This window comes from Onychomys torridus, chromosome 6 (genome assembly GCF_903995425.1).
Source record: "Onychomys torridus chromosome 6, mOncTor1.1, whole genome shotgun sequence".
NCBI lineage: Eukaryota > Metazoa > Chordata > Mammalia > Rodentia > Cricetidae > Onychomys > Onychomys torridus.
In genome coordinates, this window is record NC_050448.1 from 12,643,206 (window position 1) to 12,787,384 (window position 144,179).

Genomic DNA, 144,179 nt, shown 5'->3' on the forward strand with positions numbered 1-144,179 from the left:
ACCCTCCCAGAGCAGATGGAGAAGTGTTCTAAGAAAATGGGTTGACTCTTTTTTTTAAAAACAAGGTCTAACTCTCTAGCCCTGGCCAACCTGGAGCTCACATGTGTAGAACAGGCTGTTCTTGAACTTGCCATGCTTCTCTTGTCTTCATATCCTGAACCTGGGGTGACAGGTATACACTGTCATTTATTTGTCAGCGTTATTTACCGGGAGCGAAAAAGCACGAGGTACAACGGAACCCACTATAAAAGTTTTTATTAGGGAAGGGAAAGGGTGGAGGTGGGTAGGCTTACCCAAAAGAAAGGTGTGGGACGGTGGTGTGTGTGTGTGTGTGTGCTACCTCTAGCAACAGGGGGTGAGAGTAACTAGCGGGGCCTGCTTTTATAGGTCACCTCGCACATGCGTATATGGGCTTACACCACGCATGCACATAGAGTACATGATCACGCTGCCTGAAGTTTACCTGACCATGCTGCACACAGATTACATAGGACACACAGATTGCAAAGGATGTAAGGCCCTGGAGTGAATTTTGCCTGAGTGCTGACAGTGCATACACAGTCATGTGACTCCAGAAGTAGCTAGGAATAATGACATTCCACCCTTTTTGTTATTATAAAAAGGAAGCCGGGTGGTGGCATACGCCTTTAATCCCAGCACTCAAGAGGCAGAGGCAGACAGATCTCTGTGAGTTTGAGGCCAGCCTGTTCTACAGAGCAAGATCCAGGACAGGCACCAAAACTACACAGAAAAACCCTGTCTTGCAAAACAAAACAAAACAAACAAACAAACAAGTAAGGGATTAGGGATGGCAGGTGAATGGAAATGGGGGTACCATGTCTCTTGGAACTGCCAATGTTGTATTTTAAAGATGGCAGGAAGGAGTCCCACCATACAACAGGACCCAGGAAGGAGGTTTACTGAGGGGAGAAGAGTGAAGGGGCAGAGAAGGGGGCAGGAACTTGATAAGAGAGAGCTTGAAGGTACAGTACCCCCTTTCATCTATCAGATCACTGGCAGAAATTAGTCCTGTGACCCTCCTGTTCAGCCACTGGAGCTCCAGGGACCAGGTAGCTACCTTTCCCTGCTCCTTCGCAAAAAGAACCAGCCCCTGTGAACCCAATAACCACTGGAGCCATAAGCCCACCCTGCACCAATTGGGGACAGCTGGTCCCTGAGACAGAACCCACTAACACTGTTGAACAAAGCTGCTCCCAGTGAAACAGAGCCCAACAGCACTGATTCGACCAAGAACTCCCAGTGGACCAAGACTATCAATTGGAACATGAAAGGCACCCTCAAACACAGACACTGCCTGTACCGAGCAGAGGAAGAGATGAGTGTAGACATCAGTGCAAAAATACAGGCAACAACATAAAGATCTATATGACACCATCAGGACCTAGTGATTCTACACCTGCAAGACCTGAACATACCAACGCAGAAGAAATCAATCCTAAAAATGACTTTAAGAAGATGATAGAGATGGGGTTGGGGATTTAGCTCAGTGGTAGAGCGCTTGCCTAGCAAGCACAAGGCCCTGGGTTTGGTCCTCAGCTCCAGGGGATTGGGGGGAGAAGATGATAGAGGCCCTTAAAGAGGAAATGAAAAATTCCCTTAAAGAAATGGAAGAAAAAAAACAAACAAAAAATTGGAAGAAATCAAAGAAAACCAAGGAAAAGCAATTAAACAGATGAAGGAAACAGTTCAAGATTTGGAAATTGAAATTGAGAAAATAAAGAAGACACAAACTGAAGGAATGCTGGAAATAGAAAATCTGACTAAACAAACGGGAACTACAAATGCAAGCATAACAAACAGAATGCAAGAGATGGAACAGAGAATCTCTGATGCTGAAGACACAATAGAGAAAATCAAAGAAAACACTAAAGCCAAAAAAGTCATAACATAAAACATCCAGGAAATTTGGGACACCATGAAAAGACCAAACCTAAGAATAACAGGGATAGAAGAAGGAGAAGAATACCAACTCAAAGGCACAGAAAATATATTTAACAAATCACAGAAGAAAACTTTCCCAACCTAAAGAAAGAAATACCTATGAAGATACAAGAAGCTTACAGAACACCAAATAGGCTGGATCCAAAAAAAAGTCCCCTAGCCATATAATAATCAAAACACTAAACATACATAACAACAACAAAAAATATTAAGAGCCGCAAAAGAAAAAGGCCGAGTAACATATAAAGGCAGACCCGTCAGAATAACACCAGACTTCTCAATAGAGACTATGAAAGCAAGAAGGTTCTGGACAAATGTTATGCAGACACTAAGAGACCACGGATGCCAACCCAGACTACTATATCCAGCAAAACTCTCAATCACCATAGATGGAGTATACAAAATATTCTATGATAAAACCAGATTCAAACAATACCTATCCACAAATCCAGCCCTACAGAAAGCACTAGAAGGAAAAATACAACCTAACAAAATTAAACACCCATGAAAACTCAGGCAATAGATAATCCCACACCAACAAATACCAAAGAAGGTAAATACAACACTACCACCAAAAATAACAGGAATTAACAATCACTGGTCATTAATATCCATCAATATCAATGGTCTCAACTCACCTATAACAGGCTAACAGAATGGATATGAAAACAGGGTCCATCCTTCTGCTGCAACAAGAAACACACCTCAACTCCAGATAGACACTACCTCAGAGGAAAAGGCTTTCCAATCAAATGTACTTAAGAAACAAGCTGGTGTAGCTATTCTAATATCTAATAAAATATACTTCAAATTAAAATCAATCGAAAGAGATCAGGATGGTCATTACATATTTATCACAGGGAAAATCCACCAAGATGAAGCCTCAATTCTGAACATTTATGCCCCAAATACAAAGACACCCACATTCATAAAAGGAACATTGCTAAAGCTTAAATAGGACATCAAACTACACATTGTAGTGGGAGATTTCAACACACCACTCTCACCAATGGACAGATCTACCAGACTGAAACTTAACAGAGAAATAAAGGACCTAACAGATGTTATGGCTCAAATGGACTTAATAGATATCTACAGAACATTCTACCCTAACACAAAAGAATATAACTTCTTAGCACCCCATGGAACCTTCTCAAAAATTGATCACATCTCAACAGATTAAAAAAAAATAGGAATAACCTTCTGTATTTTATTGAACCACCATGCCTTAAAGTTAGATTTCAACAACAACAAAAACTATAGAAAGCCTACAATCTCATGGAAACTGAATAATGATCAACTGAATCGCCAATGGGTCAAGGAAGAAATAAAGAAAAAAAGAAAGATTTCCTAGAATTCAATGAAAATGAAAGTACAACATATCCAAATTTATAGGACACTATGAAAGCAGTGATAAGAGGAAAATTCATAGCACTAAATGCTCACATAAAAAAGATGGAGAAATCTCACACTAATCACTTACCAGCACATCTGAAAGCTGTTAAGAAAAAAAAAGAAACAAACTCACCCAGGAGGAATAGACACCAGGAAATCAAACTGAGGGCTGAAATCAATGAAATAGAAACAAAGAGAACAATAAAAAGAATCAATGAAACAAAGAGTTGGTTCTTTGAAAAAAATCAACAAGACAGACAAACCCTTATCCAAATTAACAAAAAGGCAGAGAGAGAGAGCATCCAAATTAGCAAAATCAGAAATGAAAAGGGAGACAATAACAACAGACAATGAGGAAATCCAGAGAATCATCAGGTAATACTTCAAAAACCTGTACTCCACAAAATTGGAAAATCTGCCAGAAATAGACAATTTTCTGCATAAGTAGCACATACCAAAGTTAAATCAACACCAGATAAACTATTTAAATAGACCAATAACCCCTAAGGAAATAAAAACAATCATTAAAAGTCTCCCAACCAAAAAAAAAAAAAAAAAAAAAAAAAAAAAAAAAAAAAAAAAAAAAAAAAGCCCAGCACCAGATGGTTTCAGCGCAGAATTCTACCAGATTTTCAAAGAAGAACTAATTCCAATACTCTTCAAATTGTTCCACACAATAGAAACAGAAGGAACATTACCAAACTCTTTTTATGAGGCTACAGTTACCCTGATACCCAAACCACACAAAGATACAACAAAGAGAATTACAGACCAATCTCCCTCATGAACATTGATTAAAAAATACTCATCAAAATATTGGCAAACTGATTTCAAGAACACATAAAAAAATTATCCACCATGACCAAGTAGGCTTCATCCCAGGGATGCAAGAATGATTCAACTTACGAAAATCTGTCAATGTAATACACCATATAGACAAACTGAAAGAAAAAAAAACCCCACATGATCATCTCATTAGATGTTGAAAAAGGCTTTGACAAAATCCAACACCCCTTCATGATAAAGGTCTTAGAGAGATCAGGAATACAAGGAACATTCCTAAACATAATAAAGACAATTTACAGCAAGCCAACAGCCACCATCAAATTAAATGGAGAGAAACTCAAAGCAATTCCACTGAAATCAGGAACAAGACAAGGCTGTCTGCTCTCCCCATATTTATTCAACATTGTAGCTGGAGACCTTCTCTCCAGCTCCCACCAAGCCCTGTTAGTCCGACAGCCCACTTATAAAATAAACACATAGACGCTTATATTATTTAAACTGCTTGGCAGGGGGAGAGACTGCGAGCCAACATGACAAGGGAGATGTAAGGTACCGGTAAGCCATGAGCTATGTAGCAAAGTATAGATTATTAGAAATAGGCTGAATTGGGGTTGGGGATTTAGCTCAGTGGTAGAGCGCTTGCCTAGCAAGCTCAAGGCCCTGGGTTCAGTCCTCAGCTCTAGCAAAAAAAAAAAAAAAAAGTACTTGAAGTTCTAGTTAGAGCAATAAGACAACAAAAGGAGATCAAAGGGATACAAATTGGAAAGGAAGAAGTCAAACATTCACTACTTTCAGCCGATATGATAGTACACATAAGAGATCCCAAAAATTCTACCAGGGAACTCCTACAGCTGATAAACTCCTTCAGTAAAGTGGCAGGATACAAAATCAACTCAAAAAAATCAGTAGCTCTCCTATACACAAATGATAAAAGGGCTGAGAAAAAAAGTCAGAGAAACATCACCCTTTACAATAGCCACAAACAATATAAAATACTTTGGTATAACACTAAGTAAACAAGTGAAGGACCTTTTTTGATAAGAACTTTAAATCTCTAAAGAAAGAAATTGAAGAAGATATCAGAAAATGGAAGGCTCTCCCATGCTCATGGATAGGTAGGATTAACATAGTAAAAATGGCAATCTTACCAAAAGCAATCTACAGACTCAATGCAATCCCCATCAAAAATCCCAACACAATTCTTCACAGACTTGCAAAGAACAATACTCAAATTCATATGGAAAAACAAAAGACCCAGGATAGCTAAAAGAATCCTGTATAATAAAGCAACCTCTGGAGGCATCAACATCCCTGACATCAAGCTTTACTATAGAGCTATAGTAATAAAAACAGCTTGGTACTGGTATAAAAACTGACATAAAGACCAATGGAATCAAATTGAAGACCCTGACATTAATCCACACACATATGAACACCTGATTTTTTACAAAGAAGCTAAAACTGTACAATGGAAAAAAGAAAGCATCTTCAACAAATGGTGCTGGCATAACCGGATGTCAATATGTAAAAGATTACAAATAGATCCATATCTGTCACCATGCACAAAACTCAAGTCCAAGTGGATCAAAGACCTCAACATAAACCCAGTTACATTGAAGAGAAAGTAGGAAGTACTCTTGAACGCATTAGCACAGGAGATCACTTCCTAAATATAACACCAGCAGCACAGACACTGATCATAATTAATAAATGGGACCTCTTGAAACTGAGAAGCTTTTGTAGAGCAAAAGACACCATCAATAAGACAAAAAGATGGCCTATAGAATGGGAAAAGACCTTCACCAACCCCACATCTGACAGAGGACTGATCTCCAAAGTATATAAAGAACTCAAGAAACTAGACATCAAAATACTGAACAATCCAATTAAATGTGCTAAAGAGCTAAACAGAGAATTCTCAAAAGAAGAATCACAAATGGCTGAAAGACATTTAAGGAAATGCTCAACATCCTTAGTCATCAGAGAAATGCAAATCAAAATGACTCTGAGATACCACGTTACACCTGTCAGAATGGCTATGATCAACACTAATGACAGTCTATGTAGGAGAGGATGCAGAGCAAGGGGAACTCTCCTCCACTGTTGGTGGGAGTGCAAACTTGTACAATCACTGTGGAAATCAGTATGGCAGTTTTCTCAGATAATTGGGAATCCATCTACCTCAAGACCAAGCCATACCACTCTTGGGCATATACCCAAGGAATGCTCAATCATATCACAAAGATACATGTTTATAACAGTATTATTTGTAATAGCCAGATCCTGGAAACAACCTAGATGCCCGTCAACTGAAGAATGGATTAAGAAAATGTGGTACATATACACATTGGAGTACTACTCAGCAGAGACAAACAATGACATCATGAAATTTGCAGGCAAATGGATGGAACTATAAAATATCATCTTGAGTGAGGTAACCCAAAATCAGAAGGACAAACATGGTATGTACTCACTCATAAGTGGATACTAGATATAAAGCAAAGGACATTCAGACTGCAACTCACAGATCCAGGGGGGCTACCTAGCAGGGGGTACCCTAGGATGGCTGTGGCTTATAATAAGTTTTGGTTTTACTCAATCACTGGGCAAGCTTTAGTGAAACATTTCACTATTAGGATAAGAATATATACCATATCAAGCTGATGAAAGAATATGCTGTCTGTACTTTCAGGAGGGGAGGCTAAAATCTTTTTAGATTATGGATTAGCCTATAGAAAAAATGTCTGCTGTAAATCACTTAGGTTTCTTCTGTATCCCAGAATCAAATCAATATTTATATGTATAATTCAGCTATCTTTTGGCTTAAAAGGGCCCATTGGGAAATGTTATCACTTATACTATTTTCTACAGAGAAAATATTTTACTGTTTAAAATAACCCTGGACTTTTGGATTATAATTGGTTTTTTCTTTTCTTTTTTTTTTTTTTTTTTTTTTAGTTTTTTAGTTTTTTAGTTTTTCAAGACAGGGTTTCTCTGTGTAGCTTTGCACCTTTCCTGGAACTCACTTTGGAGACCAGGCTGGCCTTGAACTCACAGAGATCCACCTGCCTCTGCCTCCTGAGTGCTGGGATTAAAGGCATGCGCCACCACCACCTGGCTAATCTGTTTTTATGTTCAAGCTATCTGTGTATTATTTCTCCTGCAGTTATACATAAAATGTTTTTACATTAAAAAAAAGGACCAATTATAAAAAAAAAATTCACCCCATTTCTACTCAATAGGTTAAAAGCATTTCAGTAGAAATTGCATTAAGGTCTGGCAAAAACGGTTCAGTGGCCTCTGACCTCTATGTGTGATGGACTGATCAGTCAGTTAGTTTGAAGGCTTTAAGAGCAGAACACAGGAAGGAATTGCCTTATTGTTCATGCCTACTCAAGAGTCTCCATTCTTCCTTTTCTGGTATTTTAGCCAGTGTAGGTGCTTCCCATGCCCATAAAACATTCCTTAAAATAAAGATTTTAGCTTCTGTACCAATACCAAACTACATAGCAGCACTTCCACAGTAAAGCATGAGATTGCTCTTTTTTAATTTTAGAACTTTATTGGAAATAAATTTTGTCTTTAGTTTTTGAGACAGGTCTTTATTCCAGTTTGGCCTACCCCTTAAGGCAATCCTCCTGTCTTCCCTTCCCAGATGCTGCTGGGGTCAGTGAGCTAGCATACCCAGCTTTTTTTTTTTCTTTCCCCAGATGATGGTCTCACTATATTCCCTACAGAGTTAGAACTCCTGGGCTTGAGCAGTCTTTCTGCTTCTGACATCTAGTAGCTACTGCTACAGGCATGTGCCTCTGTTGCCCATTCTGGAAAAGATTTTTGCTACAGGGTTAGGCATGTAGCTCAGAGGTAGAGGCTTGATGCACGAGACTTTGGGTTCAATCTCTAGCACTGTTTAAAAATAAGAAAGCATTGTGTGGAATCACTTTATAGCCAAAGTGACTTGGGAAAATATAAATCAATTCAGAGTTTGGTAGCATATTCCTTTAATCACGTCATTTGGGAAGCTCCCATCATCTAGTCAGCCAGAACTAAAGTGAGACCTTGTCTCCATGCAAACAAACAAGAACAAATATCAAATTTTGTTATTCTCTGGGCCAAAAGTTTTCCATTACATTTAATCAAAATTTCTGCAGGATATGGTGGTGCACACACATTTATAAAACCAACCCTTAGCAGATTTCAGAATTTCAAGTTTAAGGCCCATCTGGGCTACACAGTGAGTCCTTGTATTAAAGAAATTCATACTTCTGGTCTTAGCTTTCATGATTCTATACCTGCCTTCCTTCCAACATTTCTCTCACCCTCTTCTTTTCTACACTCCACCATGCTAGTCTTTCATTTCTTCCACCTTACCACTGTCCTTTCTATTAATCTTTGGACAGTTTTCCTCCAGATATTCCCAGTAAGGGTCTGGAAAAAAACCTGAGAAATGACATCCTAGTTGGCTCCACCTTACTCCTTTGTCTTCAGATACTCTATTCCATTGCCCTGATTTCCCCCCCGCCCCCTGGTAACAGCAAGCACAGTCTGAAATGATCTCATCCATTGTATTTGCTTGATAGTCACCTACCCAATAGACCTATGGTATTTACCCAGCTCTTTAGCTGTCCATCAGTGTCCTAAGCACCTTACATGCTAACCCATCCACTGTTCCATAATCCATAAAGTAGGTATTTTTAGTATTTTATAGATGAGGTACCTGTCATTTACAGAGATGAAGTGGCTTCCCTTGCAAAAGCATCTCATTTGCTAACTCTGGAAAGGACATATGCTGTGGAAGCTCTCCTGGGAGGTGGACCATGTAGACTCTTGGGCTGCACCCTTGACCAATGAATCAAAATCAACAGCTTAACAAAATTTCCAAGTGATTTTTTGTTTGTTTGTTGTTTTCACGACAGGGTTTCTCTGTGTAGCAGCTATGACACTCACTCTGTAGACCAGGCTGGAATTCACAGAGATCTGCATGCCTCCTAAAGGCGTGCACCACAACGCCCGGTCTTTACGGTGATTCCTAACGAAGTTTAAGTCATGGACAAGTTAATTCCCAAGTAACATCTTTCACACCCAACTCCAGGATACCAAATCAAGAGCTGAGCAGTGAAGTGAAGTTTGGACTTTCCCGGTTAGCTTGATAAACAAGCATCTCTGTGGTTTTGGGACCTCTTCGCCCCCACCCCAATTTGCACCCTACACTCTAAAACAACCATAGGTTTCTAGGCTCCGCTGAGCTTTGAAAACTTTGAAGAGGAAAAGGAAGGGAAGGAATTGTAAGGTAGAAGGGAAAGCGGTTAAAGCTTCTGTTTAAGAGTCCATGCCCATAACAAACCTCGCCTTCTACCCTGAAGGAAAATGGCACCCGGAATAGATGCAGTTCCGGTCTCGGAGTAACAGCCAATAGGAGAGGCGAGTAACCGGAAGTAGCTGCCACAGAGCCCCTCCTCTGGGCACCTCCCCTCTCTCGGGAGGATGAGACAGCCTGGGGGCCGTGGCGGAGCTGTGGTTGCTGGGTGACCGTCGGAGCCGGGACGGAGTGAGTGTCCGCTGGCGGGTGGGGACGCCCGGAATGACCTTCGAGCTCCGGACAGGCGCAGCGAGGGCGCCCTGACCGGCTGGGGCGGCGGGCCGGGCGGGAGCCACGGGCGGCCTGTCCAGGTAGGAGTCCACCCGGCTGGGCCAGCTCAGGGCCCACGCGGCTTCCTATCCCCACGCACCTCCTCCGCGCCGTCAGGTCTGGAGGGATCTACCCTCCTGGTGGCCACGGCGCTTCATTTCAAGCACACCGGGGTTAGTGTGTGGTTGTCTTTGGTGTCTTTTCATAAGAAGCTTCCAGATACAACGTCTTTATTGTTATTTTAAATTTAACATTCCTAAGTTTGGGGACTTTGGCTAGAAGCCGGCATGCCTCCTTTAAGTCTTGAACTCTTAATTGTGATGAAAGCTGTTGCTTTCTCAGTGTCTGTACTGCATTGTGACCTGGGAATTTTACTTTCTTTTCTACACCATCAACTGGGAAAGTTAGTGACTTAGTTATGGCTTGAGATCTTGGCTTCCTCTCCCTAACCCAGTTTCCTGATGTGCTTAAGAGTCACACGCAGCTGCAGCGTAGCGACAATAGTTTCATCTTCACTCAAGGGAAATAAAGTAGGAAATGCAACCAAGATTTCTGTCATTAGTCTTTACGTATTTTACATTATTTATTTACATATACATTTTTCCAGAACCAAGGAATGAACCTTCACAGGTCTCACATACTAGGCAAGTGCTTTACCACTGAGCCACTACACACACACACACACACACACACACACACACACACACACACACGACCCCAACCCGTTTCTAAACTTTTCATTTTGAGACAGGGTCTTACTAAGTGGCCCAGGCAAGCCTGCAACTCACTGTTGCCTCTGTGGACCTTGAATTTGCAGATTGCCTTAGCCTCCTGGGTAACTGGATTACAGGCTGCACTAGGGGAGGCAGATTTCACCAGTTCTAGTAAGAGGTCATTCAAGAGTAGTCTTCCGTTTCTGACTAAAATGACTTCTTAAAATAAATAAATTACCTAGAAAATTAACTTAAAGGTATTCGGTCTGTTTGGTCAGGTTAGTTTTTGCCATTAGGAAATTGAGACACAAACTGGCAGGGATTAGAATACTTAATGATTTTAAGACATATTTTTTGTTTTGTCTTTAGTTTTTTTTGTTTTTGTTTTTTTATGTATGTTATTCCTTGGAGGTCAGAAGAGGGCGTCAGATCCGCTGGAACTGGAGTTACAGATGGTTGTTACAGAGCAACAGTGTGGGTTCTGAGAACCCAATTTGAGGCCTCCTGAAGATCAACAAGTGATCTTAACTACTGAGACATCACCAGCCCCAGAAATTGTGCACATTTTTATCCTGTGTTTTTTGAAGTTACATTTGATTTATATGTGGGATGTTGGAATTTGTGTTGGAGGCAGAGAACACCTTGCTGGAGTTGGTTCTCTCCTTCTGTCTGTGGGTTTCTGGGCATTGAACTCATTAGGTCCTCAGGCTTAGCAGTAATCACCTTTACCCCACTGGGCCATTTTGAGGGTTCCAGAGTGTTTTTATTTGATTGGTTTTGTTTTAAACTAGGTTTCCTGCTTCAGCTCCTCACTGCTGGGAGTGTACAGCTTCCTTATTATTCAGTTTATTTTTTATTATTTCCTAAAAATGACTTTTTCTTTTTTAATAATTTTTATTTTATGTGTATGGGTACTGTGGCTGCATGTAAGTGTGTGCACCATGTGTGTGCCTGGTGCCTGTAGAAGCCAGAGGAGGGCATCAGACCCCTTAGAACTAGAGTCATAGACACTTGTGAGCTACTGTGTGGGTGCTGGGAATTGAACCAGGGTCCTCTAGAAGATCAACCAGTCCTCTTAACCGCTGAACCACCTCTTCAGACCCTTATTATTCAGTTTAATTAGAGCTTTGGCGATGAGGAATGCCCTGCCATGTTATGTTGTCCAAGTAGAACTGGATTTCCTGGGCTCGAGTGTACCTCCTGCCTCAGGCTGCCCCATAGCTGGGTCCCGGGGCAGAGACTGATTATTACTTTTCTCTCCTTTCCCACCCTAGGTACATAATGGCAGACACCGTGTCTCCACTGAAGCACTTTGTGCTGGCAAAGAAGGCCATCACTGCGATCTTTGGCCAGTTACTGGAGTTTGTTACTGAAGGGTCACATTTTGTTGAAGGTTGGTACCTCTTAAAATTTCTACAATTACTGTTGAAGATATATACAAGTGTTTTATTATTTCAACTTTAGTTCTTTATTTTGTTTTATTTTTTTTTTTGAGATCAGGTGGCTTTGAACTGGCTCTGTAGCCAAGAATGGCTTTAAACTCCTGATCCTCCTGCCTCTGCCTCCTGACTGCTGGGTTTACAAGTGTGTGCCCTGCTTGGGTTTAGATGTTGAATTCACATTGTTCTGTATTCTGAGAACAGTACCATAGTGAGTAAAAGCAATTTCACAGTTAAGAAATGAGTAAGATACTAACTAGTCCGAATGTTTAATTATGAAATTTGAAATTTCTGTAATTCTCATAAAACCAGTAGGTAAGTTAGAAGCATACTCACTTTAAAGGCACTGTGAAGATAAGCAACTTGCCCCAAGGTCACAAAGCTAGGATCTGCCTACAATCAGGCAGTCTGTATGCAGCCATTACATATGTCTCCTACACGATTTGTCCTTGAGCAATTTTAGAATCTCAGGCTTAACTCTTCTCTCACAAGAGATGTAGTTGCTTTGGGAAAGGATAAATATTTTCCTTTCGTTTGTGTAACTAACTGCTCAATTGTTTTTTTCCGGATATACTAATTTAAAGAGAACTATTGGAATTTTTTCAGGTTCTTAGGATATCTGTCTGTTGGGTTTACAGTGAAAAGTGAGAAATTCTTTAATATTTCCAGTGACATTGAGGAAGTATTTAATCTCTTGATTGAAGCAAACATTTCCCCACTTGTTCCTTTAAATCTCCCTCACCAGATTTTCAGCTCCTTAGGTCTGGAACTTTGATTATCTCCAGTTCCAAATATCACATAGCCCAAGTTTCATTGAGTGAGAAAATAAAAACGTTTATTTCCAGTTTTGGAAGACTTTGAGAAATAACAAGAAGTATAATATGTAAGGTAAGGATTTAAGAATCACAACCTTGAGCTGGTTGGTGGTGGTGGCGGTGGCGGCCGCCGCCTTTAATCCCAGCAGAGCCAAGCGGATCTCTGTGAATTCTGGTCTACAGAGTGAGATCCATGTCAGGCACCAAAACTACAGAGAAACCCTGTCTCAAAAAAAAAAAAAAAAAAGAATCACAACCTTGGCTTGGTGGTACAAGCCTGTAGGGTCAGGAATTCAAGGTCCTCAGCTACATAGCAAGTACAGTGCCAATCTTTCCATTATTCACTAGTTGTGAATGCTTTATTAATGTGCTTGAAATGTAAAATGTGGTGTGAAAGCTTAAGCACTGAGTTCTAAGTGTCACAGCTCAGCATGTGGAACCGCTTTCCAGTTCAGGATTGACTTGAACAAAAGTAGATGGCTAGTAGGTTCTCGTTTCTCTCTTTAAAACGGGGCTTTTGTTTCACATATGGTTTGTAATTTTGAACACTAGCTGAATATTAAGTGATCCCTTTCACCAAGTCCTTGAAATCTTCAATATTTTTGAAATTCTTTCAGGCAGGATAGTCATCACAGTGGGCACTCAGCTTTTACTGCTTTTACTAAATATTCGAGGTTGTAGCTTGGCGGTAGAGCACCTGCCTTGCTTGTGTGAGGTCCTAGACTAACTACCTGACACACACCTTCTTAAAAAAAAAAAGAAACCGACTACTCAGATTTTTCCAGTGATATGTATAATTAGTAGAATTCATTTATATCATTTTTTTCTAATACTGTTTGAACTTTGCAGCAACATACAGGAATCCGGAACTTGATCGAATAGCAACTGAGGATGATCTGGTGGAAATACAGAGCTACAGAAACAAGCTTGCTGTCATTGGGGAGGTGCTGTCTCGGAGACATATGAAAGTGGCGTTTTTTGGCAGGTAAAGCTTTATGATTACCCTGGGGTGAGCTGCACAGGTCAGCTTTTCATTCTCATATCTCAACCGCGTCTGGTGTTTCAGTGGGTTGCATTCTCTCTTCCCCACAACAGCTTCTCCTTAGGTTAAGTATTGCAGCTCTTACCTTGTCCCTCTCCTGAATGAACGTGAAGTTTTGTGAGAGCTGGTATACGTTCTCTTCTAAGGACTCTCATCTCTTAAGGGTTGGCTTTTAGTCAGTTAGGAAAGATGGAGAGATGGGTAATGAAGAACAGGATGAGTCATTTTCTTTTTTCTCCTTTTCTTCTTGAGAAGGATTCCTGTAACCTAGGCTGGGCTCCAGTTTGCTGTGTAGCCAGGGCTGCCTTGAATCCTGACTTGTGCCACCATATCTAGGTGGTGAGTTATTTTTCTAGGTTCATATTGATTATTTTATTTTAACTTTCTTGAGACTGGGGGCCTCACTATGTATCCTTGGCCATCCTGGAACTTGCCATGTAGACCATGGATCATTAAGGATGTCTTCCAGAAGACTCAACTTCTGGTTCCCAGAGGAAGGTGTTAGTGTGTCTCGGTGACAGAGTCATCTTTGTCACTTCTGATTTACTCACCTAACCATTGGGTGTTGAGCTGGAGATGTGGCCTGTGAGCAAAGCCTGCCGAGTATATGCGAGGACCTGGGTTGATCGCCATCACTGCAAAGAAAAAAGATAGTTAACTCCCTGCCCACTGTGTATGCTCTATTCAGTCCTAGGGACAGACACAGGGACAAATGACTAGCCCTATACTTCTTTTTTTTTTTTTTTTTTTTTTTTTTTTTTTTTTTTTTGGTTTTTCGAGACAAGGTTTCTCTGTGTAGCTTTTGCACCTTTCCTGGGCTGGGACTCACTTGGTAGCCCAGGCTATCCTGGAACTCACAGAGATCCACCTGCCTCTGCCTCCCAAGTGCTGTTATTAAAGGCATATACCACCACCGCTGGCCTAGCCATATACTTCTTGTCTCAACTATCTTTTTAATTTTTTTAGCCAGTAACAGTATTTATTTATTTACTAAACTAATGTCATGGACTCAAGCTGTTTCTCACTAATGCTTTTGCAGTTGTAATTGTTGGTGCCTAGATCACTCTTCATGTCTCACCTCAAATGGTACTACCTCAGAAGGCTTTCCTGGCTCCTGCAGCTGAAAGATTCCTTCTCAGATGCTATTTGTTTATTTAGTTTACTCTTTTGAGACAGGGTAGCCAAAGGTGGCCATGAACTGATTCTCCTGTGTTTGCTTCCCAAGTCAGTTCTGTGTTTCATTCTGTTTCTAGGAGTAACAGTATTGTAGTGTGCCAGGAGTAACAGTATTGTAGTGTGCTAGGAGTAACAGTGTTGTAGTGTGCTAGGAGTAACAGTGTTGTCAGTGTTGTGGTGTGCCAGGAGCTGAACCAGTCTGCATCATGTGCTAGGCAGGCGTTCAGTCACATGGCTTCCTCTGAAGCCAGTTCTTTTTTTTGTTTGTTTGTTTTGTTTTAAGATTTACTTATTTATTATGTATACAGTGCTCTATCTGCACGTATTCCCGCAGGCCAGAAGAGGGTACCAGATCTCATTACAAGAGGTTGTGAGCCACCATGTGGTTGCTGGGAATTGAACTCAGGACCTCTGGAAGAGCAGTCAGTGCTCTTAACCTCTGAGCCATCTCTCCAGCCCACCAGTTCTATTCTTAAAGTGTCCTGTTAAAGTCCCTCTAAGCCTTTCACGGTGTCCTATTACTTTGTTTTACTATCTGCTGCTTCTACTTGGCACAGTATTCTCAGGCCTTACACAAGTTTAGAGAGAGGCAGCTCCATGAATAGGCTTCACCTAAGATTAGGGGGAAGTGGTAGGAAGAGACTGTAGATGGTGGTGACTGATGTCTTCCTTGAGGCTGAGAGAGAGGAACAGGTGGTCCCTGACTTACAGTGGCTGACTTCACTGCTTGCCCACACATGATGTTGTGGAAGCAGTACACACTCTTGTGTAGTAGAAGACTTGATGAGGGTGTGGCTGGGAGCCACGGTTCCTAGTCAGCCACGTGATCACTCAACTATAATGTTGGGGAGGCCAGGAGCATCTGTATTTCTACAACATACTTTCAACTTGCTGTGGGTTTATTAAGCCTATAAACCCGTCATTAGCTGAGGAGTAAGCTTTGGCTAGGAGCTGGCCCCAGAGCCCATTTCTTGCAGAGAGTGGTAAATGGAAAGGGAGAGGGAGACCATAATGTGTGGAGAACTGTAAGTTAGGTTTGAGGTACTCGGGAGCATTAGCACAGTGAGGGAAGACCTCACAGAGCATGGTAAGTTCTGTATACTCTGTGCTTTGAAAGGTAAAGTGAGAGGCTATAGATTGACAATCACCATGTTGGATGTGGAGCACAGAGGATAGATTGTATGGGAATAGGAGGCAGGAAGTGAGAAACTTGAAGATCCTAGTTTGTGTGGTTATTCAGGAGGGGTTGATGAGAGACATAAAGAGTAACTATGGACCAGGAGCCACACAGTGATTAAGAGTACTTGCTGTTCTTGAAGAGGACCAGGGTTCAATTCCCAGCACCCACATGGTGACTTCACAATTCCCTATAACTCCAGTTCCCGGGGACCCAATGCCCTGTTCTAGCTTCCACGAGCAGTACATGCACAAGGTACACATACTGATAAGCAGCTCCACACCACATACACCTAAATAAAAATAATTAGGGTAGCATAGAAATTATTTAGAAAGGTGAGAGTCACAAATTACTTGGTTGGTTGAGTGTCATTTATTGTGGTAGGTTTGTGTTCCTGTGATATAGAGGTGTGTCATTGGTGCTTATTTAAATAAGTTTTTCCAAACTGCCAAGTTGGAGAGTTGAAATTGCAACCTAGGGAAATTCTAGGAAGTTTTGAAATGGTTCACTGATGTTGGCAATTGAGATCCGGGGAGTTGGTGAGGTTGCCCACTGGGATAAGGAGGAGTACTAGCAAATGGGGAGAAGAGGGGCCGTCCATGAACTAGAGATGCCACACAGGCCAGAGAAACCAGGAGTAATCGGGATGCTAGAACAGAAGATGCACATTTGGCATTCATGTCCCTTCCTATCACAGACTTGCTAAAACTCTTCGAATTTCCTGAGTGACAGGAATAGCTTTTAGTATTTGTAATTAGCTCCTTTGGTCATACTTGGATTTATGCTAATGAGCCTGAGTGAGATAGGGTAGCCCTTAGATAATTTTAGGTTAGGGCTGGTCACTAAGTGATTTCAGACTTGGAAATTTTGAGTTCTCAGGAGGTAGGTGGCCAGTGGTTGGAGATAAAGCTTTATAAAAACAGAGTCATACATAGTGGTACATATCTGTGATCTCAGTATTGTTAGACACAGGAGGAGGATACCTGTGCTTAGGTGTAACTTTATAGTCTGATTCTGTAATTCTGTAATTCTGTGATTCTGTAATGTACCTGAGGGCTTGGTATTATTGGTATTCTCCTAGATTCTGAAAGGGGTAGGGAACCCAAACTAGTTTTGAGAATCACTGCTGGGCAGCGGTGCCACACACCTTTAATCTCAGCACTCTCGAGGCAGAGGCAGGAGGATCTCTGAGTCTGAGACCAGCTTGGTCTACAGAGTGAGTTCCAGGACAGTAAGGGCTACACAGAGAAACACTGTCTCAACAAACAAACAAACTTCCATATTTCAGTGTACATACCGATTCTTAGTTCAGACAGGACACAGTGGAGACAGCCTGTCTTTGTTCCTAAAGATTGCGGTTGCTCAATACTGGAGGGTGAAATTATTTGATATCTTCACTCGCAAGTCTGGTACTGGGCTGGAGTGGCTTGGAGATTCAACTGGCACACTTTGCCAGCTCTCTCATCAGCTTGACTTAACTGTGGCACAGCAGTCAGTGTAGTTGACCTCTTCTTCTGTGGCAAGATTCCCAGTTCATGTGGCCCAGTAAACAGGAAGGAGCTGCATTGCCTTTTGTGTTCAGCCTTGGAAGCCACCCAGTGTCACTTGGGAAGCAGTCACAGTCCAGCCTAGATTGAAGATGGGACATTAGACCTCATCTGGGAATAGGAAATGTACCACAGAATTTTGATGTTTGTTTTCAAATTGCCACATTTTTCTAGCAGTTTATCTTCTCTAAATGTACACTGCTAATATTTAACAGCACTTGTCTGTCTTCCCTATCTGCCTGTGTTGTTTTTTCTTTACTTTGTCTTGTGCAGCTGAACTGGTACTCCTGTCTCCACCTCCCAAGTTCTAGATTACAGGTGTGCGTGCTCCATGGTCTCTATAAAAGGTGCTGTCTGTGAAGCTCAACTGTGGAAGTGTTGGTTTGAGCCCAGTGAAGCATGTTTTGACCCCTTGTTTTGCATGTTCCTCAGGACGAGTAGTGGCAAGAGCTCTGTCATCAATGCAATGCTGTGGGATAAAGTTCTCCCTAGCGGGATTGGCCACACAACCAACTGCTTCCTGAGTGTCGAGGGAACCGATGGAGATAAAGCCTACCTTATGACCGAAGGGTCAGATGAAAAGAAAAGTGTGAAGGTATACTACCCAGCCCATAATGCACCTGGAAATACCTTGCAGTTGTAAGATTTTGTAGGATGTCCACATGGCTAGGCATGGAAAAACTAGTGATACTCACTTTGACAGCTTGCAAAACCATTGCTAATATTTTGAGTTCTAAACGTATTTTCCTGAGAGATAAATTACTGGAAGTATAAAATTGGTAACATTTTTCCTGGGATATGAGGTAATAGAACCCAGGGCCTCATGCATGTTAGGTAAACTCTGCCACTAGCCCTGTCCATAAACTTAAATAAAAATAGGATTAGGTCTTTATTTTATTTTTATTTTTATTTTATGTGTATGAGTGTTTTGCCTGCATCTATGTCCACCAAATGCATGCAGTGCGAGCAGGGGTCAGAAGAGGGCACTGCATCCCTACAACTGGAGTTAGAGACAGTTGTACGCTGCTATGTGGGTGCTGGGGACTAAACTGTAGAGTAGTTCCAGAAGAGCAGCCAGTGCTTTTAACCCCCAAGTCATCTCTAGCTCCCAAATTAAGGGTTTTCTTTAAAAACTGATTTAGTAAGAATAGGTTATTGTTGGGATCATGTCTGACCTTTGTGCTTTTTCTACTTTTTTTTTTTTTTTTTTTTTTTAAACCGGAGCTGAGGACCGAACCCAGGACCTTGCGCTTGCTAGGCAAGCGCTCTACCACTGAGCTAAATCCCCAACCTCCTTTGTGCTTTTTCAAAACTTCACTTAAATTTTTTACTTTAGGAAAAGTCACTAAGCATACTCATGAGTAAATGCAGATTTCTGAGACAAGGGCCAGTGGCAATTTTAGGTCCTTGAACATAGTAGCAAGAGTTTAATACCTGAGCTGTGTCCCTAGGTATTTTATATATTTCTTTATAAAAATTATGGGTTTTTATTACATTTGTTTTGTGTATATGTGCATACATGTATGTGCACTTGTGCATATATGCATGTGTGAATGAATATGTGTGTTTGTGTATTCAAATGTCTTGATGTGCATATGGAAGTCAGAACAACTTGTGGGAGTCAGCTTGCTTTTTCCACAATGGGGGTTCCAGCAAATGACTTTTACCAACTGAGCCAAGTCTCTGGCCTTGTTTTATAAACTTAATTCAGTGTTGCTGTACTGCTTCAGCCAACAAAAGAATAAAATGCCAAGAAACTAGAACGTTTGTTGTGAACTTTGGCCTGATAGGATTTAGAAAGACATTGTTTGTCTTTAGTACCTTTTGGACCCAGGCTAAGGAGGTGCTTTACTTCTGATCCATACCTTACCTAAGTATTTATGTGTGTGTCCCTATGTGCATGCATGTGTGAATGCATGAGCGTGCATACAACTACGCACATGCCTGTGGACCTCAGGAGTTGATGTCAGATGTCTTCCTCAGCTACTTTCCACTTTCTTTTTTGTGATATAGTCTCTCAATGAATAGGAATCACTGATTTACTTAGCTGGCATGCCAGCAAATGCCTGCCTCTTCTCCCCCTCAGTGGAATTACCAGCATGCAGTGGTATGACCATCTTTAAGTTGGGTATTGGGGATCAGAACTCAGGTCTTCATGCTAGTATAGGAAGCATTTTACAGAGCCTGTCTTCCAATCTCTTTTTACAAGAAGGCTTTATTTTGTAGTCCATACTGGCCTTAAATTTTAGAACCTCCTGGATAATTTCCTTAGTGCCAGGACTTCCAAGTGTGCCACCACACCTAGTCATAGCCACCTTTAATAGAAAGATCACAACCCAAAAGTTTTGAAGACCCATATCTCTGTGTGAATGTGTACATGTATGCTGGGAATTGAATGTAAGACCCTGTACATTCTAGTCAGATGCTGTGCCATGGAGCTGCACTCCCAGCTCCGTGCTATTTCTGGTTTTGGTAAGCTGTAAGTGAGGTCATTAGTTTAGTTTTGTGAGCTTGCAGTATGACCTGGATTAAGTTGTCAGTCTGTTATTCACCTTCGTGGATGGTGCACACCCTTTAAATTAGTCATGAGAGAAGAAAATGAGATATTATGAAAATATTCCTCAGTCTTAAAATTTATTATTTTTTTGAGACAGGGTCTTCCTCAATCTGAAAATTTATTATTTTAAGACAGGGTCTCATTATGTATCCTTGACTGACCTGAAATTTTCTGTGTAGACCAGGCTGGCCTCTAATTTACAGAGATGCCCTGCCTCTGCCTCTTGTATGCTGGGATTAGGCAATACCCTTCAAACTTCTGACACACAATTAAAGGTATTTCTTAGTTACTTTTCTGTTGCCATGTAACATACTATTGTAGTTAGAGTTTTCCTGCCTGGCCCAGAGTCAGGACAAATCTCTCTCACCCGCCAGGCCCATAGACGCTCAGACCCAACCAAGTAAACACACAGAAACTTACATTGTTTAGAAACTGTATGGCTGTGGCAGGCTTCTTGTTATCTACTTCTTCTATCTTAAATTAACCCATTTCTGTTAGTCTATACTTTGCCACATGGCTCGTGGCTTACCATTACCTTACATCCTCCTAGTCATGGTGGTGGCTGGCAGCGACTCTCTCCTCAGCCTTCCACTTCCCAGAATTCTCTTCTCTGTTGTCTAGCCCATACTTCCTGCCTGGCCACTGGCCAAACAGCATTTTATTTATACAGAGCGATATCCACAGCACACTATTACCAAGATAATTTATAGAAGAAAGAGTTTATTGTTTCAGAGTGAGTCCATGACCATCATGGCAGGAAACGTGGCAGTGGGCAGGCAGATATAGTGCTAAGACAGTAACTGAGAACTCACATCTTATCTGCAAGCATGGGGCAGAGAGAGCTAACTGGAAATGGTAAGGATTTTTGAAACCTTGATCAAGCCCACCCCTAGTGAGGCCACACCTTCTAATCCTTCCCAAACCTTTCCACCAACTTCAGAGCAGGCATTCTAATATATGAGCCCGGGGCATCCTCAGTCAGACCACCCCAGGCTCTCCTGTTACTTCGTAGTTAAGACTTTTGCCAAATTGGAGTTTGAATTATTTGTGTTGGATCATTTGAATCTTGGGAAACTTTACTGTGTGATATTTATGGACATGATAATGTTTTTCCTCTGTGTGTTCTGTGCTTTAGGTTCTCTTTCTTCAATGTTCTTTGTTTCTCTCCCCTACTCCCAAACAGAAATGACCCCAAGCAGTGGCCCCTTTAAGATAATAAACCTTTAGTCCTGTACATGATATTTGACTTAGAAAAGAACGCAGCCATAATAGCTCATACCTCATTGAGTACTTCTCACAAATACTGTTCTGTATTTTCAACGCTAAAAACAACTCACACCTTCAAAGGAAAAAGAAGATGGACGTAGTGGTGGGCTAATACAGAGGCAGGCAGATCTCTGAGTTCCAGGCTAGCATAGTGAGACCCTGTCAGACAATAAAACCCTCAAACCTCATCACAGTTCTGTCTGTTGGATATTTTATTTTCTACAGTTTTCCTTTTTTTAATTTTTAGAAAGGTTTTTTTTGTTTTGTTTTGTTTTGTTTTTGTTTCTTTTTTGAGCTGAGGACTGAACCCAGGGCCTTGCCCTTGCTAGGCAAGTGCTCTACCACTCAGCTAAATCCCCAACCCTAGAAAGTTTTGTTTTATATGTATGAGTATTTTGCCTGCATGCATGTCTGTGTACCATGTATGTGCCTAGTGCCTGTGTAGGTCAGAAGAGGGTGTACGATGCCCTGGAACTGGAGTTATAGATTGTTGTGAGCCACCATGTGGGTGCTGGGAACAGACCCCAGAAACAAGTGCTCTCAACTGCTGTGCCACCAATTTTGTTTATTTTTAAATGTGTGTGTGTGTGTGTGTGTGTGTGTGTGTGTGTGTGTGTGTGTGTGCGTGCGCGCCTGCCCACATGTCTACTTGTACAGTCACTCAGAAGTGTCAGCGATGGTGAGAATAGGGGGATGTGTGCATATGAGTCAGTGATGGAGGAGGCCAGAAGAGAGCTGGAGTTAAAAGCAGTTGTGAGACACACCATTGTGGGTGCTGGGAACCAAACTCGGGTCTTCTGCCAGAGCAGTGGCCACTCAAACCACAGAACCATCTTTCCAGCCCTGTGTTTTTCCCCTAATCTTGTTTGTTTGTGGTGGTAGGCCGCTGACTCAGGGTCTTGTGTTAGGACGTGCTCACTGAGCCACTGCCCAGCCTTTAAGATCTTAATTTTGTAAATCCTGTACTAAGATCGCCATATAGGCTTATACATCTATCAGAGCATTTATTAAAGCAAGACATATTAAAAACAAATAAATAGGAACTTGGAGAGATGGTTCTGTGGTTAAGATCACTGGCTGTCCTTCTGGGGGACCCAGGTGGCATTCCTAGAACATACATGGTGGATCGTAATATCTGTAACTCCATTTTCAGGGCACCTGGCACCCTGAGCACTAAGCTGCAGGTGGTGCACAGACAGACATGCTGACTAAACACCCATGTACATAAATAAACTAAAAACCAATTAACAAAAGTATCTAACACCGTCACTCAAGACTTTGAGTATAGTAGAAAAATAGATGTTTCCCTGTCCTCTTATTTTTTGTGGAGGTGTATGGGTTTTGTTTCTGTGTATGTCAGTGTATTACATGGATGCATTGCCTGTGGAAGTCTGAAGAGGGCTTCTGATCTCTTGGGAGTGCAGTGGGTGGGTGGATGCTAGGAACCAAACCCAGGTCCTCTAGAGGAAGAACTAGTGCTCTTAACCTCTGAGCCATCTCTGCAGCCTCTTCCACTTTATTTATTTTATTAAAGAATATATATAGTTATATATAATCCAAGCTGGCCTTGAACTGGCTATGTAGCCAAGTATGACCTTTCTACCTCCCCAATGCCACAGTTGCAGCCGAGGCATGTGCCACTTCATTCTGTTTATGCAGTGCTGATAGAGCATGGGAATAGACAAGCACTGTACCAATCGATTCCCCATTCCTAGCCCTTAACATAGATGCTTTTAGTAACAACCATAGTGGTATGTGTGCTATGTCCTTTCCTTAATTTATTTTCTAATTTTGCTTTAAGTCCCTTGTGCTGTTTATTGAACACACATTTGAGTTCCACTAAATAATGTACACTAGTTTCATTTGTTAATATACCTGAGAAGTTATCTTGAGAACTAGATAAATGGTTCAGGGACAAGGGTTTTGTGAATTACTGCCTGATGAGGGAAAAAAAATTGAAAGACAGATTAGGCTCTGCCTCACAAATGTGAGTATGGTGCCTCACACCTGTAACCTTGCACTCAGGAAGCTGAGGCCTGAGGATAGCCTTGAGTTTGGGGCCAATCCTGCCTAGACGCATTTGAATTGGCCTCCCTTACTTCAGTGGGGTGTTTAAATTGATTTTATTATCACTTCTTCTGAATGATTTTCCCCTTTACAGCTAAGCAGTCACCTTAGAAGAACAAGAAAGTACAAATTTGCAAAACAACAGACTCCATAACTCATCCTTTATGATAAATATCATCACTCAGGAATTCCAGTGGGTTCTGTTGCTAGTGTCCCATTTGTTAAGTGTTCATGTTTTCAATCCCTGATTGTTTAGTAGATGGTATGAGTAAACTTTCAAAGGAAAAATTATTTATTTCCTATTTGGTTTTAACCCAAGTTTCTCGGGGCTGGAGAAATGGATGGCTCAGTGGTTAAGAGTACAGCCTGCTCCTGCAGAGGACCTGTGTTTCATTCCCAGCACCCATATAACAGTTCACTACCACCTGTAATTCCAGTTCCAGGGGATCTGATGCCCTCTTCTGGCCTCTGAGGGCACCAGACGTGCACATGATGCACAGAAACATATGCAAGCAAAATACCCATATACATTTAAATATGTGTGTGTGTGTGTGTGTGTGTGTGTATTTTGTTTTGTTTTGTTTTGTTTTGTTTTGTTGTTTTTTGAGACAGGGTTTCTCTGTGTAGCTTTGTGCCTTTCCTGGATCTCGCTCAGGAGACCAGACAAAGATCCACCTGCCTCTGCCTCCCAAGTACTGGGATTAAAGGCGCTAGGATTAAAGGCGTGTGCCACCACCGCCTAGCCTATTTGTAAATTTTAAAAAAAAATTTTAAATAAATATATGTATATAACTGTAATTTTATATATATACGTATATATAAAACTGTAGCCAATCTGGGCTACAGTTAGCACTAGCTTGGATTAAAATAGATGTGCCAAGCTGAGCAGTGGTGGTGCATGCCTTTAATCCTAGCACTTGAGAGGCAGAGCCAGGCAGATCTCTGTGAGTTTGAGGCCAGCCTGGTCTATAGAGCGAGATCCAGTACAGGCACCAAAACTACATAGAGAAACGCTGTCTTGAAAAAACAAAAAACAAAACAAACAAAAATAATAATAATAGATCGATAGATATATAGGTAGACAGATAGATGTGCCAAACCATAGTATTTTAATTTTTATTGAATTGAACCTCTTTTTCTTTCCTTCTCACTTTAGACAGTTAATCAGCTGGCCCATGCTCTCCATATGGACAAAGACTTGAAAGCTGGCTGTCTTGTGCATGTATTTTGGCCCAAAGCAAAATGTGCCCTCTTGAGAGATGACCTGGTTTTAGTAGACAGGTAAATTTACATACAAATTGTGTTTTCTCTAGGCTTACCTGATAGAATAATGCTGCTTATCACACTCTGGGATCAAATACCTGACAAGAAGCAATTTGAGGGAGGAAGACTTAGGCTTATTGGACTCTCTGTCTGAGGCTATAGTTCATCATGGCAGGGAAGGTGTGTGGCAAGAGCAGAAGTTTACAGGAGCATGAAGCTGCTGATGACAATGTATCTGCAGTTAGGAAGTGCAGAGGAGGAGAGTCCTGTGCTGTGCATTAGGAAGTGCAGAGGAGGAGAGTCCTGTGCTGTGCATTAGGAAGTGCAGAGGAGAGTCCTGTACTGTGCATTAGGAAGTGCAGAGGAGGTGAGTCCTGTGCTATGCATTAGGAAGTGCAGAGGAGGAGAGTCCTGTACTGTGCATTAGGAAGTGCAGGGGTGAGTCCTGTGCTATGCATTAGGAAGAGCAGAGGAGGAGAGTGCTGTACTGTGCATTAGGAAGTGCAGAGGAGAGTCCTGTACTGTGCATTAGGAAGTGCAGAGGAGGTGAGTCCTGTGCTATGCATTAGGAAGTGCAGAGGAGGAGAGTCCTGTACTGTGCATTAGGAAGTGCAGAGGAGGAGAGTCCTGTGCTGTGCATTAGGAAGTGCAGAGGAGGTGAGTCCTGTGCTATGCATTAGGAAGTGCAGAGGAGGAGAGTCCTGTGCTGTGCATTAGGAAGTGCAGAGGTGAGTCCTGTGCTATGCATTAGGAAGTGCAGAGGAGGTGAGTCCTGGTGCTCTGCTCCTGCTACCCTTTTTTATTCAGCTGGAAAGTCTAGGAGGTTTGCATCCTCTGAAGGTAACAGAATGCTTTTAGAATTTTTCCATTGCTTTTATTGATATGCATTTTTTAATGTGTTTTAAATTTTGTTTATTTGGTTTGGCATTGGGGTTGAAACAAGGTTGTGTTTGAAGATACCATGCTCTGAGTTATAGCCACAGGTCCCATCATGTGTTTTAAAATCATCTTACTAGTGCTTGATGAAGTAGTAAGCATCAGTTGAGTATTTTTCTTACCTATAGTATTCAAAGGATTCAAACATTTTTGGTATCCTTTTTGTTTCTTCAATTAACAATTTGGTATTCTAGGGAAACCATTCAGTTTTGATGACTTTTTTCCTCCGTCTTTTGAGACAGAGTCTATATAGCTTTGGTGGCCTGAAACTCATTTTGTAGACTAGGCTGGCCTTGAACTCATAGAGATCTGCCTGCCTTTGCTTTCTGAGTGCTGGGATTAAAGGTGTTCACCACCCTGCCTAGCTCCAGAGGGCCTGCTGTTTGTGTTTTTGCTTTTGTTTTCAGGTGTGTTTCTAAGCATTTTCATCTCTAAGCTGTACTGGATATAGCTGATTAGAACAATTTATTGCTATTTGCCTAGTCTATTTTATTGTTGGTACTTCCTTTCCAGCATAAGAATGTGAAAGATTGAAGTATTGATTATGTTGCTTGTTTTGTCAAAAACATTGGATTAAAAGTTTCTAGACATCTGATTGATGGCTGAGAGAATTTCTTTCTTTTGGACCTCAAATGATAGAAAAGTTTTTTGCTTTTGTTTTGTTTTTTAATCTGTAACCCAAATTTTGCTTTTTAACAAACATGATATAGTATTTGCTTCTTCCCATTAGCCCAGGTACAGATGTTACCACAGAGCTGGATATCTGGATCGATAAGTTCTGCCTCGATGCTGACGTCTTTGTTTTGGTAGCAAACTCAGAATCCACACTGATGAACACGGTAGGTTTATCTCACTGCTGTGCTTGGGTGGTAGCCACTTTAGTTCTGTAAAGTGAGGGAAGTCCCAGGGATGGGCTAGGAAGTAATGGAGGGCCTTTGTTCTCCATGTGGTGTTGCTTGGTTTCAGTAGCAATCTAGGGCTCAGTGACTTTGGCTTCTAGTAAGTGTTTGTGGGTTTAAGGTGATACAAGTATGAAATTGGCACGCACCCTGTGTGTGTGTTAGCCTTGGAGAACATGGGCACCACGGTTGTTAAGATGTTCACTTAGAGTCTCTTATAAAATCCACACCATCCCTCCTCCTGCTTCCCTGACATGAATCAAGCAAAGCAAAGCTTTTTCGCTTTAGGTTTTCATCCTTTCCCAGCTTGATGTAGCTCAAACTTATCTGTGTTGGAAGGTTCTTTATCCTGAATGACCAGATTCAGTCCAAACAAACTTTCAGAATTTAGATATCTAGTATGGATGCTATTAAAACAGGTTATTCACCAAGAGCGTGTGAGTGCCTGAGTACCCTACACCGTAACCAAGGTATCACCAGTGAGGTCTTAGAAACACCAGGCTTCTGTTGTAATACTGGACGGCTTGTAACCTCGTTCTGTGAGAAACTGCCCAAGTGTTTGAGGTGTTGTAGAGGACCTCCATCATTTGGTGATGGCTAAGTGCCACGTCCTTGCACAGCTTCCAGGGATGAACTAGGGCGACAAAGTCATGAAGAAAGGCAAACAGATGGAAGCACAGAAGAGTGAGATTGGGAGGGTGGGCTTCTCTGATGGAGAAACCACAGCCCCGGGTGTCAGTGTGTTTATTTATTATATGTGTGCAACAGAGAGGCAGGTTATCATACAGCTGAACAAGAGAGTGTTTAGAAGGAGCAGTCTTTGTAGGGGGAGCAGTCTTTTATCTAGAGGGAGAAAGCCATTGTAGACATTTCTATACACACTGTCAACATCTCCCTATGGATCACAGAAAGGCTTTGCCATTTTCCTGAGCCTAGCCTGGAACAGTCTTTTCATTTTCCTATGTTTCTGAGGCCCAGGCTTCCTCCACTCCCCACAGATGAGCGATTTCTCAGCCTCAGTCTGACTTTGGTGCCTCTGTTTATGCTATTCTCTTTGTTTTTCTCTTTGGTGGTAGCAGTCAAACTCAGGGCTGTGCATGCGTTAGGCAAGCACTGTCTGAGCCACACCCTCAGTTGATGCTATTCTTTAGTTTGTCCACTTTTGAACTCTTTCAGAAATACCTGTCAAGCTGGCTGTAATCACATGTCTGTAATCTTGTATATAGAGGCAGGAGAACCATCTTCGATGTATAATGAGTTCAGGGCCAGCCTGGACTGTGTGAGACCCTGTTAGCAGTATGTCTAAGCCCATCATTAGCACCTATTACTTCCTTTGTGGAGTGTTTCCTATTTTCAGCTAGCTATTGGTCTTATGTTTTGATTTCCAAGGGCAAGATGAGTGCTCAAAGGGGTCTTAGTGGATGCTAGTCACTGTGCTTTAAATGATTCTCAGGACCTCTGGAAGAGCAGTCGGTGCTGTTAACCTCTGAGCCATCTCTCCAGCCCCAAATGATTCAGACTTCTAAGTTAAAAGGTTTTGGTTATAAGTGTAAATAGAAAATACTTTTTGAAGTGTTTTTCTTGATATTTTTCAGGAGAAACATTTTTTCCATAAGGTGAATGAGCGGCTCTCCAAGCCAAACATTTTCATTCTGAATAATCGTTGGGATGCTTCTGCCTCAGAGCCAGAATATATGGAGGATGTAAGTTTTCTCCCCCTTTGTTTTGAACTGTGGTCATGTACATTATTATCTGAGAAAAAAATAGACTTCAGAAGACATCATGAGAAGTTATTCTGTGATTGTGAAAATATGAATATAGCTGGGCCTCATGATATACACTTTAATCCCAGACTTGAGACATGGAGGCAAAAGGATCAGGAATTCAAAAACAACCTGAGCTGTGCAGTAAGCAGTAAGTTTGAGACTAGCCTGAGCCATACTAGACTGTCTGAAAAAATGAAAAGAACAAAACTTAGAGTATGATTTTAGAAAACCTGTAAGGACTTATGATAACTATCTGATATACGAAGCTGTGTTTTCTTCAGAACTTGAAACTTGGTTTTGTGTTTTGTTTGTTTTACATATGGGTGTTTTGCCTGCATGTATATTTGTGCTTCACTTCCATGCCTGACACTAGAGGAACCTAGAACTGGAGCTACAGACAGTTGTGAGCTGCCATGTTAGGACCCCAAAGGCATTGCAACTCACTGTTGAGAAACACAGCTTTAGGCAGAGGCAGGCAGATCTCTTGAGTTTGAGGCCAGCCTGGTCCAAAAAGTGCGTTCCAGGATGCCAGGGCTATATAGTGCCATTCTGTCTCAAACAACAAAACAAAACACCCAAAGGCCTTTGATCTATGAGTTGGTCATTTTTTTGTTTTTATGACAACATAGTTAAGACACCAGTTCATGGTGAGTGTGTGAATCGCAGAAAGAGCAGCTTACTACGAGGTGGCCCAGAACAGAGTGGATAGGAAAATGTATAGGCCTGTTCTTGCTGCCTTCCCACTTTCCTTAGAATCGTCCTCACAAACACACCAAGAGATGTGGGTCGTAAATCTCCTAGGTTCTTCTCTGTCCAATCAATATTAACCATCACAGTGTATAAATAGTATTTGTTTAATTTTCTTTGATATGTTTCTGATTTTATAGTTGTATGGTTTATAAAGATGAAACAGTTTCCATTACTCTTCAGGAATTGCAGAATTAGGACATCCTCACAGAATAGTTCACTAGTTCAGCATTTCTCTTTAGCCTAATTTTCTTTTATTTATTTATTTTGTTTTTGTTGTGAGATAGTATGCTCCTGTAGTTCATGCTGGCCTTGAACTCCAGTTGTCTTTTCCACACCCACCTGAGTGCTGTGATTATTTGCATGTACCACCATACCCACTGTATTAATGGTGCTGGGAATTGAACTTAGGGCTTCATGGATGCTGGGCAAACATGCTAGTAACTGAACTACATCCCAGCTCTAGTTTGCATGTTACTTTTGAAATTTTTGTTTGTTTGTTTTGTTTTTGTTTTATTTTCCCTGAGACAGGGTTTCTCTGTGTAATCCTGGTTGTCCTGGAACTCACTCTATAGACCAGGCTGGCCGCGAACTCAGAGATCTGCCTGCCTCTGCACCAACACCACCCAGCTTTGAAATTTCATTCATTCATTCATTCATTCATTCATTCATTCATTCATTTTTATTAAGTATACAGAAGAGGGTGCCAAATCTCATTACATATAGTTGTGAGCCACCATGTTGTTGCTGGGAGTTGAACTCAGGACCTCTGGAAGAGCAGTTGGTGCTGTTAACCTCTGAGCTATATCCAGCCCCTGAAATTTTTTTTTTAAGATTTATTATTTTTTGTATTTTTTTTTGGTTTTTGCTTTTTCTGGTATTGGGGACTGAACTCGGGGCTTCATGCATATAAAGTAAGTACTCTGTAGTTGGACTTTTCCTTTGTGCCGCCAGCTCACAAATAACAACAAGGAGACTTACTGTTAATTCTGAAAGCTTGGCTTTAGCTTAGGCTTTTCTCCAACTAGCTCTTATAATTTAAATTAACCTATTTTTATTAATCTACATTCTGCCATGTGGCTCAGTTACCTCTCCTCTGTACCATATGTCCGATTTCAGTGTCTGGCTGGTATCTCTCTGCCTTTCTTCTTCTCAGGGTTCTATCTTCAGCCTGATCTTCCCCCTCTATCATGAGTTTTTATATCTCAGGCTGGCCTTGAGCTCACTATATAGTCTTAAGACAGACCTTGAACTCTTCCTACATCTACCTCCCAAGTGCTGGGATTACGAGTTTTTGACACTATACCTGACTCTTTTTCTATATATTTATGTACATATGTTTGTGTGGGGGTATGTGTACATGGACATGGGTGCCCACAGAGGCCAGAAGAGAATATTGGATCCCCTGGAGCTAGAGTTACTAGTGGTTGTGAGCTACTTGATATGGTTATTGGGATTGGAAAGAGCAACAGGGGTTCTTAAATGTTGAGCTATTTCTGTAGTCCGGCTTCCATGTTCTTAAGAAGAAAACTAGACCATGTTTTTATTTCAAATGAATGTAATAGCTTTATTTTATATTCTTATTGTAGTGCTTATTTTCTGATTTCAAAGGTATTAACAGCCCTACTGAAGACAATTTGGAAAATAAGCTTAAGTAAAAAAACTAAAAATGTTACCCATTTTCTTGGGTGTTGCATGCCTGCCACTACTCTTCATATACATATTAATTTTATTATACCCTTAATATAAAATTGATTACATTTTCCCATGTAATTTGGTAGGCATCAATACTTGTTTGTGATGCATTGTAATGTTTGGGTAGTAGTTGATTTTAAAAGGAAGATAGTAGAGTTCCTGCCATCAAGGATCAGACTTCATTTACTGACATTTCCTGCATTTATTAAGTACATAGTAAGAATTAATATGTATCACTGTGAAAGTATGACCATGACAACTTATAGAAGAAAGTTTATTCGGGCGTCTGGCTTCAGAGGGATAAAGTCTGCCATTGCAGGGAGCAAGCTGCAGTCATGGTGGCTGGAGCTGAAAGCTGAGGGTTCAGGTCTTGAACTGCAGGCATGAAGCAAAGAACAAACTGGGAGTGGGGAGAGGCCTTAAGTTCTCAAAGCCCACCCCCCATGACACCTCATCTGGCAAGGCCACACCTCCTAGGCTTCCTCAAACAGTGCCCCCAACTGAGTACCAAGTATTTAAATTCCCAAGCCTGTGTTGGACGTTTCTCATTCAAAGCACCACAGTTACTATACCTGAAGTTTAGTTAGTATAGGCCTGTGGTTGAAGACTATTATTATTTCTGTTTTGTTTGAGTTGATACAATTCTTGTGCTATTTGCAGGTGCGAAGACAGCACATGGAAAGATGCCTTCACTTCTTGGTAGAAGAGCTCAAAGTTGTGAGTCCTTTGGAAGCTCGGAATCGGATCTTTTTTGTTTCAGCCAAGGAAGTTCTCAACTCCCGAAAGCATAAAGCCCAGGGGATGCCAGAAGGTGGTATGTAATAATTACGATTTCCTTCTTAAATGTAAATGTAGATTATAATTAAACAGCATGCTGGAAATCATATCTTGTTCTCTGCTACCTGTGGCTTCAGTAACCTGTGCTTAACAGTGGTGCAGTAATATTATACGGCAAATGTTAAGTCACACTGTCTAGAGTAGTGTGGTGAGCTCTTTAATCATCCCAGGCAACAGGAGGCTTCCTTTTGTGTAGTATATTCAAAACAGTACCCAGCTGTTTTATGAGCTGGCATGTTACTGCACGGCTGTGCTGGAGACCCTTATTGTATGAAGAATAGCCCAAGTGGAGCATGCCTACTGGTGCAGGCAGTGTGGTCATACCCAGTGGGGATCATAAAGTGCTTCCTTTACGTGAAAAGGTGAAATGCTTCACTTAATATTTGTTACAATTCTACAGTAAGAACAAATATGGGTTGGGGATTTAGCCTAGCAAGTGCAAAGCCTAAAAATCTTTGCCTCAGTCAGGCATGATGCCTCACACTTGTAGCCTAAGCTGGGGGTGGGGGAAAGGGATAAAGAACAAATCTGTGAAATTATGAAGATGCAAAAAGAAATTTGTGCTAATAGGCCATCATTCCTCTAACCTCAAAATGTATGTCCTCACTGCATACAAAAGGCTTACTTAAGATGAGCAGGGCATAAACTTTGTGTATGTATGTAGACAATACAACAGTGTCCTAGTTAGATTTCTGTCACATTTTTGACACATGCTAGGAACATCTGGGAAGAGGGAACTTCAACTGAAATGATGCCTCTGTCAGACTGGCCTGTGGGCATCTCTGTGCTGCATTTTCTTGATTGGTGAGGGCCAGCCTGCTGTGGGCAGTGCCACCCTGGGCAGGTGGTCCTGGGTGGTATGATTAAGCCATAGAGAGCAGGACAGTCAGCAGCACTCTTCCTTGGCATCTGCCTTGGTTCCTGCCTTGAGTTCCTGCCCTGACTTAACTTCATAATGAACTGTGATGGGAACAAGCAAGCTGAGTTTACTCCCCAGGTTGTTTCTGATTATGGAGTTTTAGCATGGCAATAGGAGAAAGCAAACTAACACACAGAGTATAATAGAGGGTTTCACAATCTGTAGTTTCCATAAGCCATGAGGAGTCTATGAACATCTGTGTGAAGAGAGATTATTATAGTGGATTTAAAAATCTTTGCCTCAGTCAGGCATGATGGCTCACACTTGGAGCCTAAGATCTTTGGAAGCTGAAAAAGGAGGCTTCCCACAAGTTCTGGGTAGCATGGGCTGCATAGTGAGACCTTGTCTCACAGAAGCAAAACAAAGAATAACATCAAACTTTTTGCTTGTGTTACAGGTGGGGCACTTGCGGAAGGATTTCAGGCAAGATTACAAGAGTTTCAGAATTTTGAACAAACTTTTGAGGTAGGGATTTAATTGGCTTATACATGGCACTGGTTGGAGAGTGACTATAAACTTCATTGTCTACCTTTGTCAATAACCTCTGCTCTTATTAAGTGTAGTCCTGACAACAGCAAGTGAAACAAGGAAGGTTTGAAGAAATGAAGGCCCTGCAGAAAGGATGACCTGTAAGAACTGAGAAAGATGTATTTGTTTATATGTCTATAAAGGGAAAAGTGCTCCACTATTTCTTAGGTTGTGCAGTGAATAGTTATTTCTTGTGTTCATACCTATGGAGCAAAACAGTACTGCTGTTGGGACAGATGGTGTTTCCGGGTAGTGGTGGCACACGCCTTTAATCTTAGCACTCAAGAGAAAGAAGCAGGCAGATCTCTGAGTTCCAGGCCAGCTGCAGCTACACAGAGAAACCCTGTCTTGAGTTAAAAAAAGCAAAATGAGGCCTGTTTATTATCTTTATGAAGAGTGTTGTGCTACTTGACAAAACTGTCTTACATTTCTAAATTGTATTGCCACTTGTTAATTTTGCCACTTCTCATTTTGTGCCAGATGTTTTGAACAAATGAATGAATATAAAAATAATTATGATACAGCTCTGGTATTTAGGAGTCTCGTGGAAACCCCTGCAGTGTGTAAGGGGCTGATGTATGTGCAACATTGAGGAGAGAGGCATGAATAGGCTTTCTATTGCTGTGATAAAAATACCATGTTGAAAAGCAAATTAGGAACGGCTGAAGTTTCATTTTGTAACTCTCAGGTCAAACTCTGTCACTGACAGAAGTCAGGGCAGGAACCTGGAGGCAGGAACTGAAGCAGAGACCATGGAGCAACACTGTTTACTGATTTGCTCCCCATAGCTTGCTCCATTTGCTTTTTGATTGTTTGGTTTTTTTGGTTCTTTTTGAGACGAGGTTTCTCTTTGTAGCCCTGGCTGTCCTGGAACTCACTGTGTAGACCAGGCTGGCCTTTTACTCAAGAGACCCACCTGCCTCAGTCTCCCAAGTGCTGAGATTAAAGGTGTGTATAACCACCGCCCAGCCTAGATTCATTTTTAATTACTATTTTTTACTTTTCCTTATTGATAAAGGAATCGTTAAAACTCTGATGTTTGGATTTTTTCTTAACTTTTGGATTATTTCTTGATGTGTGTGTGTGTGTGTGTGTGTGTGTGTGTGTGTGTGTTATAATCGCTCTGTATGGCCTTTATTTTTTATTTTTATTTTTATTTTTTTGGGAGGGGGGGTTTTGAGACAGGGTTTCTCTGTGTTGTTTTGGTGCCTGTCCTGGCTCTCACTCTGTAGACCAGGCTGGCCTCAAACTCACAGAGATCCGCCTGGCTCTGCCTCCTGAGTGCTGGGATTAAAGGCGTGCGCCACCACCGCTCAGCCAGTATGGCTTTTATATTCATTTTCTCTTTCAATTTGAAATTTATTTTTCTTTTGGGCTTTTGATTGTTGTAGATAAAACCTCTATCAAATTCATCATCTTTTAATGTTTCTCTAAATATTTATTTCTAATTGGCAGTGAGTGCATGTGTTAGTACAGTGCTCAAAGAGGACAGAGGTGTGGGGTCTCCCTGAAGCTGGAGGGTGGTGTGAGCCATGGGTACCGGGAATCAAATCGCTCTTAACTGCTGAGCTATCTTTCCATTCCCAAATCATCATCATAATCAGTTTGCTCTTTGTCATGGGATTCATTTTACTCAGGAGCTAAGTGTTTTGAACATACAGATACTGAGTTCAGCAAGCCTTGAGTGCCAGCTGGAGTGAAAGTCTCACTTCTAAACTGCGTCTGACGTCTACTACAAGGACTTCTTGCACAGGCCCTGCACCATTGCCTATTCTCTGTAGGCTTGTGTGCGAAGGGAGGGAGTGTCTGCATGGTTTAAAAGGCATTCCTGTAATGCTGCCTAACTTGTATTTGCACTGTGTTAGGCAGTAGTGCTGTCCCAGGGGTAAATATTGTAAATAAAATTGATTTGTGATTGTTTAGGAAAGTGGCACACCCCCAACCCCTTTTCTTTTGAGTCAGAGTTTCCCGTGTAGCCCTGGCTGGCCTGAAACTTCTTATATAGATCATGCTGGCCTTGAATGTCTGTAGCTAGAGTTTTCCTGCCTGGCCCAGTCAGGACAAATCTCTCTTACCCGCCAGTCCCACAGTCGCTCAGACCCAACCAAGAAAGCACACAGAAACTTACATTGTTTAGAAACTGTATGGCCGTGGCAGGCTTCTTGTTATCTACTTCTATCTTAAATTAACTCATTTCTGTTAGTCTATACTTTGCCACATGGCTTGTGGCTTACCAGTGTCTTTACATGTTGCTTTTCATGGCGGCGGCTGGTGGTGTGTCTCCCCCAGCCTTTTACTTCCCAGAATTCTCTTCTCTCTTGTTCCACCTATACTTCCTGCCTGGCCACTGGCCAATCAGAACTTTATTTACACAGAGCGATTTCCACAGCAAATGTCTCTTTCTTAAAGACAAGTATTGATGTGTTTTGTGCTTTATTTTGAGTCTCTGTTAAGCTGGCCTTGAATGCTTGGGTCTCGGTGGTCTTTCCACCATAGCTTTCCAGGTCCTGGAGACCACAGGTGTGGCTACAAGCCTGGTGTTTGGTAGTGATGTCATGGAGGTTTGACCTTTAAGGTACAAGAAGAAAGCTGGTTACACGGCTGTAGTCTGAGCTACTTGGGAGGCTGAGTCAAGAGGATTTCAGAGCTATCCTGGACAGTTTAGTGAGACTGTTTCTTTAAACAATGAGTGTACGTGTGTGCATGTATGTATAATAATATGTGCATATCTCCATGAGTGGTACATCTGGGTAAGAGGTAAGTTCATCACGTCTTTCACTTTCAGTTTAAAACATGCTGAAACAGCATTCTCAGGTGTTTGTAATTGTGTATTATTAATAAACTGACTTCTTTACATGTTAATAAGAAATCAGAAAACTAATTGATCTGTGCTTATCATTTTGGTTCTCAGTTTTTAAATTTGAAAGTCTATAGGATGTTCTGACAAGGTAGAATTGAGAGCAGTTTGGTCAGTATTTTTTAACCTCTTACCGAGTTACAGAATTACTGATAACATAACTGCAAAGTGTGCTCCCAGCAAAAATTGGTTAGTTCAGGAGTGTGTAAGGACTTTCTCAGGGTGCTCCTTTGGACCCTGCAGATGAAGAGTACCCCAGTGTGGATACCCTCAGTGGAAAGGCTTCTTTTCTTCTTTGTACTTGCTCACCGTCACATGACTGAGTCAGTACCTCCCGTGCCTGGCAGCTTGGAGTCCTCTTCACTCTGTCTAGTCCAGCTCTAACACTGTGCTGTCTTCTGTGCGCTGGGTCTTCATTACTGACATCTAGATCGACTTCATCGAGGACCATTTCTTTTAACTTTTTTTCCTCTTAAAATTATTTTTATGATTTTGTTTTAATTTTGTGGAGATTGATTTGGCACACTTACAAGGCAGTTGTTTAAAATAAAATCAAAGCTGAGTTGGATCATTTAAAAATCAGTAACTTATAAGCTAGCTAGCTGCTCACAGCTGGGTAATGGTTACAGGTTCTAGTGAAGGATGTATCTAGGAGATTCTTCGCTCCAGACTCATAGAACTGTAATAGGCAGCTTGCTGTCAGTAGAACTTTAGTAAGGGTGAGGGGTGCTTAAGTGAGCTTCCTGAGAAAAGGTATAGCTAGCTGATATGATTTAATTTTAAGGCCAGCCTGAGTTATATAGAGTTCCAAGAGCCTAGGTTATGTTTAAAAAAGAACAAAGAAAGAAAGAAAGAAAAAAGAAAAGAAAAACAACTCTGTATCTAAAAACAAACACAAAGAACCAGAAGTAGCGATTCATGGGAAGCTGAGGCTGGAGGATTGCTGCGAGTTGGAGGCCATCATGAGCTAGAGAGTGAAACCTACTTCACGAACATGTGCACATGTGCATGTGCCCTCCCTCTCCCTCCCCCTTCCTCCGTCTCTCTCTCTCTCTCTCTCTCTCTCTCTCTCTCTCTCTCTCTCTCTCTCCATCAAAAGCAAAACAAAAGGAGGAGAAAGGAAGGGAAGGGTCCACTTGTTAGGGGACACTGCCTGATTTAAGCTACAGCTGCCTTGAAGGAGAGACTATCAAGCTGAGTGTCCTTCAGGTCTGGCACTGTGCTACACACTCATGGTCTTCGAGATAGCTGCAAGTGGTTTTCTGTATGTATTTTAAAATATTTAAGTGGTTAATGATAATGTTAACCGCTCATATATCAATCATTATTCTTTTCAGTAACCTTAGGTATATCATCATGTTATATCAGTCATTTAAAAATAAGAATTCTAAAACAACACCACGAAGAATTCTTACCAACTCAGACCTTATTGGTTATATAATACAGACTTGGTTAAAACAGTAAACGACTGGAAGCCAGCTAGGTAGTTCTCATGAGACCGCCTGTGACCTTGAGAACAGTGCCATTTGTTAGTTTCTTTTGTGGTTTTAATTGTTCGGCCGTCAGCCCACTGCACATTACTGTGTGAGGACGCACAAAAATATAAACTTGCTGCTACAGCTCTTCTTACTTTTGAGTCCTTCAGTTTGCTTAATCTTTGTCATTTTAAGTTGTGTTTCATCATCCTGTCTTTCCTTTTGGTTTTGGTTTAAGTTACAATCAGCAAGTTTTTGTGTTGAATTCCTGAAAGTGTTTGGTGGGAATTGCAGTAATGTGTTATGACTTGGGCCCTCGCAGGAGTGTATCTCGCAGTCAGCAGTGAAAACAAAGTTTGAACAGCACACTATCAGAGCTAAACAGATACTAGACACTGTGAAAAACATACTGGACTCAGTAAACGTGGCAGCAGCAGAGAAGAGGTAGGCTCCCTTCATTATGGCCCAAACGTTACGTTCATTGTGTCAGACCTGTAGGCCTTGAAATGGTATGAGAAGTACTTGGGCACTAAGGCCAGTTTTGTGATTTTACTGGTGCCTGCTTGTGTGTTTTTAAATGAATACTTAAAGATGATTACTTACTAATTTTGTGGCCTTCCTTGGGTGGCTGTGTATGAATTGTGACTTTAAAATGTTGAGTAACTTCATGGGAGAGGAAGACCGGTCTTCAAGCAGAATCATATGAAGAATTCCAAACCAGGTGATGCTGTTGACACTCAATTCACAGTCCCTCTTCTGTAAACTTGAAATAGTAGGTGAAGGTACTGGAGCAGTACAGCTTTCCCAGATGTGGCACACACCTGGAATCCCAGCCCTGGTGAGGCTAAGGTGGGAAGAGCTTGGGTTGAGGCCATCTTAGGATACATGTCTTTTAAAAAAAAGTATAAAACTTGACACTTGGGAACAAAGAGCAAAATGTTGTTAGGTGTGACAAATAAGATGTTATCAGACCTCATGGAACCTTAACAAACTTAATTCAGCTGAAGGAAGTATGGAAAGCATCAAAGATCAAGTCAAGATGGGGTCAGATTGAAGAATGCTTTTGAGATAGTCTGGTCTAAAACCCATGGCACTCCTCATGCCTCAGCCTCCCAAACACAGGGATTACAAGCTTTACCCTTTAAGCCTGGCTAAAACTGAAGGTTGGTTGGTTGGTTTGCAAGCCCTCTGGCTACTGCCCCAGCCCTTAAAATCGAAGTTTTGAAATTACGTATTTTGACTAAGAAGACCCCCCTACCACCAGCCTGTAACACATCTCTGCCTGTCCTTGATTTTGCTGCTTATTCAGCATCATGTATGTGTAAACGGTGGCAGCAGAGGCTGTGTGCCTGAGTCTGTCTCAGCCCTGTAGCGTCTCTGCACAGCCTGTGTGTTGTGTTCCTGCTGAAGCCCAGTCCAGCTTGACTGCTCCTTGATGCAAGCCAAGTAATAAATACAGTCTAATCGACTGACCTCCATCTTGTAAAACATAGGACATTGAACCAGACATGGCACAAAGATGTGACCTGAGGACAGTGTCCTGAAAAGTAATGCTGGTTTTCCTGTCATTCAGGGTCCACAGACCTTCCCTGCTGCAGGGAGTTCAATAGTGGATAGTCTGAGCTTTGGGGGCCACACCATCTCGTTTATAGAGTGCACGGCTAACAGAAGGAGCTTTTGGCTTCCCACTGTACTGTTTGCTGCACTTGTTTATTAACTGAATGGCTGTTGAGTTCCTGTTTAATTCTCATGTGGAGACTTAGAATCCTTATGCTTTTGTTAGGTAATTCAGGAGAGTCAAGGTCATTTATAGTAAGCCATCTACAATGAACTTGCCAAGTGAAATGCCATTGAAGTCCTTTCAGACTTTGAATACAAGATTTCTTTTTTCTTGTGTCATGTTAATTAATGGTTCCAGATATAAATGAATAACCTTGCTTAATTAATTGCTTTAGGACTTTAACATGCCCCAAATATTGATCACTCTTCATAATAAAATAGGGTTTATTCAATGGAAGAGAGGGAAGACCAAATTGATAGACTGGACTTTATCCGAAACCAGATGAACCTTCTAACACTGGATGTTAAGAAGAAAATCAAGGAGGTCACGGAGGAGGTGGCAAACAAGGTAACAGGAGCTCTGGTCACAGTGTCTGGAAGCAGCAATGTGTGTTAGTACTAAATGCTGCCTGCCTGTCTCTTACCTTGAATGAGTATATGTCCCTCAATTGGATACTCTGAGCAGCTGGTACTCTTTTTTTATTTTTATGAATTACTTTAACTCTGAGTTTTTTAATGTTTTCAGGTTTCTTGTGCAATGACAGATGAAATTTGTCGACTGTCTGTTTTGGTTGATGAGTTTTGTTCTGAGTTTCATCCTACCCCCAGTGTGCTGAAAGTGTATAAGAGTGTAAGTTAAAGTTGTTGAACCATTTGTTCTGAGGCTGCTTCCAATGCTGTCTGCTGTAGCTGTCTGTTTAGTGGCTTGGCCATCTCACTGCGTTCTTGGCAGTCACTACACAGATGACGACAGTTCCCATGCTCTGGTAATAAATGCAAACTGTCGCACGTCAGCTTTCAGAGGGACTGGGGATGGAGCTTAGCAGCTGTGAAACTCTGGGTTCAGTTGCCAGCACCCACCCAAAAGTTCATTTCATCAGTCTTTATAAATAAAATCTACCTACTTCCTATGGAAAAAACAACATGGACATTTGCAATCATTATTGACAGGAATTAAATAAGCACATAGAAGATGGTATGGGAAGAAATTTGGCTGATCGGTGCACCAGTGAAGTCAATGCTTCCATGCTTCAATCTCAACAAGAAATTATCGGTAATGTTCATGTCTATAGGGTCATGTGTAGCTTATTTCCCTCCCTCCATCCATCCATCCCTTCTTCCCCCTCTTCCTCTCTCCCCACTTCTTTGATAAAGATTTGGGTCCGTTGCCTGGAAAGTAAAGCATGTACTACTATTTGTTAAAATGTCATCCTTTTTCCAGAAAACTTGAAGCCATTACTTCCAGCTGGTATACAGAGTAAACTTCATACACTAATTCCTTGCAAAAAGTTTGATCTCAGCTATGATCTCAATTGCCACAAGTTGTGTTCCGATTTTCAAGAGGACATTGTGTTTCGATTTTCCTTGGGCTGGTCCTCCCTTGTGCATCGATTCCTGGGCTCCACAAATGCACAGAGGGTGCTGCTTGGGCTTTCAGAGCCCATCTTTCAGGTGGGCATCTTGATTCTCCCAGCTGGTGCTCTTATGCTGCTCATGCAGATTCCTCTAATAAGCTGCCTTACCGAACCTGTCTATTTATGAGCTCATGCCTGTCTCAGCAAGCATCTTCTGAGTTGGGTTTTGTTTAGCTATTAATACTATGAATGATGTAAATGGTTCTATATTCAATCTTGAGTCTTTTCTGTTTACTTATTTGCGTATGTGTGCATGTTTGTATGTACGTGCATGTTTGTAGGCATACATGTGTCACAGCTGAAGGTCAGAGGACAACATGTAGGAGTCAGTTTTCTGCTTCTACCATGTGGCTTCTAGGATTGAACTCAGATTCTCAGGCTTTGCAGGAAGTGCCTTTACCCTCAGTGCCAATCTTTATGGACCAAGAAACTTGTATATCTTAAGTTTGGTTCCAGGCTTCAAATAAATTAGAATAAGCTTTAAATTTTGTTAATTCTATAATTTTGAGGAAATTTATAGAGTAAAAACCATCCCAGAGGCTAGAAAGATAGCCCAGCAGTTAAAAGCACTTTGCTCTGGCGGAGGACCTGAGTATCTTCTCAGCACCCACCTTGGGTGTTTTATAACCTGTAACTCCAGCTCCAGGGGATCTGATGACCTCTTCTGGTCTCTAAAGTCACCTGCACACACCTGCCATGCATTGACACAGACATACATGTGCATATAAATAATAAACAAAAATAAATAAAAACATCACCATAATCTAGTTGTAAAGTATTTCTGTTGGGGCTGTTTGGTTTCCAGCACCCACATTGGATAGTTCATAACTATCTGTAACTCCAGCCCCAGGGGATCTGATACCATCTTCTGGCCTTTGTAGACACCTGTACATACCCTCCCTATATCGCATAATTAAAAATAAAGTTGTTTTAAAAAAACAGAACATTTTTGTTCTCCAAAGATTCCTCCTGCCCATTTATAGCAGGTCATCATTCACATCTGTGGGTTCACCACAAGTCAATTTTGTCAATTTGGATTTGCCTTCTGGACATTTCCTATAATGTCTCAGGTGCCTGGGCATAGCTCACTTAGGATGTATTCAAGGTTTGGCTTCCAAGTATCAGTATTGTAGCACTTCACTCCAGGTGGTAGAGTACTTCTAGAACAAGTAGAACACGTTTTATTTCTCCATCACCCATTGGCCCATAGTGTGGTAGCTGGCTTAGCAAGAAAGTCATTGCCCAACAAACCTGCAGAAGTGATTATGCTGCACGTCAGTGGGACAGTGAGAGTGAGGCTGCTATTTTAGACTTAAGTGGGCTGCACTAAACAATTTTAAGATAGTTTTCCATATACACCTCCCCATGAATTTATATCCATTTAAAGGTTCCTGGGCCTCTTCCTTACCTCCTTCAGTACTCTGCTGCCCACTCTGTTCTCACATTCTGCCTCTCCCATTGGCCCCCTTTGTTCCTAAACAAGTGTGCTTCTCCTTGTATATCCCCAGTATATACATGATGTGTGTACCTGTCCTGTCCAGGACCCACAAAATGAGACAAGACATCCAGTACTTGTCTTTCTCATACGATTTATTCATGTAATATGGTTCTCTCCAGTTTTATTACTTTCCTGCAAATGATATAACTTCATTCTTTGTGATGAAAGAATTCCATTGCAAGCCCGGTGTTGGTGGTGCACGCCTGTAATCCCAGCACTCAGGAGGCAGAGACAAGTGGATCTCTGTGAGTTTGAGGCCAGCCTGGTCTACAGAATGAGTTCCAGGATAGCCAGGGCTACAAGGAGAAACCTTGTTTCAACCCCCAACCCCCTCAAAAGAAGAACACAAAGGGTTTATTTAATAAACATATGAAAAAGTGTTCAGTCAGTCATTAGAGAAGTGTAAATCAAACCCACCGTGAGATATCAGTTCAGACTCACCAAGATAAGATGGACAGTAACAAGTGTGCAAACCACACCTAGAAAACTAGAGCCTTCACAGTGCTGGCTGGCAGAATGAAAGGGGTGTGGAAGATAACTTGTCAAATCCTCAGAAAAATTAACATAAATGCCAGGTGTGAAGCTCACTTGTGATCCCAATGCTCAGGAGGCTGAGATAGGAGGGTCATTAAGTCTGAGACCAGCGTGGGCTACAAAGTAAGACCTTGTCTAAACACCTAAAGTAATAGTAGGGCATGGTGGCACATGCCTGTAGTCCCAGAACTTGGAAGGTAAAGGCAAGAAGATTATACATTCCCCTGTGTGTGTGTGTGTGTGTGTGTGTGTGTGTGTGTGTGTGTGTGTGTGTGTGTACACCAGGCAGAGAGGGAAGGAGGGAGGGAGGAAGAAGAGAGAATTCTAGTAAAAGGAAGTTTGCCTAAAGTTACTGCATGGCCTACCAGTACCTTGAGTACACACAGAAGCGAAGCACACATCCACCTGAGGGCACACATGCACATCAACATAACAGCATGCATGCACATTCACAGCATTTCAAAAGCAACTATGCAGCACTATTCACAATAGCTATTATGAGACCAAAGCAATTGTCCAACAGCAAAAGAATGTATTAAGAAAAATGTAGTTTTATGTGTAAGTTCATGAGAGCCTTTATTGAAGATATGATGTTCTGTCTCAAGAATATTTAAAGTTTTTAATAAAGTATATGCCCCACAAAAATAAAGAGAAAATGTAGATTATATATGCAATGGAATTCTTCATATTTTCTTTTCTGGTTTTTCGAGACAGGGTTTCTCAGTGTAGCCCTGGTTGTCCTGTAACTCTATAGACCAGACTAGCCTTGAACCAGAGATCTACCTGTCTCTGCCTCCCAGGCACTAGGATTAAAGGTGTGTGCCACCACTGCCTGGATGTGTTCCACTTTTGAGCAACATTTTTATTCATGTTTTAGTTGTACTAGTTGGCCACTATTAAGTTTTAAGGGATTCTTTCTCACTTCTGCATGTAAATTTCCTTTACAGATAAGTGATGTCCAAATATATTTTTCTAATGTGTGGCTTATCTTTTAATTTTCTTGTGTTTTGAAATTTAAAAGGTTGGTTTGTTGTGGTGGTAGATTTTATTTTAATTTTTTCATTTTGTTTTGTTTTGTGACAAGATCTTTAGACTACAGGCCAGAGAGGCCTTGTTATGGCAATCCTCCTGCCTCAGTCTCTGGAGTGCTAGAATTGCAGGTATGAGTCACCACACCCAGCTAAAAGGTTTTTATTTTCAAAATGCTTTATCACATTGATTGATTGATTGAGTGAGTGAGTGAGTATGTGAGTGAGTGAGTGTGTGTGTGTGTGTGAGTGTGTGTGTATGAGTGAGTGTGTGAGTGAGTGAGTGTGTGAGTGAGTGAGTGTGTGAGTATGTGAGTGTGTGAGTATGTGAGTGTGTGTGTGCGTGTGTGTGTGAGTGTGTGTGTGTGTGTGAGTTTGTGAGTGAGTGAGTGTCTTGGAGAGGATCAGACACAATGATATGGAGGTCAGAGGATGACTTGGAATAGTTGGCTCTCCTTCCACCACGTGGCTTCTGAGGATCAGACTTAGACAGTCAGACTTGACTTAAAGCACTTTAACCTACTGAGCCACCTTACTGGTTTTAATTTTCAAGTTTAACTTAGCTGGCTTTTTTGCTTGTTTTAATGATATGCTTTTGATTTAATGTGTGTGTTTGTTTGTTTATTTGTTTGAACGAGGGCATTGCATGTGCTAAGTACACAGTATTACTACTATACTGTATCTTCAACTCCTAAAAAAAAAGTCTTGATTCCTGGGAGATGGAATTAGCTGGAGAGATGGCTCAGTGGTTAAGAGTGCTTACTGCTTTTTCAGAGTTCTCAGCACCCACATTTAGGCAGCTCACAATTGCCTGTAACTTCCAGGGGATCCAAAACCTCTGTCTTTGGGGTACACCACATACACACATACACGTAATTAAAACTAAGAAAAGTTAATCTAATAAAACCAGTTTTATTTCCTATTGATTTACTGTTAATTTTCTTGTTCTTTCTATCATTAGTGCACATCATAGAAACTAGTTCTCGTGAAGGTACATGTTTGTAATCTCAGCAGTTGAACAGCTGAAGCTTGAAAGAGTTGGAGTTGGCGTTTCAGGCTAGCCTAGGCAACCATGTCAGACACTGTCACACCCCTCCCTACCACCAAAAAAACAACAACTCTTAGTGCATTCTTATTTTCTTCATGGATTTGTGTTCTGCTCATTTTTTGGAATCTTTTCTCCTATAATCTGCTTTAATTTTTAAAAACAACTTTATAAATTTAACTATTTTGTTTTGTTTCTCCTAAATTCATCAGCTCCCTAGATCTCTAGCTTCAACTCCCACTGCTCCTCCTAATCCAGCATCGCCGGATAATGCAGCCCAGGAAGAGCTCATGATCACCTTGATCACAGGATTGGCGTCCCTCACATCGAGAACCTCCATGGGCATCATAGTTGTTGGGGGAGTGGTAAGAAACAGTACTTTTAATAAAGTTATCATCCTATTCTCAAGAACTATCAAGCATCTGAAAATTTGTAGGTTGTAAGTAGTGACTAAGAGCTGGGAATGGTGGCACACCTTTAATCCCAGCACTCGGGAGGCAGAGGCAGGTGGATCTCTGTGAGTTCAAGGCTAGCCTGGTCTACAGAGTGAGTTCCAGGACAGCCAGCACTACAGAGAGAAATCTCATCTCAAACAACAACAACAAAAAGTAGTGTCTAAGTTTTTGTTTTGTTTTGTTTTGTTTTTTCAGGACAGGGTTTCTCTTTGTAGTTTTGGTGCCTGTCCTGGATCTCGCTCTGTAGACCAGGGTGGCCTCAAACTCACAGAGATCCTCCTGCCTCTGCCTCCCGTGTGCTGGGATTAAAGGCATGCACCACCACCGCCCGGCGTGACTAAGATTTTACAGCTGTAACTTATCTTAACACACACGAACACATGCACATACCCCTACCTACCTACACCCCTACCTGTAATTTTAGGATGGAATCCCTACCAGCCGTTCAGTTGGTTTCTGTTTGCTCCTTGTTTGCCTTCCTTAGGGAAGTGCCCAGATCCTTGCACATGCCAAGTAGGCACTGTACCACTGAATTACATTCCTAGCCTTATCTGACTTTTAATAAAATGACCTATTATCACCATAGCCCACAAGTGAGTGGTATTTATATATTGGCATAACAAGAAAGTACCAATGGGGATAGGTTCATAATCCAAGTTGGTAGAGAGCCTGCCTTTCTTTTGTGAGGGCTAGGTTTGATCTTTGACACCAAACAAGATGTCCTGTGTGATTGTCTCTGAATACCAGTGGGAGCTATCTTAAGTATTAAAGATTATTAGTAAGTCGTGCTCAGTTTCTTACTTAATAGCATACATGTGCTGTTGTAATGTTCAAAACATTCAACCTAAAATAATTTACTTTTTTGGAGGTAATATCAAGTTGGGGTTAGAGAGATGGTTAAGATGTGCTTCTCCTCCAGAGGACCCCTGTTTGGTTCCCAGTACCCACATGGTAGCTTAGCCATTTGTAATTTCAATCCTAGGGGTTCTGATGCTATCTCCTGGCCTCCACAGGCACTATATACACACCTGGCACACATTGCCTGTATGCAGGCAGAACACTCATACACATGAAAAATAAAAATAAAATCTTTATAAAGAGCAAGAGGGAGCTTGATTGAGCCTATCAATTATGGAAAGCTGTGGAAGTCCATCCTGATATTTATATTTTTTCCTATCAGATTTCCTTACGAGGAAGGTATATGCATCTTTAGAAGATGAATCAGGAGTCACAGTATCTTTCAGTGTGTCCCTTCCCAGTGTGGTTTCTTCTCACAGTGAGTTGTGACTTTATCTTGCAGATTTGGAAGACAGTGGGCTGGAAACTCATCTCTGTTTCCTTAAGTATGTATGGAGCTTTGTATCTGTATGAAAGGCTGACCTGGACCACCCGTGCTAAAGAGAGAGCATTTAAGCAGCAGTTTGTGAACTATGCAACCGAAAAGCTGCAGATGATTGTGAGCTTCACAAGTGCAAACTGCAGCCACCAAGTACAGCAGTAAGTAAGAAGGTGCAGCTTCCGCAGAGGCTCCCTAAAGTTCATGACCACATGTCCAGATACCACTGAGGTGGCAAGAGCTCACCTCTGCTCCTACCTGTCAGCATTCCTGTCCTCACGCCCTGGTGGATTAGGTCTGAGCATTTGGAAGTTGGTGCATAGAACCCATTAGAAGGCAGGACAGCCTTAACAAATAGTTCTTTAGCAGAGCTGTTCTCAGTTGTGATCCTATTAGGATGCTTGTTCCTTCACTGTGAAGATGGACTTTTTAGCATTTATTAAGTGGGCTCAATTAAGTGCACAGACTCCTGATTTTTGTTTGTTTGTTTGTTTATCAAATTTCTCCTTTTTTTTTTTTTTTTTTTCTGTTTTAAGTTGTTAAGATCTCACAATGTAGCTCTTGCTGATGTTTAATTCACTCTATAGGTCAGGCTCGCCTTGAACTCTTGAACTCACAGAGATCCTCCTACCTCTGCTTCCAGAGTGCTGGGATTAAAGGAAAAGGCTACTGTACGCACCATTAAAAATACTTTGTCTTAGATTTATTTTATGGGTTTGAGTGTTATGCCTGCATCTACATCTGTTTATTGCTCTAGAGGCGGTGGGACCTGGGAGAATGGAGGCAATAAAGGAGGCAGGCTGAAATCTCAGGCAATAGCCTCCCTTATCAGAGCATCAGACAGTTTATACTCTGAAGGTTAAGAAGAGTCTCATGAGTAAAGTGTCCAGTCCCAGGGCAAGCTGCAGGTGGTGGACAAGCCTCACGCAGCAGAACCTGTCTTTCCGTTGAGACATGAAAGCAACAATAACAATAGGCAGCGGCAGTGAGTAATGGGAAGTGAACTCTTCTGCCGCCACAGCTGGGAGGAGCACAAAACACACGCCAAGAACCGTGTTGTCTAAGAGACTGTGCTGCTAAGACTTGTCCTGTTTCCTGGGAGCTTTCTCACAAGCACTCAGAATTCTCACATGATTTCATTCTTGGACCGTATTTGGATATATGTCTATGCACCACATGTGTGCCTAGTGTCCTTGGAGATCAGAAGAGAACATTGGATCCCCTGGAACTGGAGTTACAGATAGTTGTGAGCCACCATGTGGGTGCCAGGAACCAAACCCAGGTCCTCTTTAAGAGCAACAACTATTCGTAACCACAGATGCCTCTCTCCAAACCCCTAGTTCCTGCTTTTATAACAATTATATATTAACAAAAATTATTGAATTCCCTTTAAACCAAAGTGTAGTGTTCTATATTTAAATGCATTTGAGCCACAGTAAAATAGCCCCAGAGGATCTCAACTTAAAGAGGTAACATACACAGAAGGACAAAGCAAAATGAATGTCATCCTTCCTGTAAGGGAGAGTGGTAGAGGTGGGGGGTAGTTCAGCAGGAAAAGCCTGAAAAAGAACAGCCTTTAATAAGGGTTCATGGGAGTGGGTGGCACATGAGGACTGAACATGCGGAAGAGGTAGACTGAGGAGAAAGGTAATGTGTTCAAGAACATGAAGAGGGCTGGAGAGATGACCCAGAGGTTAAGGGTTCTGGCTGCTCTTCCAGAGGTCCCGAGTTCAATTCCTAGCACCCACATGGTGTTTCACAACCATCTATAGTGGGATCCGATGCCCTCTTCTAGTGTGCAGGCATGCATGCAGGCTGAACTCTGTATACATAATAAACAAACAAATAAATCTTTTTTAAAAACCCAAAAGTGTGGGCAGTGTATGTTAGAGGGATTTTTGACTTCTAGGACAGGGCTATAAATTTGCAGATTAGAATCTGGGTAATTGGGAATTCCAGGAATGATGTCATCAGTCATTTAGCTCTAAAGCCAATCACTTTGCAGTGGTGTAGTGTATAGAATGATTTAGACAAGAGACAGGAATTAACAGGTAAATCTCTTTGAGATACAAGGTCAAAACCAGGAGATTTGTGGTTGAGAGACTTGATCATGCCATATGCACCAAATACTTTCAGAACTCTTGTTTTGTGATTTTATTTGTGTAATGGAAGATATTTTCTCTGATGAAGATACTTGGACCTGTGTGAAAGTTACAAATAAATGGTATGGCTCCATGCCTCTCTTTCTTTAAAAAAAAAAAAAAATCACCCAACATAATTTGGGAATTATGGGAAATGTAAAGTTGGGAGATAATTTGGCCTTCCCTTTACATTATAATGGAGACAACCACAAATAATTAGTTATGACATACTAGGCAAGTGTCAATATTTAATAACATGTTAACAGGATGGAAAATGCTTCATGTGTCATGGTGAGATTTGGTAGCATGAATAAAATGGGTATTTAACAGGCCAGAGACAGACGATAGTGTGTAGACAGCACAGAGAGAAATGTTAGAGAATTGTGTCTGGCGTGCACACTGAGTAGGCCAGAGACAGACGATAGTATGTACACGGTGCAGAGAAATGTTAGAGAATTGTGTCTGGCGTGCACACTGAGTAGGCCAGAGACAGACGATAGTATGTACACGGTGCAGAGAAATGTTAGAGAATTGTGTCTGGTGTGCACACTGAGTAGGCCAGAGACAGACGATAGAGTGTAGACAGTGCAGAGAACTGTTAGAGAATTGTGTCTGGCGTGCACACTGAGTAGACCAGAGACAGACGTGAGAATTTCCTATGTGCATCCTGTATTCACATCATTTTTACCCTGCCTCTCCCCCTCCAACTCCTCCCATGTCCCCCAAGTTTATGAAGTCTTTCCTTTATTCTTACACACACACATACACACACTCTACTCAGTCCTTTTAGTTTGTTCATATGTATGTTTTTAGGGCTGACTCCGTGATCACTCCCCTCTCCTTGCAGCCATTAATTGCCTGTAGCTCTTCATCCTGGGGTGAAGCCCTGTGAGTTCCTCCATCTAGATCCTCTAGGTACTATCACCAAGCACCTCTTGCTTAGGTGACCCAGTTTTTGGAATTTCATGGGCGCAGCTTCCATGTCATGTCTTGCAGCAGCTGTGCTGGTTCTCTGGACCCTTTTCAGCAGGCCCCCCTGAGCCTTAGGGGGTTTGGAGGTTGCATTCTATTGTTCTCTGAAATAGTAATTATAATAGTAGTAGTCTCCATCTACTACAGAAAGAAGCTCCCTTGGTGAGAATCTGAGAGCAACACTTACTTGCCTGTGGATGTCAGTGTAAGTTTTAAGAATGGAGTTAGAAATTATACTGGTTTAGGAAAGAAATATTCTCTTTTAGTCTTACAGGGTCCATGACCTCACTAGCCACCAGTAATTGTCCAGGTTTACAGTACTAGACATGAATTTCCTTCCAGTGAGCAGGCCTTCAATCCAGTTAGGCAGCCTTTGATCACCCCTGAGCTATAACACTGTTGCGGATATCTTGGTGAGGGGGTCACTGTTGTGGCTTATAGCCTGGCGGGACTGTTGATTGCTCTGGTCCCTAGGCATCCTGCATGCATAGCTCCTTTGGATGGCATTAGAACTTTGCTCCTTGCATGTCAGTTCTAGATATTTCCACCAAGTCTGTCCAGTGTGTGATGTCTTCAGCAATAGAGTCTGTCACTCCAGTTCTGGGAAACAACCAAGGACAACAGTAGCAGCCTGTGTTGTTTTGGGAAATCACCTGGATTCCCCCCACCTAGCAACGCAAGGGGAGCTTTGCTATGCCTGGCACTGGGGTTTTTGTTAGACACTCTATGACTCTTGTGGAGAATAGTGCCATCCCAAGTGGTGAGACTTTATTTAAATTGGGTGCATGCATATGTGCGTGTGTGTGTGTGTAAGGATTCAGTGTCAGGATCCATAAATAAGAGAGAACATGTATTTATCTTTCTAGGTCTGGGTCACCTCACTCAATATGATCTTTTTTAGTTCCATCCATTTACCTGAAAAGTTCATGATTTCTTTTTTTTACAGCTGAGCAGTATATGTCCCACATTTTCATTATCTAGTTGTTCATCAGTTGAAGGACATTTATGTGTTCCATTTCTCACTATTGTGAATAGAGTGCCAATGAATGGAGCAAGTATGTATGAAGTAGGATGTTGAGTCCTTTGGGCATCTGCTGAGGAGTGAGACAACTGGGTCACATGATAGACCTGCTGTTAGCTTTTGAGAATTCTCCACGTTGATGTCCAGGGTGGCCCACTGGTTTGCATTCTCCCCAACAGTGACAGAGAGTGCCCTGCACACCCCAGCATTTATTGTCGGTCATGTTCTTCACCTCAGCTGGCCTAAGGCCAGATGAAACCTCCAAAGAGTTTTAATTTGCTTGTCTCCGATTGCTAAGGACGTAGAAACTTTTTTTTTTTTTTTTTAGATATTTCTTAGCCATTTTTCTTCTTTTGAGGACTGTGTTCAGATCTAAAGCCCATTTTTTGCTTGGATGGTTTGTTTTCTTGATTTTTTTTTTTTTTTTTGAGTTCTTTCTAAATTCTGGTATTAATCCTGTCAGATTTATAGCAGACAAAAATTCTGTCCCACTCTCTGGGCTTCGTCATTTAGTTGCCTGTGTCATTTGCTGTAGAGGCTTTTCAGCTTTATGAGTCCCGTTGGGCAGTCAGTCCTTCCCTGCACCTCTGTCCTGCGGGGTGCTGCCTTTTTCCCTTCAAGTGGGTATAGCATTTTGTCTCCTTTGCGGTTGCAGTTCAGTTGTGTTCACGGCCCTGTGGCAGCTGTAGCCCAGTCTCATGAGCATGGTGCCTTGAGGCACAGTAAAGGCAGTCACACTAAGTTTGTAAGGGCCATGCTGGCCTCCCAGCTTAGCTGTTAAAGTTTTCCTCTTTAGCTGAGCATAGTGGTGCACACCTTTAGAGGCAGAGGCAGGTGGATCTCTGAGTTCAAGGCCAGTCTGGTCTGAGTTCCAGGACAGCCAGGACTATGTAAAGAAATCCTATCTCAAAAAACAAAACAAAACAAAGTTTTTCTTTTTAATATATGTTTTTTTTTTTAAAAAAAACCTACATAATTTTTTTATTTTATTTTAGAGAAATGGCTACCACTTTTGCTCGACTGTGCCAACAAGTTGATGTTACTCAGAAACATCTGGAAGAAGAAATTGCTAGGTTATCCAAAGAAATAGATCAACTGGAGAAAATACAAAACAACTCGAAGCTGTTAAGGTAAACTTTCCCCTCTCAATAACAAGAATATCTGATTTCATCTCACATCTAAAATGCAATTATGTGAAGTCACTAATGACTTTGCATGAGAACTTTTAAATTAACTGTCTTCGTTGCTTTCAATTAAGAGTGTCCATGTTTGTGGCTGGAGAGATGGCTCAGCAAAAGTATTTGCTGTTTTGCAGAGACCCCTACTTGGGTTTGGTTCCCAGCACCTACATGGACTTCATAAAGCTAAAAAGACTGTACGGCAAAGGCCACCCAGCAGCCACCTGTAACTCTAGTTCCAGGAGATCCCCTGCCTTCTTCTGGCTTCTCTCAGCACCAGGCGTGCAAGTGGTGCATATACATACATGTAGGCAAAACACTCATAAAATAAAATCTTTTTACAAAGACAAGGACTGTCCATATTTAATTCCTTATTGGAATTTCATGAAAGCCCATTGCAGCAGGAGAGTTCGTCTGACTAAAAGGAATGTCGTAGGACTCTTATTCTCTCTTAGGCTAGGATAGTTCTTTTCTAGGACAGAAGTTCAATAATTTATAATGGCAGTTGGGCATTGCGTCACACACCTTGTGTGCCCAGCACTTAGAGACAAGAGCAGGTTCAAAGTAGTCCTCAGGTACATAGCAAGTTCAAGGTCAGCCTGGGCCACATGAGACCTTACTCAGAAAAACCCAACAAACAACAACAAACCCAAACCAAATAAACAAAAGTCCCCACAACAGAGACCCTGTTCTTTCTGGGGAAGGAGGACACCTGGTTTGAAACAGTGAACGTACAGGTGTCCTGAGAAATTGGGCTTGTGCTTTGTTTCGGTTTATTATGGATCCTTTGGGACAGGAGTGGAAGTGTCACCATCAGGTCTAACTTACCAGTTGTTTCCTCTTCCTTAACCATGAGCTGCGTGCCAGTGTGTCCTGGAGTGGTGTTAAGCACTGTCTGAGCAACACTGCTGAGTCAGGGCTCGCACTGCATATAGCTCTACATCAGAGAGCAGCTTTGTGGCCAGTGTTTGCAGATTGGAAGACTGTCCTCATGGCCTGAGTTTTGAGGGCATGTGTAATTAGACAAATGAAGATGTTGTGTGAACACAGTACTCATGTTAGTGGAAGAACTGTTTTCATGGATTCCACTGTTAAAATTACCTGTAGCTTCACATGCCAAGCTGGTTTCCAGCTTAGAAACAGTAAGCTGCAGCACAGAGCCCAGGTGTAGACTAGGCTGTAAGCCCTACATATGTCTAAGTACACTCTATAATGTTCACAGTGCAATCAAGTGGTGATGATGTCTGATGCTCATTCTGGCCTAGCAAGACGTGGCTGGTCGGAATCACAATTACCAGCTCAGGCTCAGCCTAAAGAACTATATTCACCTGTGTATGTACATTTCACTTCTGTGATCTCAGTCACATGTTAAGAGACAACAAAACAACTCCCTTCTCTCCAAATAGAGTCCCTTCTTTGTGAGTACATGCCCTAGCATGGATTGAGAATATGCTGCATAGACTGGCTGGCAATTCAGTTAGGGCTTCCACTCATAGACAGTTGATTATATCAAGTATGATTCTAATGTGCTCCTTGCCAGCTTCTTTGCATATACAGTGTAAGTCATTCAGTACTTACACTTTACAGTTATGACCCTGACTTAAGATGTTTAAGCTGTTAGGCTGTTTCAGTATTGAAGTCCACGACCACTGTCTTCATATTGCTCTAAACCCTGAGGTCGTATTCACTGTGAGCATAGCAGGAGCACACACGGTAACAGTCATATATGAGTTTCAGTCAAGGATGGCCATAGTTGCTTAGAGGGCTGTTTCTAAGTTTGGATAGAATATACTCTTCTCATTGACTTTAGGATAATTAGGTTGGTGTTTTATTCATTGTCTTTTAACTAGAAATAAAGCTGTTCAACTTGAAAGTGAGCTGGAGAATTTTACGAAGCAGTTTCTACACTCAAGCAATGAAGAATCTTAACCACAGAGGCTGCAGTGATGATCGCATTGTAGGAGGAATTGGACTTGGACTATGGGGAGAGCTATTTTTATGAAATGACCTCAGTATGAATTAACTCTGAGTATCGATGCCTTGCAGAGACTGTGGTAATGACCTGTCTCGGGGGGGTTGCACTTTTTGAAGTGTTGCAGTGCGTCACTAGCTTTAGTTTAGAGTGAAGACTGAACTGTGGGTTAAATGATGGATTCCTTGAAAACAGTGGAACCAACTGTGCAGCCCCTGAGGGTGGGTCCTGCAGCTCTCAACCAGGGCTTTCTGTCTTTGATTCTGGGTAACTGCTTCCTGGCATCCAGGAGTTAGAGATCTTTTCATCCTCCTTCACTAGTTCTTGATGCCTTTAATGGGAATATTGAATTTGTTTATAAGCTGATTTGTTCAAACCAGGGAGTGTGGGCTACTCCTGGGTGTCCTACAGTCACTTTGCCCTCACAGCAAGGATGTAACCACTACTAAACACAGTTTTTACCTTTTCCTTTATTCCCATTAAAACTGATGTGAAGTAGTAGAAGGCTTGTCATTATAGTCATGCATGAAGTATCGGAGTCTGGTTTCCTGCTCTGTCTCTTTAGAAACATTGTCAGCCTTGAGTCTGCCTAAACATGAGGTAGAAGGTCTGGAAGGGATGGCCAGAGTGGGACACACAAGGTATATATGGTATGTGGTGACATGACCATGGAGACATGACTGTGACAAATGGATCCTTAGGAGGAATGTCCCCACTGGAAGCTTTGACTTTAATTACATGAATTTCCTTGGGCCCCATTAAAAATAATCACTCTGTGTTAGCGAAATGTTTATGGTTCAGGTATTATGTGTGCCTCTATATTAAAGGCTGATTGACAATGTGTATGGAAATACTTTTAAATGGCAAGGCAGGATTGCTTCTCTGACCTGACTATGAAAAGTAAAGTGCTAACCTATGAGTATTCCCTGGATGTCAGTTTTGCCATCCAAGGGACACTGAACTCCCACTGGGGTGTCCTCAAACTCAGATCCACCTGCCTCTACCTCCTGAGTGATGGGATTAAAGGCATGCGCCACCACACCCAGCACTAGGTACACTTATTTTTAAGGTATTTGAAGAATGTTACAATATCATATACCATTATTTAGACCATAGAAATGTTTCAGAATTACATACATTTTAGGAAAATTGGGTTTTGTTCTGCAGTATTCAAATTTAAACACATATGACTACCTTTTGCTTTTATTGCTGATTTTTTTACCCCCCCCCAAATGGTACAGGTAACCAGGTGAGATTAGGTGAAAATTACATGAAAAACTACTATCTGAAATTGAGGTCTACTAACCTAAATTACAAAGTTACAGAGCACTTTAACTTCTGGCCACATAACTAGCATGCTACAATGTAGTTCTCTGGGTTTAATCAGTCATGGCTGTTGAGAACAGTGTGCTTCCTACCAGATACACCTGTGGCTGGGCTCAGGAACTGCACAGAATGTAATCCTGACTGTTGTGTAACTGCTCAGTTACTACACAAATACTTGATTTACTGTGTATGTTTACAGTATTATTTATAAACTTTGTATGACCTTTAACTTTTTACAAAACATTTTTATAAGTATACAAGCTTTGCAAGATGAAAATAAACCTGTTTGCCTGTTAGTTGAGAAATGCAGCATTTTTCTCAGTTAGTGAATCCCAGTCATTTTCCATGGTAGTCATGTAAGTTCTCTTACATTGGAGGAGGCCCTAATTACTTCTCTACTATCACTTAGTTCCTTTGGCCAGTCACAGGGTATGATCCCTGGTTTACCAGTGGCAGTGGCAGTTTGAGAGGTTTTCCATGGTAGGCATGCAGCTTGTAAGTACCCAGCCAACAGACTCCTTGAACAGATAGAACTAATACAAACCTTTTTTGTTGTTTGGTTTGAGACAGGGTTCCTCTGTAGCCTTGGCTATTTTGGAACATGCTCTGTAGACCAGGCTGGCCTCGAACTTAGAGGTCAATACAAACATTGAATAGATTTTTCATTTTAAAATTGGAACTAAATTATCCCAAGGGAGCTACAAGGGACACATGGCTGTTGTTTCTTTTGAGACAGGGTCTCAACCTTGGGATCTTCCTGCATCTATCTCCCAATTACTAGAATTACAGACCTACTATTGTGCCCCACTAAGGAGAGGAACAACCTACTTGTGGATGAGAAATCAGTGGCTTTAATAAAATGAAAGCCAGCTTTGGGTCAGTGACACTCCAGTCTCTCCCTTACTTCCTTTTTTTATTTAAAAAAAAAAAAAAATTAAGACAGCATTTAAACAAAGGAAGTAGAGCTAACCAAGGAATACTGGACTTGAGTTTAGTTCTGGGGCTTAACTTTAAAAATCTTACTAAAATTTGACTTAAAACACGGTACAGTGAGTGATGAAGAACAGCATTTTATTGATTACAGATTACAGGATCAGCTCACTACAACATTTCACAAGCAACTGTACAAATAAAGGAGTGAGTCACTGTTACATCTCAGAATACTGTTGAACCCTGGCACAAGTCCTCTGCTCGTATGGTAAAGCTTTGGGCATGCCTGCCATTCATAGTCAGTTGGCTTCACTGTTGAAAATACTTGAGGACATTTCCAAGGTGCCTTATAGGAAAGTACTCAAACCAGCTTCAGGACACACTTGAGGTGTGGGCCATCTCATGGCTTCAGTGAGACGATGCAGTTGTTCAAAGAGAAGCCTCTTGGGTGAGAAATGGTAGGCCAGAGCACCACTGTATAAAGACAGAAAGGCTTGCACAACCTCCTGCCGTGCCGCTGAAGTCCTAGTTAACAACAGACTGTACGATGGAAGATTCTGTTGGGTACATTTCATACTAGTTGTAATGCTACATTATTATACCTGTTGTACAAAGTCAGCCATTGGGTTTAAGAAAAAAAAAACCTTTTAGAAAACTCTCAAGATGGAAAATATTTCCTAAATACAAGATGCTCCATCAGTCTGTGGCTCAAAGTGCTGACTTAGACATCCTGTGAGCACCTGTTGTAACCAATGAAAAGCAGGGCAAGCTGTTGTGTGCTTCTCATCCCACAGGATCCGATTTAAGATCATCTTTGTCAAATGACAGACTCACCTGTGGGTGGCTCTTACATTTCTATCAGAAGCTAAGACATCGTTTTAAATCATGCTTTCCACAGTGGCCGGGGAAAAAACATCTGGACACAGTTCTTAAGTATTTGTACAAGTCTGATGTGAGCTGCAGATTCTAAAAGAATGTTCCTTATTGAAATGATGGCAGGTCCATCTGGGGGATTGCTTATTCAGTTTTTCTAGTCTAGTCAACGGTTTAAAATACAGGATATTCACATCCACATAATTTCCCTGAATAGTTTCATTTCTAAAACAAAGCCTTAGTTTTACTACTAAATCTAAGTCATCAACAGGATTGGCGATTATTTTCAACAATAGAATGATCATTTTTATGGTTGTTTTTAAGATAGGATTTCTTTTCCTTTAAAAAAGGATTTAAATTATGTGTGTGCAGGTGTCTGAGGAAGCCAGAAGAGGGCTTTGGATCCCTTGAAGTTATAGGCAGTTGTTAGCCACCTCCACTGGGAACTGTTCTCAGGCACCCTGTGAGAACAGCAAGCAGGTTTAACCACGGATCTCTCTCTCCAGCCCCTGGGACAAGGTTTCCATCTGATAGCCCGGTGACTGGCCTCAACCTCAGTGATCCCTCTGTCCCAGTCTCCCAAGTAAAGGGTTACAGGCTTGCACCAGTGCACTTCTTTTTTAATAGATTACAATTCCTTAACAGAAACACATCATCAATCAGCTTGCAAAGTCTAAATTAAAATGACAGCTACTGACTGGACTCCCTCTTCAAGAACCAGACCCCAACACTTGGCATTTATGAACTTGGAATTCAATACAGCGCATGTGTATCACTTCTAAGTGCAAACTAGTTAGGGACCTGGAATGTCACATGGAGCACAGCTGCCAAAGTGAAGCGTGTTCATCTCCAGGTGGAGATGTGCTCGCTGAACAGCACTTTGAGGCGTTTACTCAACTACACGGTGGGCACATTGTTTTAGAAAAGCATGTGTGCCTTTAAAATACTCTTGGGGAAAGCGGCACAGGGGCAAATGCCTGTGGACCCAGTTAGAGGCCAAGGCAGAAGCCACGGCAAAATGTTAAAAACCTTGTCCATCTCAAGACAACTTTTGCTTGATGTTATGCACACTATGCGTCAACCTGCTAAGGCACATATGTAGGCTAATTTCAGGAACTCTCAGGCAAGCCAATGTATTTAGCCACAACAGAAACTGCAAAGGAACCCTAAAGGCACCAACCATAGAAAGCAGCTTGAGGTCACTGCTGTGTGCAGTCAGCCACATGTTCATCATGGTTCCATAACATGAAAGTACATTCCTTTTTATATAGAGTATGTGTATGAATGTTTTGCCTGCATGCATTAATGTGCCTGGTGCCCAAGGAAGTCAGATCCCTTGGGACTGGAGTTACAGGTAGTTGTGAGCTGCCATGTGGTTGCTGGGAATTGAACCCAGGTTCTCTGCAAGAATAGCAAGTGCTCTTAACTGCTGAGCCAACTCTTCAGCCCTAAATTCCACTTTAAAACATTTAGGGCCATAGAATTTCTTTAGTATGACGTTTGACCGACACACACAGCTCAGGACTGAACCCAGGGCCTTGTGCTTCAAATACTTTACCCCAGGTTTTAACCACTAGCCCCATTTTAAAATACATATTATAAGTGCTGTTTTGAGCAGTTTGGGATGACTTCGGAGCCACACAGCAGACTTAGACACACACCCTTTTCGGGGAGTGATTTCATCAGTGCTTCACCTCTGGCTTGGGTGGGTGGGGCAGGCTGCAGATGTAGCCCAGTGGTAGAGTGCTTTCCAGGCAACAGGCCCAAGCAAGCCTAGACTCCATCCCACCACTGTCCAGCTTCTCTATTTTTAAGTAAGTTGTGCCCTATTTCAGAGAGCTACGTTTTACGAAGTGACCTTCCCTAGTTCACAAATAGAGCAAAGACGTCCCAGAAACTAAGGATTAAGGTACACATTCACACCTGCCATTGGTGGTCTATTTCTCTTCAGTACTGTATCTCCGTTCACCTCTATCCTGAAGGGAGCAAAGGAAGCCCTGAGTGCGGGTGTGCTGTTAACAGGGGCCTGCTGTGTCAAGGACCCTTGCTTCAGACCCGTGCGAGAACGTCAAAGCCCTCCCAGCTTGAGTATGAATGCTGATGGACTATGTAGAAAGGTCCACCATAGCACTCCTCCCTACCCCCAATGTTTGCAGCCTCCAGACTGTTTCCCTGCAGAGGCTGCTCTTACAGAGATTAGCTATCCTTGTCTCCTTGATCCAGCTGCACACCATAAAGGCGGCCTCCTTGTTCATCTGTATACAGTAGGCACCAACTCTGTGCTACTCCATGTAACAAAGTCCCTCCTGGGAGCTGCAGTTTCTCCATAGGAGAGCCCTGTCTACATGACCCCATCTTTCCGTGTCTGGGTGTCTGCTTTTATTCCCTTTCTGCCCCACTCAGGTCCAGCCCTGAAGTGTGGGAGGAGGCTCTGTCCACTGTAGTCTCTTAAGAGCAACTGACCTTAATATCAGGGATGCTGATTTTATCACGGCGGATACATACATAGGCACCTTCACAGTATAAGGATGAAAAGTCACAGAAACAGTTTGGGAGTATTAAGGTTACAGTTACAGGTGCTCAGCTTTAACAATGAAACTGCTAAACAGCAACTTACATGTTGCCGACTTACAAAACAGTATGTTTGTATACATCCAAGTAACCCCTGAAGGCAGCACCCAGCAAGACTTAACTATTGTCAGTCATTTAAACTGCAGGAGAAAACAAGAGGAGAGGCATCTTGGTTCAGTCTGGAGGCAGGACAGCCCAAGACAGACACTTTACTGAGTAATTGGACAGCTTGCTGCGAGCTGAACCCCTCTGAAACAATGCTTTAGGCTCGAGGGTTCAGCTCCAGACAGCCTGCAGTCAGCTACTTGGAAACAAGTGTGTCATGCTATGGAGAACAGCACTACACGGCAGCAGAGCACATCCATCAGAGGAGCTGGGGGTGCAGAGCAGCTGCTGGCGGGCACCAGGCCCTGGATTCCTTCTGCAGCACCACCATTGGGAAAGCAGAAGTTCAAGGGTGCAGATCACTTAGACCAATTCAGACTGGACATGACACTGGACTCATGAAGCCATCTTACTACAGATAAGTTAGTGCCAGTGGGGTGGATGAGTTTACGTTTCTTAAGAATGTGAAAGGTGAGACAGTTTCCTACCTATTACAAAGAATGCTGGGCAAAAGTCTTCAGATACAGGGACAAGTCAGGTTTTGTCAAACCGGAAATACTAGTATATTCTATACACTTGGTTTCTGAAAGTGAAATTAACAGCAAGATCCAAAGGTCCAAAGGGCTCAGCCTTTTAGAATACCAAATTTATATGCCAGTATCTACTGGTTATTAATATAATAATAAACTGTAATGACACTTCAATGTGTTCCTGTGTCAAAGTGAAATTTTTACCCCCTGGCCTTCACATTCCCTGCCCCCGCAAAGACTCAAAAGGAAAACTTACTTAGATTCCTAGCTGGCAAAGAATGCGTGAAACAGCCACTTGCCCCTCAGAGTCACCTCACCTATCAGCCTCCTAGTCATGAAGCTGGCAGGGACTCTAAAATGCAACGTCAGAACCTAAGGGGACTCCTTCAGACAGCACATATATCTACAATATCACTTCTGCCTATCATGAGTCCTGGCTCTTCCATAACACTTTAAAATGTGACGTCTTTATATATACAGAGTTCAAGGGGAGTCCCTGACAAAATGCAAACACAATGGTCATCTGCTAACGAGTGCCTATTCTAATCTACAGAAAACCAGCACAAGCGAGTCTGTTGGGGATAAAGTCAACACAACTGCTCAGCTAATACCCCGGCCCTTCGACCTCAGCAAGGGACCTTAATCTTGATTGTTTCTTTTACACCGTTTGGTTGTAGTTTATTGAAAGCTTCTTTTTGTGTGTAGTCATTTCAATAGAAACATCTTCATCCTCAAATAGAAGGTAGAGTTTTTCTCATAGCTATAGGCTGTAGCATGGATTTCTCCAAATAACCATCGGAGAACAGAAAATATGACACTGTTAATTCCAGATTCTAAGAAAACTGTCCCAGGAGCCGGTGGCCACAGCCATGCCGTCATCAGTGACACCTAAGCAGCTAACACGGTTGTCATGACCAGCAAGGACACCTACAAAGAAAGGTCAATACAAGGTTAAAATTGGAATTTTAGAACTACAAAAGTTGTGCATTACAGCGCAGACAGTGATTTAAAAAATGACAAGCATCCTGGGGAGACGGCTGTCAGGGCAAGTCGGGCATAGGACACAACACACCATGAAGAAAAATTGAGACAGGGGTCTCATGTAGTCCAGGCTGATCTTGAACTTGGTACCCAGCCAAAGATAACCTTAAGATCCTAATCCTCCTGAGTCTACCTTCCAAGTGCTGGGATAACAAACATGTGCTATTATTGAACCTGGGTGTCTTATAATTTTCCTTTCTAGGAAAACAAATGTAAAGGCAAACTCCATATCTCCAGTAAGTTCGTGCTAGTCCAGTTTTGCTACTGAACTGTCTTTCAATAAAAACACATTCTTAAATGGAAGTTCAATGCAGTATACTTTTCCCACAAGAACAAGGACAGCTGCCTTCCACCCTATTTCCAAAACAGACCCAAATCATTCAGTTTTCTGTTCAGCACCAAACACAAACTGCTTATAACTGAATGAAGCCACTGAGCTCATTAAGTTCTGTTTGTTTTGCAGTGATCTGAGACTCACCCATCCCTTTTACTGCACAGGACAAACCGAACAGTTCTCAAGCTTTCAGTGAAAAATGCAAATATTCAAATGAAAAGGAGAATATCCTCTCATCTCATGGCAATGAACGTGTGAACAGTCACTGGCCCCTTCAGAGACACCTCACCTATCAGCCCTAATCATGAAGCCGGCAGGGACTCCGAGGTTAAAATGCAATGTCAGAACCTAACATCTCTCTTTAAACATAGTTTCACTCCCAGAAGTTTATCCTGTTTAGACATTCCCTGTAGTATCTCCAGTCTGGCAATGAATGGCAACTTTACCATCATGGGGTTGAAATAACATAACAAAAAGCCCAGAGGTGGCCTTGGGAGTAGCTCCCAAGTCTGGATCTGTGCTGAACCAGCTTGGGGACAGCTATCAGCAGAGCAAACCTGAAATGCAAGCATATTAGAAATGAGCTAGGATACCAACAGATTAATAGCCAAGGACAAAATACCTTACGGAGTCACTGGCATTGGGCAGCAGATCCTTTTCAAGACGACTTGCAAGGTTATAAAACTCTGAACTGCCGTTAGCAGAAAATTACTCCTGGGAGAGCTGAGACCCTGTGTGTGCAGACCTCAGAAACCCTGAGGGTTTCTAAAGAGTGAGCAAAAGAGGCACAGGACAGCAACAGAGCTGTAAACTACAAGATCCTCAGCAGGAGTCTCTGGGACTGGGGGGTGGGGGGCACAACAGAACTGCATTAACAAGGGGCCAGGAGGGGTGACCCCTCCATCTGCTGTCTGATGCCTGTCACATGGCCGACCATCTTGTGTCGCATGATAATCTTGTGCCAGTTTAAGACTATAGAGATCAGTCACTAGGGCCACTAACGTATCTCCTGACGGGGGGAAGAGTTGAGATTGGTGAGGATGTGGATCCGAGTTGACTTGCTAAACTGTGACCCCAGCTTCCCTCTGGAATCCGCCTCAGTGGTGGGGAGCACAGGGAAGAAATATGTGCGGAAAAAAAGAAAATGGCAGTAGTGCAGCCATGCTATTTAAAGAGGGGTTTGGAGATGGGGGTGTGTCTTGATGGACAGCCCAGACTGGCCTCAAACTTGTGACCCTCCTGTCTCTGGCATACAACACTGCACCCTACCAGTTTTTCTTGGGGTGCAGAAGAATATTTGTGGTGTTATAGTAGTAACAAACCACACACAGCGATTTGATTCCTGGAGTATAATTTTAAATTATTTTAGTTAACATTAAAAATCCCTCCATTTAATCCCAGTTCCAGTATGGCTGCTACGTCATCTTTTAATGGGACCTGCAGTGGAGGGCTCCTGTTGAGGCTTGGAAGACATTCTGCCTGTTCTCGGGATCAGTCTCAAGAGAATGAGTCACAGCAGAAACCATGCTTCCTGTTAGATTAGAGAATGATGGCTTAGCCCCAAGGGACAGCTTAGCATGGCATGATGGTGTCATTCACTAGCAATCCTAGCATTTGGAAGGCTGAGGCAGGGGGATGTGGAGCTCAAGGCCAGCCTGGGTTTTATACTGAGTTTCAAGCATAAGAACATGTCTCAGAATAATAAATAAGCAAACCAAGATGCAAGAAAAAGAAAACTAATTTGTGAAAGATGGCACCAACTTATATTCACTGCTCTTGACCCTAATTTACCACATAGGACCCAATGTCCTTCTTCAACAGGGTACATGTCCCACCTACCCTCAAAGGTAAGGAAGAATATGAAGGAGAGCACCCAGCTGCTGTTCTGGAAGCTCCAGGACACCCAGCAGGCCCCAGTGTAAGACAGAACGGGCCTCGGCCACGTCGCTCACCTGCCCGACCTCCTTTCAGCGCATCCCACACACTGCAGTTAAAGTCATCATAGCCGGCCAGCAGGAGGCGCCCACTCTTTGAGAAGGCCACAGAAGTGATGCCGCAGATGATATTGTCATGAGAATACAGCAGCAGCTCTTGGTCTGCACGGAGATCAAAGAGCCGGCAAGTGGCATCATCAGAGCCAGTGGCAAAGGCATATCCACTTGGGAAGAACTAGAAAGGAAAAGAATACATAAAAACAATGGAGGCAGAGATCCTGACCCTGGGGTGTGATGAGATTACAGAGACTATGGAGGCAGAGAACCTGGGATGGAAGTGAGGCAGGCTTAAAGTCTAATTTTGCTTCTTTCCATGTCAGTGACTGCTGAAGTTTGTTCCCTTTTATGTGAGCCAGGGTTTCACCATGTAACCCAGGCTGGGCCAGAACTCACAACACTCCTGCTTCAGCCTCCTAAGTGCTAGGGTTACAAGGGTGTGAGCCACCACATCTGGCCTAATCCATATTTATTTATTTATTTATTTAATATTCTAGGCTTTCGTTTTAGCTGCAGAGTTGGGACTGAATAGCATATACAAAGTGCACTGCCCATTGTTACAAGGGTGTGAGCCACCACATCTGGCCTAATCCATATATATATATATATATATATATATATATATATATATATATATATTTATTTATTTATTTATTTATTTATTTATTTATTTAATATTCTAGGCTTTCGTTTTAGCTGCAGAGTTGGGACTGAATAGCATATACAAAGTGCACTGCCCATTGTTCAGCACAATGTTAACGACACTGCCTATGGTCCTTCTCTGTCTGATCAAAACATTTCTGTCCAGTGTTAGCGAGTGCCTGTCACTTAGGAGTCAGGAGCTGCACTGCACCATGACAGCAGACAAGGACTGCATGTCCACAATGTTCCGTTGGAAGCTCTGCCTCGGCACCCCCTCCTCCCTCTCCAAACCCTGCCCCTTTAAGAAAGCCCACCAAGCGGGACCATGCCTACAGGGTATTTAAGCTCCAATCCATAGACCTGCCACGTGATCCCCCTGCCCTCCACCCCAGATCACCAGGGACAGTGTTGCTTACTTAAAACCTGGTCTACCAAGAGACAACAGGTCTCTAAAATACTTTAGATTAGGACAGATTTCTCTAGGATAATCCCTGTGCTGTCCTAAAAACAAGGTTTATGAAGGAGAATTTAAAACAAGGCTGGTTTCCTGAGGTATCAAAGCTGCACCTCCAATGCATTCATGTATAGGACATACCTTACCGGCAGCCAGATTTTGTAATGTAAGAGAAATCAATCCCCTTGATATTGATTTAGAAACACTAAATTGTGTTTTGCCTTCTAGAGATACTAAGCTGCTTATACCTAACAGACAATGATTCCCTGATGCTCAAATGCTTCAGAGATCTGAGAATGTGGCATGTAATAAAAAAAGCTTCTCATGATAGAGACATGCCAATTCCTGACAGCACCCTGTACCTCCTCAAAGGAACATGGATGGCTGCAAGAGAACTTCCCACCTGGAACTTGCTGTAAATGTAGCAAAGCCAGCCATGGAGTGGAAAACAGCTTTGCACCTTAACTGCTGCTAAGACCCTGTCCAGGATGTGGACAAGCAGGACACTAGGGAATTGATTGCCCCACTTTGACAAGACAAGATAGGATGGTCTCCCCAAATCCCTACTCCACAGGAAAGTCAATCAGATCTTCTGGTCTTGGAAGCTGAAGACCGATACTACCTTAGGACCTATGTCCCAATGACCACAGAGAAACCTGGGTAGCTGCCTAGGTAGCAGAAAGCTGCCTCACTTCTGCTTATTCAGGTGGAATTTATCCTTCTCAGAGTTGATGGTGTTTGATGACGAGGGTACTGATAGAGTTACCATTTTAACAGCTCTCCCCCGACCCCAAGATTACAACTACCTTGGTAGCTCATTAGTTCATTAGTTAAGTTTCCTTTTAAAAATACAGACAGGTTTGCCTTGTTCGCAGGCTTCATAATAAAGGATAAACAGGCCTCAGATGTAACTTCCCACTTAAGGTATGCAAAGGTGATGTTTAAGTATAGACTTAAAGGTATGTGCCATATGGCTAAACAGGCCTCAGGAAAAAAAACGTTTTAACCCAGACATAGCCTTTGCTATGACACCAAGGTATAAATCTGTTCCAGCTGTTTTACAGGCACCTGCAGGTTCCTGGGGAAAGAGTTCTGCTACTGTATCATGGAATCTGGCCTGGTGGAAACTAATATCAGTCTCTAGAGCCCCTCTTTGACCCCACCCATCTTCAAACCTGTATTTTACAGGTCCACTCTTCCTGCCAGACATGTGCCAAAGCCAACCTGCAGGGGGCCCTCCAGATATGCCAGTTCCTGCACCAGCTCTGAGGACAACCAGGCGAGGTTGACTTCACCCACATGCCCACTCATAAAAAGCTCCATCATCTCTTAACTCTTACTGACACCTTTACCGGATGGATAGAGGCACTCCCCACCTCCAGGGAAACAGCAGATGTGATGGCTCCAGGAACTCCTGGAACACATCATCCCCATAAACTACCGGGACATCAATACACAAGTCTCCAGGCTCAAGTGGGCACCTATACAGGATAGATAGTCTGCCCAGCAACTGGGACCCTCCACTATTCAGTTTTCAAAATTGTCCCAATAAAGGGCCTGCCCGCTGTTCTGCCTTGCCCATTCATCTTTGTCAGTACTACCAGGGCACATCTCCATTCCATTCTTACTGGCAGTCACCACTCTTCCCACGGCTAATCCCGTTCATAGGGCTGATGATAACAACCTATTTTTTTCTGCTAGCAACTTGCCTCCTCTGCTTCCTCAAGAAACGGTTTCCTGAGGCCTCCAGGATGGCAGTTAACGGAATGCTGAGCATGAGCCCACTGACTCCTAACTCCCTCTCCCCACATCATCCCATGCCAATAGGAAGTCTGAGCCGTTGGAAGCTCCACCTCACCCCACCCCCACTCCAAACCCTGCCCCTTTCAGAAAGCTCAACAAGGCCAGGCAGTGGTGGCGCATGCCTTTAATCCCAGCACTCAGGAGGCAGAGACAGGCAGATCCCTATTAGTTCAAGGCCAGCCTGGACTACAGGACAAGCCCCAAACCTACAGAGAAACCCTGTCTTGAAACACCCGCCCCCCACAAAAAAGCTCGCCAAGCAACAGCTCCTCCCCATTAGCTGCTCAGGATCTTGACTACAGGGTATTTTTTTTAAAAAGAGACTGATTTATTTATTATGTATACAACATTCTGCCTCCATGTATGCCTGCAGGCCAGGAGAAGGCACCAGATCTCATTATAGATGGCTGTGACCTACCATGTGGTTGCTGGGAATTGAACTCAGGACCTCTGGAAGAACAGCCAGTGTTCTTAACCTCAGAGCCATCTCTCCAGCCCAGCTACAGGGTATTTAAGCTCTGGTCCATAGACCTACCATGTGATTTCTCCTCCTCCCTTCCCCCAAGATCACAAGAGAATGCTTTACTCAGATTAAACCTAGTCATTTACTTTTAATTTGGCTTCGATCTGGCTTTGTGTTGGTGGAGAAACCTACTACCAGGGATTCAAAATACTTATCACACACTAAGATCAGCATCAGTGCGGTGCTGATCATAAGTCAAGCATTACTATTTACAGGCTGTTTTAAATATTACAGAATCCTATTATGAGAAATAAATTGGAAAGATTTTAGAAAATACAGAACACTAGGGCTGGGAGATAGCTCAACAGATAAAGCATTTGTGTGCCTGTGAAGACTAGACTGGGATTGCTGGTGTGTGCCACCATCATGCCATGCTATGGAGCCCAGTACCCACACAGATGCTGGCCTGCCTGTACTTCAGCATCTGGGTTGCAGAGATGGGATCCCCCAAGCAAACTAGACTAGTATAGGTGAACTCTGGGTTCAACAGAGAGACCCTGCCTCAATGAATAAGGTGAAGAGTGACCCAGGAGGACACCCAACATTACACATACACAATACATTACACATGCAGAAAAACACTAAGTATACATCTTCTACTTCCACTAGATACGGAGAGATACAGAACCAGGCGTGACTGACGTCAGTAACACTTTCCAGTGCGGCCCTAGTCAGTGTGCTTTTCCACAGAGGAACCTCCTCACTTCCAACTTCTAGAAACCACTTCCTCATGATGGGGTCTGTTTTCTGCAGCTGAGCCATTGGTGCTGCTTTCTTAATTTGTAGGGACAAAATAGCTGTAAAATGGTTTTACTTGCTACAGACGTGCCTGCAGCTTGTTAAGGTTTTATGTAGCAGGTTTGTTTAGCTTTCACTTAGATTTCCTTCATTAATTTTGCTTTTGAGACAGATGCTCTTGTATCCCAGGCTGACCTTGAACTCACTGAATAGCTGAGGATGGCCTTGAACTTCTGATCCTCCTGAGAGCTGAGGTTGCAGGCATGTGCTTTCTTTCATTACTTACAGGTATGTGTGGGAGTGCACAGTCATTCCCTATTTCAGGTTTTTGTTGTTGTTTAGATGAGGTCTCCCACAGAACCTGGGTCTGCAGAGCAAGCTGCAGGAATCCCGTCTGCTCCCCCAGTGCTGGGGTTTGCAACAGGCTGTCCTGCCATGCCTGTCTCTTTACCTGAGTTCTGTGGCTCAAAGTCAGGTCCTCATATGTGCACAGTGAATACCAACTGAGCCACCTCCCAGCTTCCTTCATTACTCCTAATGAACAGTCCATAATTATTTTAGTTCTTTTAATTTCATATATTAATCTTCTCCCTCTGGAGTCTATTTGATAAACAGCCTTCAAAGTAGGGCTCTAACTTAATTTTCGTTAATACTCAAGCAGTTGTTCAGCTGTTAATTAATTTTTCTATTGATCTTCTGCTATATCATTCACTAAATTCCTGGCAACAACCTTGTGTTCTTTTTCTGTGTAGGGGATTAGCCCTTGTCCTCATAGATGCTAAGCAAGTGCTGAACCACTGAATTACACTACTAAGTTTTAAAATATTAACATTTTAATAATAATTTAGTATTTTATAACCCACCCTTGGGTTTTAAAATAAGTTGTTTGATGGATATAGTTGCTTCAATTAAATGTATTTCCATTTACTAAATACAAATATGTCATAATAATATTCTTTCAGCTTCTTGTCTTATCTTTTTTCAATCTCAGATCTGACTATAGAGTTGGAAGTTTGAGAAGGATTTATATAGTGGGGCGGGGTTATTTCCAGCTTGTTAGTAAGCACCGAGAGACAGTCCCCCATTGTTTCACAGTCTCACAGGCATGGCCTTGCAGGGCAGCAGCTTGACTAGGTTCTTGGAAAGGGCTGAGGCTGCTCTATTGAATATGACTTCTCCACTCCAAACAGGAAATGCTTTCCTCATGGATTCCTGGAAGGCTCTGGGACCGGGACCCGGGACCACAAATTCTTCCTTCTACCCGCCATGTGCCTCAGGGTTTGGTTACCATGAAGTTCAAAGCCTCTGCCTTCTATTTATCCAATCTCTCCAGGACTCTCTCTGCTTTCTGTTTTGTTTTGTTTTTGTTTTCTGAGACAGGGTTTCTTTGTGTATCCCTGACTGTCCCAGAACTCACTCTGTAGACCAGGCTGGCCTCAACCTCAGAGATTAAAGGCACGAGCCACCACCACCACCAACCACCAGGCTCCACTCTTGGCTTTTTAAAGACAGTTTCACTATGTGGCCCAGGCTGGCTTCAAATCTGCAGCAATCCTCCTGTCTCTGTCTCGGAAGTGCAAGGACTAAGGCATGGACTTAGTCCTAAGGCCTAGGCTACTTATACAATATTTTTCTTTCAATTATTTCATTTTAAAAGGGGACTCAGTGTGTACTAACAGCTTAATGTCTCATCCCCACAAACAAACAATATGAAAACAGTATCGTCTCTGTAAATTCACTATTGTAGTGGCTGGGAGAACACACTTGCTGTGCATGTACGAGGACATAAGGACATGGAGTTTGCATCCCCAGCTCCTGTGTGACAAGTTGGGTGTGGCTGAGTGTGCCTGTAACCCCAGCACTGTGGGCAGAGACAGGCAGATGATCCTCAGAAACTGCTGATGAGCCAGCTCAGCCAAGAAGGCAGACTTTCCAGTTCAGTGGGACCTGTCGTAAGTAATAAGGTAGCCAGTTACAGAGGAGGACTCTTGATCTCGTTTGGATCTCTGCTTGTGTACACACAGGTCTATATACCCCATACTCTTGCACATGTTCCACACATCACTCACGTGCAATTTAAAATAGTAATAATAAACAAATTAAATTTTAACAAGCAAAAAAGAAAACAAACAAACAAACAAAAAACAAGCACCTGCATAGCATTCATGAGGGCCTGGGTTCGATACTCAGCACCACACTGACAAACACAGCCCTGGGGTGGGGGTGGGGCTAGGGAAGGTGGAGGGAGAGAGAAACAAAACCACACATTTCAATGGCTAAAGGGAAAGTGATAAAATTCAGCATCTGTTCCTGGTTTTTAAAGCTTACAACATTCAGCTGACTAGGGTTCAGTACCCAGCACCCACATCCAGCAGTTTACAATCAACTCTAACTAGCTCTAGGGGATTCCATGTTCAATGTCTTCTTCTCTGGCCTTCAAGGGCACGTGCACACAACTGTGCAGATGCACACACGCACACACATATACACACACTATACAGCTCTTAAAAACCGTTGGTAATTGTGAATATAGGAGGACACACTCAGCCTTGCAAAGGCGACCCATGAAGGATGGCAGGTGTGCCTTCTCTGGGATGCTGTCGACCTAAGCATGCTGACCTGAAAGAGGTCGACTAGCCATTTGCTCTCTCGGATGCTGTGTTGGTCAGCTCTTGTCCACTACACACAAACGAGTTGTTTGGGAAGAGGAAGCCTTCACTGAGAGGATGCCTCCATCCCCCTCAGGCTGGCCTGTAGGCAAGTCTTTGAGGCATACTTTGATTACTGACTGATGTGGGAGAGCCCAGTCCACTGTGCTATGGACCACCCTGGGCAGGTAATCCTGGGTTGAAAAAAAAACCAACATAAAAATCCAAAGGGAGCAAGCAGGAAGCAGCACTCCTCCATGGCCTCTGCTTCAGTTCCCACCTCCAGGTTCCTATCTGAGTTCCTGCCCTGACTTCCTTAAGTGATGGACTGTTACCTGGAAGTGTAAGCTGAAATAAACTCTTTTCTCTCCAAGTTCCTTAGTCAGTGTTTTATCATAGCAAAAGAAAGCCAATAAGGCCATTGTAATCTACAAAACCATATGGAAATGACTTTCAGCATGGGAATAATAAAGAACACACACACACACACACACACACACACACACACACACACACACACGTACCTTATAGAACTGTAATGTCTTAATTGTAACTGACAAGCATGGTTCCTTTGGGATGTCTACAGCCTTGGGCATCTGAACTGTGCAGGGGCATTAGGTGACTCAAAGTGGTGGCCCCCATTCTTCAGGACCCCACCCCTCAATCACCACTTGATAATCACTTGTATTGTCTTTCAGCTAGTTCATCCCCCTTCATCTCCAGCACCTGGCATCTGCTTAGCTTGCCTGCGGTTATCTGACTGGTTTCTTAAAAATATGAAGTATCACTGGGCGGTGGTAGTGCACGCCTTTGATCCCAGCACTCGGGAGGCAGAGCCAGGAGGATCTCTGTGAGTTCAAGGCCAGCCTGGTCTACAGAGAGAGATCCAGGACAGGCACCAAAATTACACAGAGAAACCCTGTCTCGACAAATGAAAAAAAAAAGAAGTATTAGGGATGGGGACGGCTCCTTTAGTGAAGTGCTCGCTGCACAAGCAAGTGGACCTGAATTCAACCCCCAGCATCCATGTCAAAGGGGCGCTCCTCTGTAACTCCAGCACTGGAGGGTTCCAGAGACATGCAGATCCCCAGAACTCCAGAGCCAACTAGACTGCCTTGATTAGCTCCAGGTTCAGTGAGAGGTGCTCTCTAAAACTAAGGTGATGCATACCTGGCATTCCAGCACTTGGGAGGCAGAGGCAGGAGAATCTCTGTGTATCTGAAACCAGCCCTAGTCTACATGGTAATTTCCACACCAGCCAGGGCTAGTGAGACCCTGTATCACAAAAGGAGGAGGTATCAGATGTCTACTTTTGGCCTTAACAGCATGTGCACACATATGGACATACACAGCCACAGGCGTGTGTGTGCACACGGACACTAAAGTAATCCTAATAATCTCCAACATTTCCTGTGTTTCTAATACACAATACATTTAGTCTCCACGCTGTTTTCTGATTAAGTAGCTTCAGCCCTGTTAGGAAGGCTGGAGTGTGAGGCTTGCTGACGTTATGCAGCTCTGTCAGTTTTAAAGCTGGTACAAGGCAGAACTGCCACCGCCCTGATTTGGCTGTCTCTCTACAGAGAGCAGCACCCCCTTCCTCACTGCACCCTGTGTGGTACCCCATACAGGATGGCTTCTCACTGAAACACAATGAACAACTACAGGGCTGCCTGCTCCCCACATCAACCAATAAAGCTTGTATCTTGTCTAAAAATAAGCACCAGATTTATGGATTAAAATGTTAAAAATCAAGACCTACTGAGGATTTGGTGTTGTAAGAGCACACTGGTTATAAGAATCCATGAAGGCAATCTGTTTGTTACAATGGTGTGGTGTTCGGCACTTTAGACACACAGTAAACTTTTTGAGAGGTGGAGGCAGCAGGTTCAGGAGGATTAAGAGTACAAGGTTATCCTCAGCTACAGTAGCAAGTTAGAGCCATCCTGGGCTACACAAGACTCTGTTCCTGAAACAAGTAAACAAAACAATAAACAACAAGTATTCTTACTTACACTGACAGCATTGATGTCTGAGATATGTCCAGTGAAAGACTGTCTACACATCCCATCTCGGACATCCCATAGTTTTGAAGACGCGTCACAAGCACCAGAAACAAAGGTCTTCAAGTCAGGACTCAGTGAGAGACTCATCACATCACCCGAGTGTCCTGCGAAGGTTGTAGTCTGCTGCCCCGTCTCAATGTCCCACAATGCACTGTGAGTAAACACAAGTACAGACACAAGATGACCACATCCCTCCCCAGCGTCTGTGCCCACTAATACAGGCTTCTTTTGGAATGAACTTACCAGGTCGTGTCTCCTGAGCTTGTAATGATTTGTCCATCGTCCAAGAATCGGCAGCAGGACAAGTAGCCTGCAGCAGAGAGCAGCAAATGTCAGGCCGTGGCTCAGTAGGACACAGCAGGACAAACCCTAAACTCAGGCAACAGGGCCTTGTCAGTGGGACACTGAGCTCTGCTTTGATGATTCCAATTCCTTGCTGTCTTCCTCACAGTACCAGACAGTGAGCACTCAAAGTGACGACATCAAGCAAGGCAGCCTATTAGCAGCGCAGTGTGTTTGACCCTGACATTGGGACACAACATTGTCATCTACAGAATTCATGCTTAAGAACCACACAGTAGAATTTTTTTTTTTCGAGACAAAGTTTTGGTGCCTGTCCTAGATCTCACTCTGTAGCCCAGGCTGGCCTTGAACTCACAGAGATTCACCTGCCTCTACCTCCCAAGTGCTGGGATTAAAAGCGTGTGCCACTGCAGCCTGGCGACAATTGAATTTTAAAAAATTGCAATTAAATGAGTTTTTTATTTTCAGTATATTTATGACAGTGTGTTGGGCTGCATTCATAGCTATCCTGGGCTCCACGTGGGTCTGTAGGTGGCAGGTTGGATACATCTGAGAGAGGGTGCTCCCTAATCAGTACCTAGAACCTAGTGCCCATGGCAAAATGGGCCCAGTACTGGAGAAGACCCTAAAAATACCATGAAAGTTTTATGGGAAATGTGGCATCTGCATGATTCATGTCCATCAGTGTTTCAGAGTCCCCAAGTGGCAGAGAACCAGTGTTCTGAGACTCTGCAGAAATGTGGTCCACAGACAGGAAGGGTACGAGCGGCAGGGACCTCCTAAGTACAGAGGCCTGGGGGTTAGCACGGCCGCCTAGCAACAGTGCTTAATGACTCCACCAGCACAGACGGTCCAATCCCCAACCTTGCTCCAGTGCAGAGGTCGTATTCACTTTCTTTTGAAGTTTTTATGAGCGTCTGGATTTTGGGGGCAGCAAATTTATCATGTTTACAAAACAATACAGTTATATTTGAAAGGAAAACATCGTAGGGGTAGGAGTACACCTCCATGGAGAATGCACATGCATTGGGCAAGGCCCCAAAGACAACCCCATCCCCAAACTAAAGAAACAAAATGACCATTATCACATGCACTCGGAGAGTTACTACTTTTAAATCACAGTAATTTCTGCTTTCCTTTTCCTCTGGCTACCCGATCACAATCTGCCATGTATCCTCAGTCAGCTGTCAGGACCGGGGAGGCCGCAGAGGCCGGAGGCATTCAGTCACTCACCTGTGTGCCCCGGCAGTTCTCTGCTCACCCGCACATTCCCTTCTCGAGTTTTCAGGTTGTATATGGAGCAGATGTTGTCCAAGCCTCCACAGGCAACATAGTTCCCAGACGGGGCATAGGCACACGTCATCACCCAGGAGGACCTCAGCGGAATGGCATGCATCTACCACACAAGCAATGCACAGAGGCATGGGGACTGTTATGGGGAAAGACTTCAAGGGCAGTCAGTGCATTCCTAAACCTGTTTATGATGAGGCAAGCTTGGCTGGAAATCAGGCATAGCTAAGAACAAATGGGCGGGAGCCGGGGGAAGGAGGCCGTGAGCCTTGAAAACACCACAGGCACACAGGATGCCCCTTTCTGTGTTAGCAGGCCACTTGGACTTGAAGTGCTCACTTTAGGAACAGTTTTATTTTTAATTATGTGCCTGTGTGGTGATGGGCAGGTGCCCTCAGAACCACAGGCATTGGGTCCCCTAGAGCTGGAACCACAGGGAGTTGTGAGCCCTTGATGCAGGTTCTAAGAACCAAACCTGGGGCCTCTGGAAGAGCACCAAGAGCTCTTAACCAAGTGAGCCATCTCTGTAGCACCATACCCCTCCCAATGTTTTAAATAAAAGCAAAGCTATACGGATTTTGTTTTTGTTTTTTGAGAAACTATCTTAATAGATAGGCCTGTTGGCCTGGAATTACTTAGGTAGACCAGACTGGACTCAAGGAGATCTGCTTGCCTCTGCCTACTAAATAAGGTGTAAAATATGAATAAAGATTTTAGCAAAATCATTGGTATAATGATGCTCAAAAGAGGAATCTCCTATACCTGAACACTGAACCTTGAAAGGGAGGGAGCTGAGAAGAATCAGAACCACTCTGAATGGCTTTTCCGAGGGGTCTGCACGAGTGCCCTTGTATTAACAGGAACACATTCCAGAACCTCCGAGGCGATGCAGTGCTCTAGTCAGACTTAGAAGCAGGTCAAGTGGAAGAGCAGGTGTTTGATTTACCAAGGCTAACCCCATATAGGGTGTCCACACATCCTGTGGTACTACCATGCTTCCTCTTGACCTAAAATAATATCATTAAAGTGTATTTGTTTTTCTGTTTAAGAAGAGTGGGTTTGAACGAGACTAGTTTAATACCAATTAGGCTAGAAAAACTGTTAGATCACAGGTTTAGCTACCTTTAAAGTTTCAATCAGGCTGAGTGTGCGGCTCCTGGACACAGCACCTGAGGAGCACGGGCAAGGGCCTGAGTCTAGGCCTCAGCACTCCAGGGGGAAAGGCTTAAGTTATTGTTCATTTCATGAAACACTGTTTCTGACTGCTAAGTCAGTTATTGCTAATGCACACATGGTACTATGGATCTGGCTTGTAAAATACCCCCCCCCCCCCGTTTTCACTGCTACACTGGGTACAGTAAGAAAATCCAGATTTTCATTACTATATCTGAAGAAATTCAATGTGTCTATCTTCTAAGTCATCCAGAAAAACAACAAAGTCTCCGGAGTAAGCCAAGGCAAAGCTCCCCAGGAACCACGAGCTACCACAGACAAAGACATCAGGGGTACTGCATTCCAGGAACTGAAGATTTAAAAAGTTCATGTCTATATAGAAATGACAATCTTCACAAGCCAAGTGTGGTGCTGCATGTCTGTAAACTCAGCACTGAGGAGCTACATCAAGATTTCAAGGCTAGCCTGGGCTAACTAGGAGCCTGTCTCAAGAAAGAGAGAGAGAGAGAGAGAGAGAGAGAGAGAGAGAGAGAAAGGAAGAAAGAAAGAAAGAAAAAAGAGATAGAGAGAGAGAAAGAAGGAAGAAAGGGAGGGAGGGAGGGAGGGAGGGAGGGAGGGGAGGGAGGGGAGGGAGGGAGACTGACAGACAGATAATAGAGGGAGGGAAGGAGAGAGGGAGGGACAGATGGAGGGTAACTCAAATATACATTGAAATTGTTCTTATAGCTTGTTTCTAGAAATAAAAAAAACCTCAACATTAAAAACAAGTGTGTTCTATGAGCTGGTCTGGATCTAGAATAAATTCATCTCAGAAGGAAGGGCTCTGAATAAGAAAGAACTGCTAGGCAGTAAACAAATACAAGATCATTTAAAAGAAAGACAAAGAAATTCTACCTTATTTGTCGTATAGCTATCCCAAATAATTAATTTTCCATCTTGGGACGCACTGACTAGTAGCCTAGAGGAGAAACACAAGAACAATTTGACACTGAGGGAAAAATAGTTCATTAGTTACACATTTTATCGTTGAAGGACACTTCAAAACAGTTTTTCTAATAAAACCTGTATACTAAAATAACTCTTCTCCCAACTTTTAAAAACATTATGTTATATGCCAAACACTTTAAACAGAAATCAAAATATTTAGCCACTGCCTGAAAGTGTCTCTGTCTATGATCCAGTGTTTCCCTTGGGACATTTTAGTTCTGATGAAGGTTTCAGTGGATATTCAGTGGATATTAGCAGAGTGACTGATGTAAGCTCAGTGACTTAACAGCAGATCCAGACCCAATGCCCACACTCCATCTAGCCCAGGCTGTCATCCCAAGAGCCTGTGAGTGCAGGGCAGTGCTATGGGCACTGTGCAGGCCACAGCGGTGTTGGGGGCATCTGACGTCTTGTGAGATAAGCCGCTTGCATATGTTTATAATAAACCAAGTAAGTAAAGATGTCAAAGATATGATATAAAAAACTACCAGGGAGATACATAGAATACATTACGGTTTGCATTAATAAAAGGACAATGTGTGGTCTGGGTAGTGACAGCACATGTCTTTAATCCCAGGCAGAGAAAAGTGAGGGCACAGACGGATCGCTGTGAGTTCAAGGCCAGCCTGGTCTACAGAGCTAGTTCTAGGACAGCCTGGGCTACACAGAGAAATCCTGTCTCAAAAAAACAAAAACAAACAACAGAGAATGTCAGTGTGGGAAATGGAGTTTTAATTTTTTGTACTTTTAACTATGTATATGTGTGACTGTCCACACACTTGAGTACAGGTACCATGGAGGCCAGGGCAGTCAGATCTCCTGGAGCTGGAGTTACAGGTGGATGTGGGTGCTAGGAATCAAACTTGGGTCCTCTGGAAGAGGAGTACATATTCTTAACCATTCAGCTGTCTCTCCAGCCCCAGAAACTGTAATTTCCAAGAGCTAGAGATAAAAATGTATCCTAGGAGGAGGGTAATGATGAGGTAGCAGAGACAGGAACATTCTGGGCAGTCCCGGGACTGTGGGCTTCCTTCCAGTCATGGAGCTGAGAACACAGACGTGGCTTAGGCTGCAGAAAGCTTTGCTCCACCAACTTACGAATTCTTGACTATGTGGTCACTGGATTCTTTTTGTTCTGTTCTGGAATTTTGCTTTGTTACCCAGTATAAAATGTAAAAGATACGAAAACAGGTACAATTACAAAAAGCACTCAGTTTTCTGCTCTGTGGGCAAAGGTTTCCAATCCAACCATGTTTATAGAGGGGGAGGTCCAAAGGTGGGCTGAGGGGGACCAAGGAAAACTTGGAAATCAACTGCGTGCACTGTGCTGACAGAAGGAATAACCCAGGAATTAGTCAGCAGAATACGTGGTGGTGGTGGTGGTGGTGGTGGTGGTGGTGGTGGTGGTGGTGTGTGTGTGTTGGGGGGGGGGGGCGTTCCTAGGTGTTATTTTATTTTTGAGAAAAAAATTAAGAAATAATCACTAACATTGCTTCAGTAATGAGATTTTGGGTTAAAAATCTACAGTATCAAGGCAAATTTGTTTATAATTGTTAAATCATATTTATTTATTTACGTGTGTGTGTGTGTGTGTGTGTGTGTGTGTGTGTGTGTGTGTGTGTTAGGCTGGGGAAGTAAAAGATTATTCCATTGCTGGGCCTGGTGGTGCTGATCTTTAATCCCAGCACTCGGGAGGCAGAGTCAGGCGGATCTCTGTGAGTTTAAGGCCAGCCTGGTCTAAAGAGTGAGTTCCAGGACAGCCAGAGCTACACAGAGAAACCCTGCCTAGGGGTCGGGGAGTGGGTGTGTATTCAATCAAAATACTTCTTTTGTATTATTCAATCTTTTGTGGAGTTAGTTGATTAAGTATAGTAACATCCACAATTTAGACGTACTTAAGACTTTGCTTATTAACTGCTATTTTAATATTAATAAACAATAAGACCATGTTTTGGCTAGGAATGGTGTGTAAACCTTGTCATATCTAAAGGAAACTCCATTTCTTCAGATTCCAAAAGGCAGAAGGGGCAAATGGCTGTCTATTTGTGGTGTCTATCCGAATTCCAAAGCACATGCTGGCTTCCAGCCTCCCTCAGTATCACAAGTACATGTTACATAGTTCAGAGTCCATGCTAGCCCTTCTCACCTCCTCCCCTACCCTCAAAGTCCCCCACCTCACAGGCTTCCCTCCCCCCCTCAACTGCTCATTCTCCTCATATCCCTAGGCTCTGCCTTCTCTTCCCCTCCCCCAGCTCTGCTCTCTGCTCCTGCTCCCATAGCCATGCTCTGTCTACTTCCTTCTCTCTCTGCTCTGGACTCTTTCAGATGCCACTGATGTTCCCCTTAACCGTCCCATGGAGAAGTCATGTCGTCAGTGTATGCACACCTGTAATTGTAACACTCAGGAGCCTGAGTCAGGAGGATATTGATTTTGAGGCTAGCTGGAGCTACTTAGCAATAACCTGTCTCAAAAGAAACAACCCCTCCCAAAACAAAATAATTTTTACATATTAAAGCACATTATAACACTCCTCTCTAAAGATGATGCTATTACAGAGGTTTTACTAATCTGCTTAGAAGACAAGAAATAACAGCAAGTGGACTTTAGTCAAAGGAATGCTCCCCGAAAACACCCCAAGGCTGACTAGTTTGTTGACCAGGCCGGTTAGAGATGTTAAGATGCCAGGGTGTAAATGTCATTCTCCAGGACTGAGCAGCTAGCAGGCTCCATTCCCATAACAAAGGAGACTACTCTATTTACAGCCAGCCATTAGGCCATCCTCACATCAAAGGACATTCCTCTAACGGGCTGCAGGGTGCAGAGGGTCACAATCCAAGTGAAGTCCTGGCCTGCCATAAAGCCCCCAGTTCTCTAAGACAGCACAATTGTGCCAAGTGGGCAAAATGACCCTGGATAACAACTCTTTAAATAAGTACACACTGGCACCACAACGACACAGAGGAACCCTGTATTGAGAAAACGACACCAAAAAAGTACACACTGGTGTACTTAAAATAGTTCTGGCAATATGTCGTGTCTTGGCTGTGTAAATTTTTCAGCTGCTTAAATGGCCAGACTTGAGGTCTCCTGTCTGTTTAAACTGTTCAAAGTATAACCTGGGCCAGGACCTGCAAGAGAGATGGGGGCGACAGTGTACGTGGAACCCGTAGGCCTCAGGTGCATATAAGTTAGTGAGATCTTCTATCCAAGGCCAGCTCCACTTTGGGCATTCTCCAGAGCCAGATGTGAGCTATCTTAAAGAACATTTTCCTTCAATAATCTAAATGTACAGAGTGATTTTTCACTGGGAAGGCATATTAATTCTAGAACAAAGAAAGAAATTCTCCTCTAGTTTCCACAGATCATGAGACAAAGATCTTTTTGAAAAGCAAACTGATTTTTCATATTAGAAACTTTCAAAGTATTTATTAACATTATTACTACTCTGTAGGTTTATGCGTACTTGTGGGCCCACATGTGGTGATCCCAGGGCAGCTTAGCAGGCAAACACCTCTATCCAAGAAGCCATCTCACAGGCCCTAAAAACTGTCAACTTCAAGCTGAGGATCTAGCAAGCAGGAGCCTCTGGGTTTGAGAGCCACACTGGAACAAACAGCTCTAAATCTCTGAAGTGTCAATGAGCAGTCAGTCATTCCTAGTGCAAGGAACATGTTCACAATTGATGCCTTTTCTACCACACTACACAAGTAAGGGTTGTTCTGAATGATTTATTATTATTATTTTATTTTATTTTATTTTATTTTTTTGGTTTTTCGAGACATGGACTTTCTGTGTAGCTTTGGAGCCTTTCCTGGAACTCACTCTATAGCCCAGGCTGACCTTGAACTCACGGAGATCTACTTGCCTCTGCCTCGTGAGTGCTGGGATTAAAGGCGTACACCACCACCACCCTGCGCAAACCATGATTCTTAATGAAAAACTTCTGCAGGCAGTTTAGAAATGACAGCCACTGACCTGGAATCATAGCCCCAGTGCATGGCGTAGATCTTAGCGAGGTGGCCGCGGAGCGTGCGCCTGGTTCGCATTTGTATTCGGCCCACAGAGTCCATATTAGCCGTGATCTTTAGAAAGTGACAATAACATTGCTCTTTACCTTCGAGGTGACAAAAAGCAGAAACCAGTTCACAGTACCTGAAGGTGATTTAGTACAGAGCACAACAGAACTGCCATGAGTTGAGTCCACAAAGCCATGACTGACACAGGTCCTCCATCCTGTGTGCTATTGTGTGAGGAGCTGAGGTAAACACACAGACTTCCAAACTCACAACGCTGCAGCCACAGCAGAAGGAAGACAGGCAGGCAGGAAGAAGGGTGGCTGGGCAAGCTGCCCGCCCCCCAGAGGATAGGTTCTGAACTGCAGTAGAGAGCTGTCTGCAACACATGCCCGCCTACAAACATGGTGAAGGGAATGGATGTGCACAGTGTGAGGGGGAGAGAGAGGTCAGAGGACAACTCTGTGGAGCTTTCTCTCTCCTTCCACCTTACTCAAACTCTGGAGACTGAACCGAGGCCTGAAGCCATCTTGCCAGCCCCATCCAACAGTTTATAAAGAACTAGAAGAGAAGTGGCTTGGATCTCTCAAAATAAAGAAAATAAAGCGATGATAACACCAGAAACTCTCGGTACCCTGATTTGATACACTGCATATGTACCCAATGGTCACGGTGTGCCCAAAATATGGATGTCTTGAAAGGAAAAAATACACCAGTCATAAAGGGAAACTACAAAGAAATGGCCAAAGAATTGTCTATGAGAAAGCCATGAGCTGGAGAGATGGCCCAGTGGTTAAGATCACTGACTGCTTGCCCAGAGGACCCAGGTTCAATTCCCAGCACCCATATGGCAGCTCCCAGCCACCTGTAATTAAGTTCCAGGGAATCTGACTCTTTCCTCTGGCCTCTGAGGACACCACACACATACACATACACATACACACAAACACATGCACGCATGCACAGTGCACAGAAAAGAAGCTTAACCAGCATATACCAAAAAGATGGAGAAAGTGCTTAAGAATAAGAATGAACTAGATGATTCTGCATGTCTCCACAGCGCTTACTGCCCTGCAGACTGCTATTTCAGCACCTTCAGTAACAACAGTCTGGATGTCACCCATACTGTGACCCTCATGTGAGCTGCTGACATGAACTGGGGACACTTTACCTGAACCAGCGTGGCATCATTGCAGGCCTTCCTGGCATCCTAGAGCAAAGAAAGATGATGACATGTTAAGAAGGGGAAACCCCTAGATGGAACAGGCTTATATTTATTGAAAACAAAGCTTTACTGTATTACATTATCTTTTTTTTTTTTAAGTTTTTTGAGGCAGGGTTTCTCTGTGTAGCTTTGTGCCTTTCCTGGAACTCACTCTGTAGCCCAGGCGAGCCTTGAACTCACAGAGATCCGCCTGCCTCTGCCTCCCAAGTGCTGGGATTAAAGGTGTGCACCACCACCGCCTGGCTACATCATCTTTTTTTTTTTTTTAAAGATGTATTTATTTATTTATTATGTATACAGTGTTCTGTCACCACCGCCTGGCTACATCATCTTTTTTTTTTTAAAGATGTATTTATTTATTTATTATGTATACAGTGTTCTGTCTGTACATATCCCTGCAGGCCAGAAGAGGGCACCAGATCTCATTACAGATGGTTGTTAGCCACCATGTGGTTGCTAGGAATTGAACTCAGGACCTTTGGAAGAACAAGCAGTGCTCTTAACCTCTGAGCCATCTCTCCAGCCCATACATCATCTTATTCTTAAACTTTGCTGAAATAAACTTTACCTAACATAAAAGGGGCCATTTTAAGGTACAATTTAGCTGGGTTTTTTAGTTCATTCACAATTGAACCACACCATGATGCAATTTAAGACATGCCTACCATGTCTGTCTGTTCCCAAAGAACTCCATCTACCTGGTCCCCTTTTCTGCATGCCTCAGCTTCTCCTCCTCTCCACTCCATCTTTTTTGTGTGCACTTGCCAACCAGACCTCTCTTGTAAATCAAGTCACACAGTACACAGCTTCTCCCACTTGGCTGGTTTCCAAGGCTCAGCCACGTCACTGTATCGAGCAGCGTGCCTCCATTTTAAGGCTGGCAGTTCTAATGGGTGGCTTTTCAGCATTCTGTCTGGTGGTTGAGAGTTTTCCACTTTTTAGTATTACAAAGCATAATGCTGTGTTTTCCATCTTTGGGAATTCTAGCTGCTGTTGTTCAGAGCTGCTGCAACAGCGATGTCCAGGGCTCCAGTTCCTTAGCATCTTCCTGTCCCTTCAACTCTTATGATGGTCTGTGCTTTTCGTTACAGCCTTCTTAGCTGTGAAGTATCTCACTGTGGTTTGGATTTTATCGAGAATCTAACCATGCTCTGTGTGTGTGTGTGTGTGTGTGTGTGTGTGTGTGTGTGTGTGTGTGTGTGTCTTTGAGTATAAATCTGTGCATGTACGTCATTGGTGTACATCTGTTTGTGTCTGTGTGATGTGTGTGTGCCTGTGTACCCATGTCTTTCCATGTCTTTGAAAGGATCACTATTTAAAGCTTCTGCCAGCTTTTAAGTCAGGTTGTCTTTTTATTGTCCAGATACAGTACTTCTTTACATATTCTACATACTTGACCCTTATAAGATGTACAATTTTCAAACTTGACAGCATTTTAAAAATCTATTTTACTTATGCATATGTGTGTCTGAGTTACCTGGAGATGCTAGAAGAGAGAGTCAAATCCTTGGAACTGGATATAGGCGAGTTGTGAGTCTCCCGATGTGAGCTCTGCAAACTGAACTTGGGTCCTCTGTAAGAGCAGCAAGTGCTCTTAACCACTGAGCCATTTTTCTGGCCCCTTGATAGAGTTTTTTGATATGTAAGTGTTTATTTGATGAGATATAATTTTCTGGGTTTTTTTTCCTTTTGTTGTTGTTCTTTTGATGACATATTTAACCATGGGGAGTGGATAAGGTCCTGAGCGAATGTGTGTTATTGACATGAACATGACCCTTTCAAGGACTCCAATGCCTCAGACCCATGGGAGTGGCAAAGCCTTCCAGGTCAGGTTCAGAGGACTGGTATGGTCTTTCCTCTGCTTTGAGTGTGGGTGTTGACAAATGGCTGACCTTTACCTAAAACCAGTGTGTGCAAAACTATCAACCATAGCCTCCCCTTCCTGGTGACTACAGCCTGAGATGGCTCCCTGAAAGAGATCTCTTAGCTAGCCACCTTCTCCCAGCTGGTGCCATAGATAGGGCGTCTCTGACTTTCCAGGCTGCTGGTGTGCTTCCAGCAGAGAACATGGCCCTTGTGCGCTACCACGCCCGGCTTCCATTTTATTTGTTTTACGTAAGTGTTCTGTCTGAATGTCTGTATACCATGGACACACCTGGTGTCTTCCAAGGAAAAGAGGGCACTCATCCCCTAGAACTGGAGTTACAGATAGCCATAGGCTACCACGTGGGTGCTAGAAACTGAACCTAGGTCTTCTGGAAGAGCATCCAGTGGTCCCACCTTCTGAGCACTCTTTCCAGCCTTAGAGAGCTAAACCTCCACAATCTGCATTCAAGCAACTGTGACTGTGCCATTAATAAACATTTTAGGTGTTTAGGTCCAGTGTCCAGAGACATATCTTGGGATTTTTTATTTTTGGTGCTGGGATGGAACCCAGAGCTTTACACTAAACACTTTATACCAAACACTGACTCAGCTAACTAAACTACACCTTTCCTGTTAAAGGCGGCACCATCTCACTGCCTGAGGAGCACTTTCTGGTGGCTGCTCTTCTCCCCACCTCTGTTTTCTTGCCTCCTCCTTTCTCAGAACATCTCTCTACAGACTGTATTCTTGACTTTTACACTGTCTCGAACAGGGTATCATGTGAAACCTTCCTGATGCCACAACCCTTTACTACAGTTCCTCATGTTGTGCTGACTCCCAATCAGAAGATTATTTTTGTTGCTACTTTATAACTGTAGTTTGCTACTGGTATGAATTGTCATGTGAATACCTGTGTTTTCTGATGGCCTTGGGGGACCCCCGTGAAAGAGCTGTTTGACTGTTTCAGGGGTCATGACCTACATGTTGAGAACCACTAGTCTTGAGCTAGCCTATCATCTACACTGGCAAGGGCCCCGAACTACAGTCCAGGTTATCAGGACTTCTCCCTTTGTTCTTCACTGACATCTGTAAATGGTTTTAGCTTGTAATTTCCTCTGTGAAAAGAGGCAAGCAGCTGCTGAGCTACTTACAACATACTCCTTCCTCCACCAACTGCAAAGAGGCCATGGCATCTTTTCATTTCGAATTTTCCTTCTTGGATACTCCCCAGTTCCTGAAAGTTAGCGTCTGCTCCACTGCTACCCCTTAGGGCACTTACAGCACTTGGCAACTCTTCCCTACCAGAATGACCCCAAAGTCTAAGTATCTTTTGTTTGTTTTTGAGGTAGACCAAGCTGGCCTTGAACCCCAGATTCTCCTGCCTAAGCCTGAGCCATGCACTGTGACCATAGGCCTGTGCTACCATGACCAGCATTCTGAGTGTCTTTCAGTTTGTCTGTTCCTTTGGCTGTGCATTTCAGTCTGAAAGGCATCATATTTGTCTTTTATGATTACTGTCTTGCAACAAAATACTCCTAAGATAATATTTCCTCGTGTTATAGGGTAACATCTGCCCTGTGTATCCCACCAAAAAGCTATGATTCTCAGGATGTGAAGAAGAGAATTTTTAAATGCTTTCCACTAGCATATAACAACTACGGGTTTCATTACATTTTCATTTTCTGTGTGGACACTGTCTTTGATCATACTACCCCATTAGCCTTGTTCTCTCACACTGATTCCTTTCCTAGATGAGAACTCATCATTACACTTGTCTCTCAGCTAGATTAGACACCCCATTTTTCATTAATTTTAATTTTTCTTACTGTGTGGGGAGCATGTTCGCTGCAGCACATATGTGGAGGTCAGAGGACAGTTGTCAGGAGTCTGTCCTTTCCTGCCACCATGTAGGTCCCAGGGATAGAAGTCAGGTCATCAGGCGTGGCAGCAAGCACCTTTACCCACTGAGCCATCTCACCGGCCCTAGGCATGCTACTCACTTTTCAGTGTCAGGGTCCTTTGCCAGCATAGGCCGTGGTTTGGAATGACTTGGGGGAGAGTTCTCTAGAAGCATGCTCAAAACAACTTAACCACGACCATATTGTTTTCTTGAGACAGGGTCTTGCCTGGTCCAAGCTGGCTTTTGAGCTTGCTAAATAATAAAGGATGAGGTTACAGGTGTATGACATCACAACTAGCTCAGGCCAACCCCTTCCAGCCTCATGAATGATTTAATACGTGTTGACCAATAAGCTAATGAGTCGTGTTTATAGACCGCTGAAACTAAACTAAGCGGGCGACGCTTTAGAGTGGAACACGTCCTACCTGGATCTGATTCCGCAGCTGCTCAGCCTCCTGCCGCAGCTGTTCCAGTTCGCTCATCCTTTGTGACTGTTTTCCTCAGGAGTCTCACGTGAAGAACTAAGAGGGGAGGGGGGTGTGTGCCAATTAATTTGTATTTTAATCTGCATGTAAAGCACGCACATATAGCTTTTTAGTCCTTCCAAATGTAAATAAACAACCAACATTACTGGGACTTAAAACTGCTTAATAAGCAAACAAGAGATCATCCACGAAGGGGCTGTATGCAGGAGCAGGACATGGACGTTGTCAATACCAACATGGAGTCATTTCCGCCAAACCTTCCATGAAGGAGGTGCTTGTCCATACACATGCATACCTATGAAGGAATATTCAGAAGTTCTGCAGTATCCCACATAAGCAATTCCCATGGAGCCAGCTCCCCAGAGGCCACTCCAGCGGCAGACACAGCGGTAAGCAACTGTCTTGGTTTCCAGCTTGGGTAGACAGTCCTCCTTTCCTTCCTCTTTTCTAATCCCAGCATCCTCAGGTGTATCCATGGTACTCCAGATTCCTACCCCTTTACTGTTCTAGAAAACCTGTGTTATGGAGAGTGTCGTCGGGTCCAAAAGAAACCCAGGACAAACGTCTACTGTGGTGCCTGTCAGCATACCAGGGTACTGCTGGCCTCCAGGCTCACTGAGAACCAGCAGCCCCTCTCAGCTCGTCTCAGCCCACTCCTATCCAAAGCTCACCAGGCTTCCCTTCCCCATTTCCCCCTTTATATAACCTATATAACTCCTATATCGCCATCCGACTGTGTGCTGCCCTGGCCCTCTCTTGGCCCTCTCTCTTCCTTTCTCTCTGCCTCCTCTCTTGCTCCCTCCATCCCTCACTCTCCTCTCATGGCCCAGTCTGCTGGCCACGTGCAGTGTACCACTTCTCTCCCTGCCTTGGACTCTTCCAGATGCCTCTGGCTGTACTCTTCTTCATATCTACAATAAAAACCTTCTTCTCAACCATACCTTGGAGCAGTCATGTCTCCACTTTATACATGTGGTGCTGCAAAACCCCACTATATACAGAGTTGGACTTTCTATCACCTATTTAATTTTTAATTTAATTTTCTTTTTTGTTTTTTTCGAGACAGAATTTCTCTGTGTAGTTTTGGTGCCTGTACTGGATCTCGCTCGGTAGACCAGGATGGCCTTGAACTCACACCCAAGTGCTGGGATTAAAGGCATGCACCACCACCGCCCGGCTCTATCACTTATTTTAGGTCAACAATGAAAGATGAGGGAGAGATCTTGAGATGGGGTATTTAAGACCAAACCATAGGAACTAATAATAGGTCTAGGGAGAGGCTGGCTTGTGATTTCATTCTGTCTTTTGTTTGTTTTTGAGACAGGGTCTCACTATGTACATCAGGTTGGCCTCGAACTCTGAGATCCACCTGACTTTGCCTGGCCCCAAATTCTGAGATTAAGGCACACACCATGGCCAGCTTGAAGCTGGTTTGAATAGATCCTTCTGCTTTTACCTCCCAAGTGCTAGAATAACAGGTATGATGGTTTGGATGAGAATGGCCTCAAAGGCTCATATATCTGAATGCTTGGTCCCCACTTGGTGGAACTGTTTAGGAAGGATTAGGAGATGTGGCCTTGTTGGAGTAGGAGTGGCTTTGCTGGAGGAAGTGTGTCACTAGTGGTGGACGTTGAGGTTTCAAAAGCTCATGCCAGGCTCAGTCTCTCTTCTCTGCCTCCAGTTAATGGATCAGAATGTGAGCTCTCGGCTACTGCTCCAGCATCATGCCTGCGTGGCTGCTGCCATACTTCCCACCATGATGGTCATAGACTCACCCTCTGAAACAAGCAAGTCCTCAAATAAAGGCTTTTTTTCATAAGTTGCCTTGGTCATGGTGTCTCTTCACAGCAACAGAAAACTAAGACAAGAGGTGTAGGCCACCACACCCAACATGGATAGCTTTACATGCAACTCAAACTTAATATTTCAAAGCTGATCTCCACACACCCCAATTCTCCTGTGTTTCAGACAATGGTAATTCTATTGCTGTAACTGTTTGAGTTCAGAAACAAAACCCTGGGAATCATTTCCATTTCCATCAGACCTTCCCATCTATTCCATTAGAAATCCTGTCAGCTGTCCCAGGAGCTGATGGAGTCTGCCTGCCTCTAGTGATATTACTTTGGTCAGGCCACCATCCTCTCACCTGACCTCTTCTCCTCTGTCCTCGACTTTTCCTTACTCATGTCTACAGCAGGCACTCAAAGCTGAATTCTTTCTCTCTCCGTGCATGTGTTCACGCATGCATGTGAGCACACACACACAAGAGCTCACGTGAAAACAGAGGACAACCTGGGTGTCTTAGAGTTACTACTGCAGTGATAAAACACCATGACCAAAGCAACTTGCAGGGAGGGGAGGGTTAATTTGGCTTACACTTCTTTTTTTTAAACCATTTTTGTTGTTGTTGTTGTTGTTGTTGTTGTTGTTGTTGGAGCTGAGGACCGAACCCAGGGCCTTGCGCTTGCTAGGCAAATGCTCTACCACTGAGCTAAATCCCCAACGGCTTACACTTCTGTATCACCTTTCATCATTGAAGGAAGTCAAACAGGGCAGAAACCTGGAGGCAGGAGCTGATGCAGAGGCCAAGGAGGGGTGTTGTTTACTGGCTTGTCCCTCATAGCTTATTCAGCCTGCTTTCTTATAAAACCCAGGACCACCAGCCCAGGGATGGCCCTACCCACAATGGGCTGAACCCTCCCCGACTGATCACTGATCAAGAAAATGCCCTACAGTCTTGCCTACAGCCTGATCTTTATTTTGTTTTTGTTTTGTTTTTTGAGACAGGGTTTCTCTGTGTAGCTTTGCACCTTTCCTAGAACTCACTCTGTAGCCCAGGCTGGCCTCGAACTCACAGAGATCCGCCTGGCTCTGCCTCTCGAGTGCTGGGATCAGCCTGATCTTATGGAGGCACTTTCTCAACTGAGGTCCCTCTCTCAGATGACTTTAGCTTGTGTCAAGTTAACATGAAACCATCCAGCACACTGGGGTATCATTTCCTAGGCCCTGTCCACCTTCTTTTGAGACAGTCTCTTCTACTAGCCTGGAGCTCACCAAGCAGGCTAGACTGGCAGGCCTATCAGCACAGAGATCTGCATGCCTCTGCCTCCCCATTGTTGTATGATAATCTTTTTGTACACTGTGAAGATGAGTCTCTGCCAAGGCACCTTGTGATTGGTTTAATAAACAGCTGAACGACCAATAGCTAGGCAGAAGAGGATAGGCAGGACTTTTGGGAAGAGATAGGAACTCTGAGAAGCAGAGAGGTAGGATTTGCTAACCAGACAGAGGAACTGGGATGTACAGTAGTGAGGAGAGGTAACAAGCCACATGGCAGAATGTAGATTAATACAAACAGGTTAATTTCAAGAGCTATTTGGGAACAAGCCTAAACTAAGGCCAAGCTTTCATAATTAATAAGTCTCTGTGTCATTATTTGGGAGCTGGTGGTCCAAAAAGTTCAATTACATTCCAGCATTGGGATTATAAGTTCACTACCAAGCTTGTTTTTTTTTGTTTGTTTGTTGCTGTTGTTTAATGTGGATTCTGGAGATGAACTCAGGTCCCCATGCTTACAAGGCAAGCATTTTACCAAAGAGATCTTCTCCCCAGCCCTAACGCTGAACTCCTGACCTTGACCTGCACAGGCTAGGCAGCAGAGTTCAGTCCTTCTCTCTCATAATCACACACCCTACGTGCCCCGACCCCTCTCCTTCCCCCAGCTCTTGCTGCTCCGAGGACACCTAGTGAGCTCTGGCCTTGGTGCTTTCTGACTGCGTTTTTCTCTCTTTGGATTGCTCCTGCCCCTGATATTTTCAGTGCAGGTTCCCCTGGCCTGCTCAGCTGTCGCCGCTGCACACACCTGCACACACCTGCACACACCACTTTCACTATCAAGACCTTCTGCCTTATTTCCAACACTACTCAGTATGTATTTGCTTATTTGCGGTCTCTTTCCGTACAAAAAAACGTATTGACTTGAGGTAGGGCCTTTCTTCGCTTCGTTCTTTACCTCAGACTCAGCACCTAAAATACTTTGGTCTCCAGTAAATAAACTACTTTAAAATAGCTTAAGAAATAAAGAAAATTTCCTCTTAAGAGTTAGAGAAGTCACAGTGGCAAAAGGCAAGAATATTACTCTGTCAGGAGGAGAAGCTGCATCTTACAATACCCTTATGGTGCTTGTTTATCACACTTTTTGTTTATCTTCTCTACTTCCTATATATTAGGAATAAGATCTGGAGGCTACAGTATATCCAGGTTCAGTATCCATATTTGGCAACAATCCTTGTTGGTGATGCTGAGTAAGTCAGAATGAGGAGCCAGATGTTAGCAATGTAATCTATCCAAAAAGTCCCCACTTTCAACCAACAACTAATCTTTTCTATTTACTAACTGGATCCTTACTATCAGTGGCTAACCATGCCCAAGTCTCTCCCCTGGAGAGAGAGAGGGAGGAGAAGGGGAGAGGAGGAGAGGAGGAGGGAGGGAGGGAGGGAGGGAGGGAGGGAGGGAAAGAGGGGGAGAGAGGGAGGGAGGGAGGAAGGGGAAAAAGAGAGCGAGAGAGCACACAAATCCATACAAGTGCTACAGCCTTCACTCAAGTGATTCAGGTACATCTTGAACTCTCTTGACCTTGGCATTGTTTACATGAAGCTGATTTTGCAGGCATGCAGAATCCAAGAAGTATGGGTCCTGAGGGCTGCCACAGGATGGTAAGGGAAAGCCTGGTGGCCATGCAGCATGCTGTGGGTCAGTCCCATTGTGTGGCCCCTAGCAGGGTGATGTGTGATGGAGATGAGGGAGTGAGGCTGATGCTGCCATGGAGACACAGGAAGGTAAAGATCTGGGCAATGTGCTACAGACAGCAGGCAAAGCCAGCATGGTATGGGAGCCACATGGGCTGCCACCAGCACAGCTGCAGAAAGCCCTCCACAGCCATGGTGTATCCAGGATGACGTAGGGGAGCACTAAGATAACACACAGGGAGCACTGGTATTTCATGTCAGCCCCACTGGGATTTGGCCTTGCTCTGGGCTGATGCTCCTTACTATCCTCCTCCTCCTCCTTCTCTTCCTCCTCCTCCTCCTCCTCCTCCTCCTCCTCCTCCTCCTCCTCCTCCTCCTCTTCCTCCCTTTTGGAATAAGAATGTCCACCCTGTACCTCACCCACAGGCAGAGTTTGCATGGGTCTTGGAAGTGACTTGGAAGCTAGCCTTTTGAGTGACGCTGGAACAGTTAAGACTTTGGGGGACGTTTTGCACTGTGAGATACATGTGAGTCTCTGGGGATGGGGCACAGGGCTATGGTATGGGTCCGGTTGTTAAAAAGCTTCATCCCAGATGCTGCTACGGAGAGGGAAGACTGTTAAAGAGTCTGCAGTCCACAGGGCACGTCCTTTTCTGCCTTTTGCCTGCTGCCTGAGGAGCTGAGTATTTTGCTCTGCTACAGGCTGGCCATCACAAACCACCTTGCTTTTCTGCAGTTCCTCATGGAAGGTAGAAACCAGAAACCAAAGTAAGCCTTTCTCAAGATGACTCTTCGCCTGACTACTTCACCAGCACGCACGGTTCTGGGTTTCCGTTAGAACTTCTGGAGGGCACTGAGCAGGACCCCAGTTCATCCGAGAAAGCGGAGGGCTCATCCTCCGTCATCCTGCCAACGCAGCTGAGCTTCGGCAAGAGGAATGGAAAGGGGACAGGAGTTACAAGAGGCCATCTGGGGTTTCCTGAGCTGTGAACCCAGACCGCCAGGACAACTACACACTCGCTGTGGGTGACAACAAAGCTGACCTTCCACACCTTATCTCTCTGCTGGTAAAAAAAGAGAAACCCGCTTCTTATATCCCACCCCCCACCCCTGTTCCTGTCCCAGGGTGGAATCCAGGGCCTTCATGACAGGCAAGCACCTGATCCTTGAGCCACATCACAATCCAAGCCCTCTAACTTTTTACTTCTAAAAAGAAAGAAAAAAAAAAAAAAAAAAAAAGGCCTTCACATTAAGAATATATTACTTACACACATTAATGTTAATCTTTTTTCTTTTTTCTTTTCTTTTTTTTTGGTGAGCTGAGGATCGAACCCAGGGCCTTGCACTTGCTAGGCAAGTGCTCTACCACTGAGCTAAATCTTCTTATTCAACAATCACTGCATTCTGGGCAGCTTCTATAAAGAATCTAGCATGAATGCCTGGACCGTGAGGCTAGACAATCCCAGAGGCTCACCAGGGTAAAATGAGGAAATTATGGATTTGAGCCCATCATAGTAAGTAGTATACGCCTAGAAATCCCAAGAAGTACTTGGGAGGTGGAGGGAGGAAGATTATACATTCAAAGTCAACCTCAGCTACACAGTGAGCCCAAGTCAGCCTGGGCTACATGCTGTGGATATCGCTCTGTGTAAATAAAATTCTGATTGGCCAGTGGCCAGGCAGGAAGTATAGGCGGGACAGGCAGGAAGTATAGGCGGGACAAGAGAGAAGAGAACTCTGGGAGGTGGAAGGCTGGGGTGGGGAGACACCACCAGCCGCCGCCAAGAGAAGAAAGAGATAAGGTACTGGTAAGCCATGAGCCATGTGGCAAAGTATAGACTAACAGAAATGGGTTAATTTAAGATAGAAGAAGTAGATAACAAGAAGCCTGCCACTGCCATATAGTTTGTAAACAATGTAAGTTTCTGTGTGCTTTCTTGGTTGGGTCTGAGCGTCTATGGGCCTGGTGGGTGAGAAAGATTTGTCCCGTGGGCTAGGCAGGAAAACTCTAACTACAGCTACATGAGAGGGGGAAGCGGGCAGAGAAAGAGGGAGAGAGAGATAGGGGAGAGGAGGAGGGAGAGAGAGGGAAGGAGAGGGAAGATGAGTGAGGAAAGGAAAAGAGAGCCTCAAGAACCTTTATTTTCACTTTTAGTATCATGTCTATGAGTGTTTGCCTGCATTTATGTTTATGTGCCACATGCATGCCTGGATACTCCTGGATACACCTGGACACACCTGGATACACCCCTGGACACACCCCTAGAACTGGAGTAACAGGTGGTTGTGAGCCACCATGTACAAGCTGGGAACTGAACCTGAGTTCTCTGTAAGGGCAGCAAGTGCTTTTAACCACTGAGCCATCTCTCCAGTCCCACATCCAGAATTTTAAAAGCATCTCCTTAAATCCAATCACCAATGAACAGGGACACGTGCACAGATGGGCCAATCAGACACCACAGACACCAACATCCAAACGAAACACTTCAAAAATCAGGGGGTTGGGGATTTAGCTCAGTGGTAGAGCGCTTGCATAGCAAGCACAAGGCCCTGGGTTTGATCCTCAGCTCAAAAAAAAAAAAAAAGATATAAAAAACTTTGATACCACCGTATACTTATGCAGCACTCGGGAGGCAGAGCCAGGTGGATCTCTGTGAGTTCGAGGCAGCCTGGTCTACAGAGCTAGTCTAGGACAGGCTCCAAAGCTACAGAGAAGCCCTGTCTCAAAAAACAAAAACAACAACAACAACAAAAAAAAAAAATTAGGGAAATGCAAACCGAAGGAAAGTTTCACACTTTTAACCTGAGTCAGGAGCTGGTAAAGCTGGACGCAAACCTTAACTCAGATTCTGGCAGGCCAGCTCTTAGAAGCACCTTGTGGATAGCTACCATGTCATGGCATGGGTGTCTTTCAACCTGATAACCTGTTTCCATTTCTGCATGCAGAGGCCCCAGATGCAGACACCCTAGTGCCTGCATCTCCGAACAGGGGGCAGCTGCTCAGAAAGTGTCAAAATTATAACCAGTCAGAACAGGCCTGCTCCTGGCAGAGTGGGTGAAGGCAGTGTGACACAGTGTTAATACACAGCATACAACAGAGACAGCTCATTAAAAACACAACGAAAACACACACACACACACACACACACACACACACACACATGCGTGCGCGCAAAGCACACAGCATATTAAGATGCAGGAATACTGGTAGGTGCACACCTCTGATCTCAGACTGGGGAGGTAGAGGCAGGAGGATCAGGAATTCAAGGTTATCCTTGGCTGCATGGCAAATCTTGCTGTCAAGTCCCTATCTCAAAACACCAAAAGGAAGAAAAAGTATAAATATGCACTCTAACTTCGTGAAGGAAAAGAGCGACGAAACTGTGTAAGAACACAACTTGTTGCAAGTGGTAGCTCACACTCTGCTTCCTCCACTGGGCATGCGATCACTGTGCAAGCACTATTAGTAACCAAGCAAACTGGACCCAGCGCCTCAGGGTCACTGGGAACCACAAATGAAAGAGCTAAAACACGAGGAGAACAGAAGGCGAGGCGGAGACAGTTTGACTACTTGTTCAACAGCAGAGGAACACTGTGATGTTAGTCCACACACACCTGCACCCAGGCGAAACCCATCCTGCATGACGCCTCTTTCCAAGGGCCTCTCCTTCAGTTTGCTGGCGCCTAGACACCACCTCCTCACGTTAAACTTCACCTCTGTGACCATCACAACATCCACTTCTCTCACTCTCTTGGACTTCATCATCACTGCTGTTTCTCTGTAGGCCCCTTCACTCATCTCTCAAATACCTGCATTTCTCAGGACTCTAGGCTCAGACAGCTAACTGAGAAACTCCCCTCCAGGGAAGAAGGAAAGATAAAAAGGAATCGGAGATACAGATGAGCCACTTGGGGGTTCAGAGATGACTAAGTTGGTAGAGTGCTCCCCAAGGAGCTGGGTTCCAGCCCTCAGGACCTGACAGAAGTCAGGTGTGGTAGGGTGTACTAGAGAGCCAGAGACAGGAGGGTCCCTGAGGCTCACTAGCCAACCTGCCTAGACTGATCATTGAGCCCCAGACTAGTGAGAGATTTGGTCTCAAAAAACCAAGGTGCTTGAGGAAAGACACCAGTCTGTCCTCTGTGCACACACGCACACACCCACACTTGTATCTGTACACATATGAGCACAAACCCACATGCTCACAATGAATATAAGACACTCATACTTTCTTGTCTTTCCCCTTTTCATGTGTAGGGTATATGTGTGCACGGTTTTGTTTGTTTTCAGTTATTTTGAGACAGGGTTTTTCTGTTTAACAATCCTGGCTGTACTGGAACTTGCTTTTGTAGCCCAGGCTGGCCTCGAACTCACAGAAATCTGCCCGCCTCTCCCTCCTGAGTGCTGGGATTAAAGGCACATGCCACCATCACCCAGCATGTGTGCATGTTTTTAAAGTGTGTGGGAATTAATCATCCCAATTTGCTGTTCAACCTGACTCATTGATGCAGGAACTCTCAATCAAACCGAGTTTGCTGATGTGGCTGGTCCTGACAGCCAGGCTGTTCTGAGTCCCCTGACTATGCCGCTCGAGGCTGCCTTGCCTTCCCTGTATATAAATCCCCTGGATCTGGAATTTTGACCTCATGCTTATGCGGCAAGCATCTTAAACTCCGAACTCTCTCTCCAGCCTTCACACATCCCTGTTTAGAAGCACTGGAAATGCACAGTGTCATCTCTGAAGATGTTCCCCAATGGTGATTTTGCTCCAGATCAAACTGGAGCTGGGCACCACAGTTAACTGCAGACGTGGAACTGCAGTCAATGAGGCAATCTGAAATTAACAATTTTTTACAAAAGTATGCAGTAACTGTGGTGATCTTTTAATTGCTACAACTTGACTGAGTGTTTCAGCATTGAGTATCTGACGCATCCAACAAATTTCAGACAACTATCCCATATTGAGAGCACTGCTGACTCCCCTATCGAGTAACTTTTAAGAGCTGGTCTGTGCCAGTAACAAGTACCAGAAGATGCCAATGAGCCGTTGTATCCACACGGATTTATTAATAAAAATGAAGACAATGAAGCTGTGTAATTCAAATGGCCTTCTCACAGCACGTCTTAAAACATCCCCACAACTTTGACCAAAGCAAGGCATTCTGCTGTCTGTACAATGCTGCTGCTGTGCAAGTGAAGGGCCTTTCTGTCTATCAGGGACAAGGACCTGTAAGTTCTTAGCTACTGAGAATCTCCACACAGACTGCAAAAGTTCACATAAGGTATGAAAGACACCAGTTATTGTGTGTGTGGTATGGGGGTGTTGGTGTCCTCACGTATGCACAGGTGCATGTCCATGTGGGCGTGCAGGCCCCGGGGTGACATCAGGCGTCGGTGTCCTCACATATACATGCATACAGGTGCATGTATTCAAGTGCATGTGTATGTTGTTGGTATTTTACTCTTTTGGGGGTCCCGCCACCCAGCTCAAAAACAAATCACAGTTGGAGGCTTATTCTTAATTATGAACGCCCAGCCTTAGCTTGGCTTAGTTTCTTACCAGCTTTCCTTAACTTAAATCATTCCATCTATCTTTGGCCTCGGGGCTTTTCCTGTTCTCTAACTTCTGTAGATCTTACTCTTACTCTGTGGCTTGCTGTGCAGCTGGGTGGCTGGGCCCGGAGTCCTCCTCCTTCTCCACTGCTAGATCTCCTCACTCCCCATCTCTTTTTCTCTCACAGATTTCTCCTCTATTTATCCTCTCTTCCTGCCAACCCCGCCTACCCTTTCTCCTGCCTTGCTATTGGCTGTTCAGTTCTTTATTAGACCATCAGGTGTTTTCAACAGGCACAGCAACACAGCTTCACACCGTTAAACAAATGCAACATGAACAAAAGTAACACACCTTCAAATAATATCCCCAACATGTATATGTGGGGGTGCAGGGCTCAGGTTGACATCAGGTATCTTCCTCAATCACTCTCCACTTTATTGCTTGAGTTTTGAACTGAATTTGGAACTTGGCTATTCAGTTAGGCTACCTAGCTCGTGAGTTCCAGGATCCTCCCGTTTCCTCCCCAGCACAGGGATTACAGGTGCCCACACTGCCTCAACATAACCCAGGTGGACCTGGAGCAGCAACCCACGTAGGTTGAAATGAACATTTCTGTAGTAGAATGGAAGGGAATACACAGTGGGCAGTTCTCAGAGCACCACTGTGCCGGGCAACACACACTAGAGACCTCTGTTGACAAATTTCAGTTTCCTGAGATAAATGTCTAGCATATTCCACTCATTTAGTTACGAAAAGGGCTTATCATGTAGCCTGGGCTAGCTTAAGCCTCGTGAGGGCTGAGTTCTCGGGCATGAACCACCATGCCTGGCTTCATCGTGTTCTATTTAATTTATAGAATATTAGAATAAAAACTGCACACTCTGCACCTTAATTACCCTGATTACTTCTGTGGCACATACCAATTAGGGAACAAAGCCTCATCCAGCTCCAGGTGCAGGACTGGGTCCCAATTTCACATTACCAAGTAGTGGAAGTCCAATATTTACACTAAGTCCTAGGCAAAGTGTTTTGGTGAGAAACTCATAAAAGTTATGGGAAGGGCTGGGGAGATGGCTCATACACTCAGACCAGACAAATAAACCATCTTTTAAAAAGTAGAAGAGAACAAGTCCTAAGTCAAGGCATTCACTATTAAATTTCCACTTAAAATACTAGAAACTGCCAGGCATGGTAGTATATGCCTTTGATTCCAGCACTCAAAAGACAGAACCAGGAAGATCTCTGTGAGTTCAGGCCACATTGGTGTGTGTGTGTGTGTGTGTGTGTGTGTGTGTGTGTGTGTGTGTGTGTGTTTGTGTCTGGAAAGATGGCTCAGAGAGTAAAGGCATTTGCTGCCACGCCTAAATTTAGTCCCTGGGCCCCAGATGGTAGAAGAAGCCTAAAATGTTGTCTCCTACCTCCACACCATGTGGCACATACACACCTTCATGCAAACATAAATACACACACAAATAAAGATAATAAAAATTTAAATATCTATAAAAAAATCCTAAGACCCAGTCAAGATGTGCTCTCTGATCACAGGGACCAGTCTCCTTGCGCACAAAGTAGAATTCTGTTGGTTTCTCTACAGCCGAATGCATGACCCTTGTTCTTGGACCTGGGTTCAATTCCTAGTAATGGGGGAAATTTTCATTTTATGTGAGCACTACTCCTAAGCAGAACAAAGAACACATTCTGTGAGCATCTGGGAGGAAAGGTCTCCAGAATGCACACTGAGAAGTGGTGCTGGGGGACACTGGCTGGGAGCCTACCAAACATTTTTTTGCTCATAAGCAGTGTACCAAAGCAAACTGTCTGGCACCCATGACCCCTGCCCTGGAACATCAGCATGAAAGCATAGGTGCATCTTGATGAAGAACATGGCTTCCAGTACAGTGTTTGAATACTACCCACCCCCACTGCCATCTCCTCACCCCAAGCTATCTACCTCATCTAACCACTGATCATTATATTTTTTATTCTTTATGATCAGATTAGGACTAATTTGACCACTTGCCTAAAATTACATATATATATATATATATATATATATATATATATATATATATATATATATATATTTCCTTCTTGACAGGGTCTCACTCTACCCAGGCTGGCCTCACACTCACAGGATCCACCCACCTCTGCCTCCTGAGTGCTGGCATTAAAGGTGTGTGACACCACATTTGGCCCATAAAATTGGAAATTTCAAATTGACTTTTTTTTTTTTTTAAAAGAAGGTCTGGTGTAGCCCTGGCTGGTCTCAAGCATACTGTATAGCCAAGGATGACTTTGAACTTCTGATCCTCCTGCCTCCACCTTCTGAGTGCTAGGACTACAGGCATGGGCCACTGCATCTAGTTTTATGTAGCAGTGAGGATAGAACCCTAGGCTCTGTACACACTAGACAAATACTCCACCAGATGAGTTCCCGGTTTAATGATTTCTTTAAGGGGACCACCCAGTTCACCACCGCCTTTTCCCTGTTTTGTTTTTCTCTGGTGACCTATCCACTCATGCACCACTTGCTAGAATTACTCCACCAGAGGGCAGCCAAGAGAAAGGTGGCCCTGTAAAGCAAGGTTGGAAACTCTCTGGCTTCACTCAACTCAATGTGCTGGAGGAGTCTTTCCGTGGAGCATCTGGGCTCCTGGTCCGTGTCAGATATCATTGTCAGACACAAGGCCTGGAAAATAAGAGTGCTTACACTAATTCAGCCAACCATAGCCATAGCCATCCACCCAGTGTTTGTGCCAACCGTGAACCAGAAACACTCGAGGCTCCGGAGATGCAATAATCAAGAACCAAGATTCTCCTTGCTACAGGACGGTGATGCTTAGTGTCGTTAGCCTGGCAGGTTCCAGAGCCACCTGAAGATGAGCTTCTGGGCATGCCTGTGGGGATTATCCTGACTGCGTCACTTGAGGTGGGAAGGTCCACTCTCATGAGTGGCACCATCACTGGCATCCTGGGTTATAAAGTGGAAGAAGCAAGCTGAGCAATGGCTTGCATGCATGCATGCATCCATTGCTATCTGCATCTCTGCTGTGTGACTAACTACCTCAGGTGCCCGCTGCTGTGGCTTCTCCTGCAACAGCAGACTGCACCTTGAACTGTGACTGAAATAAAACCTTGACTTCCAAACTGCTTTTGTTAGAATATCACAGCAACCAGAGAAGCCAGGGCCTCTATTCTCATCTGTTTAGGAAATGAACCCAAAGTAAAAGCACAATAGCACACTACCCAACTTTAATTACAGACAAGAACCATGTAGGAAAACACCCAAAGTTAGATCACAGGTGATTAGAGAAGCTGTTTTAAAATAAATCAATCTAAGTAATGTTGAATGACATCAGGAAATGAGCCATGCCTTTGAAAAGAAAGGAAAGCCGTGCCTGGCAGCACACCCCTGTAATCCTAGCACTGAGTCAGACGGATCACCACAAGTTAGAAGACAGCCTGCACACATGGGGAGACTGTTTCAAAAGGAACAATAATAGGGCTGGGGGTGTCGCTAGGATGGTAGGTCCCATGCACCAGGCCCTGGGTAGAAGAAACAGGAAAAACAGGGCCCCTAAAGCAACCAACCTGGATCAATAGGCAGAAAATGTGATGCTGGAGCAGAGTGAGCAGGGGAGGTGGGTGGGGAGGGAGGGAGGGGGTGCAGTGGCAGGTAGGCCTGCTTTGGGGCCACGTAGGCCTCTCATGTACTTGGGGATTTTGGTCCATGAGTTCCTCCAGACTGGGCCATGGAGAGACCTTCAAACTACGTCCTTTTGAAATTCCCCAGCATGGTTTTCAACACTTTCTTCCTGTGTAGCACAAAGTTCAAGGCTCACCCTATGGCTTCCCCATGCCAGCTCTAGAATCATCCATTTGGAAAAGGCACTGGCCATGCTCTTAGGCATTTCAGTGCACACTTCTAGGCTCTCATAGGAAATGTATGAATATATATGCTGTATGTACACAGTATGTACATGTGCAAGTATGTGCCTATTCATGTATGCAAGTTGTGTTTCCATCTTTTAATCATAGGTTCATATTGATGGCCCCTAGTCCCAACCAAATGCTAGATACTTCCTCACTGCCATTTCTTATTTCCTCCCTTCCTTCCTGCCAGGGTCTCATGTAGCCCAGCCTGCCCTATAAAATGCTATGCACACAAAGTTGATCTTGAACTTATGACCCTCTGTTCCACCTCTCAAGTGCTGGGATTACAGACATGTGCCACCACACCTGGTTATGGGGTGCTAGGGGTGCTAGGGCTTTAGGATGCTAGGCAAGAATTCTACCAGCTGAACTCTATGCTCAGCCCTCATTCCTTATTTTCTGTGTCTCAGAGTAAAGAGCCTAGATCCTAAAATAGCAATAAATTCACTCACTGACTTTGTTACTGTTCTGTTGCTGTGAAGAGACCACAGCGAAGGTAGCTTTATAAACAAAAGTGTTCAATTGGGAGCTTGCTTACAGTTTTAGAGGGTTAGTCCTTGATCATGGTTGGAAACAGACAGGTATGGTGCTGGAGCAGTAGCTGAGAGCTTTACATCCTAATAAGCAGGAAGCAGAGAGAGGCAGAGACAGAGAGACAGAGATGGATGGACAGACAGACAGACAGACAGCCTGGCATGGGCTTTTGAAACCTCAAAGCCCACTCCCAGTGACACACTCCTCCAACAAGGCCACACCTCCTAATCCTTCCCAAACAGTTTTACCAACTGGGGGCCACGCATCCAGACATCCGCGCCTACAGGGCCCCTCTCATTCAAGCCAGCATACCCATCTTCTCCATGTGACCATATCCATAAGATGGCTTCAGGACTGCTGTACTGCACCAGGCACGTAAGAGCTACCTGCAGAGTGCAAGCCTTTCTTCCCCAGTTCATTTTATGCTGAGATCAAAAGTGCTCAGTCCTGTGTTCAAACTCTATCTGGATTCAATTTTTTCCTTCTGATGTTAGTTAATTCACTGTTGGTACTCAGTTATGGAGTCTAAGAAATAAAAAATAAACATATCTGAAAGCCCCCTCCAGCTTGTATGTGTTCGTGCCTGGGTATAGGTATGTAAACGTGTATCTGGTGCCTGAAAAGATTGAAGGTGTTGGATCCCCTGAAACTGGAGTTACGGATGGTTATGAACCACCATGTGGTGCTGGGAACCAAATCCAGGTCCTCTGCAAGAGCAGCCAGTAGTCTTACTGGCTGAGCCTATTTCCAGCCCCCCCCCATCTTAAGCTCATTACATAAACAAGAATAATATGTTTATGCAACCAGGAACTCTTAGGAAAGGTTTGTTCAAAGTGTTGTGTTATCTCCCTGTCATGGCTTGTGCCTGTCCTCTCATATCGGTGTACTCTGAAAAGGGGAGTCATTTGGCAAAAATGTCACTTTGCCAGCTGTGTTCAAAGCTCCTATTCGACCAGATATCGTAAACTTTGATCACACCAACTTGAGGAAAAACAACTGACAGCCCTGTGCTGACAGTGAAGTAGCAGGTCTGAGTGAAGACCAGTGCTGAGGCTTGGGGTACTGGCAGAGATACGGCTCAAATTCCCAGAGTTCAGGGTGGTGGGACCCACTGTTCCAGCCAGGGTGCCTTTGGAAATATGTGTCAGGGAGGCTGCATGTTTGCACCAACCAAAACCTGGTGTCATCACCGTGGAGTAAACACAACCCAAAAGCCATTGGTTGAATGGAATGAATTCCCACAACATTGGTGCCAATCTCCTACCCTCCAGGTTACTCAGTTTTTACCACAGACAGGTACCTATCTGTTTTGTATTTATTTTTGTATTCTCAAAAAAGGCCAGTCTGAGGGCCAGTGAGGTGACCCAGCAGGGAAAGGTACTTGTCAACAAGCCTGAGGACAGGAGTTTGAACCCCAGGACAAAGGAAATGACTCCTGCAAGTTGTCTTGTGACAGCCACAAGTGTGCTTTCACTCACACACGTGTGCGCGTGTGCGCGCGCGCGCACACACACACACACACACACACACAATGTAATGAAAGGGTTTTTTGTTTGTTTGTTTTTTAAAAAAGCTATCCTAGTTTGCTGTGCTAAAACAGTGCCCCAAAGCAACCTGGGGAGGTGAGGGCTTAGTTGGCTTACACTTCCAGGTCACAGTCCATCACTGAGGGAAGTCAGGGCAGGAGCTCACTCTGGAACTGAAGCAGACACCACCGAGAACAGTGGCTTGCTCTCATGCTCACTTTCAGCTGCCTTTCTTACACAGCCCAGGCTTGTTTGCTTATGGATGGTGCCCACAGCGGGCTGGGCACTCCTACATCAATTACCAATCAAGAAAATGCCCCCAGATATGCCCAAAGGCCAAACCAATGAAGAAAGTTCTTCAGGTCCCTCTGCCCAGGTTGTCCAGTTGACAAGAAGATTACCCCTTCTCAATCAAGATCAAAATAAGATTGTAGTGCCTGGAGAGTTGGCTCTGTTCTTAAGAGAGCCCATTGCTCTTGAAGATAACTCAAGTGCAGTTCCCAAGACCCAAGTGGCTCACCAAGGCATGTAATAACTCTACCTTTGTGGGTATCTGGAGCTTCAGACCTTCCTAGGTCCTGGTACTCAAGTGCCCAGAAATAGGTCAAGTAACTGAGGTAGAACACAACATCAAACATAAAATGTGTTTTTGGGTAGATGCCACAGAATATTTACATAACAACGTAAGGGACCTACAGAACCTGGACACACAGAAGCTTCAGGGGAAGGGCAGGGTGGAAATGAAAACAGCTCTGAGAACATCTCCTGGCTTACCACGTAAGGGATAGCAAAGAATTCCCACAGAGAAAGCAGGCTGCCATCCAGTTTTGTTGTTGGGAGACAGGGACTTGCTATGTAGCCCAGGAAAGATCCCCTCTTACACCCTTCTGCCTCTCTCCTGGAGTGAGGATTTCAGGGGAGCCCCACAAAGCCTGGAGTTGCTTGTTCCCCCACCTTTCCAGAGTGCTTAACGTCGTTACTCTGGAGCCCATGTTAAAACAGAGGTATTATTAGTTCGGAAGGACAGTTAAGTCATCGCTATGTATTTAATACCAACAGAGTAACTGTGCCCTAGGAAGGGGGCACAGTTCCAGGAATGCCAGGGAAGAAATGATGGTTGGCTGTATAAAATAACACCTGTAAGTGGTACCAATCACACCAGAAAGACCAGCACAGGTTTCTGACATTTCTAGGAAATTTATGTATACATCAGTGAGTAGCTGAGCTGAGGATTGCTCCTTGAGCCTAGGACTAAGTGAATGTGTCCTATAGGGAAAAGCATGCACTCTATGGACAGAGGGATCTTGCCCTGAATCCAACTTGAGTTAACAGTTACAAGACCTCAGCAAGTCATTTAATATCTCCCTGACTGTGGAAGGTGCAATGCGTCCTTTGAGAAGTGGCTGAGGGATGACTGAATAGTACAGCTCACTGCCCCTGGCCCAGGACAGAGCTTTAGGAAATATTCCTTCAATAAATCAGATTAAACTAGGCAGCAGGGTAAAGAAGCCAAAAACCAAGACCCAACTTAAGCAGCATGCCTAAAAGAAAACAGAATTCACCCAGTCTCCAGCAGTATGTGGTAATGGCAGAAAAATGTCCAATATTTTAGTTCTTATTCTTAGTTTTGAAAGTGTTTCAGGATCTATTTTTAAAGTGTAAAAATACACACTGATATGTTTATTCATAAAAGACTAACAACTCAAAACTGCTTCCTGTCTAATGATCATGGGCTTAAGGCATGCCGTCAAGCGAACCACAACACAGAATCAACGTCAGGATCTAATAACCTGTAGACACAAGGGATCTGGCAGTATTCATTAAATGATACTTTTAAAGTTTCTATTTCGGTTTTAAATTCATCAGCAAACCCAAATGAGAAAATGAAAACTCCTAAAACGCTCTTAATCAAAATATTAAAATATACAGTAAACTTTCAAAGCCAGCAGTGACCATTGGCAGAGACCCCCCCCCCACTCATATGGGCATGTGTCAGCCATCACAGCCAGATGAACTGAAAAATACAAAAGGTCAGCCGTCTAAGTTCACAATATTAAAAGGGACTAATACATAAATTTCAGTCTTAAGACAACTCCCTGATAGACTGTGGGTCCACACTAGGCTATATTTTCACCCTTTAAGGAGAGAGAGAGGGAAAGGGTGAGAGAGAACCAGAGAAAACAAAATCACCCAGCACTGCTACAAACAACTGGAAGCGTCTCTCAACTTTGAAAACGCAGTCTTTCCTTAGTGGAGAGCAACACATGCATGCCACACACAGTACATTTGTGTTCTGAAGCAGAAATAGATGGGAGATGAGAAAACGCTTTTTCTTGTTCTAAACTTGCAATTATCCAAAACCCGTTATCACATCCCCTTAAAAATAACCAAACCGCGGGGCATCGTGTCAGTCCAAAAAAAAAAAAAAAACAAACAAATAAAAAACAAAACAAAACCCAACGAGGCTCCAGCAGCCCATGGAGAAGTTGGGGGGCTCCGAGCCCTGCAGTCACCACCGTCTGGGCTCCCCAGGCGGCCGCACCCTCGGGCCGTCCGGAGCATGGCCGAGCGCAGAAGAGCCCGCGTCCACACGGACACCCGCAACGCGCCGCCCGTGTCCACACGGAACCCCGCGCCCCGCCACCAACCTTCGCCACCTACCTGGAGCCGGGCTGCCACCACCGCGCTGCTGCTTGCCGTTGGGCTGCGGGGAGCGAACCGGGAACAGGCTCTGCCACACGAGACGGCGGCCACACCCAGAGCCCTGCACGCCGGACGGGGCGGGGACCCGGGAGCGGCGCGCGGGGCGGGGGCGGGGGCGCGCGAGGCCGGGAAAGGGTCTGGGAACGCGCCGAGGCAGCCGCGCGCGTGGCTTGGGTAGGAGCTGGCGGGGGCGAGCGTGGTCGGGGCGTGGGGCGCTGGAGGGGCTCGCAGAACCCAGAGCGCGCTTGGCCTGGGCGGAGGATGCTTGGTGCGCGCAGGGCCAGGGGCGCATGTGGTTTAGTGGGGAGGGGCTGTCAGGGGCGCGCGTGGCCTGGGCTGGGGTGCACCGGGTGGGCGCGGGCACAGCGTGCAGCTAGCTTCTGCTGGGTTTGGCAAGCAGAAAGCGCATCCTAGGCAGTTTTGATTTATCTGTGTGCCTCTGGACGCGCCGTCTAAGCAGTGTGCCCGACTTCTTGGCGGCTGGGCCTGGCCAGGGCTGCTCTGCTCAGACGGGCTGCAGGGTTGAGCCAGGAGAGCCACAGATGCGGCCTGCGCTTATGCAGTTCTGAAATCCAACGTCAGTCCTGCCAAGCCGCCCGACGCACCCGTCGGTGGAGGCCCGAGGTTCACTGGGAACATAACGCTGGTGATCCCGGCTCCCTCATCCCTCAAAGGGGCTGAAAACATTTATGAACAAACCAGTGCTCGCACAGAGCCTGCCTCTGACCAACCGTCAGCTCTTGGAAGTTTCTTTCTCTGTTGTCGCTGATGACTGGAAGACCTTCCCCAGCATCTTGCCAAGTCTGTTCCTTAAACATCACGTGCACCTCAAGTGACTTTGTTCACATTTCTCTGGGTGTTTTATACTGAAAATGTCATAAAATAAATGTCTCCTTCCAATTTGCTTCTTCTGCAGGGGCATTGCTCTGGTCCCCACCCCCATCTTTCTTTGGAGTTAATTCCACTTTGACAGACGGTTGCTATAGCATTCCCTCTCTGACGTCAAACAATTTAAAGAAACAGCGCAGGCTAACAGGCTTGCAGCACCACAGAAAGGTTTAAAGAATACCAGGAGAGCTTTGACACCCCCGCGGTCTTCCGTTCCCTCCTCCTCAGCCGCTCCCCAAAATCACCTGGAATAAAATCTTCTCATACCTACAGGCAATGAGGCTAAACTCAGCACCCTGCGTGTGACTGGGAAGAAAATGCGGCCTTTGTATAAAAGCCACACCACCACAGATGTGGAAAGGGGAGGTACCAGAATGATGAAATGGTTTCTCCCTAAAGTTTTGCTTTCCCTAATACTGGGTGCTTTTTCCTCCGTTAAGAAGAAAATGAAGAAGTGCCAGACCTATACATCAAGTGTCAGGAAGGTTGGCTGCAGTCTGAGTGGTCTGGTCTTTGATGGTGTGTTTTAGTAATAAATCCTGAGCTATATGGTTGGAAACAAAGGGAAGCTGGTACCTGAGGAGTGCTTGTATATCTACAATTCCCTACCCCAGCCTGCCTGTTTGTATTTTATCCCCGTTTCACAGATAAGCAAACTGAGGCCCCTTAGGATTCAGTATGTTACATGGAGTCGCTGGATATGGCACCTGGCTAGACCAGCTCCAATGCGTGCTTTCCTTTGTTGCTCCTCTCTTAAGCCTATGCACTAGCACTTACCATAGTGTGGATTCTCAGAAGTGGTTTGCTTTCAATTGGATGTTGAAAAACAAGCTTTTGGGGAAACTTAGTGGAAAGCACTGGAGTATTAATTCTATTCTAGAGAAGATTGGGGCGAAACAAACATCAACATCTACAAAACACAGATGACAGAGCCTGAAAAAACCTGATGATCTTTGATGAGCTGTGGACAGAAATTTGACGTGGACAGAAATATTAACCAAAATAGTACAAGTACTCAAAACTGTTTATCATCCAAACAAACCCATTTCTTATTACATTTCTGTTTTGTCACACTTGCTGCTTAGTTTTCTGGAAAGAACACTAACACTTGAGACTAAGCCTATACTGTACATTGGAAAGTAGAGTCAGTGGGATTTTCATTACCAAGAGCAACACAGTGTGGCTCCTGATGTTTCCATGGATAAGGATACCCTTGTGTATGTGGAGCAGGAGTGAAGGGAGAGGGAAGGAAGAGAGAGACTCAGCGACAGAGTCAGATACCAAGGGCAAGAGACATTCCAGCTGTGTAGAAGATTACCTCTCCAGATTGAGCCTGGTGATCATTTGGGGGTGCCACAGCAGACATTTAGATTACTGACTCACTAACTCACTAGGTCCATATTCTCCACCCTCCTTTATTCCAGAGCATAAGGAGAGCCTCAGAGTCAGAATTCCAATGTCTTTTACCCTCATCTCCAGGATAGGTTTCAACAGGGGGGCTTGCACCTGCTAAGGGACAGAAAAACAAGTGAAGGTTTCATTCCTAACCCACTCAGAAACTCTCAGATTCATGCTCTGAGGAAAGGAACTGATTTCCTAGGGGTTTGGTGACAGTTACTTACAGAGGAGATCTGTGTCCCCTTGGTCAAGTTCAGAGACTTTTTTCTCTTGATCCTGATTATGTGAATTTGAATTCTCCTCACAGTGAGTGGCCCTCACATTTACAATGCCACCGGTTTGTAACTTCTGCTTTTAAACCATACTCTAGAAATGCTCAGATTTTGTTACTTTGCTAAGTGTGTTATGAATGATAGGACCAGCAAAGTGGACAGTTTCCAATACTGAGTGTTTAGAATCAGAGCTGGTTGTGTACAACACCCACACCACACAGCTCACAACCACCTGTATCTCCAGTTCCGGGTTAACCAATGACCTCTCCTGGCCTCTGAGGGTAGGTACTGCAGTCACATGTGTGTGTACACACACACAGTTTAAAAGTTAGAACAAATAAATCTCTGAAAAAATTGTCTTACAGGACCTTAAGAGCTCCTCAAGTGAGTGAGGAGTGTGATTCCTTAGATTCTGTCACAGTGAGCTTTGTGTGGTTTCCGCCAGAAATTCTGCACACAGAGCAATCAGACTGGAGTCAGCCCTGTTGCTCATATAGTCTGCATTTTTGTACCAACCCTTTCCCACTGTATGTTTTGAGCTCACCTTTGCAGTACCCTGCCCCTCACATACACACTCCTGCTGTGAACTGGTTACAGCTCTTGGATCATTTCACTCAGGCACTCCACAAGAACAATTTGAAATCCTTCTTCCCTAGGCATCTCAGAGAATTAGGAGAGTGCTGCACTGGACTAATGATGTCTGTCACAGGCATCAGAGGGGAAATACAAGTGTGCAGCCACGTGTTACCTGTTCTTTATCTTGTACTTCCTGTTCCTGGAATCCTGTTGGAAAGGGACTTGGCACAGTGAAAAGAACACAAACTGAATATTATGTCAAAGACCCAGTGTAGGATTCATGTGGTGAGATATATCTATATCTATATTTATCTATCCATCTGTGTGTGTGTGTGTGTGTGTGTGTGTGTAATATATATATATGCCCTCCCTTGGACCATGTAGTCTGCCTTGCGTCTACATTATCGTTGAAAATGAGTGTACTGAATTCCAAGAAACCCTGAAACAATGGAGTCAAACAAGCAGGGTGTGTGTGTGTGTGTGTGTGTGTGTGTGTGTGTGTGTGTGTGCCCGCACAAGCACTCTTGCAGTGGCAGTGGCACACAGCATGCTAGGCACAACAGTAATCATCTGTTTTGCCCCTGAACATCTTTGTGTACAGGGCTTGGTGCCTTGACAGAAGCGACCTTTATTTGCTTTTTGCACTGTCTGCTACACTGTTAGCCATGGCTTTCTTGCAGCATTTACAAACCAGAGCTACCTGTTGGCTGGATGATCAGCCAGGTGTGTGGGCAAGGAACTTAAGTTTCTCTTCCCACAGGCCTTTCCACGATCTGCAAATTCCCCACAGGCCATGGCTGAGTTCTAAGAGCAGGAGTTCTGGAGAACAAGGAGGAAGTGTGTGATATCTTGATGACAGCCACACAGCACAGCTGTGATGCCCCATGTGCTCTCCTCTAGCTTGGCCAGAGTGACAGGAGCACAGACCTCTCCATGAAGTAGTGACTCATCCCAGAACAGGAAGGCTAACTAACATCTACCCTTACAAACATCTTCAGAAATCTGTTCTGGCCCAGGCATGTTCATGAACTCCTGAAATCCCAGCACACTGGCAGCTGAGGCAGAAGGATTGTAAACTTAAGGATGTGTGTGTGTGTGTGTGTGTGTGTGTGTGTGTGTGTGTGTGTGTATCACAAAAACTCAGTGTAGGCTGAACAGTGAAACCTTCCTTTAAAAACAACACCAACAACAAAGGCCCATACCAGAGCACTACCATCAGTAGTAAAGGTACAAGGTCACAATTTCATAACCTAAGATTTTTTCTTTCTTTTTCTTTCTTCCACATTGGGCAAGCTTTATTTCTGTCATATATTCCAAACAGTAGAAAATGTCTCATTTTCCTTATTTATTTAACAAAACCTAGAGAAACCTGAGAAGAAGGAACCTCAATTGAGGAAACCATCAGCTTGGCCATAGAGAAGTCTGGAAGGCATTTGCTTGATTAATGATTGATGTGTGAGGGTCCAGACCACTGTGGGCAGTGCCATGCCTGGGCAGGGTGGTCCTGAGGCATACAAGAAAACAAACAGAGCTAGCCATGGTCAGTGAAACAGTAAATAGCTTCCTCTGTGGTCTCTAATTCAGTTCCTACATTCCGGTTCCTGCCTCTAGTTCCTGCCCTGACTTCCCTAATGATAAATTGTCACCTAGAAGATGTAAGATGAAATAAACTCTTTCCTCCCTAAGTTGGTTCTGGGTCAGTGTCCTGGTAGGTTTTTGTCAGTTGTCTGTTTTGTGAGGGTCAGTGGAAGAATTAGGGTCACTCCAGGGTGAATTTTGGCTTAGCAAAGCACCAAGGGGAGCCAGCTTCTGGTGAACTTACTGCCTATTGCCTAACAGGGGGCCTTTTTTTTATTGTTACACAATTTACACCTTAGCAAGTCAGTTTCCACAAACCAAAACCTCTTATCTGGAGTCTTGAAGGAACTAAATGCATGAGCAATTCTCAGTCACGAGACCTCATGGTTTTCAAGTCCTCTCATCACCAAGTTTTGCAAAGGCCTTAAACTCTTCAGGAAGGTTCAGACACTTCCAACAAAAGGTATCAGTAACAAAAGGTGACATCACACAAGGCAGTTCAAAGCCTAGGTGCTAACACTGTGGATTCCAAGCCAGATGCAATGCCCACTACAGGTTCTTTGTTAACCTGATGCAAGCTAGAGTTATCTGGGAAGAGGAACCTCAATTGATAAAATGTTTCCATCAGAATGCCTGTAGACAAGTCTGAGGACATTTTCTTGATTAATGATTGATGTGGGAAGGCCCAGCTCACTGGGATCAGCGCCACTTGTAGGCAGGTGGTACTGAGTTGTGTAAGACAGCAGTCAAGCCATTGGGAGCAAGCTAGTAAGCAGCATTCTTCCATGGCCTCTACTTCAGTTCCTGCCCTGACTTTTCTTCATGATGAACTACAACTGTAAGCTAAAATAAACTCTTTCCTCCCCAAGTTGCTTCTGATCATTGTGGTGGTTTGAACAAATGTTCCTCCATATTCATTTGAATACCACTTGGTCCCAGTTTGTGGTGCTGTTTGGGAAGGCTTAGTAGGCATGGCCTTGCTAAAGAAAGTGTGTCATTGGTGTGAGTGTTACAGCTCTGGAAGGAAAGGTATCCTGACTTCTCAGGAAGCCAGGCTATACCTGGAGCTGCAATAGGACAGCTCAGCCCTGGGGGAAAGGTGTCCTGACTTGTTGGGAAGTCAGGACATACCTGAAGCTAGGGTGCAGTGGGGGATGGTCTCCCTACAGGATATAGGAATCCTACTCCTCTCCTAGAGAGCCATTACAGCTGAGCTTTGCTTCGCCCCTCCCCGCTTAAGGGGGGCTTCCTAGCAGAGCTGGGCTTCTTCTCTCCAGACCAAGATGTTGCTGCTTCTGTTTCACTCTGCTAAAGGGGAAACCCCAGCAGAAATGTAGCAATCTCCTCTGGCTCTGGCGAATACTTGTTACTTTTTTCTGCTCAGCCTTGCTCAGTCCCGCTAAGGGAAAATCTGTCTCAGCAAGGTTTTTCCTGCTCAGTCCCCTAAGGCATGTCTCCGCACGGTTCTTCTGTTCTGCACTGGTGAATGAAGATCTTCACCCAAGACTCTTCTGAGAAAGAGGTTCATTTGGGAAGGAGGCATCCAGGCGAGTGGCTGCCTCTGCCGGGGTGGGAAAGGACAGCCCACAGCTCAACAGGCAGAAAAGACTCCAGAGAAGACTTTCTGTTTAGGGATTGGTTAGTTTTCCTGCTCAGGGATTGGTTGGTTTTGTTGGTCAGGTGCAGAGTTGGCTCTGATTTCAGAGCCAAACAGTGTTTCTTTCACTGGCCCTTTTTAGCTTGTTGGCTCTAGTTTTAGGGCCAGGGTGTATTTCTTCCACTGGCTCTGGTTCTAGGGCCAAAGCGTGTTTCTTTGGCTCAGGTCTTGGGGCCAGGGTGGGTTTCTTTCACTGGCTCGGGTCTCAGGACCAGGGTGGGTTTCTTTCACTGGCTCTGGGGTCAGGGTCAGGGTGCTAGAATTTGTGCTTAGGGACGGATTGCTTTTCCTGCTCAGGGATTGGTTGGTTTTGTTGGCCAGTTGGTCAGGGACAGAGTTGGCTCTGATTTCAGGGCCAACCTGTGTTTCTTTCACTGGCCCTTTTTAGCTTTTTGGCTCTAATTTCAGGGCCAGGGCATATTTCTTCCACTGGCTCTGGTTCTAGGGCCAAAGTGTGTTTCTTTGGTTCTGGTTTCATGGCCAGGGTGTGTTTCTTTGGCTGGCCTCTCTTCCCTACAATTGGGGTGGTTTTTGAAATTTCAAAAGCCATGTGACATTTCCAGTTCACAGTCTCAACTTCCTATTTGTGGTTTGAGAGGTGAGCCCCAGCTGATGCTCTAGCTGCCATGCTTCCCAATAATGATGGTAACGGACTCCTATCCTTCTGGAGCCATAAGCCCTAATACACCCTTCTGTAAATTGCTTTGGTCATGGTGGTGTATTATCACAGCAACAGAAAAATACCTAACGTGGTCAGTTTTTTGTCACAGCAACAGAAAGCAGGACAGATAGTATCTCATCCTATAGCCCAGGCTGGCCTCAAACTCATGGTCGCTCTCCTCCTTCAGCCTCACAAATGCTGAGATTACAGACATGAGCCACCATGCATGTCCAGTTACTAATGTGATTTTTTTAAAAAGGTAGTGTCTCACTATGTAGACAAGGCTGGCCTTGAACTCACAGATAGCTGTCTATCTCTGCCTCTAGAGTACTAGGTTTACAGGCATGTGCAATTACATGTGGCTAACTGCTTCTTTTTTTTTTTTTTAGATTTATTTATTTATTATGTATACAGAAGAGGGCGCCAGATCTCATTAGAGGTGGCTGTGAACCACCATGTGGTTGCTGGGAATTGAACTCAGGACCTCTGGAAGAGCAGTCGGTGCTCTTAACCTCTGAGCCATCTCGCCAGCCCCGGCTAACTGCTTCAATTTGTATTTTTTAAATTATATTGTAAAGGTGACCTTTTGGTGTATAGTACTATGATTTTACATTCTTGCACAGATTTAAGGGACTGCCATTATAACCATGATAAGTACAGTGCCATCCCCTGAGTAAATTCTTTCAGATTCTCTTTCCTTGTCCTCTCATCCCTAGTGATCATTGATTGTCCTCAATCCCTACAGTTCTGTCTTGTTTTATTCCCCCCCCCCCCACACACAAAACATAAGCATCTCTCTATGTAACCAAGACTGGCCTAGAAATAATGACTCCCCTACCTCCACCTATTGAATGCTGGGATTACAGGCATGTACCACCACCATGACCAATAAGGCCATGACTTCTTGAGAATATTATATAAGTCGATTCTCATGGTGTATAAGCTTTGAGATTAGCTTCATTCATTTAACATAGAATATTGGTTCATTCATTCATTTAAAAATAATATTTTTTGTTCCTAGAAAGTTCCATATATTTATATATTTTGATCATATCCAGCCATCACTCCCTCCTTCCAATTTCCCTTAGTGTTGTATGTACCCTGTTTCTTTCTCAACTTCATGTCCTCTTTTTCTTTTTTATAGTATTTATTTTATTTCTAAGCATGTGTATGTGTGTATGTGCATATGTGCACATGAGCGTGAGTGTCCTTGAAGGCCAGAGACATTAGATCCTCGAGAGTTGGAGTTACAGGTGCAGTTACAGCCACCTGATGTGGATGCTGAGGATTGAACTTGGGTCCTCTGGGAGAGTAGCACTTGTTCTTAACCACTAAGCCATCTCTCCAGCCCCAACCATGTCTTCTTTTTCTATTGTTATTAGTAACACTGAATCCAGTTAGTGCTGCCCATATACACATGGGGTTATGACCATCAATTGGTCCAGGAGCGACCTACCATGTCCCTAGAGGTGAGTGATGTTCCCTCCCTCAGCAGCTATCAACTGCCAATAGTTCCTCCTGTAGGGATAGGGCCTGGTCTCCCTACTTCACATATTTGCTGAAATTTTGACCGGTTTGCTATTGTGCGGGTCACTACAGCTGCTCTGAGTTGATATGTGTGTTAGCTGTGTTGTGTCCAGAGCCTTCATTTCATAGCTCTTCTCCACATCCGTCAGTTCTTAGATTCTTTCACCAACCTCTAGGGGAGGTTGATAGTGATGACCCATCCACAGCTGAGCACTGGTGACGCTTGGCCAGGGATGAGTCTCTACATTTAACTACTACCCACTGCAAAATGAAGCATCTCTGACCAGATTGAGGGTGACACAAATCCGTAAGCACAAACACAAATATTTAGGATGCGTTTGTCTAGCATTACCATTTAGCAACACAGCAACAGTGGGTTACTGCCTTAAGACTGACGTTTCCCCAGTCATGAGCTTTTAACCAGGTTTACAGTACCAAGCATGAAATCCCTCCTGCAGAACACGTCTCATATCCGACTAGAAACCATCATGCTACTACTGCACCAGTGGACACATGTTGTTTTATTAAGTCCACTGATGTTTTTCTCTCCCAGCAGCCTCCACAGCATCTCCAGCTCTGTAATCTAGACAGCAAGCAAAGAGTTTCCTGGTCAGTTTGAGGTTGTTTCCTCTATGTCCTGTATCCAAAGCGAGTGGTGTCTTCATGGCTTTATCTATTGGTTCATTTTTATTACTGAGCAATAATGTATGGTGTTCAATATTGTCTTAGTTAGGGTTACTATTGCTGTGACAAAACACCATGAGCCAAAAGCAACTTGGGGACAAATGGAGTTTTTTCCATATAACAGTTCATCATCAAAAGCAGTGACAGCAGGAACTCCAGCAGGGCAGGAACCTGGAGGCAGGAACTAATGCAGAGGCCATGGAGGAGTGCTGCTCACTGGCTTGCTCTCCATGGCTTGCTCAGTCTGACTTTTTATAGAACCCAGGACCACCAGCCCAGGGATGGCACCACTCACAATGGGTTGGGCCCTCCCAATGCATCACCAATTAAGAAAATGCCCTACAAGCTTGCCTATAGCCAGATCTTATGGAGACATTTTCTTAATTGAGACTCCTTCCTCTCTGATGACTCTGTCTTCTGTCGAGTTGACATAACTAGCCAGAACATACATATATGTATTAGTTTGGCAAATGAATGAATGATTTGTCTTTGTATTTCCTTTAGCATTATGGGTGCATAGCCTCTTCTTTCCCTGCCCTGACCCCACCCCTAGACCCCTTTCTAGTTAATTTTCCTAAATCATGATATTGATTGTATTCCTTTTTGGCTCACAGAACCTACAATGTTATATTATTTACTTTTTTCATTGTCCTGCCAAAATACCTAACAAGCAGCAACTTTAGGGAGGAAGAATTTCCTCTGGTTCCCAGTCAGAGGGATACAATCTATCTTATCAGAGAAGGCATGTTGGAAGGAGGATGAGGCAATTGGTCACAGTTTGTCTGTAGGCAGGGAACAGAGAGTGGGCTGGAAGTGGGTCCCAGCTAGAAAACCTCGAGGCTGGGTTCCAGTGAATCTCCACTTCCTAAATGTTCCACGGCGTTCTAAAGCAGCACTTCCAGCTGGGGCCAAGTGTTCAGATGCTTAAGCCTGTGGGGCTAATTTCATATTCAAACACAATAAATGTTTTCCAAACATCTACTAAACTCCCCAGTTCTCCTTCCAGATCTTTGCTGCACTTCCTGCCTCTGTTTCCCGCCCCCACCTGGTCCCTTTGCTCTTCAGAGGGTCGACTTTCTGTCCTTGATGATACCATTCCCCAAACTGGCTCTTATGCCCTTCCTCCCAGCATTCTCAAGGATTAAAAAGTTAACACTATTCCTGCTCCAGTGTACCCAGAAGGCCACTAGGAAACACTCAGTTTATTGTAGACGAAAGTCCTCAGGCTGTGAATGTGCCCTGCCCTCTGGTAGTAAGCGCTGCACCAGGTAGTAGTCGGCTGGGAAACAAGTCTACTTTGCTAGCAGAAACCAGCATTGTTCCCAGTGATTCCGATAGACTCCTCCCTTGGGATGAGGATGCTGAGAGGGAGGGCCCACTGGCCCCTCAGCACCCCATCCTCTGGAGGGACTTCCCCAAGCCAACCTGCTTTATCCAGTTCCCGAACAGAGTGAGGCTCTGGGAAAAGCTCTGCCTGTCTTAACAGCTCTGTGAGAGGGTTTTGAAACTCTTTAAGAACTTAATGATATGGTAATTTTTCAAGTAATTTTCCAATAAAGCAGAAAGAGCTCTGATAGCTGTCATCAATGTGTCACTTCCCTCCAGCAACGAAAGCTGAGGGGGCATAATCAAGTAGCAGGGATAGTTTCCTAATGGAAACTTCACTTTGGACTGCACTGAAGAGGCGAGAGAGGCTGAGAAGCGGCCCCATGGAACAGCTGCTTTTATTTGTTGGTAGAAACACCATTCTCCATATCAGACAACAAAAATTACCAAACATGCTTGTTAGAACCCAAGTCTAAAATAATGATTAGAGGACTGGAAAGATGGCTTGAACAGGTAACAGCACTGGCCGCTCTCACAGAGGACCTCAGTTTGATTCCCAGCACCCACATGGTGCTTCCCAACCACATGCAGTCCTTGGAGAGTCTCTTTGGGCCTCCAAAGGCTGCATACATATTATATACATGAACTCATTCAGGTACACACACACACACACACACACACACACACACACACACAGGAATAAATAATAAGACAGCCAGACTTAAAAAAAAAAAAAAAAAAAAAAAAGAATGATTTTGAACATTCCATTTTACCCCTAAAAGGTATTTAACAGAAAAGACGTCGAGTTTAGACTTCTTGTCCATCTCCTCTAGATGGACCAGGAGATCTATTGTGCTTTGAATATGAAATGTTCCCACAAGTTGCTGTGTTTATGTGTTTGGTCCCAGCTGCTAGTGGTGTTTGGGAGACTGTGGAACCTTTAGGAGATGGAGTGTTGATAGAGGAAGCCCATCCGGTTTTATAGCCTGGCCCCACTTCTCTCTGCTTCCTGTGTGTAGAGGCAACGTGACCAGCCAGCTTGCTGATTCTGCCACACCTCCCTTCCACGGTGGACTGTATCCCTGTGGAACTGTAAGCCAAAATAAGCGCCTTCACTCTTAAGCTGTTTTGTGTTGGTCTATTCCATCAGAGCACCCGAAACAAAAGTAACATGACATCTAAACTATATTTCCAAAAGTCCATTTAAATTGTAAAATGTCCAAGTGACATAAATTGATAGTGGATTCCATGTGGGCCAAGGGCATGATGTCTGAAAAGCTCTCCACCATGTTATACTCCTTTTAGTGCCAGAGTATAATATTCTTGTATGGCCTACATTGATAATTTTATGATTCTTTGCTGCCAGAATTGTAGTGTTGGGGGCTTATGCCTTTCTTAAACATTTATCAATCTTACCACAGCATTTGCAGCAATCAAGTTTGTTTGTTTGTTTGTTTGTTTGATAAGTGAGTCAGTGAATGAGTGAAGACTAAGGGAATGTCCCCAGGAGTACATTCATACATTCATTCATCTCTAAGTATTTAACATGTTCACAGACAAAAATGTAACCTCAGCTCTATTTAGGGACAATGAAGATGAAAAAAAAACAAAACAAAACAAACACTTGGTTTTGTCTGAATGTTGTAGGGACAGGATCTTATCTAAGTTAGTGAGGTAGTCAAGCAGGGGTAAAGTTGAAAGACTTGTCATGTTTTTATGCATTACATCACTCTGAGCTAACAGAGAACTGGTCTACCTTTGAAGCTTTCAGTCCATTATATGATGTGAGAAGTAGCTGGCAGCCCATCCAAAGGAAAATAGCTAAAGAAGACTTTGAAAGAATTCACTCTCCCCAGGAGAGTTCCCTGTTCTTTAATGGGTAGCCATGTCCCCTGATTCTAAGTGCTCCTGGGGAAGCCCAGCCCTGAGACTCTGATCCATAGTATTAACAAGGTAATAATGGATTAAATAGTAATTGCTTTCTCTTTTCTTTAAAGAGGGGAGGGATCAATTATTAAAGCCAAATACCAAAACACAAGTATCTAAAATACTCTAGAACAGGAAAGAATTAAGAAGCAATCTTATTTTAAACAGAATTCTTTTTTAAAAATTTACTATTTTAAAATACTGTTTTTATTAATTCCTTGAAATTTTAATACATGCATACAATGCATTTTGACCATATTCATTTCCCCTCCTCCCCTTACTTCTTCTCAGATCCATCTTCACATCCCACCACAACTTCATATCTTCTTTCTTTTTTAAATAGCCCATTGAGTCCAATTAGTACTACCCATATATACATAGGTGTGGGGCCATCTCCTGGAGAATGATTGACTTACTAGGGGCCATACTCTTAAACAAAACTGACTCTCCCTCCTACCAGAAACCATTAACTGTCATCAGCCCCTCAGTTAGGGATGGTGACTCATGAGCCTATTCCCTCTCCATACTAGATCTTTGACAGGCTTGGTCTTCTGAAGGTCTTGTGCAAACAGCCACAGCTTCTCTGAGTTCATGAAGACAACAGTCCCATCATGTCCAGAAGACACTTTCAGTTCAGTCCTCCCCAGTCTCTGGCTCTTATTCTGGACCCTCTTTCATGACAGCCCTTAAGCCTTGGGGGAGAAGGTATTACACAGGTTTCCCATTTGAGGCTGAACACTTGGGTAGTGGTTTCCTTCAAGACTGAAACATTCTATCTCCCAGCAAAAGCTCCTTAAGACGGAAAGTAAATGGCCCCAAAATAGCTTCAGGAAGTTCCTGAAATTGACCAGATTCAATAGGCCCCTCCCTCTCAGAGAAAGCAATAAAGGATGCTGTCACTCCCAGACAAGCCAAGCTGCAAAATACTCTCAGACCAGGCTAGCTGCCTGGAAGAATCACAGACCAGCTGAACTTCCTAGAAGAGGGTTAGACCAACTGAGAGGTACCTGGAAAGGACACTCTCCAACCCATGGAGCTGCCTGCAGGCTGTGCAGTGTACTCCAGGTTCCCAGATTTTGTGAGCTGTCACCTATGCTGGGATGGGCTTTGGAATGCAGTTGATCTTGAGTAATTTCGGCTTCTGTAAGTAACCCCTAACCCATATTCCTGTAATATCCCAAATAAAACTCATTAGTTCACCAAGTTGGGTTTTGGTGGTATCCATATTTGGTCTGCCTTGGGCTCCCTCTCTGGGGTGAGTAGATCTGTGTGTAGCGTTTCCCAGGAAAAGTTTTGTCATACAACAGTACTCTATAGTTACTGACTCTCTGCACTTGATGATGTATGAGTTTTTGTGTTAACCACTGTCCACTGCACAGAGAGAATCTGATGAAGTCTAACGTACCAGGCTTTTTCTTTTAGGCCACCAACTAGATCCCAAATCATGACACGGATTTATTATTAGTTATATATGCTTGGCCTAGCTTAGGCATGTTTCTGGCTAGTTCTTTTAACTTAAATTAACCTGTTTCTCTGTATTTACCTTTGGCCTCGGGGCTTTTTACTTTCCTTCTGTAGATCTAACTTTCACTGCTTCTCTATGTCTGGTTGACTGGTTGACATCTGCCTGGCTTCTTACCCTGGGCACCTCCCTCATTCTCTCCTTCTCTTGTTCTTTTCTTCTTTTTCGAGCCTAGGTTTCTCCTATTTATTCTTTTTGCCTACCAGCCCCACCTATTCTTTCTCTGCTTAGCTATTGGCCATTCAGCTTGTTATTAGACTAATCAGGTACCTTAGACAGGCAAGGTGAAACAGATACAAAATATCTTTACATAATTAAACATCCTACATCATTAAACAAATGCAGCATAAACAAAAGTAACACACCTTTACACAGTTAAAGTAATACTCTGCAGCATAAACAAATGTAACACATCTTTGCTGAGTTAAAATAATATTGTACAACAGTGTAAGATTAAACAAAGTTCTTGTTTCAGAATCCCTCCTTCAAGCTGTTCAACATTTAAAATATATTTATATAGTATATAAAAGCAAGTGTCTTAGTTATGGTCTTTAGCAGATTCATAAGGGGATTTTATTATCCCTAGTATACAAAGAAAGAGAGTCAGGCTCACAGAACTGAGCACCATGCTCAAGGTCCTGAGATAGAACCCTGGGGTTCTTCACCCTCTTAACCCTTCCTAGCCACACATATTTATTCAACCTTCCCAAGTTAACTGTGTGACCTAGGAGGAGTGTGCTTGATATGCTGAAGCTTGTTAGCAATCAAACAGCACACCAGACTTCCCTGCCCATTACCACCCACTAACCAATGGTGGAGCTGATATGTGGACCCAGAACTTTCTCGACCATATATCATAGCTCTTGGGAGCCTGCACCCCAATAGTAACTCTGGGCTTCTCAGTCTCCCCCAACCTCACTCTCTTGCTCTTTTACTTACCCTGCTCTTTAGCTCGTATTCAGTTATCTTGTTTAGCTGGCACTGGAACAGTCCTGAGCTCTTGTCCCTTCTGTGGATGGATTTCCTAGCTTAGAAGCTTTGAATTAGGAATGGTTCCTCCTGTGTTCCACATTGTGGTGCTTCTTCATGGGCCTGCCATGCTCCATCTCCTCTGAGAATTGCATGCACTCCATTGCAAATGAATCCGTGTTTCCGATATTTGTAATTTTTCAAATAAAGAGCAGATCACCTCTCTTCTTTAAATTACACTTTTCTCCCAAGACAATCTTGGTCTCCTTAGCAATCTTAATAAAATCTGATTTATTTGTAATTAAACCCAGAATTCAATTAACTAGCCTTTACATTTTTACTCTTGCAGCACAATGGGATAAGAATCTTTTCCACAGAGACTGAGCCTGGGGCAGCTGCACAAGTCCCTGCCAGCAGGTTCCTGTTTAAGTGACACTGAGTCAGAGATGTATTAACTCAGAAGAGACTTGAAGGAGGAAACAAAAAGCTCTTGTCATCTAATAAGTAACTGCCTCGTCTCTGTTTGGCTGAAAACGCAGTAACTCTAAAAATAAAACTTACTGTAGAGTGTTCTTCTTTCTTTCATTTTAAAAACCAAACTCTTGAACTTGCCTTTTTGCATTACTGCATGTATTATTCAAGATAGGTTCTCACTGTACAGCCTCAGTTAGCCAGCAACTCACAGAAATCTGCCTGCATCTGTCACCCCAGTGCTAGGATTAATTGCAGGCACCATCACACTAGGTTACATGATGTACTATTTTATAAATGGATTTAGTTGTTATTATTTGTAAGGAATGGCTTTGGTGAAGAACAGGGAACTCATTCTTTGGGCTCACACATGTGTTGAAGTACAAATTTCAGGAAAATTGTAAATATTCCAGATTTGTTTTTCATGAAACCGGAGTTAGCTTTAATTTTTCACATTGACAATAGTTGCCCAATAAATCTATCCTATGCCAAATAAAACCCAGGTTGTTTTTATCCAAATCTTCAATTACTTTACATTTTGTACATTTTGATGACATAGAATTCTTCCTTCTGTTGAAGTTATTGGCACAGTTGTATATTTAAAACAGAGAATTCGTTGTGTGATAATGGGGACATAGGCTTTACTGGCCCATCTCTGCATCTCTCTGGCATCTGGCAAACTCTCAGACTTTCCCTGCCCTAGTCTGTATGACACACTATGGTTAAAATTATTTTTCTACAATTGAATTTTGATGAAGTCACTCCTGGGCTAAGGACCTATAATTTGGGGTGGGGGAGGAGTTCTAACACTTAGAGTTTATAACAGGCCATCATATAAGAGATGAATAAACATTTGTAAACTTTCATGACTTGTAACAATCATTTGAGATAATCACGACTTTCTATCCCTCTCTTTTAAATTCTTTTCTCATACAATACATCCTGACAGCAATTTCCGTGCCCTCCACTCCTCCCAGATCCTCTCCATCTCCCCTCTCCCTCAGATCCACTCCTCTTCCATTTGCCTTCAGAAAAGAGCAGGCCTCCCAGGATATCAACTGAACTCAGCTTAACAAGTTACAATAAAACTAGGCACAAACCCTCATATCAAGGCTGGACAAGGCAACCCAGTAGGAGGAAAGGGGTCCCCAAAGCAGGTGAAAGAGTCAGAGACACCCTCACCGCCACTGTTAGGAGTCCCACAAGAATACCAAGCTAACATCCATAATATTTTTGCAGAGGACCTAGCACAGCCCCGTGCAGGCTCTGTGATTGTTGCTTCAGTCTCTCTGAGCCCCTGTGAGCCCTGCTTAGTTGATTCTGTGGGCCGTATTCTCCTGGTGTCCTTCACTCCTCTGGCTCCTACAATCTTTTTTCTCCTTCTCCTATGGGGCTCCCCGAGCTCCAAGTGGAGGGACCTGATGGAGATCTCCAATTTGTACTCTTTCTCCACCTAATGTTTTGGCTGTAAGTCTCTGCGGCTACTCCCATCAGCTTCCAGAGGAAGCCTCTCTGATAACAACTGGGCTAGGCACCGATCTATGAATATAGCAGAATATCATTAGGAATCATTTTATTGACTTTTTTCTATCCTATGTCTCTGGGCTAACTAGCCTCTGGTTTCTGGTCATCCAGGCAGTAGTGGGCATGGACTGACTCCCTGTCATAGAGGCTTAGCATGGGCCTCAAATTAGAGCAGTCATTGGTTGGCCATTCCCATAGGTTCTGCACCTCCCTTATCCCAGAACATCTTACAGGCAGGGCAGATTTTAGGTCAAAGGTTCTGTGTCTGGGTTGGTGTTCCAGTCCCACCACTGGAAGCCTTGCCTGGTCACAGAAGATGGCTGGTCAGTCTCTGTTCCTCCATTACTAGGAGTCCTCACTAGGGTCTCCCTTGCAGAATGCTGAGAGTTTCTGCTGCACTAGAAAGAACCTATAATTTTCTGTAGCGGTTTCCTGACTCTCACACTCCTGTGATACCTAGCACACAGAGCCTCTGTGATCTGGTCTCAATCTGCCCTTTCCAGCTTTAGTACAGAAGTATATTCCACAGGAAGTCTTCTCTGCTCCCTCTGGGAAGCTCTGCTGGGTTTCCCATTCATTTTGTCCTCACAAACCATAGTGTCTCAAATCTAATCCACAAAGACATGCTGAACACATCTTGCTTCTGATCGCGGCAGCCCTTTTCCTGTCTCTTCTACACAGATGCCATTATTCCTTGAGTTTTTAGGATCAAAGTCTGGCCCCTCCTGACTCTCATAAGCAAGGTTTGCCCACCCACTCCCAATATGCCAACTAAAGAGACAAGAAACAGTGAAAAGCAAGTGTGTGTGTGTGTGTGTGTGTGTGTGTGTGTGTGTGTATGTGTGTGTGTGTATAGATGAAAAGAAGGACTATTCCAGATCTATTCTCAGCAAACTTTATTAACACATACACACGGAATAGATGTATTAACTAGATTGGTTCATTATTCACTATATATATGTCAAATCATAACTTGATATACCTTAAATACATGAAATTTTATTGATCAGTTATACATTAATAAATGTGGAAAAGTAAAACAAACTAATATGAAAGAATACAAATATGAAAAAGGCAAATAAATTATTTATTATTACATTCATTTTTACATCTGTGTGTGTGTGTGTATGTGTGTGTACATGTGTAGGTATTGCTATGCCACAGTACACACATGTAGGTCAGAGGACAGCTTCTGGGAGTCTGTTCTCTCCTTCTATTATGTGGGTTCCAAAGATCAATCTTAGGCCATCAGACTTGGCAGCAAGTGTTCTCATCCACTGTGCCATCCCATAGCCCAGAAGAAATAAATATTCAATTGAACAGAAATCAGAAAGGTCTGGACTACTAGTTATAGATTTATCTAAGATTTTGTTGTACTGACACAAAAAGAAATGTGTTAAAATGTACAAGGCATAGTATTGAGTGAGAAAAGAGAGAAAGTTGTTTACCATGAAGATCCAAGATCTTGAAACCACCCTCCCACCCCCTTCTCCCCTAATCTTAAATATTTGATTTTGTTCAGTGTCTAGTAATAATGTGGTCTAGCAGGTTTTTGGATAATGCAAAAATATATGAATATAAGGCAGTTCCAAAAGGGATGGTGTCTTCTGCATCTTGCTAAGACCAAGGAACTTACAACAAAAGGTGCCTGCCTAGCCCCCTGTAGACAACATTTGCAGTTAGTCCAGGCTCAGAAAAGAAACTGCTGTGATATTGTGGTAGCCATCTTTCCCTCACTCTAACCAAAACCTTCAGACAATCATCTTCGGAACAGAAGGCTAGTCTTCACTCACAGTTTCCAAGGCCTTGGTTTATGATTGGTTGACCTCATTGCTCTCAGGCCAGGCATGAGGCAGCCCACCATGGCAGAAGCAGTTTGGAGTAAAACGTCATGTCTGGGAAGTAGATAAAGGGAAAGAGGACAAGATTGGAACACCATGATTCTTTTCTTTCTTTTTTTTAAACTTTCTTTTTATTTAGTCTTCATGTCTTTCACATCATGCATGTTGATCCCATTCATTTTCCCATCCCTTTGTGTCCACCCTCTGCCCTTACAACCCCCACCCCCCACCAAATTAATAAAATAACAAATTTAAGAGAGAAAAAGAAAGTAAAAAAAGGAAAAATCTTGTCATGGAAGCTGTAGTGTGATACAGTGAGTCATGCAGTAAGCCCTTACATCCATATATATTTAGTTGCAGGTGTTCATTGCAAAGTCTGGTTCAAGGCCTCTGGTTTCTGCTATACTATTGATGCTGGGCCCTCACTGGGACTCCTCTTGGATATCCTGTTGCTGGCTGCCCTATGTTGTGGAGATCCTGCAGCTTTGGGTTTGAAGGACCAGCCCCTTCACATGCCACAGCAGATCATAGATGGGGTGATGTTGGTGTGGGCCAACTCATGACCCTAGTTCTGGGCCTGGGAAGTTGCAGGTGGTGAGCCCACCCCTGCCCAGTCTTTTCCACAGGGTGAGCTTTCTAGCTCTAGTTCACCCTTTGCAGTGATGAGCAAGGGGTAGGCCAGACCTCCTGCTTTCACACCCTTGGGGTCTGATCTCGCACACTGAGACCATCAGGGCCAGCTCACTGTGCTGCCCAGGCAAGCTCGGGCAGCCACCCTCCTGAGTGCTGCAGTTAATGAGGAGCAGTGCCAGCTCTCCCACCTGCCACAGGGGACAAAGGGCAGGGGTGGGAGAGGAGGGCACATCTCCCTGGCCAACACAACTGTATGGCAAACGAGGAGCAGAACCAGATCTCCAATGCTCGCATTTTCAGGACCGGCTCTCTGGTGTCCCCTCAACACTGTCAGTTCTGCTATGCTGCCCAGACAAGGTACAGGGTCCGCTTTACCAAGTGCTACAGCTGGTAAGGGGAGGGCCAGCTCCCTCACAGCTGGAGGCGGTAAGGACAAGGTGGAGGGCATCTAGCTTTTCCTCACCCATGCCACCATATGGCATATGAGAAGAGCACAGCCAACTCTCCCATTCTCACACCCTCAGGGCCAGCTCCTCCATGCCCCTGCAAACAGGGTCAGCTCTATTGTACTCCCCAGGTGAGGTGTAGGACCCTCTCTCCTGAGTGCTTCAGCCGGTGAGGGGCAGGACCAGTTCTCCTTAGTATTACTGCTCGTGAGGAAGTGGGGCCAATTCTGTTCAGCCCTATCCTCTTGGCCTTCAGTGGTATCAGGAGCCATGGACATCATCACAGACCATGACTGCAACAGAGCCATGAACCCAGACATGGGCCCCAGGAACAGCTCAGGCCCAGACATCACCATGGCCCTGGGTGGCAATCAAATCACTCACTTTAGCCTGCTCCTCATCTCCTTCACCTCTCCAGATATGCCATGGGACATATCTGTCTGTCTCTCTTTCCTATACCACACCATACATTTGCTCACCATAATACTGCCCATCTCCAGGTGCCAAAAGATGCTGGGCAGGTCCATGTTTTCTCCACTGAGCCTAGGGTGGACTGGCCTGGGCTTCATGTAGGTCTCTTTGTCCTGCTCAGTCTGACATGATGCTGGGCATCTTTTTTTGTTTTTGCTTTACAAGACAGTTTCTCTGAGTAGCCCTGGCTGTCCTGGAACTTGTTCTATATACCAGGCTGGCCTCAAACTCAGAACCCCCCTACCACTGTCTCCCGACTGGGAATAAAGGCGTGAACCATCACCACCATCACCACCATCACCACCATCACCATCCAGCTATCCCACAATTTTTTACAAGACCTTACCACCAATGACCTAAAGACCCCCTACCAACACCTGATAGTTATTGTCCCAAGAGCTTTGAGCCAGGATCAGGCTTCAATCATGTGGGCTTGGGGGAGATGCTCAGTATACACATGCCGGTAGGTCTGGGCAAATGAGAATATTGATAGCTGAACTCTCCATTCCTAAGGGTGTTTGATTTCTATGGCCTTTCTGTAGAACTTGAGTATGCCTAATTCAGGAGGTGGAGAGACAGAGAAGAAATGATTGTTCAGCAGATGTGAGGACCAGAAGTTGAGTCTCCAGAACCATGTAAAATCCAGACAGCTGTGGCAGCCACCTGTAATCCCAGTGCCCAGAAAGCAAGCTGGGTATCTAAACTAGCAGGAATTGGCAAACTTGGGTTTCAGCAAGTGACCCTGCCTCAATAAATGAAAATGGATCAACCAAGAAGATACTCAGCATCAGATTCAGGTACACACACACATGCATGTACTCACATGTGCCCACATACGTAAATATTCATGCCTGCCCAGACATATAAGCATTACATGCATGCACACATGAGCTCATACATGCAAACATGTTTGCATGCACACCACACCACTTCACCCCACTCCCAAACAACACCATTCTAAGAACTTCTTAAAAGTGAAGTATGATCCCAACTATACACATAACTGTTTATTCATAGGAAACAACTGAAAAGATTTAGTAAAATGTTAAAAGTAGCTATTACTCAGTTTTAAGTTGTGGGGAAGTTTATTCATGAATATTCACTGAATTTTTATAAAGAATATTTGCTATTTCTATTATTGAGAATTTTTTAAAAATCAGGTATTTAGTTGTTAATCCTGATTAGTGCACCTGATTTCAATATTGAGTCAGAAAAGAAGTACATCCTTTATAAAAACAACAACAACAACAACAACAACAAAGAATTCCCTTATGTAGAGCAGGCTAGCCTTGAACTCACTCCATAGCCTAGTCTAGCCTTGAATTCAAGATCTTTCCAACTCAGCCTTTCAAGTAGCTGGGATTACAGGCATTAGTGCTTTGCACTTGGCTGAAACTTCCTTCCTTCCTTCCTTCCTTCCTTCCTTCCTTCCTTCCTTTCTTCCTTCCTTCCTTTCTTCCTTCCTTCCTTTCTTCCTTCCTTCTTTTCTTCCTTTCTACCTCTACCACTAAGCCACATCCCATCACTATGAGCATACTTAATTTCTTTTTAACATTTATTTATTTTGTTTTATGTGTATAAGTTTTTTCCTACATGTATGCAAATGGAGGTGCTTGTGGAGGCCAGAAGAGGACCCCTGAAAAAGTTATGGATAAGTGTGAGCCACTACATGGGTGCTGGGAACCAAACCTAAGTCCTCTGTAAAGCAACAGTGCTTTTAAGACTGAGCCAACTCTTCCTTCACCCCTGGGAGCATAACTTCTTTTTTCATCTTTTTTTTTTTTTTTTTTAGCTTGGTGAAATAGGATCTTTCTATGTAGCCCTGGCAGTTCTAGAACTCGCTATGTAGATCAGGCTGGCCTGGACCTTTCAAAAATTCATTGTCTCTCCCCACCCCACCCCACCCACCTCCACCCCAGAGCTGGGATTAAAGGCATGTGCTATCATGCCCAGCAGGGAACATAATTTTGATGGAACATCCTATCACTTTTTCTGCCCACTGCTGCTAATTTGGAAGAACGGTACCTCTGCACACACAATCTATTCTGGAAATGACTGAAGTTTGACCACAGGCATTGCTTCCTGCCCTCTGGAGATTCTTGACTACAGCAGTAATTCTCCCCAAAGTCAGAAGTCTATCTCCCCCACTGAAGGAACTAAAACCAAACCCAAACAACCCACTTTTATTTTGGAATAATTATAGAGACACAGGAAGTACCAAAGATAATGCAGAAATGTCCTTTGTACCCAACACCATTTCCTCTTGAAAGGACTTTTAAATGTAAGTCTATCACAGGTTTTACTCCTCTAAATCACGATAGTGGAAAGCAGGCGGTTCTAAGCTCAATTCCACCCTGCTTCTGTTTCTCTATTTTGAAAACATGGAAATCCCTTTTTTTTTTTTCTAACTTCCTGTGGTTCACACTGAGTCACAGATGTTTGACAAGAAATTCAAGCATGCTCTGCACTGTAATTCTCCTGTTTGGGAGGACATCAAATGTGATCATTGAACAGGAAGGCCTCACTTATCGGGCCAAGACTCACTCGCAGACATTCTGCTCTGTCTCTGATGGAAGCAGCTTGACTAGGAAGACACAAACAAATGTAAACACAAAGCCACATCATTTTTCCAAGGTAAGGGTGCAGAATTTTTCTATTTTATGTAAATGTGTTTTCTCAGCCAGCTGATTAGCTCAAGTAAACTCAAAGACATGGTAAGTACAGAAGATGTGAATCTGCACAGAAGCTGCCGTAGAGTAGAGTAGACAACAGGACTGTTAGAGTTTTCAAACACTCCTAAGCACTCGCAGCCTGAAGTGTTACTCTAATTATTGTTTATAAAAAAGATTCTGGAGTCAGATAGTGGGCTAAGAACCTGGAAGGTCAGAGAAGTAGAGAAGTCACTAGTCCTTCCTACCTGCTCCGTTCCTTCCTCCAAACATAGAGCCTGCTCCCTTTCCACCCCACCTTACTACTTTCCTGCCTTATGGTCCTCAGTCTTCCAAAACCTCTGTTCTTAATTTTTGTTGGCTAATGGCTAACTCCATCATCTGACTCCAAGCAAGCTTTATTTATTAGAACACAATCAAAATGGTCACACATTTCCTTCTTTTTGTCTAAAAAAAATAAAAAAGAAAAGGAAGAAAGGAAGGTTTTAACTAACGTAGTAAAACCATATACAATACATACAATAACTATACACACACACACACACACACAGGTGAGAATTACAGTAAAAATGTCAAGTCTATTTGCATTTGACAAATTCAGAAAAAATACTCCATTATCTATTCTATTTAGGTGAGTTCAAAGTGTTGTACCAACTTTACTTTCCATTCTAACTTGTTTTACCAACCCAAAACAATCTTTTTATGTCTCTCAACCTTATGCACTTTACACCTCTTTTGTGAGTTTCTTTTCTGAGCCTGGTAACAAGGAAAACTGTAGCTATAACTATCCAGTCTTCAACTACATCAGAGACCTGAGAAGCAAACAATATTACCCGAGTAAACTGGAACAACTTTCAAAACTAAGAAATGACAGAAACACCTGGCTGCCTGGATAGTCACCCAAGATTCCTCTGTAATGTTGGGGCATCCATCTTTGGCCTACAGGCCTAGAATATCTGACAGACTTTTCTGTAAAGCAAGAATTTTGAAAAACTGTCTTACCTTGTCTTGACAAAGTTTTGCAGTCACCTTCTTTTGTGTCCTGCTTGTCCAATTTGGACAACATACTGTCAGTAATCAAGGCACAGGTAGTTTTTTTGCCCAATGGCTAACTTTTGCCAACAAAGAAAGTAGACTCCATATGGAGTTTGTTCAATGCCCGTCATCTTCTCTGAAATAGATTGGTGCTGCTAGAAGACGTCTCATTTTCATAAAAAAAAAAAAATCTTAAATGCCTTATTCCATAGATCTCTGAAGTTTTTGAGCTCTATCTATCTAAAATATATCTACCTATCTAAAATATATTTCTGTTTAACCTTTAAAACATACCTAACATGAATACAATTTTACTGTAATAGGTGAACTAACTACTAACCTACATTTCTTCATTATCCTAAATAGTGTGTAATAATAACTTTCAAGGACTAGAAATTTGCATTACATTGTTAAATGAGCTGTATAGGTACAATACCTTGAACAAGAGTTGGAACATATGTCCTAACAAAAATAACCCTGGGGTTGGGGATTTAGCTCAGTAGTAGAGTGCTTGCTTGCTAAGCACAAGGCCCTGGGTTTGGTCCTCAGCTCCAGTAAAAAAAGAAAAAAGAAAAAAAGAAAAACCTAAATTTGTATCAATATAACAAAAATATCTTAAACAAAAGTAGAAACATATATATAGTATAACAAAAATAATCTCAGATTTTTACAAAAATTTATCAAAATTTCAAAATCCATATCAATGTAAAATATTTAAGATTAGTAGTTGCTTTTTAAATTTAAAAGTAGGTTTAGAGTTCAAGGCCAGCCTGGTCTACAGAGCAAGCTCTAGGACAGGCACAAAACTACACAGAGAAACTGTCTCAAAAAAACAAAACAAACAAACAAAATACAATGTTTAGGTGCTGGAGAGATGGTGCAGTGGTTAAGAGCACTAGCTGCTCTTCCAGAGGACCTGGGTTCAATGCCCAGCACCTACATGGCAGCTCACAGCTGTCTGCAATCCACTTGCAGGGGATCTGACACCCTCACACAGACAAAAGCACACACAAGTAAATAAAAAAATTATTAAAAAAAAAAAGAAAAAAAGAGTAGGTTCAATAATCTATTCTTTTATCCTATTTCTATATCCCTCCCCTTTTCTTTTAGAACAATATCCCTGAATCTATTCTCCTTTGTTCAGTTTTTTTCTGATCATTACCAATAACAACTTGTAACCAACTACTCTAAATGATGGCAAATATCCATAACCCACTGAATGACCAAAAACTGTCAACCCCACCTCTTGGGAATGTGGACATTGTGTTCTTAAAATTACTTCCTGTTGTCTGGGCCAACGACATCTTTAGGGGACCCTGAAAAAAATTGGGATAATTCTCAAGTCCTGGGAGAGCAAGTTGTATCATTTGTTGTCTAGTCTCTGTGTAAAACAAAAATGCAGGGCTTATCTTTAGTCCTGGCTAGAGCAGTTTGTGAGGCTGGACCACCTCAGCTAGCCACGTTGAAATTGTCCTGAGCAGTTTGTTGTCCAAAGCCAATCTTTGGGTGGTGTTTGTCAGCTTAGTGTCATTACCACAGTCCAGGTAGAATCATCATTGTGGGGCTCCATCCTCCTTTTGGAGACTTCAAACACTGTTAGGAATGGTAATGGTTCACTGCAGAAAACCTAAACATTTTAAATGTCATATGCTGCAGATCTTGAAGAGGTTAAAAGACCACAATTTGTTATGTACATCCAGAGTGCAAAGTTAATTTCTAGTTACCTGATACTCAAACCCAAAATCATGTACAGGAAGCTAGATGAAGCCTTTTTCTAGAATTATATGTCTCTATATGACCATTAAGTAATGTGACAAAAAGTTTAATATATATATATAAATCTTACAAATTTTGAGATAATATTTATACCTTAAGGAAAGTTTTAAAGAGTCAAAATAAAACCAAAGCATTATGAGATTAATGGCAATAGAATAGTCCCTTAATTTTGGTTTTAATTCTCTCCCATATCAGGTGGCTCTTCTGACATGAGACAGAGATTATGGATTTTCTTTTAACAAGCATGCTTGGGTTTAGAGAATGAGAGAGCCACACTCCAACTCCAAAGCCAGTTTTAATTTTTAATTGAACTGGGACTACAAAAAGACCATTTGCATTATATGCCTGTAGAGAACAACAGAAACAAACATTTGGGAAATTTTATGAAATTTTATCCTGTTAAAAATGTGATATACCAATAGGCCAATTTACTCTTTTTCTTGGGACATTTTTTTTTTGGATTATTTGTCCCTTTTATTCAGATGTCTCATTTGTCCAGTGGTCTTCAGATTCCTTAGCTGGATGCCTTTATTTTCCTGGAAAGACAAAAACAAAACCCTTCCTCAACCCTAACTTTGAGAAGTTCCCTTTTTACAGGTTATACCTGATCAGATGAAAAGCATTTGTTAGTCCTATAAGTTAGTTTAGATTGAATGGTTATGCTGATTGATGAACTACTACCTCTTCTAATCAAGACGTCTGTCTCTCTTGTTCAAGTCTAATCTTTATCTATTTTGATGGTATCCATAGCTTTTCTTCTCCTGCGGAAGCAAAAGCAAAACCTCTTTCCCAGTGCAACTCACAACCTAGTTTCCATTCTGATAGCAACACATCCTTAAGGTATACAGGCTGATTTAATTCAGCAGTTTTCTTCTATTATCCAATGTCTCTCTGTAGCTGTTGTTCCTTTCTTATTAGCATTTAGAACATTTAAAGTTAATAAAGCATTGTGCAATCTATTTCTGGGGGTCTTAATCACACCTTTCTGTTTATTAAGCTTATCTTTTAGAGTTTGATTAGATCTTTCTATAATTGATTGCCCTGTAGGATTATGTGGTATACCTGTAATATGCTTTATGTTGTAAAATGCAAAAAACTGTTTCATTTTACTAGAGACATATGCTGGAAAATTGTCAGTCTTAATTTGTACAGCTATCCCCACAATGGCCATAACTTTTAATAAATGTGTGATTACAGAATCAGCTTTTTCAGATCTTAGAGCAGTTGCCCATTGAAATCTTGAATATTTATCTATGAATGGTGTACATATTTTAATTTTCCAAATTCTGCAAAATAAAACATGTCCATTTGCCAAATTTCATTTCTTTGAGTACCCTTTGGTTTACTTCCTGTAGGTAGTGGAGTTTGCTTGTATAAAGAACAACTATGACATTTCTTTATAATTTCCTTGGCTTATTGCCAAGTGATGGGAAAATCTTTTTTCAAACCCTTGCTATTAACATGGTGCTTCTAATGAAATTCTGAGGCTTCAAGCACATTTCTTACCAATAGCTGATCAGTTTCATCATTACCTTGTACTTGAGGGCTTCATAGACCCATATGGGATCTGATATGTGTTATACACAAGGGATAATTTCTATTTCTGATTATTTCTTGTAATTGAATATATAACAAAGTTAATTCTGAATCATCTGGAATAAGTTCAGTAGTTTCAATATGTAAAACAACTCTTTTGCATATTGAGAGTTGTAAGTATATTAAGAGGTTCTGGAAAATCTAGTAATACCATGAGGATAGCATGTAATCCTGACTTTTGAACAGAAGCATAAGGGGATTTGAGCCACTTTACTTAAATTTCCTGACTTATAACCTACCTTTCCTGAATTATTTGCATCAGTATAGAATGTAAGGACTCCAGAAATTGGTGTTCCCTGTACAATGTGAGGAAGGACACAATTAGTTCTCTTTATAAACTGAAGCCTCTTGTTTTTGATGTATTTATTGCTAATCCCTCCCAAAAAATCATGGAAAGCACTTTGCTAATGTTCATTTTCTGCTCATAAAGAGGAAAATTCAGAATTAGTAAAAGGTACTACAATATCTGCTGGGTCTATTCCTGCTAATTGATGAAGTCTCATTTTTCTTTCAGAATCAGCTCAGAAACCCTTTCTACATAGGTTTTTAACTTTTTACTCTGTTTGTGTGGTAAAACTATCCATTCTAAGACCTTGTCTTCTCTCTGTGTAAAATTCCTGTAGGGAATGTGTAGAGGATAAAATAACCAGAATGCAATCAAGCTCTGGACCCACATGAACCATGTGTGCATCCTGTAGCTTCTTTTCTACCAGAGCTGTTAGAATTCTCTCTCAGCTTCAGCTGATACTTTTCTTGTATTATTGAAGTCCTTGTCACCTTGTAAGGTTTGAAATAAATTACTCAGTTCTTGAGTTGTTAATCCAATTGTCAGCTGTAGCCAATTAATGTATCACAGCAATTTTTCAAAGTCATTAAGAGTCCACAATTGATCTCTTCTGATTTGTACCTTTTGGGGTAGAATTTTTTGTAAAACTATTTTATATCCTAGGTAATTAATAGGATCTCCTCTTTTGTATTTTTTTCAGGAGTAATTTGTAATCTCCAACAAGGCAAAATATTCTTTACTTCTTCAAACATTTTTCTCTAAGGTATCTACATTTGAATCAGCTAGTAAGATATTGTCCATATAATGGTAAATTATAGATTGAGGAAACTGATTATGAATTATTTCCAATGACTGTTGTATAAAACATAGGCACAGGATGGGGCTGTTTAACATCCCTTGTGAGAGAATCTTCCACTGATATCTTTTAACAGACTGAGAATTATTATAAGTAGGCACCATGAAGGCAAATTTTTTTCTATCCTGTTCTTGCAAGTTATAGTAAAAAGGCAATCTTTTAAATCAATCACTACAATAGACTATCCTTTAGGTAATAGAGAAGTAAAGGGAATTCTAGGTTGTAGAGAGCCCATTGGTAGTTCTTAGATTTATTACCATTAACCTTATTAGTAGTTCTTAGATCTATTACCATTCTCCATTTTCCAGATTTCTTTTTAATAACAAATACAAGAGAATTCCAAGGACTGGTTGATCCTTCAATATGTTGAACATTTACCTGCTCCTGTACCAGCTGTTCTGAGGCCTGTAATTTTTTTTTATGTCAGAGGCCACTGTGCCACCCAGACAGGTCTGTCAGTTTTAAAGGTAGGGCTGTTGGTAACTTTGAAGAATCAGCAGCTGTTGTGCCTTGTTTATGTACAACCTGAATGGTCAGTGACTGTTCTTTATAATATCTTTTAATATTTTTCCCAGAAACATTTGTTAGTTTATGATTTGTTTGAGATTAGAGGAATGTTAATCAAGCATTCCATTGCTGTAACAAATCATGTCCCTATAAATTCATTGCTAAGTTAGCCACATACGGCTTTAATTTTTCTCTCTGTCCTTCTGGCCCTATACATTTGACCCATCTTGCATTGTATTTTTTTTTTTTACAACGTTCCACTGGTTTATTGTTTGACAACTTCAAACTCTGCTCCATAGCTTGGCACAGGGTGCACAGTACACACTTAGGAGGCTGAAGCTCCAGGATTGCTTGTGAGTTTTGATCTCTTGGTCTACACAGTGAGCTCCAGGATCATGGTGTCCAAAAACAAAAAAGCAAACAGAACACCCAAACCCAAACAAAAAGAACCAATAAATAAATAAATTCCACTTTTTTCTTTTTTTTTTTATTTTTTATTAATTAGTATTATTATTATATTTGTGTTTTAATTTTACACATCAGCCATGGGTTCCCCTGTCCTCCCCCCCTCTCGCCCCTACCCCCACCTTCTCCTCATCCCCTCCCCTCCATTCCCATCTCCTCCAGGGACAAGACTCCCCTGGGGATTCATTTAAACCTGGTAGATTCAGTACAGGCAGGTCCAGTCCCCTCCTTCCAGGATAAGATAAAGTTCCAATCCCTAAAAGCTGAACATTTACCTCCAGAAGAAGCTAATTTGGATGCCAAGATTCAGGCACAATTATTATTGTTGTTACATCTTCCCCCATGTCTACAGGACTCTCAATTACAATATCATTATTCATATTTTTAACTTTGGTCTTTGATCATTTATAGAATTTTGCCAAAACATTTGCTTTCTGGTTTCTCCTGAAATTTTTGTTTTATCTTCTAAAGCTGTTCTATCATCCAGAGAAGTATGTTTTTTGTTTTGTTTTGTTTATAATAGGCATTAGGTTCTTTAAATGCTCTGGAGAGGAGTGTCCCCCAGGTTACAGGGAATGACTGAACCAAATTTGACATGGGGGCCTGTGAGAGTCCCCCAAGACATTTCCCAATGTCAAATGGTTACATTGTCTGTCCCTTGTTGATCTGAATTCAGTGGTCCAATGCCAGCCTTTGCTGCACCTTCTAAAGGCAGGGGCCTTCTGTTTGGATTATTCCTTGAAAAAACCAATATTTTTCTTTAAAACAGGTTGATTATAAATGTGATCTCTTTCTAAAGAAAAAAAGGGGATAGGATATAGATATAATAGGACAAAAGGGTAGATTAAGGAATTTACTTCTAAAGAGCAACAACTTGTTTAAAATGTTTTACATTGGTATAGACTTTAGTCTATTGATACAAACTTAAAGTTAATTTTGTTATACTGTGTGCATATTTCTACTCATGTTTAAGGTATTATGTTTGTATAGCTCATTTTAAATTGTAATGGATAATTAAAAATAGATTAATAATTAGTCATCTAAGATAATCATACTTTAGCTATGTTAGTTAAGTCTTCTAGGTATACACAGAGATATTTCAGATAGATAGGTAATCTTCAAATACTTCAAAGACCTACAGAATATGGCATTTAAAATACTTTTAAAATTTAGGCTTTCTGGACAGTGAGACATGTCTGCTCCTGGCAGCACCGTTTTACTTCAGAGAGGAGGATGGGCATTGAAGACATTTCATATGGAGTTTATCTTCACCTTGACAAAAATAGCCATTTGGACAAGAAACTGTTCTTGCCTGGACTGCTTGATCGACTGGACATGCAGGACCCATAGAAAGGTGACCACTAAACTTTGCTTGACAAAATGGTCCTTCAGGTTCCTGCTTCACAGAGAAACTGCCAGCTGCCACCATGAAAAACAACATGTAAAGACACTGGTAAGCCACAAGCCATGTGGCAAAGTATAGATAAGCAGTAATGGGTTAATTTAAGATAGAAAAAGTAGATAATAAGAAGCCTGCCACAGCCATACAGTTTGTAAACAATGTAAGTTTCTGTGTGCTTTCTTCATTGAGTGACTGTGGGACTGGCGGGTAAGAGAGATTTGTCCTGACTGGGCCAGGCAGGAAAACTCTAACTACACCAATATCTGGCGCCCAACGTTTGTGGTACGAATTCATGAAAAAGCCTCTCGCCTGTGGCCTTGCGGGCCTAGCTCAGGCCCAAGCTACACTCAGCCGGCTGTGGTGGCACATGCCGGTAGGATTTACTGAAGAAGACAAAAGAACACCCTGCCTACAGTCCCTTTTTAGGTGACCTTGTTTACCACAAGGACCATGAATTTAACAAATTCACATAACATATGAAACTATCACTTCCTTAAATCTCTTCAAATCTAACATTTCTGTATGTCTCCAGTTAACTTCTGAATAGCCTTGGGGATGCCTATCATCTGGTGGTTGTTCTTGAATGGTAACTGAGTAAATTAAGGTTGGTTTTCTAATAACCCTGGGCCACTCCCCTTCAGTTTCTTAATGCCCTGCTATGGTAACTTCTGCTGTTAACTCCTCTGTGTGTGAATATTCTTCTTAGTTCCACTAGCCTGCCTTTCTAAGGATTTTATCTTATCAGTCAATTTTTCATAATTGGCACTGATATCAAACAAGTTTTTTAGGGATAAAATAAGAATTACCAAATTGATAATGAACATTTGTCAATCCCAGTTAAGTGGATTATCCCTTCATTTAATAGTTCCTTTTTCAAACCATCCACTGTAGAACTATACAGAGACCTAACTCTGTGTCATAATGTTTCCCATTTTTAACATGGGGGAAAAAAACCTCTTCAACCTCTTCTCTTCTTCGTTTTTTTGTTTAATCTGATTCTCCCTTTTAAGAAGTCCCTGGTGTCTCAACTGATTGGCTGATGATGACAGTGAAGTGTGAGGCTGGCTGAAGCTGCAGCGAGCACACCTGGGCAGAGAACACAGGTGGCATGTAGCCCGGCTGAGGACAGCTGCAGTTGTTTGCATGTAGTTGTTGAGCTGTGAGTATGTGGCGGTTGCAACAACAATAGAAGGCAGAGTGGTTATTGAAGCAGCTAACCAGGTGTGGCAGTAGCCTGAGGAGGAGTCCAGAGGAAGCCCACAATGCATGAGAAACGCACTGCCTGGGAAAAGGAGCCAAGGAGCCAGCCATCTGAAAGGCGGACACAGGGGAAATTGCTTCTGCACTTCTGATGGGCAGGATGTGAGTGCACAGAACTGCCTGAAGGCAGAGCTGGCTGTCAGTGGGCTGCTAGCTCCAAGGGCGTTTGGAGCCCAGGCACCTGTGGAGTTTGGGGCCTGTGAAGACTGTAGTAAAGGGGCTGTAACAGGAAAATCCCAGACACACTCAGAAGGCTTGACGCAAGAGAGGAAAATCCTGCAGACTCTGGTGGCCATGACTACAGGCAGCAGCTGCAAAGCCAGGGGCAAGTGGCTATCTCATGATTTCATGCCCCATAGTTTGGATGCCACATGAAGCATTACTTTAATTTTTTATCAATAAAAACTCAGGAGTCGGATATTGGCATGAAAGTCTGAAAGATCAGAAAAGCAGAGAAGCCACCAGTCCTTCCTACCTGCTCCATTCCTTCCTCCAGAAAGCCAGATCCCTTTCCGCCCCACCTTACTACTTCCTCTCCTATCTGACCTCAGCCTTCCAAATTTCTGTGATTAATTTTGGTTGGCTAATGGCTAACTTTGTCTTCTGACTCCAACAAGCTTTATTTGACAGAACACGATCAAATACCATACAACAGCCCTCAGATGTATCATCTCAATCACAGACCACAGAATTTGCAAAACACAAGGCATCCTAAGAATTATGTAAATCATTCCTTCATTTTATGAAGGAATGCATCTCTAGTGGAAGGGCTTGATTAAAGGTGCTGGATCCATCTGGAAGCTGAGTACAGATTCTCTATCTCCTGTGCTAGCAGCAATGATGATGTATAGGTGAATAGCTCCACACACATTTTATGTGCTGTCTCTCTTTCATACTCTCTGTGCATACTTCTTTTGTCTTTCCTAAATCAGTTTATGTCATTTCTAGAATTCTGTCTTCCTTTAGGGGGTCTAATGGGAAACAATTTGTGTAACAGATCTTTGGCCAGCCAGCTCCCAAATAATGACATGGAGACTTTTTATTAATTATGACTGCTTGGCCTTAGCTTAGGTTGTCCCAGTAATTCTTATAACTTAAATTAATCTTTTTATATTAATCTACATTCTGCCACATGGCTCTTTATGTTTCCTCCATTCTGTATGTCTGACTTCCTTTGTGTCTTGCTGGTGAGTCCACCTCTCTTCTTCCCGGAGTTCCTATCTCTAACTGAAAGTCCTGTCTTATCTCTCCTGCCTAGCTTTTGGCTATTCAGCCCTTTATTAAACCAATCAGGTGCCTTAGACAGGCAAGGTAAAACAGAGACTTATCTTCACACAGCATGAAAAAATATCCTGCAACAAATTTATCTCTTGCATGACCATACATCATAGCAGGACAAGTTTCCACCTGCTATTGGATACTATTATTAGCTACAGAGAGGCATCTTTTTCACCTGCAAGTCCACAGAGACAAGATGCTTCATAAAGAAGCAAAACTGCTGGATGAGGTGGCACATACCTGTAATCACAGCACTGAGGAGGTTAAGAAAAAATAACCCAGGAGATCAAGGTCATCCTCAGCTATACAATAAGTTCAAGGCCAACTTGAGTTACATGAGACCCTGCCAAAGGCCCAAACAATACAATTTTTTTCTTTTTTAGTTTTATGCAGACTAATAAAAATGTTTAAAGAAATAAAATTTATTGTTACAAGAAAATATTCATAAATGAAGCAATTTCTCAAATACCACACATTCATCATTTATCTATTTCTTGCTGATTCTTTACCCAATTTTCAGGTACTTTTGAGGCAGTAGAGCAGAGGGGAGAACTTCGAAACCATTTGTACTAGATTATGCGCACACTCCTCTTCTTGGATGATTATCCACTAATTCCAGATGAGGTAAAATGCCTACTAATGCACTTAGCAGCCTGAAACGTTGTGGTGGTTTGAAAGAGAATGACCCCACAGGTTCATACAGGTTTGAATGCTTGGTCCCCAGTTGACAGGACTGTTTGGGAAGGATTAGAAGGTGTGGCCTTGTTGGAGGTGTTGTGTCACTGGAAGTGTGTGAGTTTGAGGTTTCAAAGCCCCACATAACTCCCAGTTATCTCTTTCACTCCCTGCCTGTGGTTGTTATCTCAACTTGTAAGGTCTCCACCACTGCTTCAGCGCCGACCTGCTTACCTGTTGCCACCCTTTCCCTCGGGATGGTCACTGAATCACCCTCTACAGCTAAGCCAGTCCCCAGTTAATGCTTTCTTTTATAAGTTGCCTTGGTCGTGGTCTCTTCACAGTGATAGAAAAGTAACCAAGATATACCTGCTTGATTTATGCATATAACCCTTTCCAAACAATATACCTAGTAACCTGTAAGCAATCCAGGGCCCCCATCTGCATCAAGCTATAGGCACAGACCTCTCTGAACAAAGAATCCATATCTCCTCTCCTTAATAACCATCCAAAAATTGTGAATTTGACTTTCCATCTTAAAATTGTAATATTCTGGGTTCTTGATTTAGCCTTTCCAATTCCCAGCTGTTAATAATAACCTTAGAAGACTTTTTTCCTTTTTAATTTTTATTTACATTTTTTTTGGACACAGGGCTTCCTGTAGTCCAGGCTCATCTCAAACTCACTACATACCTGAGGATAACCTTGACCTTCTGACAACACACACACACACACACACACACACACACACACACACACACACACTGCCTCCAAGTGCTGAGAGGTGCCACTGCATCCAGTTTAAGATGTGCTGCAGATTGAACCCAGGGTTTCATGAATTCTAACTGGTTTACAATCCTGCCTATAATACTGAAGACTCATGGAGTATCCTTCTGACAAACATAAAGAGAAAACACCCTGTGCCTAGTGTGTTCTGCAGTCAGTCATGAGCAGCCAGAGATATTGATGGAATTTCCAGAGGACTTTTTAGTGATACAAGACAGACTTAGATGCCGTTAGTATGACAAAGTGTAATCACACATAAGCCACAGAGTAGACTATTTGAGCAAGTTGACTCCAACTGTCCCCTTTAAAAACATCAGGTGTCACCTCTGATTCAAGGAGCACAGGCTGGAACAAATGCTTCAGTACCCTGGCTGGATCAATGGGGAAATGCTAAGGCCCAAAATGTGTTTCACTCCATAAATACAAAGTTGTCTTACTCTATGAAAGGTAAGCTTGTGCCTTCAAATGAAGAGGTGGAGAGGGAGGAGGAGGAGGCAGTATAAATGATGTCTGGCCTCAAGAAATAACCACCAAGCTCATTTAAAAACATCTTGGCACAAATGAAGCTGCAGAAATTGGGCCTGTAGTTAGAAAACACATCTATTTAAAAACAGCTCTTTCTAAGGAAAGTTTGAAAGACAGAAAAAGCTTTCATCCAAGCATGAGACACCTCATTATTTAAAAAACTAACCAAGGCTATTTTAAATAAGAGTCATTTAATGCAACATGTGCCCACTATGAATGTCTTTAGACTTAGAAAGCAAAATACAGAATATTTAATAGGCCAATTTCTACAGTCTAACAAAGGCAGCTGTTGCCTATGATGATGCTAACAGTCTGAAGGAAGATCACACAACCAGTCTGAACATGTCATCCTGCTTTGTTAGAGAAATCTTTAGTAATATAATCATAAACACCCAAAATTGCTTTTCAATGGGCCATAGAAGAGCAATGAAGATATGACAGTATGATTATGAAGGATTTTTATTTTAATTTGAAAATATTTATCAGAAAATAGACAAATTTTAGTGAAAACAAATGTGCTGTTTTGTTGTGGTGACTTTTCTTTCTTTCTTTCTTTCTTTCTTTCTTTCTTTCTTTCTTCCTTCCTTCCTTCCTTCCTTCCTTCCTTCCTTCCTTCCTTCCTTCCTTTCTTTCTTTCTTTCTGTTTGTTTGGTTTTGTTTTGGTTTTTTGAGACAGGGTTCCTCTGTGTAGTTTTGGTGCCTGTCCTGGATCTCGCTCTGTAGACCAGGCTGGCCCTGAACTCACAGAGATCTGCCTGCCTCTGCTTCTCGAGTGCTGGGATTAAAGGCATGAGCCACTGCTGCCCGGCAGTTTTTCTTTTCTTAGAATGAATCCTTTAGATCGTCTGTAGGCAAGTCTGTGGGGGAATTTTCTTGTTTAATGATTGGTTTAGGAAGGCCCAGTCCACTATGGGCAGTGTCACCCCTGGGTAGGTGGTGCTGGATTGTATACAAGGAAAGTTCAGGCAAGCCATGGAGAGCAAGCCAGTAAGCAGCACTCCTCCTAGGCTTCGGCTTCATCGGCTGGGAGTCTTTACAAGAATGTGGGTGAGTGCTTGCTTACAGTAACAGAGAAGGCTCAGCAGAGAGCCTACCTCCTAGTGGGCAATGTCTCATAAAAGTTGCATCTCTTGAATTTTCTGCACAACTAGCAAGTGACTTCACTGTAGCATCTCCTTTCCCCCAGCAGATGTCTAGTGCTTATATGACCTCAAGGAAATGAAGGGCCTATAAGTCTCTTGAGCCTCCTGGGTCTTCTGAGTTTCTTGTGTCTTTCGTGAGTCTTGCGAGATGACCTATTCCCTTTAGCAGGAGTGTTTCAGTCAGGAGGAAACAGCCACATGCCTGGCAGTCACTACTGTATTTTTCCTCCTCTAACACCTGCTAACCTCATGATCAAAACTTGCATCCTGAAGCCAGCCAGATCCATTGTCTGCTTTTGATGGTTAGTCTTGGTTGTCAGTTTGATTATTTGTGGAATCAACTGAAACTAAGCAGCTAGGAATGTCTGTGAGGGATTTTCTTCACTGGATCCTTTGAGGTAGGAAGACCTATCTTAAATCTGGGTCACACCTTCTGGTGGCAACTGTCTTAAAAGGACATAGAAGAAGAGAGCTTTTGTTTTTTGCCTGCTTGCCCTTACTCTCACTGGCAAGTTCATCTATCTTGCTGATAAGGTAACCCTTTACTAGTGTTAGAACATCCTTCTTCAGGGTTCCAGTGTAGACTAAAGAGTGTAATAGCTCTTTAGGAATTCCCTGGAAATCCAGCACCAGATTGGGACTGCTAACACAGCTAGTCCTGTGAACTGAACAGCTACTGGATCCTTGGCCTTTCCATTGGGAGATAGCCATTATAGGAGTATCCTGACCATAGCCTGTAAACCACTCTAATAGATTCCCTGTGTGTGTGTGCGTGTGCGTGTATGTGTGCGTGTGCATGTGCGTGTGTGTCTTTCCTTTCTGTTGTGGATTGGGATGTAAACTCTCAGCTACTGCTCTAGCACCATGCCTGCCTGTTTTCTGCCTTGTCTGTTTTCTGCCATGTTCCCCACTGTGATGGTGATGGAATCTAACCCTCTGAATTGAACTGTAAGAAAGATAAACTTCCTTCTATAAGTTACCTTGGTCATGGTGTCTCGTCACAGCAATAGAAAACTAACTAACATTTTATTATTCACCTATCTATCATATATTTATCTATATTCATTTGATCAATGCTGTTTCCTTAGAGAAACCTGAATAACACAGTACTCAAGAAAAATACTCAACACTCTTCATAGGATTTCAAAATAGCCCAGAGCCTTATAACAAAATGTCAAAAGCATAATCCAAAATAACCGCATTGGAATAACAACCAAAATCTCAACTCTTGTAGAAAAAGACATTCAGCAAATGCCAACACCAAAATGACACATACATTAGCATTAACTGGTAAAATCTTTACAACAGCTGTTACAAAAAATGCTCTAAGAAGTAAGGGTAAACATTCTTGAAACAAAACTTTTTTTTAAACCAAAGAGAAATGTTCAGTAAAGAAAATAGATGTGCTAGGGTTGTGCTTGTCAGGCATGGCATGTATGAAGACCTGGGTTTGATCACCAGGATGGCATAAACCAAGTGTGGTGGTTGGTGCACACCTGTAATCCCAGCCCTTGGGAGGTAGATGTAGGAGGATCAGAAGCTCAAGGTCATTTTTGTCTGTGTATTGAGTTTGAAAATAACCTAGGCCACACAAGGAACCCAAAACACAAACAAAACAAAAACAAAAAACTACAATAAGACTTTAAACAATGAAGCAAATAAGAGAGAGAGAGAGAGAGAGAGAGAGAGAGAGAGAGAGAGAGAGATGGCTCAGCCATAAAGAACACTGGCTATTTTTCAAGAGGACCTGGGTTCAATTCATGGCAGCTCACAGCTATCTGTAACTCTAATTTCAGGAGATCGAACACCCTCACACAGACACATGCAGGCAAAACACCATCATTTTTAGAAAGCCATCTATTTTAAAAAATGGGAAAAAAGAATTGAACAAAATTCTATGAAGATATAAAGACAAATTTTAAAAAAGGTCTCTGTGTCCAAAGAGCTTTCAATCTAATCAAAAGGAAAAGATCCTGAAAACTGTCAGAATTTGTAAGACAACAAAGATCCACATTAGCGTTAGCAGACTAGAATCTGGGCACAGATGTCATCAAACTTGGAGTACCTACTAAAACACAAACTTTTAGGGAAGTCTGTGACAGGTGCAGGAAGCAGAAGGTGGGCATGGCCAACTCAGGGAGCAGAGGATCACCACAGCTCTACTGTAGCACCAGGCTGGCCCCAAATGGCAGACACAGAAAATCATGACCGCTCCACTTCTTTCTTGTAAGCACTAAGGGCTGAACTCCAGGTCATCAGATTGGGAGCAAGTGCATTGCCTGCTGAGCTATCTTGCTGGCCCAGCAACTTACTTGATTGTATAAAAAACTGGGGGCCTGGAGAGATGGCTCAGCAGTTGAGAGCACTGATTGCTCTTCTGGAAGACCTTGGTCCAATTCCCAGTACCACATGGCAGCTCCTAATCTTCAGTAACTCCAATCAGGGGATCCAGTGCCCTCTTCTGGTGTCTACAGGCACTGCACACATGCGGTACACAGCTATACATGCAGGTAAAACACCTATACACAGAATAAAAATAAAGGATGAAGCTCTCTTAGGTGAGTATTTGCCTTGCTCACATGAAGCCCCAAGTCACCAGGTATGACGGTACACACCTGTCATCCCAGCACTAAGAAGGTAGATATAGGAGGATTGAAAGTGCAAGCCGTGCTCTGCTACATAGGAAGTTAAAGGCTAGCCTGGGACACATGACACCCATCTAAAATAAAACAAAAGTGGATTTCTGTGTGGATAAGAAGCTAAGCATATGGAGACATGTAATAAAGCAGGCAATACAAAATATTCAATAGAGTAGGTGTGATGAATATATAAGTGAGCATGAGGGTTTTTAAATCAATTTTTATACATTT

The 144,179-nt window shown here is 43.2% G+C and overlaps 2 protein-coding genes across 3 annotated transcripts; one reads left to right on the forward strand and one right to left on the reverse strand.

The window, feature by feature from the left end:
- Window positions 1–9,598: 9,598 nt before the first annotated feature.
- Mfn1 (mitofusin 1) lies at window positions 9,599–55,489 on the forward strand. Of its 2 annotated transcripts, none has more exons than XM_036191587.1 (18): window positions 9,599–9,813; window positions 11,760–11,878; window positions 13,589–13,724; window positions 18,114–18,276; window positions 24,728–24,852; window positions 26,501–26,609; window positions 28,265–28,372; window positions 31,538–31,691; window positions 33,031–33,098; window positions 37,816–37,937; window positions 39,495–39,621; window positions 39,799–39,903; window positions 40,224–40,326; window positions 40,495–40,724; window positions 45,005–45,157; window positions 46,548–46,744; window positions 51,713–51,847; window positions 53,746–55,489. In XM_036191587.1, the coding sequence occupies exons 2-18, from the start codon at window positions 11,767–11,769 to the stop codon at window positions 53,822–53,824; spliced, it is 2,226 nt and encodes a 741-aa protein (XP_036047480.1). In that variant the 5' UTR covers window positions 9,599–9,813; window positions 11,760–11,766; the 3' UTR covers window positions 53,825–55,489. The 2 variants fall into 2 exon arrangements, with proteins under 2 accessions (XP_036047480.1, XP_036047481.1); XM_036191588.1 differs by having other exon boundaries at window positions 9,599–9,691.
- Window positions 55,490–58,392: 2,903 nt separating this feature from the next.
- On the reverse strand, window positions 58,393–104,874 carry Gnb4 (G protein subunit beta 4). The gene is made up of 10 exons (XM_036190710.1): window positions 104,640–104,874; window positions 85,626–85,721; window positions 81,381–81,419; window positions 80,172–80,278; window positions 76,103–76,166; window positions 73,979–74,141; window positions 72,686–72,752; window positions 72,392–72,593; window positions 63,530–63,746; window positions 58,393–61,129 (listed from the first exon to the last, which is right to left on the reverse strand). The coding sequence occupies exons 2-10, from the start codon at window positions 85,680–85,682 to the stop codon at window positions 61,023–61,025; spliced, it is 1,023 nt and encodes a 340-aa protein (XP_036046603.1). The 5' UTR covers window positions 85,683–85,721; window positions 104,640–104,874; the 3' UTR covers window positions 58,393–61,022.
- Window positions 104,875–144,179: the final 39,305 nt, after the last annotated feature.

Bases quoted from the DNA above. Each gene is read 5' to 3' on its own strand.
- Gnb4 (XM_036190710.1), bottom strand. From the start codon at position 85,682: ATGAGCGAACTGGAACAGCTGCGGCAGGAGGCTGAGCAGCTGCGGAAT. The intron at 76,167-80,171 runs GTCAGTGGCTGT...TTTCTCCTCTAG, and splicing joins CACTGGGGCTATGATTCCAG to GCTACTAGTCAGTGCGTCCC. The intron at 74,142-76,102 runs GTAGAATTTCTT...CTTGTGTGGTAG, and splicing joins ATAGCTATACGACAAATAAG to ATGCATGCCATTCCGCTGAG.
- Mfn1 (XM_036191587.1), top strand. From the start codon at position 11,767: ATGGCAGACACCGTGTCTCCACTGAAGCACTTTGTGCTGGCAAAGAAG. The intron at 31,692-33,030 runs GTATGTAATAAT...CTTGTGTTACAG, and splicing joins CCAGGGGATGCCAGAAGGTG to GTGGGGCACTTGCGGAAGGA. The intron at 39,904-40,223 runs GTAAGTTAAAGT...CATTATTGACAG, and splicing joins TGCTGAAAGTGTATAAGAGT to GAATTAAATAAGCACATAGA.